This window comes from Boleophthalmus pectinirostris, unplaced genomic scaffold, assembly GCF_026225935.1.
Source record: "Boleophthalmus pectinirostris isolate CB_2022bp ecotype Guang Dong unplaced genomic scaffold, ASM2622593v1 HiC_scaffold_1, whole genome shotgun sequence".
In the NCBI taxonomy this organism is placed as follows: domain Eukaryota; kingdom Metazoa; phylum Chordata; class Actinopteri; order Gobiiformes; family Gobiidae; genus Boleophthalmus; species Boleophthalmus pectinirostris.
In genome coordinates this window covers 11,928,192-12,072,370 of record NW_026570970.1, presented here as the reverse complement: position 1 = coordinate 12,072,370, position 144,179 = coordinate 11,928,192, and the positions used below count along the sequence as shown (strand labels likewise).

General features: G+C 39.1%; 1 protein-coding gene and 1 long non-coding RNA gene across 4 annotated transcripts; one reads left to right on the top strand and one right to left on the bottom strand.

Annotated features, from left to right (window-relative positions):
• Positions 1-29,461: 29,461 nt before the first annotated feature.
• On the top strand, positions 29,462-107,049 carry LOC129408337 (uncharacterized). 3 transcript variants are annotated; one of them, XR_008631892.1, is made up of 3 exons: positions 29,462-29,532; positions 29,610-29,718; positions 106,645-107,049. It is a non-coding gene; the product is annotated as an uncharacterized LOC129408337 (long non-coding RNA). The 3 variants fall into 3 exon arrangements; XR_008631894.1 differs by lacking the exon at positions 106,645-107,049 and adding an exon at positions 101,554-101,662; XR_008631893.1 differs by lacking the exon at positions 106,645-107,049 and adding an exon at positions 75,098-75,273.
• Positions 107,050-134,075: 27,026 nt separating this feature from the next.
• On the bottom strand, positions 134,076-136,196 carry fign (fidgetin). The gene has a single exon (XM_020928928.2). The coding sequence runs from the start codon at positions 136,191-136,193 to the stop codon at positions 134,076-134,078; it is 2,118 nt and encodes a 705-aa protein (XP_020784587.2). The 5' UTR covers positions 136,194-136,196.
• Positions 136,197-144,179: the final 7,983 nt, after the last annotated feature.

The following is a 144,179-nucleotide window of genomic DNA, read 5'->3' as shown; positions in this document are numbered from 1 at the left end:
TGTTTTATATGAGCCAGAAACACAGCCTTATCTCCAGACAGAAAAGGCCTGAAACATCATTGTCTTGAGATTTTTATTACGTTATTAAAATTTTTAAAAAGTAAACTTGTTAATGAAGCAACTACATTTCTGATATCTTGAGGCAAAGTATTCAGATTAGATTGACCGATATGTGTTTTTTCACAGCCGACACCGATTATTTAAGAATCCCGAGCAGCCGATGGGTGACTCTTCTATTTCTTTCCATTTCTGCCTAATGGATTAGGAGGGAAACTTATTATTTAAAGGTGCATTATGTTACCACCTAGTGCCTCTGCTCAATTTAATTTCTCTTCCAGCGACTAGGTCAGGAATCGGAATACACTAGACGATTTGCAAGAACTCAGAAGTAGTATACCACAGCGCGCACCATCCAATCAGTGAAGAGCTGTGAGTCATGACGTCAAACTCAAGCGCCTGTCTGGGTCCCTTTTGTGGTACAGCACAACAGTAAACAAAGAGGTCGAGATGGATTTAGATGAAGACATACATTCTGTATTGGTGACGATTCCCGAGATCGAGGCTTTAAAGCCAGAACAAAGAGAATGTTTGGTGAATTTCATCAAGGGGAAAGACATTATTGCCCTTCTTTTTATTGGATTTGCTGCATTACATATGTTCATGAACAAACAGCAGCGATTGGTTAAATAAAACAAGTACCCGCCTACTGTTGAGCAAACGAATCCTAACGCTGCGAGGTCAGACCGTTTCCATGAAGTGAAACCGGCTGATGAATCAGTCTAGCATTATAGCATTATTTCTAGCATTATTTTCTGGAAGAAGATACGCCAGAAATCTCCAGTGTTTCTCAGTTCTTTAATATTTGTTTTGATATAGTTTCCCTGATTGGCTAATCCACCTGTCAATCATGCCCATCTGAATTTGGGGAGATTATCAGTGACCAGACCAGTAAACCAACAAAATAAATATCTCCTTGAAGGCAATCAGGTGACACCACCAGGTCATGTTACAGGTCAGCTCTATGAAGAGACGACCCCACACACAGCTAGAGTATTTGTGTATTTGTTAAAGCCTGATCCCGTCAAATCTCAGAAGGTAAGCAAGGCCGGATAAGTATTTGGATGGGAAAATCAGGTGCCACAGTGGGGCGCCAGTTGCAAAAACCGTTGTGTCCACAGGCAAGACGCTTCACCCAGATTGCCTAGTATAAAAGTGGTGTGTGCGTGAGTGATGGTGGTGGTCGGAGGGGCCGATGACGCAGATTGGCAGCCTCGCTTCTGTTAGTCCGCCCCAAGGCAACTGTGGCTACAATATTAGTTTAACACCACAGTGTGTGGAGTTAATGAATACTGATCTGTAAAGCCAACATCATCATCTGTACAACAACTCGCCCACTGCACCAGACTATAGTGGGACAGAGGAGCTCATTCTCCAACAGGTTTCTACAGCTTCGCTCAAACAGTGAGAGAAACAGGACTACATTCCTACTATAATACTCCCTACAACAACTCACCCTTCTGTAACAAACAATACTCCCTAAAACTGTACAACAACTCACCCTTATGTAATAGATAATACTCCCTAAAACTGTTCAACAACTCACCCTTATGTAATAGATAATACTCCCTAAAACTGTTCAACAACTCACCCTTATGTAATAGATAATACTCCCTACAGCTGTACAACTCACCCTTATGTGACAGATAATACTCCCTACAACTGTACAACAACTCATCCACTGCACCAGACTATAGAGGGACAGAGGAGCTCATCTCCAACAGGTTTCTACAGCTCTGCCCAAACAGAGATACAGGACTACATTCATACTATAATACTCCCTACAACAACTCATCTTTATTTAATGAATAACCGTATGTCCTGTCAATCATCACATCTTTGTTGCACTGTCTTCCTATGACCTCTTGTATAAAGCTGTGATTTTAAAATTGTATTACTTATCTTTCAATATTATTTGTACTTTTACGTTCACATTTATATAATTATGTCTTATTTAATATTTATTTTTGCTACTTATTTAGAATTTATTTTACCATTTATATTTCCGCTCTTTTATATTATATTGTGATGTGTGAGCTACTGTATCCAAATAATTTCCCTTGTGGCTCAATAAAGTTTGTCTAAGTCTAAGGATGGAGATCTACATAGGCCAACCAATCTGTAATGCAAGTTTTACACTAACCCACAAAGAGTAAATTCATCAGCTGACTCGCTCTTGACCCTGAAGCTGTGTGAATTTAAACCCGGGATGTTGTTGCTGCGAGGCTCTAGTCATTACTCTGCAGCGTTTTCAAAGGGTGAGCAAAAACAAAACAAAACATAACTTGGCAAAGAGACGGACATTACATAAATTGTATGTGTAACTCGTAATAACAGTGGTTAGAGGTTATGCAATTTTGTAGAGCAGCTAATAAAATGCTACTGGAGACGTGCTGAGTGAGGGACCAGAATAGTTTATATAGTTGGGGGCAGTGGGACTAATAAGGTTACAGCAGATCTATTTTAATAAAGCCACGATAACTCCACTGAACATGCACCAGATCGGGTAGTACTACCAAAACTCACACTGAAACACACTGAAATTTCAACTATAGTCATTCACACGGCATCTGTTTCTACTAGGGATGTCATAATAACTGACATATTATTATTAATTACAAGTCTCTTTACTTAAGTTAAGAGTTATGATTCAGCAATAGCTAAAAAAAGACAGAGGGAACTACAAAGACCCTGATCCTTTGCTCTATTTCAGTGCAGACTGCATGAAGAAATGACAGTTCTAAACACTTTTAAGTCTTAGTTCTTTGGATTAAGTCTTGTGAAGGCATTTTCAGAGTTTTAGCTGTTCAGCCTCCACAAAATATTGCAATAAATATCATACCGTGAGATGTGTATCGTGAAAATATCATTCGGAGAGATTTGGATATCGTTACATTCCTAATCGTGAGTCTCCCCACCATATTATGAACTTTCCCACAATATTGCAATAAATATCACACCGTAAGGTTCATTCCGTGACAATATTGTATCGTGAGACTTGGATATCGTTACTTCCCCTAATTTCTAAGAGATGTCTAAGAACAACCAAAAATTATACTCAAATAAGACAAACTTTACTTTTACATAATATGTCCAAATACATAATGTAGTGGACCAAACAGAAAGGCAAAGACAAGGTATAAAAATAAGTTTAAATTTAATAAAGCCAAAAAAGATATAATTTAACAAAGGCTCAAATTAGGCAAATTATTAACAAAAAAAGCTGGGCCCAACTGGGGTAACTCAAAATCAAACTGAACAGAACAAAACTAACCCAACCAGACAAAGGAACAGGTGTGTTTAAATACCTGAGGACCAACTAAAGCTAAACACAAGAGGGAGGAATTACACTAATTAACTAACTAAACCAATAACTTAATCAAAGTTAAAAAAAAGGAAATAATTATAATACAGAAAATAATAAGTGATAATAATGTGACCTTAACACAAACTAAACAGATTAACTTAGTAAAACAAACTAAATAGTGCTCCCCCCCCTTTGCTGAGTCCTGATGGTCTCTCCCAGGGTCCTCCGTCCGGTGCTCAAAAAAACAAAAAGAACAAGTGTAAGTAAATAAGACTTATATTAACTAAAATGCGTGCACTCAAATTAGAACATAAGTCTAAATAACGGAATTAAATTATGTGTAGTGTAATTAACTTAATATAAATAATAATGAAAATTAAATAATACTGACACTATGGAGTGGTGGCAGAGGTATCCACCACACATAATGAGTCCAAATAATTTCCCTTGTGGAGCAATAAAGTTTGTCTAAGTCTAAGTCTGAGTCTATTACTACAAAATATTGGTTGAATAAATGACAAAAGTAAGAGTAATAAAAAGTATTTGAGGAAGTTACTACTCAAGTAAGAAATGGAACTGGTAATTTGAAGAACAAAACAATAAATAAAGCACAAAAACACATTCAAAAATCATGTATTTTCCAAGAATATACCACAAGAACTAGAAAAACTGAATCATATCCGCATGAACCACAAATGTTCAAATAATTTCATACTGTCAACAATAGGTATGTAACGATATCCAAATCTCTCGGTATGATATTATCACGATATGCATCTCACAGTACGATATTTATTGCGATATTTTGGAGAGGCTGATATAATTGTAGATAGGACACTTTTTTGCTTTTAAAATACCCTGGCAAGATTTTGGCGTGAATTATTACTGTCATAATCTCAAGAATTCAAGTAAAAACATATTTCTGCATGTTGTCTGTGCTGAAATGAATCATGGGATATGTAGTTCCAAATGTTTATAAGCTGTTGCTACTATACACCCATGCATTTAAAGCAAAGGAACTTGTAATTCGATATATTGAGAGACTTTTGACAATACGATATCACAATATTTTGGTAAGCTTTTGTCACTTTAGGAGTAAAAGTGTCTGAAAACTACTTCAATTTCAAGTTCAAATAAATGTACGTACTCCCCACCTCTGTTTTTAATACATCCACAGAGGTTATTCATGACAAATACTATATGGTTTGCAGCCAAAAATAGCTGCTCACTTTATAATAAACTGTAAAAAAAAATATTGAGAAAAATGGCCGCCTTGTGTGTACTCTGCAATGTCACTTTTGCAATATCACTTAATCCCATAGCTCCCTCTCTCAGGAATACAAGTACTTCCCCTTTACTACAGAAACTACACAGAAAACCCCGAGCTTGTATTCACATTTCTTTGTAGGGGTCAGGTGTATTCCGCGGTTGTTTGGGGAGTTAGTTGCGATGTTGCAGTCTCCAGGCATATATTTAAAGGTCCTATATTATGTTAAAGCTGCACTGTGTAACTTTTTGATGTTGTTGCTTTGCTTGGAATTTTTCACAGTGATATTTCCATGGAGATAAGCACCAAGCCAATTTACAGGTCCAGTCTATGGAGAGGTGTACCCGCTTACAGTAGAATGTTTTTTTGTTTTTTTTAAGGTATTGTTCTATTGTAAACACCACCTGGAATGAAATAATACACACTTTTAATGCCATACTGCGGTGCATTTCAGGGAAGCAATCTCCCTATCATATCTCCATGGACACAACCAGGTGCGAGACTTGTACCAGTAAAGTTACATAGTGTATCTTTAAAATGAAAATCAACATTTTGAGCTTTTATTCCAATTGTGTGTTAATATTAATGTTAATTCGTTATCCAAAACATATGTGATGTTTCATTCACATACCATTGAATAAATCTGCGTAAATATGAAAAATAAAAAAACAAAATACCTGGTTTCACCTGGTGACATCATTAAGTTGAAATCCATCCAGAATGTGATGTAATCAATTCTCCAGCTGCCTGCAAACATGTCCTTTAATCTGTCTAGAAATCAAAACTACATTACTTCCATGTATGTTATCATAAAGGTTACTTCAAGGCTTTAATATTTATTAGGCCTTGTTATTTTATGCTTTACTGTTTATATCATCATAACTGTATGGTAAAACAAGGGGAAGTAATGTCCAATGTTCATTTGGTCTTCTGATTATTTATGTTATTAGGTTCTTTTTTCAGACCAAGAGTTTGTTTTCATACCTGACAGTTTCGACTGCTCCCTGCGGTCTTCCTCAGAGTGGTCACGTGATGTTGCTGTGACGTGTCCAGTCAATTGATTTAAACAGGTTTTGGTGCTGTCTTCCTACTGGTGGAGGCAGGACGACAGCGCCATCTGCAGTCCAACTTCCTCAGGACAGTATCCCAGGTGTGTGGGAGTAATAAAGCCCCCTCGTTCCGGTTTATAGTCCCGTGGGCACGTTTCCATATTTCGATTGTCCTTGTCCTGAGGAAGTCGGACTGCAGATGGCGCAAACATCAATGCAGAGAGCAGTCGAAGCTGTCAGGTATGAAAATGAGGTCTTGGTTTGAAAAAAGAACCTACCGTATTTTACGGACGATTAGGCACTCTGGATTATAAAACGCACTGTCAATAAATGGTCTATTTTAGAACTTTTTTCACAAATAAACCTCACTGGACTTTAAGCGAAACACAACGGTTCGATGGGTCAGTCGAACTTTGTTTGGTGCGTTCACGGTGACTCTGGGCTTTGTTCAATTGTGGCGGGTAGGGAGGGTGCTGTCTGGGACCGCTGGATCGGTTGCGATGACTCAATTGGTCAGTTGTGACTCAGATTGGCACATAGGACTCGCTTTTTCGGTTCGTTCCTGTGTTCCATTCCTCGTCGGCGTGGAGTGATGAGTGTGGCTGCGGGTGTTTTTCGCTGCACGGCCGCTGTCTGCTCCGTGTGTGTTTGCGTGCGCTGCGTGTGGTGCGGTTTTGTAGTTTACTGAAGTCGTGCTGAGACACCCGGTGGATTCGTGTATGGGGCGCTCTGGATTGCGTTGCGTGCAGTCGTTTTTTGATGCGGTTAGAGGCTTAAGACCGCGAAAATACGGTAATAACAAATTATCGGAAGACCAAATGAACCTCATTGGACTGTTACTTCCAATTGTTTTACCATATAGTTATGATATTATAAACAGTAAAACATGAAATAAAAAGGCCTAATAAATATCAAAGCCTTGAAGTAACCTTTTAAACTACGATACCTTGACATTTGTCTTTATTTTTGTATGGGGGGTCCAAGTTGGATAGTTTGTCTCCTAGGTGAAAAATGGCAAAATAATGATAGGTACTGTATAACTAGTAATAGTAAATGTACATTATGGAGAAGTATCATCTTTCTTTTTAATAATACATCTACAGAAGGTTACTCATGTAGCCTGAAATAGTTGCTCATAAATTTAAAGAAATATTGAGAAAAATGACCACCTTGTGTGTACTCTGCAATGTGACTTTTGCAATCTCACATAATCCCATAGCTCCCTCTCTCAGGAACACAGGTACTTACCTTTACTACAAAAACTACACTGAAAACCTCAAGGTTGTATACACCATTCACTGTTAAGATTTTGGGCTTTTAATTTTATTGTAATGTTGATTCTTTGTTTCGTTAAATTCACACACCCTTGAGCAAAGCCTGTCATTTTCTGCACAGTTCAACATACCTGGTTGCAAATAGTGACGTCATTAAGTGGTCATCCATCCTGGAAGTGAACCAGCCATGCCTAGAAAAGAAGACAATATTATTTTCACTTTTTATGGTTTTCTGGTACTGTACTAAACTGGTTCAAGTCCTATCTAGAAGACAGGAAGTATTTTGTTGAGATTGGAAACTGTGTCTCAGATCACATGGCCCTGACCTGTGGGGTGCCTCAGGGGTCAATCCTGGGCCCCCTGTTGTTCAATCTCTACAAGATGCCATTAGGCCAGTTAATAAGCAGCAATAACGTGTCGTACCACAATTATGCAGATGACACTCAGATCTACGTCTCTCTGGCAGCAGGAGACTATGGACCAGTGGACTCACTTGGTCATTGCATCCAACAGATCAGTGTGTGGATGCAAAACAACTTTCTCCAGCTAAACTCTGACAAGACTGAAGTCATAGTGTTTGGTCCACAAAAACAAAGGGACAGTGTCAGCATCACCTCCCAGTCTCTCTCTCTCTAAAACCTTCAAATCAGGCAAGAAATCTAGGGGTAATAATGGACTCAGACTTGAACTTTAACAGCCACATCAAATCAATAACATCTGCAGCCTTTTACCATCTAAAAAACATAGCAAAAATCAAAGGTTTACTGTCTAAAGCAGACTTGGAGAAACTTATCCATGCATTTGTCTCCAGTAGGTTAGATACTGTAATGGTCTGCTCACTGGTCTCTCCAAACGAGCTGTGAGACGCTGCAGAACATCCAGAACGCTGCAGCTCGGGTCCTTACTCGAACTAGGAAGTACGAGCACATAAGTCCTGTGCTCAGGTCTCTGCACTGGCTTCCTGTGCCTCAGAGAATAGACTTTAAAACAGCTCTGCTTGTGTACAAGTCTCTCCATGCCCGAGCACCAAAGTCCATCTGTGACATGTTAGTGTCATATGAACCATCTCACACTCTGAGGAGCTCAGCGACCGGCCTCCTGCTGGTGCCCAGAGTCAGGACTAAACACGGGGAGTCAGAGTTTCAGATTCATGCAGTGAAAACCTGGAACAGTCTTCCTGAACATGTGAGACAGACTCTTCTGTGACGCTGTTTAAATCCAGGCTCAAAACCTTTCTGTTTAACTGTGCATATAACTGAAAGGTTTTCATTCCGCACTCTTCTCTCCAATTTATGTCTCTTTTTTAATTTTAATCTTCATGATTATTTATGTTTTGATTTGTTTTTATTATGATTTTAATGTATTTCTTATTCTGTAAAGCACTTTGAATTACTTTGTGTACGAATTGTGCTATACAAATAAACTTGCCTTGCCTTGCCTTGCCTTTTTATAAGCAAATAAAATACAACATGGTGGTCTAAATATGTTATGTGCTAAAAATGAAAGTGTAATACCCTCTCAAAAACAAACCTGGAGTTGTGTTTTGTTTCATTCACACATTTTTAATTAATCCTTTCTTTATTAGTCTGTCTACATCCCCAAACTTCAAAATGCTCTGTTTCACCTTGTGATGTATTGAAGCAGTAGTTTAAGTTATCAGTTTCCTTTTACCTTTAGTTCAGTAGAGATTGGCAATTCCAGTGCTGAAATTAACCAAATGATTTAAGCGAAGGTTAAAAACACAAAGGAGCTAGTTAGTAATGTAATAATGTTGATAATCCCGTGCTCCTGTTTTCTGTTTTTTTTTTGTGCTTATGCAACTCTGGTCCGCGAGCCCTGGACTCTGATTCGCAGGAGCTGAGACTGCCATGTGGAGGCTGGGCGTCTGATCGCTCGTTGGATTGGCCAGGCCCCCTTCCGCCCCCACCAATCCGCGGATGCGATTTGTGGAGGCGCGGCTGGAGACCTGCGTGACAGATCGCCCTTTTGTTCGGTTGGTCGGTTGTTTTTTGGTTGGGTCTCTTTTTTTGTCAATTATGCTGGCTGATGCCTTTGTTAGTTGATTTAGTTTGAGACACTTTGGTTGTTTGCAATACAACTTTAGTTTAGTTTAGGTTCTTTTTTGCTGTACTTAGTTAGGGCTCTACAGTTTGTTAATTCCTTTTTGTTTTTAACCCTTTTATTTCACCACAACCGTTCTTTGTCTTCTTTCTGTAAATTAATTCACAAGTTTTTGTTAAACCTTTAACATCTTGGTTTTTATTGTTGCTTCCCTTCTCTCCTAGCAAAGAGAACGTAACAGAGCAGTACCTGTATCACCACATGACATCACAAGGTGGAACTGAGTTTTCTGTTTAAAGGTTGTATGGAGGATTTTTTTTGTTTCAAATTGTCAATGATAGCATTATAGAGGTGCAGTAGCCTTGTAATTATGATGACCATAAAAAAGAGAATAAAAATTCATCAACTCTGGACGTGGTGGGGCTAAACATTTGCCAATAGATAACGACACTGCCTCGTTATCTGTTAGCTGACAGGCTGTCAATCAAACTCCCTACGTTTCTAGCGTAACTGACTTGCCTGCGCGCCGCCGGTACGTGGTTTACGTACGCCTGTCACGCAGTCCACAGACACAAGACGCACAGACGCTGTTTACTCCACCAACGCAACAGTTTTTAGCGGCTTTTTTTGACCTATATCTTCCTCGCAGTTAGCACAAAGTTTGTTGCAATGGCGACAAGAATCCAGGAGCAGTTCGCCGCAAAAGAAAGTCCGTTTTTGAGGTCGCTGAAAGAAGAAGACAAGGGGAAAAGCAGTGAAGCCAAACTAAGGTGATTCTTGAAGATTCATTCCAGCGTGTTGTAGCTAGTTCATTCGCACTGAATCTCCGCGCAACCTTCTCTGCACCCCTTTCCTGCTCCTGTCCCCGGTGCCCGTTCCGCTCTTCCTCCTGCTCCTCACTTCTCCGGGCACGGAATCTCCGCGCACCACTCCCCTCTCCTCTCTCCTCTCCCTGCTCCGCTCTTCTCCCTGCTCCTCACTTCTCGTCCGCATACGTAATGTCCGCACACCCCCTCCCCCCGCTCCTCACTTCTCCGCCTTGCCTAACCAACACTGTAGTTGGTTGTTTACACGTCATGTGCAGCTCACCGGCTGTAAACAAACCTGTTTCTGGCGTAAGGAGGAGGCGGGAGGAGGCGTTTCTACGTAGGGAGCTGTAGGGGAGGGGGGGGTAGTTTCACGCATGCGCAACATTTGAAAAAGGACAAACAGTCACTGGATTTCTCGTTCCTTGGAAAATCCTCTATACAACCCAGCCTAAATATGCAAAGATTGGGCATAAAATGTGTGAATGAAAAAAAAAAAACTCCAGGTATGTTTTTGATGAGGAAACAATATCAAAACATAGATCAGAAAATATAGTAATACAAGCCCTTTAAGTACTACCCACTTATGTTTTTAATACATCTACAGAAGGGTATTCAAGACAAAAATGTATTGTTTAAGGCCTAAAATAGTGACTCACTTTATAAGAAATATATATAAAAAATGACCGCCATGCACTTCTCGAGAACAGGTATTCCCCTTTTACTCCAAAAACGCTACACTAAAGCTTCTATACCTTTTTCATTGTTCCCTTTTATTCAGGGAGTCCTCACTTTCTGCAGAAGTAGCACGTTGTGGGGCTAGTGTGATCACAGCTGCAGTCTCCAGGCTCCGGGACCATATGCGCCACCCACAAATAAACCCAAAGTCATCTGACAGAGAGCTCCAGGCCTCAGCAGGGCCACGTCCGCCTCATGTCTGCTGAATCATCACCATCTACAGCAGGTCAGGTACGCTCACATGTAGACAAACTGTAGGACAGAATTAGACAAGATCATTTTCTATCATCTAATGTTTTATGTTTATCTAAAGATGCACTATGTAACTTTTTTTTTGTGGGTCTGTCACCTGCCTGTTTCTATGAATATGTCATTGCTCTACTTCAGGGGTGTCCAAACTTTTTTCATCAAGGGACACATATCTGAACACAGATGAAGCAGAGAGCCGATCGAGGGTCGTAGACTGATGCTCAGTACAGTTAATTATTGAAATATGTGCATGTTTAACACGTTAGAATGACCCATCAGTCCTTTATTCACGCTAAGATCCTTAAAACCACACACTAAATATTAAATATGAGCTTTATCAAGGTAGATTTTCAATAAAATTGCAGTAAAAAAAAAAAAAAAAAATTGATGTAAGGTCATTTGGGCCAATTCACCTGGACGTCCGAGGGCCAAGAAAAAAGTGTTTTAGGGCCTCGTTTGGTCCACGGGCCATAGTTTGGACATGCCTGCACTAAACAAACAACAAAACTGTAGCTGTAACAAAATACATTAGTAAAATACACCAAAAAAATCCTCTTGGTGATATATCGATACAGCAGGCCACGATATCGGTACTGTATCATCAAATTAAACAATACGATATATCGATATTTTGATATTTTTGCACAACATTAGTTTTCAGTGCCATAATAACTGGCAAATAATTAGACAAAATTGTAAAAGCGTTGTCTGAGGGCCAAGAAAAATTTGTCTGAGGGCCGCATTTGGCCCCCGGGCCATAGTTTGGACATGCCTGCTCTACCTGAAATGTTCCACAGCTAAACCTTAATACCTTAGAAACATAGGTATCCTGCATTTAAAAGGTCTTATAGATGAGTTTCCAGTTTCCAAACATTGGGAGACATGCATAGAGCCGGGGGAGCAAGAGATGCTAAGTGGCAGAGTGGTTAACATTGCAGGTCCTGTTGAAGCTCTATAGAATGTATGATTAAAACCGTTTTTTCTAAATCAGCTGGCATTTGTAGACTTCTGCTGACACCCTTTAGAATAACACATGTCGTGCTTAGCTCTTAATTGTTTAATATGCTCTGATAATAACTTGTATTATGTAGCCGTCAGTGTGTATTTGCTCAAAGTTTAATAAAATTACGTCTGAGGTTTTTGTCTGATTTTCATTTGCATCACTGAAGCGGTCTGACCTGATCATCCTATACTAGCGATCAGCCAAAGATGTTCATTTTGTCTTCTTATGTACTTTAACTTCTTGGGTTCTTTTTTGAAGACAATACAGTAAAGTGTATTTACGTTGTTGACATGTTTCGGCTGCTCGCTGCAACTCATCTTCAGAACTGTCCCCGGTGTTGGGTGGTGACGTGTCGTATATCAGCTGTTGTTACTTCCTATAGGTGTGGTCAGTCTGATGGACCTGGCAGGTCGCTCAGACTGTTAGTAATCTGGCAAAGTTTCATGCTTGTACCATAAAAGCGAACTATTTTGGTCCTTAACAGCTCCACTAAGTAGAGGTTGGCAAATCCAGGGCTAAAATCCAAATGATCCTAGTGAACGTGTATGGAGCTTAGAAACACAATGGAGCACTTCCTTTATTATTACATGACTAGGGTGACCAGACGTCCTTACTGACCCGGGACAGTCCCAGTTGTCCCACAGGATTTATCCAAAACCAAGAATTTGTCCTAGTCTTATAAAAGAAATGTCCCAGGTGTCCTTATTTTTGACCAATTTTATCCTTGCCAACAGTAAAGAGAGACATAAAGTGCAATTTGTTTAGGTAAAATACAGAAAAGCTGCTTAAAAATGAGCAAAATACAGAAAATGTGACTATACTGGCTCACACTCGCACTGTTCATCATGAATGGTCTCTGCATAAGAATTTTCCTTAATTACGCACTTGTTTCACAATTTTATTATTACCAACCACCAAAAAAACATGGGCGTCCCAGTTTTTTTTTATTTTGAAATTCAGGACTCAGTGTAAATATGCAGAGTTTGTGTCTTAAACATGTGTGAATGAAACAAAACACAACTGTAGGTCTGTTTGTGATGAGGAAACTCGATTATAACATACACTAAATTAGAAAATAGCGTAATATAAGCTCTTTTAAAGCTCACCTGTATTGATCTTAAATTCAACAAGCATCTCCCTCCCCCAAAATGACCTGAAAAGATGACAAAAATAGCACCATTAGCCGAACAGTTGGCAATTGATCATTTTAATACGTAATCAGTTTTGACGGGAGTTCTGCAACTATATTCCAAAACATGTAACGAACCCAAATAATCACTAAATCCCATTAAATGATAAGATACATGCTGACAGGCCTGACATGTAGAGTTGTATGTTCTGAATTGGCGTTCTCATCCTAGATTACAACCGACACCAGATAATGAGGACTTCTTTCTATTTCCCCTATTAAAAGCCCATTCCATGTCATTCAATTGGACTAGCAACAGCCGTTTTCCTGAATTATTTATGTCCAATAGATAAAATGATGCCAATTAAAACCAATCTCTCCAGTGACCTCCTGATCCGAATGAATCATTTAACAGGCCTGATAGCAGATACTGTTTAGTAGGAATCCAGGCTGCGTCCAGAGAGTTGAATGGAAGGTGATGTAAGGGATAGTGTTAAGCCATGATTGAGGGGAGTTGGTAGAACGGTCACGATAACAATTTCTGAAATAGGAAAAAACAAAAAAAAGTTTATGTATAAAATAGTAAACGTCAAAAAAAACATGAGCTTGAATAAATCAATAGCAGAATGAAACACTTTAGTAGTTAGTTTATATCTGTGATGGGTAAAAGAAGTTAAATATTAAATTCTTCACAGCTTAAGTCGTATTGTAGTACAGAAAAATAACAAAAAGTTCCATCTTTCATATATTGAACGATAAGTCGATATAATCATTATTGTGACAGGCCTAGGAGTTGGTGAAGAACATTTTGGTGCAGGAGTTTGTGTTTTTGCAGCATCGAAAGGGGTGATGATGTCTAAACAAATGGTAACTTTGCAGGTCCAAGAAGGAAAACTGTAAAACTAACTTTTTTTTTTAGCTTTTGCTACTAAACTGTGTATTGTTTTAATAATAATAAATGGCTAAGACAGACAGGATGGACGGGATAGACAGAATGGATGGGACGGGACGGATAAGAAGAGACGAACTAGATGGGACGGACAAGACGGGAGGGGACAGAAAAGACGGGATGGATAAGAGACAAACTAGATGGGACGGAAAAGACGGGACGGGACAGAAGGGATGGGACAGACTAGACGGGACAGACAAGACGGGACGGATAAGAAGAGACGAACTAGACGGGACAGACAAGATGGGACAGGACAGACTAAATGGGACGGACTAGACAGGACAGACAAGACAGGACGGACTAGACAGGACAGACTAGACAGGACAGACTAGACAGGACAAACTAGACAGGACAAACTAGACAGGACAGACAAGACGGGACGGACTAGACAGGACAGACAAGACGGGATGGACTAGACAGGATGGGACGGACTAGACAGGACAGACAAGACAGGACGGACTAGACAGGATGGACTAGACAGGACAGACAAGACAGGACGGACAAGACGGGACAGACAAGATGGGATGGACTAGACAGGACAGACTAGACAGGACAGACAAGACAGGACGGACAAGACGGGACGGACAAAATGGGATGGACTAGACAGGACAGACTAGACAGGACGGACTAGACAGGACAGACAAGACAGGTTGGACTAGACAGGATGGACTAGACAGGTTGGACTAGACAGGACAGACTAGACAGGTTGGACTAGACAGGTTGGACTAGACAGGATGGACTAGACAGGACGGGACAGACAAGACGGGATGAAGTAGACGAGACAGACAAGACGGGACAGAATGATACTTTATTGATCCTAAAGGAAATTCAAATTCTACTGCTCCTATTCATTTTGTGCAGTCTGTTGAACTGCCTTGAGTGGCTGCGGCAGTTTCCAAGTAGTTGGTGACGTCACAGAAGACTGCCCTGAAGCAAGGTGTTTCTTATTACAAACACCTGGCTGCAGGGGCGGTGTTTCTTCTTCTCCTTTAGTCCTCCAGGTACAGTTCAGCAGCTCTATTTGAAATGTTTTTGTGGGAGGAGTTCAAGAGTTTAGTCTCACTTTATTTGGGTTTTAATTTAGATACTTAACAATTTATTCTGTTAATAAACAACATCTCTTGGACACCACGGCCTGTCAGCTATAGTCTTTATAACTTGATGGAAATGTTATCATCTTTCATTGTGAGTGTCATGAGAGCACTTAAAAAGACTAATTAGCAGAATGGCTGCTGTCACAAAGATGTTAGAAGATAAACACTTGGCAGGGAATGCAACTGGATAAAAGGAGCAGAAGCATCAGAGATTATTTTTTTAAGTCCAACTTGTGGTGCTACTTTGAAGCCACAGATGTCATGGGCCAGACTGAACCAAATATGGCTGCTTCATACTGAAAAAGTGATTGAAAGAGCTGCACACTGTGGCTATGTGATGAATGCTGTAGTTGTGTCCTTGGGCAAGACACTTATCTCACCTTGCTCCTAGGGTCTGCACACACTCGTGTATGAACTACTGTCTATTCTTATAGACAGTAAGAGACACAAAACTACATTCATACTATAATACTCCTTACAACTGTACAACTCATCCTTATGTAATAGATAATACTCCCTACAACTGTACAACAACTCACCCTTATTTAACAAATAATGCTCCCTACAACTGTACAACTCCTCATGCTTATGTAACCGATAATACTCCCTACAACTGTGCAACAACTCACCCTTATTTAACAAATAATGCTCCCTACAACTTTACAACTCATCCTTATGTAATAGATAATACTCCCTACAACTGTGCAACAACTCACCCTTATTTAACAAATAATGCTCCCTACAACTGTACAACTCCTCATGCTTATGTAACCGATAATGCTCCCTACAACTGTACAACAACTCACCCTCATGGAACAGCTAATACTCCCTACAACTGTGCAACTCCCCCTTATGTAATGGATAATACTCCCTACAACTGTACAACAATTCATCTGCATGTAATAGATAATACTCCCTACAACTGTACAATTCACCCTTATGTAACAGATAATACTCCCTACAACTGTACAACACCTCAACCTTATGATTTTATAACTTTTCCATTTTATTTTCGATTTTTATATTTTATTACTTAACTATTTTATTTTTACGTGTACATTTACAGTTATATAATTATGTCTTATTTGACACGTGTCTCTTGCTATCTTTTCTGCTACTTATTTAGAATTTATTGTACCATTTATATATTTTTTTGGTCTTTGTTATTATATTTATTGTGACGTCCAAATAATTTTCCAATAAGTTTTTCTAAGTCTGTGTGTGAATGGGTGAGTGGCTCCTTGATATAAACGCCTTCAACATGGAAAAGCGCCTTATAAAAATACAATCATTTACGCTTATTTATCATTTTAAAACATAATTAAAGATCTTAATGCGAACGAAAATAATGTTTTAAGCAGCCAATTAATTCCTGACTAGCCCATACTAAAATAATCATTCGCCGCAGCCCTGGTCTTTGCCATTTCTCACTTCAGTGATACGAGTGTTTGTCAGTAATGGTGCTTGAACCTTTCGAACGGTGGACACACGTCTCTCAACGAACTGAGCTATTACAGCGAGACAGTCTTCTCTTTGCCCTCATCCATTCATCATTAGACCACATCAACGGCCGTGTTCAGTTCCACATTAGTAACTGTAGCACTCAGCTGGGACCACGGTGGAGTGTACTCTTACCTAACATTTTAGAGCACTTACGACCATGGAAAAACCCCTAAAAGGATGCTGTAGAGATATCACCTTTACCATTCTACTCCGCTCTGAAAATGTGTCTGTTTCTCTTTCCGCGTAACCCCAACGTCCCCCCGGTCTCTAAACGCCTCACCGCTACTCCCAGCTCTAACCATAGTTAATTGTTTGAGGAAGGCATGATTAGTTCCATTTCTGTCACGATAATAAAAATAGCGCTTGTGTTGGCAGCTCCGTGACGAGGCGCATCCAGAAAAGACGAATTGCAAAATGTCTTTCTCACTTTCACAAAGAAAAATCGAAACTGACAAATGCTCCAAAAAAAAAAAAAAAAAAAAAAAAAGACAGTGCTGTTCACCAGATTGGATGAGTGGAAGTGTCCCATTGTGTCCACTTTTAAGAGGACTACTTCATTAGCCCTTTTGTGGTGGATTGATTGGTTCATTTAGATGTCCCTTTCGCCCGATCTGAGGTTACCATGACGACAGGCTTTGCCCCATTACCGCCGCTGTCCCGTAATTGTCGTCGTAATTCTTCAAACAGAATTATGGAGTTGACTTAAATGGTTATTGTCATTAGGTTAGTCACCGGGCTGGGTCAAACTAAGTGGAGAGAAAGAATGAAAAAAGTATAGCAAATTGTGGCCAACTTTTTGAAGCTGGCGCAGCATTTTAAAGCTGAGTAGTTCCTTCAACGATGAGTAGCCAAAGCACATAACTCACTACCTTTTTTTTCCTGGTTACCTAGAGTGTAATGAGTAAACAGCCTTACCAAAATTGTCCCTTGTTATCAGTGTTGGGGAGTAACAGATTACATGTACAGGAGTTACGTAATCAGGGTACACATTATGAGTAACTGTATTCGGTTACAGTTACTGTTTCAATGAGTGGTAATGGGATTACAGTTACTTTGTTAAAATAAATGGATTACACAGTGGTATTTTCCTGTTTTCACATTTTGGGCTATATCCCTTTTTTTTTTTTTTTTTTTTCTGTAATTCCACTCACTGCCAGACACTAAACCAGGTCTAAACCAGGTCTAAATTATATCTAAACCAGGACTAAAACCAGATCTAAACCAGGACTAAACCAAGACTAAACCAAAACTAAACCAGGATTAAACCAAGACTAAAACCAGATCTAAAACCAGGTCTAAAACCAGGACTAAACCAGGACTAAACCAGGACTAAAACCAGGTCTAAAACCAGGTCTAAACCAGGACTAAACCAGGACTAAACCCAGGTCTAAAACCAGGTCTAAAACCAGGACTAAACCAAGACTAAACCGTGTCTAAAACAGGATTAAATCAAGACTAAACCAGGACTAAAACCAGGTCTAAATTATATCTAAACCAGGACTAAAACCAGATCTAATCCAGGACTAAACCAAGACTAAACCAAAACTAAACCAGGATTAAACCAAGACTAAAACCAGATCTAAAACCAGGACTAAACCAGGACTAAACCAGGACTAAACCAGGACTAAAACCAGGTCTAAAACCAGGTCTAAAACCAGGACTAAACCAGGACTAAACCATGTCTAAAACAGGATTAAACCAAGTCTAAACCAGGACTAAAACCAGGACTAAAACCAGGTCTAAAACCAGGTTTAAAACCAGGACTAAACCCAGGTCTAAAACCAGGTCTAAAACCAGGACTAAACCAAGACTAAACCGTGTCTAAAACAGGATTAAACCAAGACTAAACCAGGACTAAAACCAGGTCTAAAACCAGGTCTAAACCAGGACTAAAACCAGATCTAAACCAGAACTAAACCAGGACTAAACCAGGTCTAAAACAGGATTAAACCAAGACTAAACCAGATCTAAACCAGGACTAAAATCAGATCTAAAACCAGGTCTAAAACAGGATTTAACAGGACTAAACCATGCTGCTTGGACTGTGTCTCCTCCTCTTCTATCAATAATATTTTTAATTTGGTTGAGTAAAGTCTGGGCTTTTCATTGTCTTTTAACAGACAAAACATCTTAGGTGAAGATATCCTAGTATTTGCTTCTCTACAGTAAATCAAGTAATCCAAAGTATTCAGATTACGTTACTCACCTTAAGTAACTTAAGGGATTCCGTTACAAACTACATTTTGGGGTATGTAATCTGTAATCTGTAGAGGAATAGATTTTAAAAGTCACCTTCCCAACACTGCTTGTTATAGGACTATTCCATGGACGACTTTGGTGATTTTTCATGTGTAGACAAGATGGTCGCCTAGATGACAAAAAAAATATGAGTGATGGTCATTAAAGGAAGGATTAAAGAGCCCATACACACCATTACACTGGTACTTATAAAGTTGTTTCCTCATCACAAACATACCTGGAGTTGTGTTTTATGTGGAGTTATTCTCTCAAACTAAAGCGCTCCATTGTGTTTTTAAACTCCATACACCTTGTATTAAATCATTTGGATGATTTGAGCCCTGGAATTGCCAAATCTCTACAGAACTAATGGTAAAAGGTAGTTGTTAACTTCAGGTTTCCCACGGTCATGGAAAACCTGGACAAGTCATGGAAATTAAAAATGAAATTTTCCAGGCCTGCAAAAGTCATGGAATTTTGTAAAGTCAATGGAAAGTTCTGAAAAAGTCATGGAATTTTAGTATCCCTTTCACTCAACTACAGCATTCTGTTAATCATAATAGTCTAATGACAACTTATTTCCAAACGTTTGTGCCTTTTGTTTAAAAGAGACGACAATAAATGCACTGACAGTATTTTGAACGTTAAAAAAATTATAATATCAAACCATAAGGTCAGTGGAAAGAGTTAAAATTTCAGATTTAGTCCTAAAAGTATGATCAATTCTACACTTGTAGTGCTGTAAAGACATGGAAAATTCACTTTACGTCATGAAGAAGTCATGGAAAAGTTTCGAAATTTTGTCAGTGAAAAAGAGTGGGAACCCTGTAACTTAAAAACTACTGCTTCATGACATCACAAGGTGGAACAGAGCATTTTGAGCTTCGGAGATGAAGAGAGACTAACAATAAAGGATTACTCATGAAACAAAATGAATGTGAATGAAACAAAACAACTCTTGGTCTGTTTTTGATGAGGCAACAGCATTGTAACATGGCTTAAAGCTCACAAAAGTCAATTTTGTGTGTGTGTGTGGTTTTTTTTTTGTAGGAATGAAGAAAAAGGAGTAATTTATAAGTAAAAATCTATTTAGGAAGTCCTGTGAAATCCCAAGTTGTTCTGAGTGGGCTAAAAAGTTGTGAAACATTGAACAGAAGAAATGGAAAACTAATGCCCTGTCATTTTAGGAAATTTGGCATATCTGTAGTTAAAATTGTATTTTTTCTTGTACTAGAAGAGTAAACCTGGACAAAATCAGTTCACCTTAAGTACCCAGAGCTAATAAGCAAGCCAACACCAGTACACTATGTTTACTAGTCCACTAGCCGACCGGAAGTAGCCTTTTATTGTTAGCAATGAAGCCAACCTAACCTAACACATAAAACATGTTAGTGTCAGCTTCTCCTGGAGGCAACCTGAACAGAGGATCTTAAAAAAAGAGGCTTGGAGAGTTAAAACAGTTCTCAGACATGTCTCTTTATTGGTTCAGGCAGGTACAGGTCTCAAGATTCAAGTTGATTTAGCATGATTCGCCTACGCAGCGTCTCTTTGCGTCGGTCGTGCCTCGACAACGCTTCTCGACCCAATGTCTTCACAGAAAAACTGTGTGCCTTTTATACCAGCATAACTCTTGAGTTAGCATCTTCATGGAAACATACACAGCAGTTTTGTCCCAACACGTGTCCATCACAGACTGGCATATGCTAAAAGGTCGGAAACACACTCCTTACCTGTCCCATATACATTCATAGTCCATATGACATCATAGCCCAACCCCATTGACACTCCAAAGTCCAGAAACATACACAGCATGTCAAGGAACACAATGACTTCATGGTGAATTAACATGATTGAAACTTTAAAAACACAGGGAATAAGCTCACATTAGTTTAGGTTATTTTTCTTTACTACTAGGCCAATTTAAAGCCAGATTACTGTAATTTAAATAACCAACACTTCATGATGTGGAATTTCATTAGCGTTCTTCAGTTTTCACGTGATCTGGACGTAGAGCAGATGCAGCTACACAGCCAACACTTTAACTCTTTCCATAAGCTAACTTTTACTTCAAGCTAGTGAGGTAGTCAACTAACTATTTCACACAACTGCCAACTTTACCCTTCTCGCTTGTTGTAAGCAACTTTTTATCCATTCCAATTCAACTTTATTTTTATAGCACATTTTATAAAGAAGACAGTTTCCAAAGGGCTTTACATGGTAACTTAAACCATCTTTATGGAGCCCGCCTGATGACGTACGGGAAGAAAGATATTACATCGTAGCCTCAAATTACTAAATCGTAGCTCTTAATTCGTGGGAACAATTTACTTAAAACATGCAAATGATATAGCCAAAACATGGGAATGAGTTAGTTAAAACGTGGGAACGACATAGCCAAAACATGGGAACAATATAGCTAAAACGTGGGAACGAATTACATATTGTGGGAACAATATAGTAATTTGAGGCCATGATATAGTATCTTTTTCCACATACGTCATCAGGCGGGCTCCCTACATTTTACTTAAAAAAAATAATGATAAAAAAATCAGAAAAAAAATAGTTAGATAGATTAACAATAAATAAAATAAATAAATAAATACCATTTCTTGCTGCATCATGTATTAAAGGTACATAGTGTAACTTTCTGGTTGGGGGTCCATCACCTGCTTATTTCTATGGATTGTCAGTCCTGTGCCTGGAACGTTCCACCGTTCTACCTTACATTTATTCAATCAAAGTTGGTTTATATCTCAAAAAACCAAGAAAAACAAGCTTTCTGACTGTGTGCGAGGACGCCTCTCCACCGATCTGACCTGTAACTTGGTCTGGTTTGGTCTCCATGACAGACAGAAAGGTTTAATATCATACTGTGAAACATTCCAGACAAAGCAATTACGTCTCCCCCCACCAGAAAAGTTACACAATGCACTTTGGACTAGACTAGTTTTAAGTCTTGATTCCAGACATTATTGCCCAAAACAAACGGTTACAAAATACAAATAAAGATAAAGTTATTAAATTATGTGGCACATTTTACTTTGAGCCAAGAAAAACAAAACGAAAAAGCATGCGTGTTAAAATTTCACATAGGACATTTGCAGTCTAGGGTCCTTATATATTAAACTATATTAAAATAAATAAATAAAATTACACCTAATTATCCGCTATTAAAACGAGGGCACGTCTTGTTCACGCTCGTTTCCCTTGGAGGAGGTGAGCTCTGTTTTGCACCACTGGCAGCCTCTGGATTTTTAATGAATATTCCCCGGTGTTACTGTGCGCTTCTCTCTGATCTTTTCCCTGTAACTATATCACTGATGCTATTAATGACAGCAGCTAAATATAGCACACACGTGACTTATGATTTTTAATGTCCATATAGAACACGTAAAGGGCCCTATAGGGTTAAAGATGGGCGCATAACGGAGGGTGCTGAAGAGGTTCTATAAATACTGCACACGTGGCTAATATGGTCCCATAATCTTGGTAATAACTATAAAAATCCTTTAGTTCTAAGTGTACTGCCTACCTAAGCAAAAACTGCACGAGATAGAGAGATGAGAAAGGTCAATTGAAATGACCTACAGGCTAATTCTTCAAGAAATAGGTAGACTAAACTGGGATCTACTGTAAAAGCTGAAAGCAAGGGGGAAAAGAAAAAGACAAAGAAAAAAAAAAGATTGCGTTTCGGTGTTGGTTTTGTACTGACATCTTGTGGGCAAAGCTGCACATTACACTGTACATTTGTTCAGATGGTAATGTCATCAAATGATCAAAAATAGCCTCAAATTCTTTTTGTCTTGAATGAAAAAGGTGCACGCTAGATTAAAAGGCACATTTTTCTGTATAGTTTAATTTGGATTACAATTTATTTATTTATTCAAAATCTAATAAACCTCTAACACAAGACTTGAATGAAAGGTTTGAGTATTGCATCTTTATTTCCATTTTTCTTAGTTAAATTTAATATCCAAAATGATTTGGTGTTGCAAATGTCTGAATGACACAGTTATTAGTGACATCCAGTGGTGAAAATGGAGATGACAACTCTTCATGTACAGATCCCATAGACCAGGAGTGGGCTTTTTTTTTTTTTTTTTTCCATGGGCCCACATGAGAAACAGAAAATATTGTTGAGGGCCGGGCCAAAATGCTTAACTCAGTTCTGCATAATATTGCAGTAATTGTATTTCTTTAATAACAAGCAGTATAAATAGCATTGTTTTGACAAGCTGGTAAGACTGGTACGTTTATGTCATAACCAAGCAATGAAAAAATGAAAAAAAGTAATATAAAAAAACATCTCTAAAATAAAAGCAATACGAGAAAATGTTTTTGTTTACATCCAGCTTTTCCGCATGTGCGCAGTGGCTGGTAGGCAAAATGTCTGTGGGGTTGCTCGATTGTGTTGACAGTTGCTTTGCATATGTCTCTGTCATGAGATAACTCATCTTATTTTGAAATAAGTTTTGCATTAAAGTGTTGTGACATGACTTCATCATCTTACTCTAAGCCACTGAATGTTGAGGATCAAAACGTTACTTTGAAAAGTTAACTGTTGATACCGATGCTTTTTGCCTACCAAAATTGCTGCTGCCCCCAACATGACGTCACATTTTCTAGTATGCAACTTTAGTCCATGCATGAGGTAAAATGATAAAATATTTATTTTGTAATTCCAAATTTGGAATCTTAAACGAGCTGGTCAGAGTCAACCAAAGAACCGTATGTGGCCCAGGAACTGTACTGTATGCCCAAGTCTAACATAGACTGTGTACTTTTCAGTAACATGCCAGTGGAGGAGGAATGGTTTCCCCACATCAACCCAGGGTGAAAAAGTGGAAGTGTTTCTTCTGTTTTTAAACATTCATAAAATTGTCAAAGATCAGGCCTAATACGTATTTTCCATCTAACTGAATACAATGTGTACAGATTCTTTTGACGCATTTATTACAAGATAAATATGTCTAATGCCATACTGTGGGACATTTGTGTAACATTACATGTACATTTTTAACATCTCAATTAGAAACACAAGTGGTAGGCCAGAAAACAACCAGAAAAGTTACATAATGCATAATGTTTTAATAATAAACCATTTTCAAACCGCCAATCAACAAAACTGTGTCCAGAATTTTAACAATCTGGATGTCTTTGTCACACAGCACAATGGATAATCTTGAATCTTGAAATGAAAGTCCAGCTTATCTGTACTTAGTTTGAAAAGTTTCAGACGTCATTAAGTTCCTCTCATTAACATGCGGCACCTATAGCATGTAGCATATCTCTATATTCCAACAACTCATGTACGGAAAAGGCAAGAATGGAGCTAAATGATGTGCTTTGCAGTCTGCTTAACCCCTAATCAGACTTGGAGGGGACATTAGTATTCTGCCTTTGTCAATAGGCTGATCTGTGTACGCCGCACTTGAAATATTCATCAGTGCGGAACATAAGACTTCTCCTGGCTGTGATTTATAATTGAGAGGATATGAATGTTACATAGGTATGGCCACAGATTCCCCCTCGCCAGAACTACTTTGGATCATCGGTGGCGCACTTAAGAATGACTTTTAGCACGCTCCGGCCTTTGCTTCATTGGAGAGGCTGCTTCAAAGTGGCACACGGACACTTCTCATTACAAAGGAAGAAGAGGCTCATCGTAATTATCATGTCCAATTCAAGGCTCTCTCCCCGACTCCCCGTGTGTGTCTATATGTAGAAATACGATCAGCATTTCTTTATACTGTAGCCTGGTGAGCGTTCTACAAATGGTTTAACTTCCAGAATTTAAATATTGTGACAAAGTTGGCCTTTTTCCCATTAAAGGGCCCATATTACGCCATTTTCTGATAGATGTTGTAAGGTTTCCTCATCAAAAACATATCGTATATGAGTTTTGTTTTGTTTGTTTCACACATGTTTAACACACAAACCCTGCATATTTAGGCTGAGTTCTTCTCTCAAACTGAAATACTTTGTTCTACCTTGTGATGTCATGTTCTCACTGTGTTTTAAAAATCCATACACCTTCACTTGTATGATTTCAGCCTGGAATTGCCCATTTCTACTGGACAAAGAATAAAAGGAGCTGTTAACTTAAAAACTACCACTTCATAACATCACAAGGTGGAACAGAGCATTTTGAGCTTTAGAGATGTAGACAGACTGATAAAGAATTACTCAAACATGAGTGAATGAAACAAAAAACAACTCTGGGTTTGTTTTTAATGAGGTAACAACACTACAACATGACTAAAAGCTAACAGTAGTACATTTTACACATAGGACCTTTAAGTCACATTTAATTGAATTTTACACATTTTCATTTTCCATAGGTTTTCCCATAACCAACTAAACCACTAGATACAATGATCCCGGGTTTGTTTTGTTTAGTTATAGTAGGGTGACCAAATGTCCGGTTTGACATGTCAGTTTTTCACGACCTGTCCTGGTTTTCCAGGTTTTTTTTTATAAAGTGATGCAAATGTGCGGGTTTTCATTATCTTTCATTGGGCCATTAAATTGAGCAGCTCTCGTAGCTCTCTGTGCTCTCAGGAGCGAGCAGACACAAACAGTTGGTCAGCCTGTAACATGCTGAAGCTCAAATGTGCATTTAACGATGAGTTGTACAAGAAATTCCCCACTTTTCATCCCAGTCAGGACAAGTGGGAGGCCATGTGCACAGTGTGCAAAGCAGACACATATGTTTTGGTGTCGGTGAAATTAACGTTTTTTTGGATTAGATACATCCATGCTCTCTACTTACCTGAATCTCCACATGGTCCAAAAAAAAGTGGGCGTGGCTAATGTCAGCCATTTTTAAACTTTGGGGGGTCATGGATCGGACCATGTGGAGGGGAGAACTGGTTTGGGTTCCTTTTAATTACTTTTGTTTTGGTGTCAGTATTTCAGTGTTTATAGATTTATATTCAGTTTTATTTGGTTTAAAAGGACTCAGGCCCTCGTTAATTAAGCAGTTTTATTTTATTTATTGCTAAAGATAAAACCTAATCGTCACCTGTGAAGAGAAATGGTCCTTACCTGGGGAGGTTCTTCCTACTGGAGAGTAAAAAAGGGAGTCCAGTTTATATTATTATTCCTTGAGAGGAGAGGTCGATGATGCCATAAAATTCAGAAAAAAGTGGGAGCAATAATCAATTCATCAGGAAACAGGAAAATTTAAACACTAATTTCAAGGTTAAGATTCAGACACTCAGGATCAGGGTTTGATTTATTATTTTCGCTTTAGTTATCAGTTGATCACTGTTGTTATTTATTTATCTTTTTATTTAATTTTGTTTTGATTATCACTGAGTCGCATTTCATTTCACACTCCTTATCAGTTGGTGGCGGTAATGCACCAGTAGTTGTTTGCCAACTGCCAATAAAACACTACAAGAAGAAGAAGAAGAAGAATTATTATGCCTTATTTGACACCGGTCTCTTGCTATTTTTGCTACTTAGTTAGACTTTATTATTACCAAATATATATTATATTCCAAATAATTTCCCGTGTGGATCAATAAAGTTTGTCTAAATCTGTGTGACTTAAAAAAATAATAACAATAAAGATGTAATTCCAGGTATCACTTCATTTATTTGACTATTTGCTTTACTATAAAGTTTGGACTTTGTGACTCTAACCCGGGTTTCTTCATTTACCTCACACATTGCCATTCTAACGTTGCCAATCAGAAAGGCCTCATATTTCCTACACAAATCCTCTTTAGCTTCTCCTCTTTTTTATCCAAGGCTTGTCATTAGGAAATGTTTTTTACTTTGGATGGAATGATAGTGTCTTCTGAAGTTACCAACTCATTTTTTCATCTAATAACTCCCATTCTGTACGTACAAGAGCACCTCTGAGTGGCATCAGGGGTCCACACTTGCACTTGCCTCATGGTTTTGGTGGGTCTTTAAGTTAGAAGTACAATGTCATGATCAGAAGAGACAACAGGAGGCAGCACTACAGACTCTTATGCACGTTTACTGTAATAAAACCATATCAAAGCTCTATGGTTTTATTTATTTTAAGACAAGATAGTAGGCCAAAGCTTTACTGTTTCATGAGTCTCTTCACATGGCTCCTCTTGTGAAATGTGATTTGTGCATTTTATACGCTAGTGATGACAAGAATAAGACTTTCTATTTGATTTCATGTGTGTATTTTTCAACCTTTAACTGAAAAAGTGATTCACATGATTCCAGACTCAAGTGTTGTAATGAGAGTATGGACAGTATGGGACTTAAAGGTTGTATGGAGGATTTTTTGTTTGTTTGTTTGTTTGTTTCAAATTGTCAATGAAAGTTTAAAATACCATTACAGAGATGCAGCAGCTTTGTAATTATGATGATCAAAAAAAAAAAAAGAATGAAAATCCATCAACTGTGGACGTGTTGAGGCCAGATAAACATCAGCCAATAGAAAACGAGACTCCCTCATTTTCTATTGGCTGTCAGGTTGTCAATCAAATTCCCTAGTGTAAGTGACTCGCCGGCGCACGGGGATTATGTGGTTTATGCAGCGGTTCTTTGAGGCTTTTTTAAACTGTCGCTTCCTCGCATTTCGCACAAAGTTTGTCGAGACGGCGGGCGAGAATCCACGACCAGTTCGCCGCAAAAGAAAGTCCGTTTTTGAGGTCACTGAAAGAAGAAGAGAAGGGGAAAAGGAGCGAAGACAAACTGAGGTGATTCTTGGAGATTTCTTCCACCGATGGTGCGACTGAAGCGGACGAAGGGTATAAAAACTGACGCATCGGTCGATAAATTACCTCTAGACAGGAAACTTCAACAGTGATTCTGAACGCGCACAAGGACTCTCGCTGTATTTCTCTTCCCTTAAAAAAATCCTCTATACAACCTTTAAAATGGCTTTAAGAGGAAGAGTGACCTTTTTTTCTTGACAGTGCAAACTATATTTTGTGGAGGTTTTGACGCTCACAAAAGAACTGTCATTTATTATTTAATTCCAGGGACAAATATAATGATTCTAACATTAGAAAAGAGAACCGAAAATGAAAGAAAAGTCATAGTTTACCTAAATTATTACAGTGTTTGAAATGAAACACTAGAGGGCAGTGTTGCTTAAAGTTTAACACACGTAGACTTCTTTTTTAAATAAAGATCGCTGCATTTATGAGTCTGTCCATTACAATAGCCTCGATTAAGTATTAATGTAGAAGAAGGTTTGCATGTGGGACTGATTTCCCACATTTCTGGACAGCTAAAATGTCCTTACCAGTCAGAGCACTGAGTATATTGTGCTCTCTCAGTAGTCTAGACACGGAACAGTTAGACTACTAGTACTTCAGTAAGTCCAGTCATGTTGAATAAAAAAAAAAAGCTCAAAGAAATGCCCCTTCAAATGTGTAAACCGATAATATATAAAGCTGGCCCAATGTGGTCAAAGCAGGAGGCAGACTTAGACCAAATTTATTAAAAGAAGATCACCCCGCTTGCACAATTAAAAATTGATAGTATTGATAGTTTTTTTAGATAGTTTGAGTCCCATCACATCACATAACATAAAGCTATAAACACAAGTTAACTTAAATCAAAATACATAAATCTAGAAACACAAATGACAGCAAACAGTTCACCCCCCTCCACATGGTCTGACCCGTGACCTCAATCAAAGGTTATAAAAATGGCAGATACTGGACACGCCCCTTTGTCTCTAGCACGTGGTGAATAAGGTAAGTTCTGCTAATATCGATGTGTTTAATGAATTAGCAAATAAAGTAGGTTTAAATTAACAGTGTTTTGTGTGATAATTTAACAAAACAAGATCCCAGGGTTATGTCAAGTTATTTAGTTCTTTTTGGCAAATTAAGAAAAATAATGGGACAAAGTGACCTTAAACATAACGGTGTCTCGCTAATTTATTGTGCACGTTCAACACATAGAAACAACGCTGATGTTCACAGGGAAATCAGATCATCCAAATGAATCAGAACAGGTTTTCTCACATTTCAAAGTGTTGTTTTATTGAAGATGAGAGGGGGAAGAGAGAAAGAAGTTACTTTTGGTTCTCTGTTGGACACATGTCTGAGTGACTGCATGATGTAGCTCTTGAGTTTTCTCTTTTAACATTTTCACACTGTTGAACTCCTTAACACCTAATCAAAAATTACAGTTCACACCTCTTCACATTTGTTTTCTCTTTCCTGCTTTTGCTTTTCACATGGCACTTATATAGTTTCTGAAGTATTAATAAAAAACTTTTTTTTTCCCTCTAACTTTCATGAAAAGCGCTCCCCCTTCTGGAATACGCTGCACTATACAAATAACCACAAGATGGAGTCAAAGTGTCTTAGTTCAGGCCTGTGACCCTGTTTTACTTGCTGTTTTATGGCATACTTGCTCTCTGTAAAGTGATTTTTATCTGTGGAAAGAGCTATATAAAGTTTACTTGTATTTCTACATACAGATGCAACTATGGCTATTTTTAACCTATTCATCTTTTTAAAATCATAGTATGCTGGAGTTGAGCTCTGCAAGCCAGGGTTCGAATCCTGCTCAGCACATCTGCTTTATGTCCTGTGTGAGCCAAAGTTTAGAAGGTGCATCACTCAGAATTAAAGGTTGCTGGTTCGAGACCAGACCCTGGCTGTCTGCAGTGGCTTCAGAACTCTCTAGTTCATAACAATACCATTTAACGCAGTCCTCTGTATTCCTAATTTCAAGAGAAAGTTCACTTTAAGCTATTGAATACAGTCACGTCTTTTCAACAGGTGCAGTTTTTCACCTCCATGTACAGAAGAAGAGTTCTCCAGACCTGCTGGCATTAACGCTGACACAAAGTGAGGCTAAGGATCACCATTTTTATTTTTACCAGAAATACTAAACCGTTTGTGTTTTGTTTTCTGGTGTTTCTCAGAATACTGTGGTCCTGAGACTCCTGAGGCAGAAGGATGTGGGTCTGCTGTCCTCTGCGTCACGACTGACCACGTGAGCCGGATACTGCTGGAGCGGGGAGAGCGTGATCAGTGAGTCTGTGTTCGTTCAGTCTGTGTTCAGTGAGTCCAACTCTGTTTAACAATGTGATGGAATCAGAGCACAAACATCATGTATTTAAGGCTTAAGGTTATGGAACTTTGAGCTAGAAGCTAAAGAGGAATATGAAAGAGGTTTACAAAATACAGTTGTTGTTGTTTTGCCCCATTCAATTAGACAGTGGAGATTACAACATAATTTCAGGGGGTCGCCAGATGATATGGAGAAAAATTCTAAATACTCTCAAGGCTTAACAGTTTTCAGATGCAGTGTTACATGTAGATTCTTATCTCTTGGCCTACTGGATGAATTTATCCATGTTTATGTCCTGCAAATAATATCAAGCAGTAGATATCAGGAGAAACATTGCATTAGACAAGAGAATAGTTAACTCAAGCTTTTGTGTGTACAGTATTTAATAACAAATAGTACAAATAGAGCAAGTCATATCTGGAAATGCATCTTTATTTCCCAAAAATCAAAATTATTTACATTCTATAAGTTAAAGCATTTGTAAAACACTCACCAGGCTGATGAGTATTTCTACGTATGGAGACAGAGTGAGAGAGAGAGCCTTGAATTGGACATGATAATTACGATGAGCCTCTTCTTCCTTTGTAATGAGAAGTGTCCGTGTGCCACTTTGAAGCAGCCTCTCCAATGAAGCAAAGGCCGGAGCGTGCTAAAAGTCATTCTTAAGTGCGCCACCGATGATCCAAAGTAGTTCTGGCGAGGGGGAATCTGTGGCCATACCTATGTAACATTCATATCCTCTCAATTATAAATCACAGCCAGGAGAAGTCTTATGTTCCGCACTGATGAATATTTCAAGTGCGGCGTACACAGATCAGCCTATTGACAAAGGCAGAATACTAATGTCCCCTCCAAGTCTGATTAGGGGTTAAGCAGACTGCAAAGCACATCATTTAGCTCCATTCTTGCCTTTTCCGTACATGAGTTGTTGGAATATAGAGATATGCTACATGCTATAGGTGCCGCATGTTAATGAGAGGAACTTAATGACGTCTGAAACTTTTCAAACTAAGTACAGATAAGCTGGACTTTCATTTCGAGATTGTCCATTGTGCTGTGTGACAAAGACATCCAGATTGTCAAAAGTTTGGACACATTTTTTCACATTCACTACGTTTACATACACGCCAAGAAAACTGGATGATTGCCCTGGTCCAGTTTAACACCTGGACAAACCTCCTTGTCACAGCCACAAAACTGACATTGTGTCTTTAGGCAAGACACTTCACCCACATTGCTTTGTATGTACGTGGTGTGAGCGTGAGTTTGGTGGTGGGTGGAAGGGCCGAGGCCACAAATTCTTCTGTCAGTCCGCACCAAATTGTAAAGTGATTTTGAACATCTGGAAAAGTGCTGTGTAAGACTAATGCATTATTCTTATTCTTAAAACAAATGTTCAAAATGCATGAACACTGAAACTATGATTGCAGTGTTGTGGTTCGAAACGTACACATCCCAATAACACATTTGCATCGCAGTAGGATTTCATTAGGTTCAGACTAGGAGAGACATTCAAATGTACAAGCTAAGAAACACCCATCGTGTGTGGACTTTCACTTTTGCTCATTTTAAATCGACAGATGAATCAAACTATGGTCCCTTTTATAGTAGACGGTAGGGATGTAACAAAAACCGAAATATCGCGATATGGTATCGTCAAAGTTCTCACAGTAATATCGTGGACCATCACATTGTTTTGAATTACAAGTCTCTTTGCTCAAATTAAGAGTTACGGTACAGTAATTGCTAAAAAAAAAAAGACAGAGGGAACTACACAGACCATGATCCTTTGCTCCATTTCAGTGTAGACTATAAGAAGAAATAACAGCTCTAAGCGCTTTTAAGTCTCAGTTCTTTTCAAGGCATTTTAAGAGGAAAAAGTAGCATATTCACAGTTTTGTTAACCTCCACAAAATATCGCAATAAATATCGTACCGCGAGATATATTGTGAGTATATTGCGAAAATATCATACGGAGAGATTTGGATATTGTTACATCCCTAATCGTGAGTCTCCCCACCATATCGTGAGCTTTCCTACGATATCGCAATAAATATCGTACCGTGAAGTTCATACCGTGACAATATCGTATCGTGAGACTTTGATATCGTTACACCCCTAGTAGACGGTTTTCATTGTTTTGGTCTATGATAAGGAGAATGTAAAACGTACTGGGGTTTCAGTTTGCTTTGGAGCAAATTGTTAGTGAGTAACACAGTCAGGGGTATAACACCAAATTTTGTGCCCTGGATACAAATCATCTTGGTGGGCCCACACTACATGTTGTCTAATGAAAAATGCACATTACAGGTTTTATGAGGGGCCTCTCTGTGCACCGGGCCCTGAGTAAACAGTACCTTTTACCCCCTCAATCCAACGCCCCTGAATGTCTGAAAATCAAATGCTCAACGTAAATGAGACGTCACTTATCAATGTCTGCTAAAAGTGTGGCTGTATGATAACTGTTTTTCTATTACATCTATTATTATCTTGCAGTACAAACAAAGCAGCATTTAGTTTTGTGTATGTTTGAGCTAGTGTTTTGTCTAATGATATTTTTCTAAATTTGTAACTTAATTCATATATTCTTAGACCCATAGATTTGACAGTATGAGCATGAAATGAAGGTGAAGCGTTGGGAGAGACATTCTGCTGACGATGCTTGACATAAAAAAATTCAAAAACGATATTAAAGGGTCCATATCAAGCTATTTTCTGATCTGTTATTTTATTTCTTCATCACAAACACACCTGGGGTTGCGTTTTGTTTCATTCACACATTTAACACACTTGTATGCATATTTAGGCCGAGTTCTTCTCTCCGAAAACACTGTTCCACATTGTGATGTCATGTGGTAATACAGGAAAAGGTCCACTGTGTTTTTAAACTCCATACACCTTCACTAGAATCATTTGGACAATATCAGCTCTGGAATTGCCAATTGATACTTAACAAAAGGTTAAAGGGGCTGTTAAATTGAAAACTACCACTACATGACCTCACAAGGTGGATCAGAGTATTTTGAGCTTCGGAAATGCAGAGAGACGAATAATAAAGGATTACTCAAACAAAATGAATGAAACAAAATACAACTCCAGGTATGTTTTTGAAGAGGTAACTACATTCTTACACGGGTTAAAGCTCACAAGAGTCAGTTTAGTGTAATAAAAGTAGATTTTTTTTCTCAATACCTGGAAGTTAAAATAAGATGTAGCACAGTTCTCTTCAGTCCATTATCCTCAATGCCGCGTTAAACTGCTTTGGAAACCCGGGTTACACTACTTTCCCCCCCTCCCTCTCTGGTGCTTTGAGCTTATTCTGGACCGAGAAGAAAAAGTGTGAGTGCAGGTGCGAGTGTCCAAACGCGGAGGAAATCAATATGATGTAAATTATTAAGAGCGGAGGAATGCGCCTGACCCCTCCTGTCTGCACCGGCCGGCAGGAGCAGCTCTGAAGGCTTGGCAGGTGCACTCCGGCTCGGACCAGGCTCCAGTCCTCATTAGTGGCTGAGAGCGGAGCGGTGAGCGGGGAGGCAGGGGGCTCAGCGGTGGGCCTGGCTCTTCTCTCTCTATTCTCACACACACAGATAGAAGTGTGCTTAGGGCTTACATTCAAACATACGACTAAAACAAATGCAAACGCAAATGTTATTAATCAGACAAAAAGACGTGTTTTGTGCATTAGACCGTTAAATGGGGTTATCAAAAATATATATATTCAGAAACTAATACTAAAACTATTATGAAAACTACTACTACTAGTCATCTGAAAAAGTTTTAATAAAAAAATGACATGTATAGGACAGAATTTAACCTTTCCTGGATATTTAAAATGATGTTTAATTATTATTTAACTATAAGATCACATGGATAAGATCACATAACAAACTAACTGCTATTACCATTAAAATGTTTTATTATTGTGGCATTAATCGGTATTTATTTGACTTAGACGGACTTTATTGATCCACAAGGGACATTTCCTGGACACAGTAGCTCACACATCACAATGTATTACAATAACAAAGAGTAAAAAATATAAAGATGGTAATTAAAATTCTAAATAAGCAGCAATAAAAATGGCAAGAGACTGGTGTCAAATAAGACATAATTATATAAATGTATATGTACAAGTAAATAAAGTAAAAAACACAAATGTAGTAATATAAATAGAGTATATTACAGTTATATATAAGAGATCATAAAGAAAATGGTGCAAAAGTAATATAATTGACAGGACATAGGGCTATTTGTTACATAAAGGTGAGTTGTTGTGCAGGTGTATGGAGTTTGGTATGAAATTAGAATTTTCGTTGTTTTGTTGCAATTTCGTTGAATGAATTAGAAATGTTTATATTGTGAAAACACAAATTTAGCTCATCACCCTCCTTTTATATTTTATTGCTTAACTTAAAACATATTTCTAATGGACTGACATAGTAATGTAATAAATGTATTCATGGATTCCAGTCAAGTCGCTTTTTCCTGTTTATAGCCCACATTTTTGTCAAATTGCCCTATTTTGTAGTCTCTCTGAATATGTTCACTTTTTGCAAGATCTTTATTATTGCATAGTCATTTGAATAATACATCATTATTCACAACACACTGGTCTGTTAACGCGCTTAAATGTGGATTTCAAGTTGACAAGTACTTAAATAATCTATGCATTGGAATCACAAGTGAAAAAAAAAAAAACTTGACTGGTGCCACACAAACCACGCACACAAACACACACACACCCACGCACATACATGCATGCACACACACACACACACACACACACACACGCACAGTGAGTGTCAGCCTCTCACTCCAGCCCTGCCAGCGCGCTCCCTGGAAGCTCATTAGTACGTGCACTGATGCATAAGAGCTGGTCATTAGCCGGGCCTTTTTTCCCTCATTTTGCGCCGTCTTCATCCCTGTCTTTCCCCCTGTCGGCTCCAGACTTAATCCAGACTCCCGGATCTAGAGACTCCTGGATCTAGAGACCAGACCAGATCTACAGGCTCAAATTGATACAGATATACAGACTTCAGATAAACAAACCACTGATCTACAGATTCAGATCAACTGACTCAAGATCTTGACTCCAGCCTGATCTACAGACCCCAGATCTAGACACTAAAGCTCTACAGACTTCTGATCTACAGATTCCTGATCTTCAGACTCTAGATAAAGAAACCCTGATCTACAAACTCCTGATCTACAGACTCAAGCTATACAATCATATCAAGACTATATAGGTTCCAGATATACAGACTCGAGATAAAGAAATTGCTGATTTACAGATTCCAGATATATCTACAAACTCCAGATCTACAGACTCCAGTTGATGTGTCGACTCTTGATCTACAAACTCTACATCACCAAACTCCAGATCCACAGATTACACAGATATACAGACTTTAGATAAACAAACCCCTGATCTACAGATTTCAGATCAACTGACTCTAGATCTTGACTCCAGCCTGATCTACAGACCCCAGATGTAGACACTGAAGCTCTACAGACCTCTGATCTACAAACTCTTAATCTCTAGACTCTAGATATACAAATTCCAAGTATACAGACTCCAGATATACAAACTCCTTATAAGTAAGTAAGTCTTTATTTATATAGCACTTTACACAGACATTTTTTGGCACAAAGATGTTTTACAGAGCATTATTCAGCATTATTCATTCACTCTATACCTGGTGATGGTAAGCTACTGTTGTAGCCACAGCTGCCCTGGGGCAGACTGACAGAATCGGTGCCATTGGTCCCTCTGACCACCACCATCACTCACACCTACACCACTTTCATACTAGAACACAGTTATTGCCACTAGCACCCTGGTCCCTGGGCAGGTTCATTGATTGATTGTGTTTAACTGACCAGTCTGTCAACTATCAACTGTTCTATACAGACTCTTAAAGAATCTAAGAACCTAAAGATGAACAGACTCTAGATCTACAAACTACAGGTCTACAGACTAGAGCTATACTGATACCAGATATAGAGACTGTAGATAAACAAACCCCTGATCTCCAGACTCCAGATCTCCATACTAAAGAGCTACAAACTCTGAATCTAGAGATGTAACATATACAAATTCCAGATATATTGACTCTGGATATACACACTCTACACAGACTCTAGCTCTACAGACCCTAGATCTACAAACTACAGGTCTACAGATTTCTGATCTACAGACTCAAGCTATACAATCATATCAAACCTATATAGATTCCAGATATACAGACTCGAGATAAAGAAATTGCTGATCTACAGATTCCAGATATATCTACAAACTCCAGATCTCCAGACTCCGGTTGATGTATAGACTCCTAATCTACAGACTCCACATCAAAAAACTCCAGATCCACAGACTCTGATCTACTTCTGAACATGTGGTTTTGAGTGCAGTTTTCAAAGCCTTTGACCACAACAGCAAAGCATCTCTCTCCATGTGAGTGCCACTCTGCAAGAACACTGCTCCAAGTAACACAGTGTCCAGATTTACTCCAGTTTGAGCGTTAATCACAACAGTGTTCATGTTACTGTAGCCTTGATACGGACTAAAGACTTTGTGGGATCGTAATTAGTTTGTGATCGTGGTTGTCCGCTGTGTTTTCGCTCTCTGTTCTGAGCTGTTTTGCTTGGGGCACAGTGGGGTAAATTCTGTCCCCTGTGTGAGTGTGCCTGGCAGCGGGGTGAGCCTCCTGACAGACTCCCACCTCTGCTTCCCCTTCAGTTTACGGTTAGATTCTGTTGTCCTCCACTTGACTGTTGCCAAACCTTTTCTCCAGTACTTTTCTACAGCCAAATGTTGTACAAACCTGTTGTAGTAAAAAAAAATACATCACAAAATCACATTGAATGTAACTTTTAGTTAGTCCTCTATTCAAAAACGGAGAGGTATTTGAAATCTTTTATTCCTGCTTCCATTTGCCTTTTAACTTCTACGTAGATGTAATGGCTTCTTTTTATTGAGTGCTTCTTAGACCTCAGAGCTCCTCTTTGTTCAGAATCGCTCCATGTCTTGAATGTTTGTCACTTCAAACTAATGGTGGGATTAAAAAAGATGAATCTTAAAGTCGGTTTAACTTATTTTATTTTTATATATTACTTTAGTGCAGTGTTTCCCAAACTTTTTATCTGGGGACCATATTTTAAAAGTCACAAACCTTTGCGACCCAAATCAATAGACATTATTCATAATCACAAAATAAATTTGTGACCATTATTGAACATTATTGAGGATATTTTATTGTTGACTGATTGTGACTCTCTGAACAATTAGTATTACCGGATTTTTCAGATTATAAGGAGCAATATCAATAATGTTGAATTCTCTCATCTGTTTTTATACATAAGGCGCATTAAGTGAAACAAATGGATGACACTTGAGATCTTATTTTCTATGAGGACTCAAATATACACTGAGTTATAATGTGTTTAATGCAGCTTTGCACACATTTGTTTACATTTTACAGAAATGAAATTTAAAGCCACATGGCTACTTTGCATAAACTATAAGCGATTAAAAAAAAAAAAACAAAACGCTTGCTCCTTGTGCGCTGATACAGTCAGCTTCTGTCGGAAGGTGAACTGTTGATTTTTCTGAAAATTAAGGGATTTTAAGTGCACCTTATAGTCTGAAAAATACAGTACTCAAGATTTAAACAAAGAAAAATGGTAATTAATATTTCCCACAGAAAATTGGTTAGGCAAGGCGGGGCTGGGGAAGAAGTGAGGAGCGGGGGGATTCCATGCACCAGAGAAAAAGTGAAGAGCCGTGGGTGCGCTGAGATGTATGTATATATATATTGCAGACCTACATGCAGATTGTGATAAGGCGACCCAAAAAAAATAAATAAAAAATATTGCGACCCAGTCTTTGGGAAACAATGCTTTAGTGAATCAGGCTAGTACAAAGCTTTTATTACTCACAGAAATGGTTAAAAGTATTTTCAAGAGGTATACTGTACAAATCAACATTTTGGAAGCAGTTCAGTGGCACAATAACTTAATTTACATTGTCAGATTAAGAGCATTTTGTAATTTTGTAAGAAGTACATACTTTTAAGGTCATCATTAATGCAATTTGCTTCATGCATTTGACCCATCCCTCACCCATAAATACCTGGGACAACCTAACAATACCAGAACATGAATCTCACATGATATGATGGCTTTTATATATGTCTATTTACTCGGTGCAATTTCACAATATTTTATCCCTCAGCACAAGATTCACATACACTGATAAGAGAAACATAACCATTATTATTATTGTTAATTTACAAATAAATGCCCACAAAATGGTTAAAACTTTTGCTGTTGTCGTTTTCCCATTTGTTACATTTTTCCCAAATTCATTCCTGTTTCTCACTTAAAAATCACAACTTTATTTTCATCTAAAGTTTGACATATTTCTGTTGTTTGTAATTAAACATTTAGTTTTCGTCGTATCGGATCAGGCTCTCATCTCTTGGGGACACTTTGGTATTTGAGCGTGTTTTTCCCACTGCCACACAGATAAATGATGATGACGGTGATAAGCTGTAATAATGTAATTACGCTCTCCATGGTAATCCTCCGCTCGCAAACAAATGGATTTCATATACTTCTGAAAGATGAAGCCATTTAGCACCTGGTGGCCCCATGACTTATTAAAGAGGAGCAGGGCCAGCAGGGACCGCCACAGGTTGGAGACTGGGTACACTGGATAAATGAACTTTAAATTATCAATCATTGTGCACGGTCAGTTGGTTTCATAACTACATTGTAAATTCTTACGTAAAATTATGAATCGTGATCAAGATTGAGTTTTTGGTCAAACTTCAAATTATACTACACTTCGTCTGAATATGCAATCAGAGCCATGTTATTAGTAAACAGTGTTACTCAAGTAGAAGTACAAAGTATTCACGATAAGTACTCAGTTAAGTTACAAGGATGCAACGTTTGATTTATAGTTTAAAGTGAAAGTAACAGGCTCTATTCATGTTACGTCACAAGCCAGACCTTTGGATAGACGAAATTATGAAGGTGTAATGGTTGTAATTGTTGATTAGCCGAACATAACGGAACGCTACAATGATGTGGAAAAAAACTGGGCCGTTGGGAAGTTGTAATCGCATCTTTCCAAACGTCTTCCTGGTTTGTGAAGTAAGCGTGAATAGAGCCTATCGGAAGGATAAGACAAACAATCCACAAAATCAGCACATTTTCAAAGAATATTCCACAGAAAAATGGAAAAAATGAATCACATCTGTATGAGAGTTGGTCAAAATAAAACTTTTGTCGACAAGTGACACAGTGGGAAGAGTAACCAAAACGTTCACACAAGTAAGAGTAGTGTACTGATTTAAAAAAAAGTAAATGTAACTGAGCAAATATACTGAGTACTACCCATCTCTACTTATAATAATTATAGTGAGGGTTTAGGTACATGCAATGTTGGAATGTAATAAAATGCGCATACTAAATATAAGTTTACAGATATTGAGTAACTGTAGTACTGAATTCAGATAAGGGCTGCCTGATTATGGAAAAAAATCATTATTTTAGTCAATATTAAAACCATGATCGTTCAGACTTGTTTTTTTTAGTTACACGATGCATTTATTCACCATTTATTCACAAACTTATTGATAATTTATGTGAGAACTTTTAACTGAAAATATAGGCTACAAATATGTACCTTAGAGCAGTTTTGTGATGTATAAAACATAAAATGAATAAAATATACCTTGAACATGAAATAAGGCATAGAAAAACATAAATGTATCCAAAAACGATATATCCCGCTGTTCTACATTCCCTATATTTAAAATAAAAAAAATATCCTAAAATAAATGTTGTTAAGCTTTAAATCGTTTCACCTCGATTATGAGTTTGGAGATAGTTTGACACACAAATTGAAATCGTGATCAAAATTCAATTAATTGCACAGCCTTAATTCAGAATATAGTCTTTCCTAAAATAAAAGAATACATGGAGGTACTTGATGATGCAATTTAGTCTTTAAACAGCATGGTAGGACAAAAATGAAGCACTGCTCTTGTGGTGTGCAAATGTTGTCTATTTTAGGTGGTGCAAGATAAAATAATCCTTTATTGCCTCCTGTGGGAAAAAATTGTCTTGGGATGAAGACGTTACAGCTTCAATACAAATACAAGACAACACAGCAACATAAGCATAACACAAAACATAAAAAGAGACCAAGTGTGACCACGAGTGATACACTGAGAGGACCTTTAAGTCACTTTATACAGGCAAGTCCTTCAGTCTAATAATAAAACTTACACATTCCATTAAACCAATTAAGAGAACTGGAGCTTTTCTTTATTAACAACAAACTGCACAATAGTTAAATTTAGACATCTCACTTCATTTCTCCTTGGCTCTGGACGCTGTGTTGTGTCACTGGGCGGGCCTAACGGGGGATTTGCCTTTGTTGAAGTCTACCCAGTCAAATCCCATCAGCCTAATGTGATCTGGCGTCGGCCATGTTGGATCCTCCTTACGCCAATTAATCCAGGTTGTAACTCACGGGCTCCCGCTGACCCATTCACATGGACTGCTGATCGCTTTTGGCTGCTGGAACCTCCTTGTTAGGGCCAGAAAACTGCACCCCACAATTCTTTACCCAAACCGCCATATTGTCCGGTGATTGTTGGCAATTAGAAAAAGCCAGGCAGGGCACACAGCTTTTGGAATCCATGCTCCTATTGCTACAGTGTTGTTTAACCATAAAGTTGCACTGTGTAACTTTTTGGTTGGGGGTCTGTCACATGCTCGTTTCTATGGATATGTCATTGCTCTGTCTGGAATGTTCCACAGTATCACATTAAACTTATTCAATTACATGTGGTTTTACAGCTCAAAAACACCTATAAAACGTGTATTCTGACTGAGTGGGGTCGTCTCTTCACAGATCTGACCTGTAACTTGGTCTGCTTTGGTCTCCATGAAGATAGAAAGGTTTAATACGTGTGAAACATTCCAGACAAAGCAATAACATCTCAATGGAGAAAAGAATTTGACGGATCCTTCACCAGGAAAGTTACATAACACACCTTTTAAGGGTCAAGTTTGATTCACTAGTAGCAGAAAAGAAAACAAGATATATGTGGCAGAGATCGATACAGACTTTCAGTGTGACATGACGTTAATTTTTATTTGCGTTTAACCCGGGTCTGGTACTATACTCAAAGGTTATATGGAGGATTTTTTTTTAGTTTCAAATTGTCAGTGAAAGTTTAAAATACTATTACAGAGATGCAGCAGCCTTGTAATTATGATAACCAAAAAAATAATAATAATGAAAATTTATCAAAAGTGGAAGTAGTGAGGCCAGATAAACATCAGCCAATAGATAATGAGACTACCTCTTTATCTATTGGCTGTTAGGCTGTCAATCAAACTCCCTACGTTTCTAGTGTAACTGACTCGCGGCGTGCGGGGATTACGTGGTTTATGTAGAGGTTCTTAAAGGCTTTTTCAAACTGTAGCTGCCTCCCATTTCGCACGAAGTTTGTTGCGATGGCGGATGAGAATCCACGACCAGTTCACCACAAAAGAAAGTCCGTTTTTGAGGTCGCTGAAAGAAGAAGAGAAGGGGAAAAGGAGCGAAGACAAACTGAGGTGATTCTTCCTTCCAGCGATTGCACGAATGAAGCAGACGAAGGGTCTAAAAACTGATGCGTCGGTCGCTAAATTACTTCTAGACAGGTCACTTCAACAGTAATCCTTGAATACGCACGGCTGTAAACAATTGTGATTCTCTAGAGTCAGGAGGCGGGAGGAGATGTTTCTACTGAGGGAGCTGTGGAGGAGGGAGGTGGTGTCACGCATGCACAACATTTGAAAAAGGACTATCACTGCATTTGTCTTCCCTTAAAAAATCCTCTATACAAACTTCAACCAGAAAATATATATTGCACCCCAAACAGTGTTTAAACCATAGACTGTATAAAAGAAGTGGCCTAAGCGAGTGACCCACAGCGTTCAGCGCCGTTCAAATGAGGCTCACGATGCTAAAAAAAAAAAGATTCAGGATCCTGTAGAACGGGTTAATACGAACATTTTCAGACCAAAATGATGAGGCTCACTGCAGCAGTTACAGAGAGACGGGCGACAAGATCCTAGTGTAAATCAGTTGGAGCCAGCTTCAGGAGCCGGAAGAGCCTCCTGGTGCACTTCCTATTTGGTATGCAGCAACCAGCGTGTTTGCTATGTCCACTCATATATATATATAAGGTCTGTGGTTTAAAAGGCCTGTATTATGCTATTTTTATATTATAACTATGTTTTAAAGGGACAGTCTGGAATTTTAGCCATAGGACCTCATTTCCTAGTGAGCCAGAGAGTTGGAGACGTGTGGAGACACTTTTTCAAATATTCCATCCAGTCCTCGTATTTGCAGAGGTCGCTGGTCGCCTTGCATCACATGAATCGTAGCATGTTGAGGGACTGTTTTCACAGGAGCAGTGGATTTTTACTTTGCCGGTAAGATAGGTGGTAGGTGATCTCAGTCCGCCGCTGTCTAGCTTTCTATCGGGAAGTACGACTCGCTGCTGCTGCTCAGACATAAATCCTTCAAATGCAAGATTGGTTTTACTTCTAAAATTATTTTATCAACAGAGACATTTACATCGACAGTCTGGTGTAATAATAAATTTGCTTTGGGTGTTTTGTAGAGTGAGTAAGACCGTTTTTATTGGCAGGATAACTATGGCCATTGACATGCACTAGCCTAGCACCAGCGACCTCTGCAAATACAAGGACTGGATGGAATATTTAAAAAAGTGTCTCCACACATCTCCAACACTCTGGCTCACGAGAAAATGAGGTCTAATGTCCAAAATTCCAGACTGTCCCTTTAACCCTTTAACGCAGAGTGTCACAAGTATGCGACAAACCGTTTGGATCAAGATATAAGCCGAGATAGCAGGACCTTCCTAGGAATCTTTGGCAAGCACTTGTTTCTATTTGTCGAAAATTTGCAACATACCAAAATTTCAATAAATTTTATTTTTTTGCTATAGTCAAATTAATAATCTCAATTTATTTTACCATCTACTTAAAAGAAAAAACACAAAGGTGGAACAGCATTTTGAGCTTTAGACATGGACACAGACTAATAATAAAGGATTACTCAAACGTGTGAACGAAACAAAACTCAGGTATGTTTTTTGAGGAGGTAACAGCATTATAACATGGATTAAAGCTCATAGAGCTATTGGGATCCATGCTCCTAGCGCTACAGTGTTGTTTAACCTTACGGGTCAAGTCTGATTCACTAGTCGCGGACAAGTAAAAACAAGATATATGTGGCAGAAATCAATACGCAGTCAGAGCTTCAGTGTGACATGACATTAATGTGTTTTTATTTGCGTTTAACCCGGGTCACTGATGGATGGATGGGTTGCTAGGTTGGTGGTGGTGAGGAGCGAGAGCCCTTGATTAGTCGGGGTGACACGCGGAGACTCGCAGGGGCTGATGCACTGGCATGTCACCGCGGCAACGGCCAATCAGTCTCCAGGATGGACCCCCGCTGCTGGTGTTTACGGAGCGGCCATTTACATCCCGTGGACTAATGACGGAGCACTCACCGAGGTCTTAAGTGAATTACAATGGATGGGCTCTCACAACTCTCCTCGGCTGGTGTAAATGGAGGTCTCCTTGACATTGGATTTGGGGGATATTCTGCTCTATTCATCAAGTTGCAATCGTAATGTTATGTTTAGTATTTTCTAGCCTTGACGGGGCGCTATGCAAGATGTATTTGGGGGTCCTTAAAGCAGATATATCAACTTATGAATGCAACGTTTGATGCTCTAAACTAGGGGCCATCAAACTAAGGTCCCCGGGCTGACTCTGGCCCTCCACACCCCTTTGCCCCCCACCACTTGAACTGGCACTATGAGGCAATCCTTAAAAGTTGTTATGGCTTATTTTTATTTTATTATTATTATTATTTTTTGGAAAATAACATGTCTGCATCTTGTATTTTGTTGACTTTTTTCAATTAAAAATGATATTTATATGAAGTTTTTATATTTAAATTATTATATGACGTATTTACATTTGCCGCCGAATTTTCGTCACCTGACAAGCTCGTGATCAAACAGTCAACGCATGCACAGAGTTCTGTAGTGCAGTTAAAGACAGCAAAATGGTGAGTGATAAAGTACAAAAACTTGATAGAGAACGTCGAGTTTTCAAAGAACAGTGGACGACCGATTATTTTTTTTGTTCAGTGTAAGGACAGTGCAGTTTGTCTGATATGTAAAGAAAGTGTGGAGGTTTTCAAAGAATAGAATCTGCGTCGTCAGGGTCATACAGTTCTGTTTTACAGCCGACCCATCACAGTCAGAAGTGATAATCTGGGGCCCAGAGAAAAAACTTTGGTGACTGCTGCTGCGCTTAATGTAACTTTGTTTGCTATGACAATACAATCTTCAATGTATCAATGCCTTTCCTTGATTGTTCATTATGCTGTGTTTCATTTGATTCATGCACTTCTGTAATGTCTTAAATGCTCAGAAAATTTCCTGTTTTCAATTCTCCCCTATCCCACACCCACATCTTTATTCTTGCTTGTATTTTTTTTTGGAAAACGTTGATTCCAATATGCATCGAATTCATGTTGTGTAGACCTTTTTCAAAAATAATTTCTCTTTGGACAGACAGGATCTATTATTATGCCATTTAAGATTAATATTTCAGTTCACAAACAACAAAATTTGTCAAATGTATTCCAGTAGACTGCAATTCAAGAGCCTATACACCCTTCCAGTGTTTGGAAACAGAACGGCAGTATTCAGCAGTGTGGAACTGTTCCTGGTACTGTACTCCACCAGAAAAGATAATGCAGCCCTAATAATGTTTAAAAGACCCATATTGCAATGTTTTCTGATTTGTATAATAATGTTGTATTCATCAAAAACATATCTGGAGTTTTGTTTTGTTTCATTCACACATGTTAAACACACAAACCCTGCATATTTTAGCGGAGTTCTTCTCTCAAACTGAAAACACTCTGTTCCACCTTGTGATAAAAGAAATACTGTTTTTACTTTTCTTATTCAGGACATCACAATCGCATTAGACAAGCCAGATGCATTGCTTTGAGTGCTAGTTTTCAACACCTGTCCATAAAAAAAAAAAAAAAAAAAAAAACTACGTGCATAAAAACAGACAAGACACATAAGTTTTCCTGTACAAGACAATTGCCACTAGTAGCACCGCTTGTGTTAACTGTGTGTGTACATTTTAAGGTCCTGGCAAATACTGAATAGAGAGTTGTATCAGAGTTAAGACACTTAAAGAATTTAAGATGATTAAAATTGGTAAAATGTTCAAAGTTAAAAAGGTTGTGTTTTGTTAAAATTTCACAGTGGTGCTGGTGTCTGAGCTTTTTATCAAGGACCTTAAGGGTCAGTTTGTAAAATGAAACAGAGCGGTTTCAGCGTGGTTGAGGAGGTGATACAATAAGATAGATGCGAGATGATCATTGCATTCATGAGTCTGGAGCGTTCAATCTTTAAGTATGAGACAAAAACAATTGAGACAAGTTTTAATCTTCTTCACTTTTAAACTTCATACTTTGTTCACTAGAATCATTTGGAACATTTTATCCCAAGATTTGTCAACCTCTCCTGAACTAAAGGTAGCTGTTAAGTTGAAAACTACCACCTCATGACATCACAAGGTGGAACAGGGCACCTTGAGCTTTGGAGATGTAGACAGACTAACAATAAAGGATTTCTCAAACATGTGTGAATGAAACGAAACACAACTCCAGGTATGTTTTGAAGAGGTACAACAATTAGGGCTGGGTGTCGTTAAGAAGTTGCCGATACGATACATACCTCGATACATAGGTCACGATACGATACATACCTCGATACATAGGTCACGATACGATACATATCTCGATACATAGGTCACGATACGATACATATCTCGATACAGCGCACTTTCGATTCAATACGATATATTTCAAATTGATTCTTTACAGAACATGTTCAAAATTCGAAAGAGCCAATATGAGCTCAGAGGCACAGCCATGTTTATCAAAAAAAAATTAGAACAAACATTATGAAATTTTGTCCATCTGTTAAAGGGGTGGAGCTGTGGAACAACTGTACAGAAAACCTAAAATTGTGCACCAGTCTCTTTCACTTTATAAAGAAGTTTAAATGTTTAACTCTGGACAGATACATGAATTATGATACTTAGTGTGTGCTGTAGTACTTTGTTGTACTGTTTCTGATTTGTTCGTTTCCTCTTGCTGTATTTATGAAGATGAACTGGTGTTAAGATGACGCTCTGACAAAGGAATAAAGGGTAGATGCATAATAAGCTTAAGCTTCAGCCTTCACCTTTTCGGTTTGTGTATGTTAAATATGACTGTCTGTGAATTAATGTCAAAATATACCTGTGACCGAAATAAATAATCCATCAATCAAAAATTTGATACGGTTCAATATATGAAACACAAACATTTTAATCCTCAAAACAGTGAAAATGTCAAATGTGTCGCATAAATTAGTTTCCTTCCTCTAAACAAACACCCAAACTAGCCCCATAACAAAATAATGGAGTAAAATATGTATAAAAATATATATACTCTTGGTCATATATCAATATTTTAATATTTTTGCACAGCCCTTAACAACAATACAGTATGGCTTAAAGCTGTGAAGAGTTCTCCCCTCTTGCTTTCCTCACCAGCTTTATTCTGTAGCCAAGGATCCTTTTTATCCTTGTTGGCATTAACCTTTATTTCATTAGCTGCTCCTGTCAACAGAACACAGCACTATTCACACCTGCTTTTGTCCAAATGACTGTAGAGTAGAACTAGCCTCAGCCCGCTAATGTACAAAGTGTTTTACGTCTATTGCCTGTTATTGCAAAGCGACTGACGGGTGTTTTTCAGCGACTGCTCTGGACAATAGGGGAGCAGTTGCCAGTTCTATTTGTGGAGGTGCATCGTGGGTGATTGGGAGGCATGTGAGACAAACTGGTGACATGGGCACAGAATGGCCTTGGTGACTGTTGGGCAGGGAGCCAGAGGAGTGCCATCTTCCCCCATTCACTCTCACTGATGTCTGTAACACGCTGTAATGGATTCTAATGCTTCCACAGGGAGGAGTTAGAACAAGCTCTTCTGTATGGGCTGCTCAATGAGGCTGGTTTGGACTGATACATGCTGCAAGCTGAGCATTTTTGTAAATAAAAATACATTGGAATAAGGCTGCTCGATGTAATGTGTATTTGTAGTGTACAAAACAAAATATTAATGTATGGTAAACTGTAATCTTGACTGTAAAATGAAAAATGTATTTCTAGACTAGTGAAAATATACTGAACTTGTAAACTTTTAAAAAGACTGTTTTTATGCATTTGATTCTAAATTATCATACTTTTAGTCCCGGTTTAATGTCATGTAGATTCTTGACCCTTCTAGACTGACCTAAACTCAGACCAAAACTTAAAGGTGTACTGCGTCTCTTTTGTCATGTCCATGCTGGATATTGGATCCACTTCTGCCAAAACTCATACATTTTTTCCTCAACGACATTCTTTCCATCAGAAATATTTGATAAACAGTATTGTACAACTCTTCCATTGCTGGTACGTCAGTTTGAAGCCATTTTCTTGTCAATGTTATCTTTGCTGATAATATAATAATCCATAATAGGTATTTGTCCACTACCATTTGGAATCTCCTGGCCTAAGTATCGTATTTTCCGAGTCATTAGACGAGGTCTTAAGCCTCTATCCACATCAAAAAATGACCGCGCACCCCGTAATCCAGAGCGCCCCATACACGAATCCACTCAGGTGTCCCAGCATGACTTCAGTAAACTACAAAGCCGCACCACCCGCAGCCACACTCATCACTCCATGCCGACGAAGAACGGAACAAAGGAACGAACCGAAAAAGCGAGTGCAGTGTGCCAATCTGAGTCACAACTGAACAACTGACTCACCGCGACCGATCCAGCGGTCCCAGCGAGCACCCTCCTTACGCGCCACAATTGAACAAAGCCCAGAGTCACCATGAACGCGCCAAACAAAGTCCGACTGACCCAGCAAACTGTTGTGTTTCGTTTAAAGTCCAGTGCGGTTTATTTGTGAAAAAAGTTCGAAAAAATAGACCATTTAATGACAGTGCGCCTTATAATCCAGAGCGCCTAATAGCTCGTAAAATACGGTACATATATAGGAAGTCAAAGGGAATATCGAAGTCAAAAATATTTAGTAACATTGATGAAGCTCTTGCCAGAAAGGTATGATTTTTGGGCATGCCCAGAATAGATAATGATTGGCCTCTGAGCTGCAGTAGTAAGCTCCTACATTTTGATGACTTTTTTGAACTGGGAAAATAAAAAATCTGCTAACATTTTTCCACCCAAATTCCATCCAAGTTATTGAACATGTGGATTTCCATTGCATTTTACATAACAGTTCTCAATAGCATTACTTTTCTATCTACATTTAGGTTACTTTTCTTTTTTTTTTTTTATAAACATATTTTCATAGTAGGATTGGACTTGCCTCTCCACAGATCTGACCTGTAACTTGCCCTGGTGTTTGTTACCTCCAAGGAGATAGATGCGTGTTATCCCATACTGTGGAACATCACCATGAGGACAGCACCAGAAAAGTTACATAGTGCACTTTTAACATAATTTACCATATGAGAGAATGAGAGCCTCGCACATCAACTACTAGAGACGGTGCGTTGGAGGAGAGGGAGCAGCCCCAGAACATACAGAAAAATCCCGCACACCGTCTTACTTGCAAACTGTGAAATTTATTAGGACAAACCGTGCAACGTTTCGGCACTAGGCCTTCGTCAGGCAAACAGAATGAGAGCTCAGGTGGCCATCTTAAATAGGGTGTGGCAAGCACCCAAGGGTGACAGGTCATAAAGAAACAGTGCACACAAAACCCCATAATTCAAAAAACAAAGACAGTCAACATATAGTGTAATAATAATACAAATAATAATAATGAAATCATCATACAACGATCATAGAATAATAAGAAGAATATATGGATACATATAGACATAGTATACATTCACCCAACTATAAAATAATGTTGTCGTGCCATATACACATCTATATATATATACACAATGAATCTTAAGCTGTAGCCCATATACAGCCCACCCAAAACAAGAGTCCTAATGATGTAAACTAATGTTTACAAAAAGATGCTAAGATTAAAATCGTCATTGAGTCCTTTAGGAGCTAAAGTTTGGAGAGTGTGAATCCAAAATGCTTCCCTTTGTTTAAGTATGCGGTCATGGTCCCCTCCTCTGGGTGGAGGGGGACATGCTCAATGCCACAGAAACGTAGAGAGCAAATATCATGTCTCTGATCATTAAAATGTACTGCTACAGGGTCGTCCCGGTCGTTTCTTCTGATGGAGCTCTTGTGTTCACTTATTCTTTGTTTAAGTTTTCTTGTGGTCTTTCCAGTGTCCACTAGGCCGCATGGACATTTCAACATATAGACTACATGTGTAGATGCACATGTGATAACACTTTTTATGGGATATTTTTTTTACCAGTGTGAGGATGTAAAAAATGATCCGTTTTTACAGTATTATTGCATTGAGCACAGCTGCCGCATCGGTAGTTACCATTGGGTAGAGGGTGCAATAGAGATTGGGAGGATAGTTTAGTTTTGTTTGTGAAATTGGCCCGTACCAGATAGTCTCTAAGATTTTTGCCTCGTTTGTGAACAAAGAGTGGAGGATCTTTAAAGATGGTTGAAATTTACCTCAATTATATGTGAAACCCCGTGAGTGTTGTCTCTAGAACCGAAGACTTTGATTTTGTAAGTTCCCCGGCAACAGTGTAGTGGAGCATGGGTCACTATATTTCTCTAAATGGAACACCCAACTCCAGAACGGTTGTACACGCTGAACTTTCACTCTGGCCTAAAGGCACACACAGTGACAAAACCCACTGCATGTACTACATATTTGAGACGTAATGTAAACGTGGATACCAGATTTTGTGTTGCTGCTCTAATGGTTTATCTTTGTTATGTTGGTAACTTTAAACGTTCGATATTACACACAGATGACTCTCATGAGCTTTAAGTCGTATTATAATGCTGTTACCTCCTCGAAAACATACCTGGAGTTGTTTTGTTCACACGTTTGAGTAAGAGATACCTTTTACCTTTCATCCCGTAGAGACTGGCCATTTCCAGGGCTGAAATGATCCAAATGATTTTAGTGAAGTTGTGTGGAGTTAAAAAACACAGTGGAGCACGTCCTGTATTACCACATGACATCATAAAGTGAACAGAGTGTTTTCAGTCTGAGAGAAGAACCCAGCCTAAATATGCAGGGTTTGCGCGTTAAACATGTGTGAATGAAAAAAAAAAACAACTCCAGATCTGTCTGTCTGATCTGTTATAACAGATCAGAAAATAGTGTAAAAAGGGAATGTTTAAAGTGTGAACTCATTGGCATTTCTGCGTTTACAAATGATAACCAGTTTGGTAATTGAACCACACCACAGACCTGCTTGTTGTAAGGTGAGAGCCTCACTCACTGGCACTTCATAAAAACTCAGACATTTATTTGTTTTGATGAAGAAAAAACCCACAAACATGGTAAAAAACAAAACATTAGCCCAAGGCCCCAAAAATGTTCTAGGTTGGCACCACCTAGTGCTTCTGCTGAATTTCATTTCTCTCCAGTGACTAGGTCAGGAATCAGAATACACTAGACCAGTCATGTCCAAACATTGGTCCGTGGGCCAAATGCGGCCCTCAGACAAATTTTTTTTGGCCCTCAGGCTTCCAGGTGAATTTGCCCATCAATTAAAAATTACTGCAAGTTTTTTTTTTTTTTTTTTTTTTTTTTTTTTAATCTACCTGAGTAAAGCTAATGTTTAATATTTAGTGTGTGGTTTTGAGGATCTTAGGATGAATAAAGACTGATGGCTCATTCTAATGTGTTAAACATGCACATATTTCAATTATTCACTGTTTTGAGCTCCAGTCTACGGCCCTCGATCGGCCCTCTGCTTTGTCTGAGTTTACATATGTGGCCCTTGGTGAAAAAAGTTTGGACACTCCTGCACTAGACGCTTTGCAAGAACCCCAGAAGTTGTAGACCGAGCACCGGCCAATCAGTGAAGAGCTGTGAAACCATGACTCATGCTCCTGTCTGGGTCCCTTTTGTGGTACAGAATATAATAATAATAATAATATAATTTCAAGTGCTCAAACCTTTAAACTGTTTCATGTGTTATTTTGTCCCAATTAAACAAAAATATACAGTTAAAAACAAAACAAAAAACTTTTAGACCCCTAGCCCTTGCGTCACTCCAACCAGACTTAATATTGCTTAAATTAAAAGTATCTTATTTTGTATTTTGGTCCATTCTGATTCTTCTATTAAGAAAGGTTATACTGTAGCACCAAATAATTAACTTAGTATTTAAATATGTATTGTCTTCTAATATTTTGTTTGGAGAAACTGTAGTATATTTTTGTGTATTTTGATTAGACTAGAAATGTAATTAGTTTTTTGTGTGATTGTGACGAGCTAATAGCTTAACAGACTCTATTTCCCTTTTGTAAGTGATCACTCAGCAGCTCCCAGAACAATTAAACACATCTCTGTTACCTCTAAACCCATATGAACCACTGTTTGTATGTTTGTCCTTGAAAAATCACCAAAGCCATTTCCAACCCCCTGAAATGAACGCACAGACATAATGCAGGTTACATAAGTCTCGTCTTTATCCGCTAAATATTCCCATGAGCCTCTGAAAAAAACCCAACTCGATCCATTTACATCTCTAATTTTCACATCCATTACAGAGATGAACGGCATGATAGGATCTTTGTGTTTACCCGCTCTCTCTGGGGAATCATTTAAGTGAACGCTGCTTTCAAAACATAATCTATTGCTTAATTAAACTTCCCAAATATGAAAATCCAAACCCACAAATTTGTCGAGGAGAAGTTGTTTGTCCCTCCCCTCATTTGCGCTGTATTCTTAAAGGTCCCATTCTGGTATAATACCTCCTCAAAAACAGACCTGGAGTTGTTTTGTTTCATTCACACATGTTTGAATAATCCTTTCGTTATTAGTCTGTCTACATCTGCAAAGCTCAAAATGCTCTTTTTCATCTTGTGATGTCATGAAGTGGTAGTTTTCAAATCAACAACTTTTTTTAAACCGTGTTTTGTGAACTATAAGGTGCACTTAAAATCCTTTAATTTTCTCAAAAATCGACAGTGTGCCTTATAATCCGGTGTGCTTTATGTATAAATTCTGGTTGTGTTTACTGATCTCAAACTGATTTTATTTGGTACATGGCGCTCAAAAATCTGTCAAAATGTTTAGTACGACTTTGGTAAGATATGAAGCCACACCACTATACAGTCTATGTCAGGGATGTCCAAACTTTTTTCATCAAAGGCCACATATCTAAACACAGATGAAGCACAGGGCCAATCGAGGGCCTTAGACTGATGCTCAGTACATTGAATAATTTAAATATGTGCATGTTTAACACGAATAGCATGAATGAACACTGATGGCTCATGTTAAGATCCTTAAAACCACACACTAAATATTAAATATTCGCTTTATCAAGGTAGATTTTCCAAATACTTGCAGTAAGAAGTAAATTTTTAAATGACGTAAGGTAATTTGGGCCAATTCACCTGGAAGCCTGAGGGCCAAGAAAAATTTGTCTGAGGGCTGCAATTGGCCCACGGGCCGTAGTTTGGACATGCCTGGTCTATGTGTATGACCTGGAGACTTATCATCAGCTCATATTCCACTGAGTCGTGTCCTTTAGTCTGACAGAAGCTGACCGCATCAGTGCAGCGAGCTGTTTTTTCAATGCTTAAAGTTTATGCAAATGAGCCATGTGGTTTTAAGTTTTGTTTCTGTAAAATGTGAACAAATGTGCGCAAAGCTGCAATAAACACATTATTACTCAATGTATATTTGAGTTCTCCTTGTATGGAATAAAAAATCGAACTTAAATTATTCACCCACATTCATAATACACATTCACCACGAGCTGATGCCTGGGCTAAGGTATCACTCTCAAGTGTCGTCCGTTTGTTTAGCTAAATACATTTATAATCCGGTGCACCGTATGTATGAAAATCAACGAGAGAATTCACCATTATTGATATTGCGCCTTATAATCCGGTGCGTTTTATAGTCTGAAAAATATGGTCCATTTAGTTCAGTAGAGATTGGAAATTCCACGGCTCAAATCATCATTCTTGTGAAGCTGTGTGGAGTTTAAAAACACAATGGAGCACTTACTGTATTACCATGTGACATCACAAAGTGGAACAGGGCACACAACCTAAATTTACAGGATTTGCGTGGTTAACATTTGCAAACAAAACACAACTCCAGGTATGTTTCTGATGAGGAATTAACATAATTTACATCATACATTAATGACAAATTTGCACATAATATATTCCCATTAGCACTCGAGTGTGGATCAAATTTTTCTGTCCGAGCCCGGCCCGTGTTCGACAGAGCGGTGATCGAATCCGACCCGAGAAAATAAAAAAGTACTACGACACAGACATTGGCATGAGCTGCAAATATGAAAAATTACAATCCGAGTGTTACAGAAAAAGGCGTTTGGCATGAAATAAAATCATAACAAAGTAGATAGGAGTGCCTTAGATCTCCTTTTTTCATCCTGCAGAGCTCTCAAAGAGTCTCAAAGCAAGTGGTTTTACTGTAGACAGAAAAGCTGACGCGTTGATGTCTCAGAGTCCGACCCGAGCCCAAACATAAGTTGTAAATATTTGTCCAAACCCGTCGAATTCCTGTCGGGTTTCCATGTTCTAATTAGTATGTAAATAAAGATATCCTCTACCCTTTAACAGTTTTGATTGTGATTAGAAGTGCTAGGGAAGAATTAGGAGTTATCTGTTCGCGATTGCTGTTTAGGAAACGCTCACCGCCTCATTACAACATGTGAAATTTTAATCAAAGACTTCACAGGGAAAACGGACGCCGAAAATTAATGTCTTCTGTCATAGAGATTATGACGGCGAATTTGAATACGCAAGTGTTTTAAAGATCGCCGGGGAAATGCATTAAGTAAATTACATAGCATGACTGCGGACGGGCCCCCACTTTAAGGAACCTTTATTATCGCCGCAGCAGACGACGCCATTACTTCCCCTTTAATTGAGCTGTGTTTTGTTAGCCGATGAACTTTGCCGCGCATAAATTTTCCGCATGGTTCTCCGCGTATGTCTTCGTGAAGTCAAATTGCGAACGTTGTTAAATAAATTAGAGGATATCCAGAACAAACAATAAGCAAAAGTGCGGCGTTCGAATGCGGTCTTTAAACGTTGAATTTCGGGTTTGTAATGAAATATTTGATAGCTGTAATAACTGTCCACTTTATTGTCGCTTGATGTGGCCGGGATGGTTTTGCTTAATAATGGCTGTTCATTAAAATGCAAATTGGGCATATGCGTTCATTTTCCACTACAGTAATCCACGCTCAGACTGTTTACAGCGCTGTTGATGATTGGATAAAAAAAAAAAAAAAATCGTCATGGCTACGGACGGTCGAAGATGTAACTTGCCTTGATGGTAATAGAGAGAGCTCACAAGATACGAGGAGGAACGTGCGGATCTGTGGATAAAAAGAACAGAAATTTGCAAAGTTCTGAACTATCAGGACTGACTTACAAAGATAAACACATATTTTGGATTTAGGCAATGCAGTTTCATCATGTTTAATACTTACCAGATTTATTTAAGTGATCGGGAAATATGTTAATCAAGAAAATATGTTAATAATTTCTCCCATTAATGTTTAAAAGGCCCATATTACCCTATTTTCTGATCCTGTTATAATGTTGTTTCCGTGTCAAAAACATATCCAGAGCTGTGTTTTGTTTCATTCACACATGTTTAACACAAATCCTGTATATTCTCAAACTGAAACCACCCTATGCCACCTTGTCCTGTCATGTGGTAATACAGGAAGTGCTTCATAGTCAGTGTTGGGAAGGTTACTTTTAAAATGTATTCCCCTACAGATTACAGATTACATACACCAAAATGTAGTTTGTAATGGAATCCATTAAATTACTTAAAGGGAGTAACATAATCTGAATACTTTGGATTACTTAATTTGCTGTAGAGAAGCAAAGATATATTTTTAAATATAAAATATTTTTTTCTGCTAAAAGAAAATAAAAAAGCACAGACTTTAACGATATTAAAAATATTATTGATAGAAGAGGAGGAGACACGGTCCGTGCAGCATGGTTTAGTCCTGTTAAATCCTGGTTTAGACCTGGTTTTAGACCTAGTTTAGTCCTGGTTTAGTCCTGGTTTAGACCTGGTTTTAATCCTGGTTTTAGTCCTGGTTAGTCCTAGTTTAGACCTGGTTTTAGACCTGGTTTTTGACATGGTTTAGACCTGGTTTAGACCTGGGTTTAGACCTGGGTTAGACCTGGTTTTAGACCTGGTTTAGACCTGGGTTAGACCTGGTTTTAGACCTGGTTTAGTCCTGGTTTAGTCCTGGTTTAGACCTGGTTTTAATCCTGGTTTTAGTCCTGGTTAGTCCTAGTTTAGACCTGGTTTTAGACCTGGTTTTAGACCTGGTTTAGACCTGGGTTTAGACCTGGGTTAGACCTGGTTTTAGACCTGGTTTAGACCTGGTTTAGACCTGGGTTAGACCTGGTTTTAGACCTGGTTTAGTCCTGGTTTAGTCCTGGTTTAGACCTGGTTTTAATCCTGGTTTTAGTCCTGGTTAGTCCTAGTTTAGACCTGGTTTTAGACCTGGTTTTAGACCTGGTTTAGACCTGGTTTAGACCTGGTTTTAGACCTGGTTTAGACCTGGTTTTAGACCTGGTTTAGACCTGGTTTAGACCTGGTTTAATCCTGGTTTAGTGTCTGGCATGAGTGGAATTATGAAACAAACAAACAAAAAAAAGGGAATATCCCAAAATGTGAAAACAGGAGAATACCGCCATGTTATCCATTTATTTTAACAAAGTAACTGTAATCCAATTACCACTCACTGAAACAGTAACTGTAACTGAATACAGTTACTCATAATTTGTACTCTGATTACGTTACTCCTGTACATGTACATGTGTTACTCCCCAACACTGTTCACAGTGTTAATACACTTCCACTATGAATTGTTTGGATAATTTCAGCCCTGGAATTGCCAATCTGTACTAAATAAAAATTGAAAGGTAGCGGTTAACTGGAAAAACTGGTTCTCAAGGTATTTTTGAGCAGAAAAACTGTATTGAATAAACGCAAATGTCATACCTTTAATAAATGCAATCTACAAAACACAATTAAAATCAATACAATACCATTTTTTATAGGCCTAATGAAACACGTAGGATATAGTTTGTGTTGTTTGTGGCCTCTAACAGACACATAGATGGAAAACACAAACTCTGGAGTAGGGAAATAGCTAAAATAATGAGAAGACTTTATCACTCACCTCTCGTAAAGCGGTAACTTTAAAGTGCGGCATCTCATCCACATTATCCATTGTCGCCCGCAAACAATGACACCCAGTCCACAAAACAGCGCTGTTAATCCGGTTTGAAGCGTTAAAAGTAAAAAGGCGAGCGGTTCCATGTGTGTTTATTTACATCCACAAGGCGCATGGATTGAGGTGAAGCTGCAGATTAGTGATAGTGACAATGCAGAGGTTGTGTGCTAACATGTACAAATGAAACAAAATACAACTTCAGATATTTTTTAAACACTATTATAACACAAATCAGAAAATAGTGTAATATGTAGGGAAGTAACAGTAACCCAAATATCATGATATTGTATTGTCAAAAGTCTCACAATATATCAAATTACAAGTTCCTTTGCTTAAATGCATGGTTTTACAGTAGCAACAGCTTATAAACATAGGGAACTACATATCCCATGATTCATTTCAGCTCAAACAACATGAAGAAATATGTTTTTTACTTGAATTCTTGGGATTATGATGGAAATAATTCACACCAAAGTCTTGTCAGGGTATTTTAAAAGCAAAAAAGTGTCCCGTCTACAATTATATTAGCCTCTACAAAATATCGCAATAAATATCTTGATAATATCGCACAGAGAGATTTGGATATCGTACTTTTTAAAGTTCAATTTCACAACGCAGCTCCTCTACTTTCCACTATTAGATTATGTTTTCGCTCCAGTACAAAAAGATCACAAACCGCCTCTGTAAATAAAACTATTGCTGCCACATACTTCTCCGCTTGTGTTTCTGCACCGTTTGACACACACACACACACACACACACACACACATACACACACACACCAGTGGTCATCGGAGCTTTCTCAATAAGATGGTTGTCCGTGAGTGGCTCTATATTGCTGTGGTGGAACAGTGCCCAGTCAGTGAACCCTGGAACAGTGTGTGATAGAGAGTGCTACGTGCTCAACACTCACCTCTGCTACTGCCGCTCCTGCCTCTTGTTTATCCCCCGTAATGTCCATTTTATTGGGAATCGGTGCGAGCCTTCACGCTGCCCGCTGTGCTCAGCAGTGTGGAGAGCCAGGGCCAGGCGCGCGGTGGTCAGGGGCTGTCAATCACCGACTCTGGGATCAGTTAGCAGCCATCAGTGGGAGCTGTCTCCATCTCCTCATCTTCCACCTCCATAGGCTCTCCTCTTTCTATTACCTCTTGTTTTTTTGTGTTTTTCAACCTTTACACAGCGCAAAGTTTGAGTCCAAAGCTTTTCTTTTGTTGTGTTCTCCCTTTGTTCTTTTAGGTTTGTAGAGAAGAGACAAGATGTTTTTTGATGGTGTTCAGAAATTGTTTGACTTTTTTTTTGTCTTAAAAATGTGAAAAACAGAAGTACCGTAATTTTCGGACTATAAGGCACACTTAAAATCCTTTAATTTTCTCAAAAATCAACAGTGCGCCTTATGTATTCTGGTTGTGCTTACTGACCTCAAACCAATTTTATGTGGTACACGGAGCTTAAAAATCTGTCAGAATGTTTTAGTACGACTTTAGTAAACTATGAAGCCGCACCGCTTGATGGACTGTCGGAGCATTACAGCTACCGTAGTCGGGAGCCTCATGGAGTAAAGCCCAATTTACAGTCCTTAGTCCGACAGGAGCTGACTGCATCTGTTTTTTTTAGCGCTCATAGTTTATGCAAATTAACTATGTGGTTTTAAGGTTTGTTTCTGTAAAACATAAACAAATGTGCCAAAGCTGCGTTAAACACATTATTACTTAATGCATATTTGAGTCTTCCTCTTAGAAAATAAAAAAGACAAACTTAACTTAACCTAATTATCCACCCACGTTCACATTCATAATACACATTCACCAAGACAGGGAGGCAACTCCGAGCGAATTACACCAAGATCTGCCAATGGATCGTGGATGTCTGGGCTAAGGGATCAGTCTCTTTTGTTTCGCTTAATGTGCCTTTTAATCTGGTGCACCTTATGTATGAAAATAGATGAGAAAATTCAACATTATTGATATTGTGCCTTATAATTCGGAGCACCTTATAATCCGAAAAATACAGTAGTCCATTTTAACAGTTTCTGAATGTACTAATTATTTGCAGTGACTTTACAAGTGCTTTTCACAACTTTCAGTTTAGTAATGCTAACAATAACTACCCTGCTAGTCTGCATTTCCTGATTATCAGACAATAAAATGTTTCCAAATCTGATGCAGACAGACCTCAGCAGACTTATTTTGAGAGCTTAAGTTTTTTTCTCAAATGGAAAAAATCATGGGAAAGCTGGATTTAGTACTGGAATATATTTCTTGAGTTTTTTTTCTCTCAGAGTGTATGTTGTAAAATGAACTCCTTGTGTCAAAGTCAGTCAAAATATTGTGATATCGTATCGTCAGAAGTCTCTCAATAATATCATGGGCCAGCTCAATATATGGAATCACAAGTTTCTTTGCTTAAATTCACTGTTATGGTGCAGCAGTAGCTAAAAAAAAACAAAACAGAGGGAACTACATCAACCATAATCCTCTGCTCTGTTTTGGTGCGAACTACATGAAGAAATAACAGTTCTAAGCACTTTTAAATCTTAGTTCTTTGAATTAAGTCTTGTCAAGGCATTTTAAGAGGAAAAAGTAGCATATTCACAACTGTGTTCACAAAATATCGCAATTAATACCGTACCGTGAGATGTATATCGTGAAAATATCGTACCATGAGATATGAATATAGTTATATCCCTAGAAAACACCGTATTATATCTCCCCTTTAATATTTAGCATCGTCTTTGTATGTAAAGTTGAAATGCTCGTTGTTTCAAACCTAATTTATTACATCCAATTTAAAAGAAACGAAACACAAGTGCGGGTCACTTAAGACGCGCCACAAAAATCTACATAGAACACAACTGCAATTTGCAATACGACAAATCTCTCCTACTTTGCCCTATATGCCGTTTACATTGTATCCTCCTGTTTACTTCCTCTTAACCAGCCGTTCAACAGTGGGACTCGGGAGCCAGAGGTGAAGCTGCGTGTGGCCCGGAACACACTCCCAGACTACAAAACAAACAACAAAAAATTGATTATATCATCTTTACCGACACCCCACATCTCTACCGCGTTCCATGTTTACCTCGACGCAAGTAAACACCTGCTTCGAAGTCTGTGCATTTCATTTGCTGCCTTTGCCCTCGGTATATGTACTTTCCTGACCTGTTCTTGCCCTTAATTCTCCGCATCGCATTCGGATCAGGGTTGGGATCGGTCAGTTTCATTAGGGCCAATATCTTAAATCACGGCGTGCGACTTCCTTACCGGTCCCCCTGTCCACACTTTGGTCATTTGAATGTTCCTTTCGCTGATTGCCGGTAGCAGGTCGGTAATACATTATGGGACTAAAAAGCGCGCTGCTGAGTCGCTTTCCCATTTGCGCTAACTTGGGCCTTACATTCAGAGGCATGCAGCGGTAATTAGGAGTCGGGCGCATTGGGACGGCTCACTTTATGTCGTACAATAAGGTGATTCTACATGCTCTATATTTCACGGGGCCAATGGATTACAACCCCCGATCGGTCTGGGGAATTTAAAAGAGAAATTGTGCTTCTAATGAAAGTGGAGAATGGCTGGGGCAGATTGTTGCTCTTTTTCGTGTGTTTTTAAAGAAGAGGAGTTCTCCAGAGAGGTGAGGAGTCCAGGATGTAATGTAGAGCGCTGTGTTTTTGTTAAGACGGATCACAAATCAACATGTGTTTAAGGGGACTATTAAGTGCAGTAGTAGATAAAGTTTGTCTTAAAGTAAAAACTCTTTGGAAAACTTTGGTGTGTAAACTGGTATATATTCAGGTAAAGATAAACTGTGTAACTGTTCAGGTGAAGGGTCTGTCACCTCTCCATGGAGATGTTATTGCTTTGTCCAGAATGTTCCACCGCATGGCATTACACATTTCTAGCTCCATGGAGACAATCAGGTGATGTTACCAGGCACAAGATACAGTTCATATCTGTGTAGAGGTAAGCTGAATACATCCAAGGTCACTTTGAGCAATAAAACCACAAACTGATTAAATGCAAAATACTGAATAAATGTCTCCATGTCCGGATATCCAGTCACCGAGGCCCCCGCCTTAGACTACTGTCCAGATCTCCCTGCACCGGCCCCTTATGGATCCTCCTGCAAGTGGTGGGTCCATGGGAGGATGGCCATGGCCAGGCCCCATGGGGGAAGACCCGGTCACCGGTGCTCGATGTTGAGCACACACCCCAGGCCTGGTTCCAGGGTGGGGCTCCAATCTCTGTCTCTGTGTGTTGCTCCTCATAGGGGGCATCTGACCTGTCCCCCAGGACCTGTTTGCCTTGGATGACCCTAGCAGAGGCATGAATCCCCCGACAACATAGCTCCCAGGATCATTCAGCTCTCAAACCCCTCTATCATGTTAAGGTGGCAGTTCAAGGAGGGGACATTGGAGGGACTATGTCTCTCAGCTGGCCTGGGAATGCCTTGGATTCCACCCGGAGGAGCTGGAGGAAGTGTCTGGGGTGAAGGAAGATTGGGAGTCCCTGCTTAGACTGCTGCCCCTGCGACCTGCCCCTTGATAAGCAGAAGAAAAATAGATGGATGGATACAGAATAAATGCAAAATAGAAACGGTAAAGGTTCGCTCAGACCGCTACGTCAAAAAACGCATCAATTTGGAAGCCTTTGCATTTGAGTTTAGACGCCCGACTCGTGTCTTGGACACCATGGACGCACGGGAGAAAAATACTTGATGCGCACGCAGGGCGTCTGTTGCCCTGGAGACAAGTGCCATTTCCCGTTTTTTTCCCGGAACGATGGCAGACAAGGTTTAGTGAGTTTCAGCAATAATATATTCATGGAGACCAGCATGTAGCAGACGTTTTTCATAATGCACCTTTAGGATTTCAGATTGGCTGAATAGGATTTTGGCTAAGTTTATAGTATTAGTCTGTCATTTGCAAGTCCTATTGTAATACATGAAATGATAACACACTGTTGTTGTGTCAATGGGCAAGACCTACATCGTCCACTCAGTCAGTCTACAATAAGAGCTGGTTGTGAGGTATCAGGTGTAAATATCTGTCAAATCACTGATCAGTGGACCACCTTAAATGAATAAAGTGTTATTTTGTAAACTGCATTTATTAAAATTGTGGCATTTTCTTTTATTCAATACAGTTTTTGTACTCAATAATACCTTGAAAAACATGCATTCTTACTATGAGTGGGGTCACCGCTCCACAGATCTGACCTGTAACTTAGCATAGTAGTGTCACCACGGAGATAGAGAAGTTTGATGACATATAGTGGAGCATTTTAGACAACACCACCACATCTACATGGAGACAAGAAGTCACAGTTAAGTTACAAAGAGCACGTTTAATCATATTCTCCAAAAATATTATCTACGCCACATAAATGCATTTACATCTATTATACAGGTCTTGCCACGACTTCCTCTGTCACTGTCACCCGGACTCTCCCTCAGCTCTCACGCAAAGAAAATGTCAAAGCACATTTCTACATTTTCCTATTTCTTCAAACGCCTCAATCACATCTGCACCGGTTTCATCTTCGTCTGAACCACTGGTCTTTCTTTCCGTCCGTCTGCTCCTCAGGTAAAAGCCCTCGCTCCATTTGCAGCTCCGGCCTCCCGGGGGGACGCAGAGACAGGCCTTCCCCCGGCTCACTGCCTCTGGCCCGGGCGAGCTCAGTCCCCCGCCCGCTCCCTCCCCCCCCTCCACTTACCCTCACAGTCCAGCAGGCGCGCACAGAGCAAAGAGCCACCAGGGAGCGCTGTAATTGTCCGTGCTCCGGGCGGGTCTCTGGCTACAGCGGCATGAAGAGTACCCCCCCTCCGCCCCCCAGGTCCCAGGGAAGTCCTAGGGCAGTCCCACGGCAGTCCCACAGCTCCAGAAAGGCTTAGCTATTGTTTAAGGCATACAGAACAAAGATGGAAGGATTTCACTGGAGCTATAGGGGAGAGGAAATTATTCTACTCGCCATATAACTACTTTTTATCTTCTTCATTATACAATATTTAGGTTTCAAAGAACCTTTATAACACTAGTTTATTAAGAATATTTGAAGCTAGCAACTACTTAAGACTGTAACCCTAACACCTAACCCTTTATAGCCACAGTATGTAACTTTTTGTCATAAAATACACTAAAATATATATATATTTTTACCCTGAAAAAGATAGAAAATTGTGTGTCATTACTATGAGTAGGCTTGCATCTCCACAAACCTGACTCTTATTTAGGCTGGAAAGGGGCCTCTTCCTGCTTGTTTCCACAGACATTTTGTTCCTATGGCAACAATCTTCTAGTCTGATTCATCAGTCGGTTTCACTTTGTGGAAACTGTCTGACTTCGCAGCATTAGGATTCATTCGCTTGTCAGTAGGCGGGTACTTTTTATTTAACCAAGTTACTGCTATTTGGTTATGACATATGTAATGCACCAAATCCCGTAGGAAGAAGGGCAATAATGTCTTTCCCCTTGATAAAATTCACCAAACATTTTCTTTGTTCCGGCTTTAAATCCTCGATCTCGGGAATTGTTGCCAACACAGAATGTATGGCTTCGTCTATATCAGTCTTTCGAGATATGTAATGTTACACTTTTCCTATTAAAATAATAGTTTTGCTTCAACATTAAAAACAGAACAAGCATAATTTAAAATAATAACATTTTAAATAACATCTCTGTAGGCAATTGTAGCTTTTGAACTCCTTTTAAATGTGTTTTTTTACAAGCCAAGAACCAGTCAAAAATAACAACTTGCTTCAATGAAAATCTAATCTTTCAACTATGAACAGTCAAAAATCATAAAACATTCATCCAAGCTCAGTTTGCTAGACTGTGATTTACTCTGATGCACACGAGTCCAAAGCAGATACAAATACTTGGCATCTCTCCTTAGATACAAGTTCATCAAAGTAGTAGTAACAGTAGTAGTAGTATTAGCAATGCATGCGCCATACTGGCACGGCAGGCGGCAGGTCAGCTCTAATACATATTTGATATCAGCTCAAAGGCTAAATATAATAATATTGCAGGCCAAATTGTGCCGCCGGACCTGAGTTTGACATGTCTTTGTCTACTTCCATCTCGAGCGCTTTGTTTACTGTTGTGCTGTACCACAAAAAGGACCCAGACAGGTGCTTGAGTTTGACGTCATGGCTTCACAGCTCTTTGCTGATTGGCTGGTGTGTGCTCTACAAGTTTCGGGGTTCTTGCAAACTGTCTACTGTATTCTGATTCCTGCCCTAGTCGCTGGAGAGAAATTAAATTGAGCGGAGGCACTAGGTGGCGCCAGCCTGGCTAACAATGTTCGACAGTTTGGCAAAAGAGTTATCTCTGTGGTGAATGTTCCAAACTGTTTTATTTCCATGGAAGAATGACCAACTGAAAGTTACATGCTGTACCTTAAATTAATTAAGAGACTGAGACTTTTTTCTTTGGTCATGCTTTAAAGAGGCTGTAAATAATGTAAAAATAATCAGAATACAGAAAATCTGGACTTTAAAAACACAGAGGAGCTTTGCAGAATAAAACAAGATGACATTTATATAAATGTTTTATATTCTACATCCACCTGTGTGACTATAGTGTACCTTTGTTACTAGTGGTTAAAGAAGTCTCAAAAAAAACCCTACTATTAGATATTTTAAAATAAAACCTGTACAATTTCTTGGATTTGATTAGTATTTTCTCCCCAGGCCAATAGATTACAGCAGGTCTGGGGAATTCCAAAGAGAAATTGTGCTTTAATGGAAGCGGAGAAGGGCTGCAGCGGGTTATTGCTCTTTTTCTGCTATTTATAAAAGACGAGCCAGGTCTCTGGAGAGGCGAGGCGTCCACGATACAAAGCACTCCACTTAGTGTTGTTATTTGAAGTTCCTTTACTAAATATACTCATAATCCTGTTCTCATGAAATCTGGTCCTTTTGAAAGTAACATCGCAAAGAGAATTGGATTAAGGACCCATGGATCCAATCAAAAGGACAACACAGATGACAAACTCTGGTATTTTTATTGAATTATAGTCAGTTAGTTGTTCTGTTGTTGCTTCTCTGAAAAAATGTTGTCCTCTTTCAAGTCCTCAACCCTTTAACTGAAAATTATTGATTATGAAATGATTGCTACACTGCAAAAAACAATATCTAGGTAAGTTTAAATGACTTATTTTAAGAACATTTTACTTTGAGTCGATTCAACTTGACAAGTAAAATGAACTACCAGTGGAACAAGTGTGTATTAATTCAAGCAACATTTGATTTTGTTTTTTAATTTTAAGTGCAAGGAGTTGTTTTTTCTTAAATGTAGTAGGATGTATTTTCATATTTAAAGTACAAAAAGTCTTGTTTCATTGATAGATTATTTTACTTGTCAAGTTGTAAAACTTTCTTTGACTCAATATGTAAATTTTTTATGTTAATTTAAAATTGTAAATTGCAATTGTAAAAGACAGCTTGCAGGTTCAGTCCCACATGCAACCAAAGCGATGTATATGGATGGACAGATGGATAGATATATTTACTTTATTTGTCTTGAAGGGAATTTTTTTTTGTACCCTTGAGCAAGACACTTCACCTATACAAGATAAGTGTTGTATGAACGAGTGCTTTGTTTAGACTGGCAGCCTCGTGTTTGTCAGTCTACCCCAGGGCAGCTGAGACCACAGAGTCGACCAACGCTTCAGTGACTGAGAAGTGACACTGAACATTACTAGGGCACAGAAAAGTACGTGTAACGATAACTGAAATATCGTGATACCGTATTGTCAAAGTTCTCACAATAATATTCGTGGACCATCACAATATATCGAATTACAAGTCTCTTTGTTTAAACTTATTGTTACGGTGCAGCAACAGCTAAAAAACAGACAGAACTACATAGACCATGATCCTTTGCTCCATTTCAGTGCAGACTACAAGAAGAAATAACAGTTCTAAGCACTTTTAAGTCTCAGTTCTTTGGATTAAGTCTTGTCAAGGCATTTTAAGAGGCTTATTAACAGTTTGTTTGCCTCCACAAAATATCGTAATAAATATCGCACCGTGAGATGTATATCATGAAAATATCGTACAGAGAGATTTGGATATTGTTACATCCCTAATTATGAGTCTCCCCACCATATCGTGAGCTTTCCCACGATATCGCAATAAATATCGTATCGTGAGGTTCATACCGTGACGATATCATATTGTGAGACTTAGATATTATTACACCCCTACTGATGCATTATTATTATTAGTAGTAGTAGTAGTAGTAGTTGCAGTTGTTGTAGTAGTAGTAGTAGTTGTAGTAGCTGTGGTTGTAGTTGTTGTAGTACTTGCAGTAGTTGTAGTAGTAGTTGTTGTAGTACTTGTAGTAGTTGTAGTACTTGTAGTAGTTGTTGTAGTTGTAGTAGCTGTTGTTGTAGTTGCTGTTTTTGTAGTTGCTGTTGTTGTAGTACTTGTAGTAGTTGTAGTAGTAGTTGTTGTAGTACTTGTAGTAGTTGTAGTAGTAGTTGTTGTAGTACTTGTAGTAGTTGTAGTAGTAGTTGTAGTACTTGTAGTAGTTGTAGTAGTTGTAGTAGTTGTTGTAGTTGTAGTAGCTGTTGTTGTAGTTGCTGTTGTTGTAGTTGTAGTAGTTGTAGTAGTTTGTAGTAGTTGTTGTAGTAGTAGTTGTTGTAGTTCTTGTAGTAGTTGTAGTAGTAGTTGTTGTAGTTCTTGTAGTAGTTGTAGTAGTAGTTTTAGTGGTTGTTGTAATTGTTGTAATTATTGTAGTTGCTGTAGTTGTTGTTGTAATAGTAGTTGTTGTAATTGTTGTAGTTATAGTAGTTATTGTAGTAGTTGTTGTAGTAGTTGTTGTAATTGTTGTAGTTGTTGTTGTAGTAGTAGTTGTTGCAGTAGTAGTAGTAGTTGTTGTTGAAGTAGTAGTAGTTGAAGTTGTTGTTGTTGTAGTAGTAGTTGTTATAGTAGTTGTAGTAGTAGTAGTAGTTGTTATAGTAGCTGTAGTTGTTGTTGTTGTTGTAGTAGTAGTTGTAATAGTAGTTGTAGTAGTAATTGTAGTAGTTGTAGTAGTTGTAGTAGTAGTTGTAGTAGTTGTAGTAGTAACAGTTGTACCAACAATCATTTTGTAGAAATATTGGTGGTGATAATTTTCTTTCCTGTCTTATCTCTGCTTATAGTAAATGAAACAGTGTATGTATGGGCAGGACAGTAGACGGAGGAAGGACAAAGGCGCCTCTTGTCCCGGGCCTCGAGGTTTTAGGGGCCCAGAATTAGACCATCTTTAGGGTGTAGGATGTAGTTTTTAGGGTGACCATGTTTACCATCTGTCCAGGGACTACAGATGAAAAATAGCATCTCTGGATAATTTACAGAAATGTTGATTAATGCACACTGTCCCTGCTAAATAAACCTAATAAATAAATAAATAAATCTTCCTATTAATTTATATTAGAGAGGTGCCCACGTAAATCCTCTTGTGCCTGGGCTCCAAATTTCTGTCGACGGGCCTGTTTCTGGGTTTCTACTGTGGTTGAAGCAACCGTCCGACCCAAAACAAATCTAAACAATGTCATTCTACCCCAAATCACCTTGTTTTGTTATTAAACCATTAACACACATTTGCCCAGGCGGACACATCTCCCTCTCAAACCCTGCTCCTCCCGCTGTACCTGCTACACTTTATTGCGCTAATTGACTAGCTCTTAACCAGCACACCATTTGGCTGCGTCGCTAATGTGCGGTGTAGCCATCACCGCGCGGCACGCTAATGAAAGCCACCGACAAGGCGCTAGTCAAAAAAGATGCTAGGAATTACTTACAGCTAATGTAGCGCATGATCAACCAAATGGGACTAAAAAGCAATTACGTGCGACAATAACGGTTAGGTACGCCATTTGCAAGACGGACAAATCATTACAATTACCATGTTTATTATGAGGAACATACTAAAACGCTAAGCTATTTAATCAAAGTAATCACTACTTAATACCCCAGCAAGCAATCTTTAATTTGTATAATTAATAGACTTTTTCAGAAACATATTTTTCTTATGCAAAACAACTAAATAAAAAAGGCGAAATTGAGCACACTTGCCGCGTACCCAGACTACGACAGAGTAATTACCGTGGCAACATAATAAAATTGGCTTTACATAGGTCACCCGCAAAGTGTAATTAAAAAAGCGTTATAGATTATTTTTTATTGAAGCAATTAAACCAAAAAGCTGAAAAGTAATTAGCACCAAGGTAATAATAGTGTTGGTCAACAGCGTTTGTTTAGGGAGCGCCTCACCTCTCATTTTCTCGCAATGGTTTTATTATGAGAATGACTTTTGCTAACAATTATCTTTTATAATGGCAAAAATGAATCTAAATTTAATGATGTTTGAGTAATTGTGTTGCTCTGTGTTGTGAGTTACGAGCATATTCTTAGATTTTGGTTACAGTTTAGATTGGTAAATAAACTGCAGTATTTATGACTTTTTACTTGCAATATAAAGTGCGATATTACTACTTTAACCCAACAAATGTAACAAGAGAGACTTAAATTTAAGTTAATTACTGATGTGAATTAAATTGTTTAGTGTGCGGCTAAACTTTGGTGTTTTAATTCATTTATACAGCACTGTCTACAGACTCACAGATGCTTAAAGGTGCACTGTGTAACTTTTAAGTTGGAGGGAGTTATTGTTTAAAACAATTATAACCTCCATTTATTCAATTCTAGATTTTTTAATAGTCTTGGAAATCATTAATTCTTACCAAGAGCAGTGTCGCCTCTCCGCAAATCTGACTGACTAAATTGTTCCAGTAGCGTCACCTGCTTTACTCCATGGAGAGAGATGTTTAATTCCATGCTATGGGACATTTCATCATCTCCATTAGGGCTCAGTGTCATTAAGTTGCTAAACGATACATATCTTGATACAGTGAGCTTTTGATTCGATATGATCCGATACAATATATTTCAAATCGATTCAATACGGTTCAATAAAACTAAAGGCTAAATCATGGCTGTAACATTAAAAGTCTTTGTTAAACCACTTCTTGTGCAAAGTTCATATGAAACACAAACATTTTAATCCTCAAAAGAGTGAAAATAAATGTGCTGGATGAACAAGTTTCCTTCCTCTAAACCAGACATGTCAGACTCAGGCCTATGGGCCAAATTTGGCCTGCAATATAATTATATTTGGCCCGCAAGCTCATATCAAATATGTATTAAAGCTGATCTGCCGCCTGCCGTGCCAGTATAGCACAGGCACTGCTAATACTACAACTACTATTACTACTACTTTGAACTTGTATCTAAGAAGAGATGCCAAGTATTTGTATTTGCTTGTGCATTTGAGTAAATCACAGTTTAGCAAACTGAGCTTGGATGATTGTTTTCTTTATGATTTTTGATGGTTCATAGTTGAAAGATTTGGTTTTTATTGAAGCAAATTGTTATTTTTGTTTGGTTGTTGGCTTGTTAAAAAAAAAAAAAAAAAAAACATTTAAAAGGAGTTCAAAAGCTACAGATAGGCTATAGAGACATTATTTAAAATTGTGTTGTTATTTTAAATTATGCTTGTTCTGGATTCAATGTTTAAGCAAAACTATTATTAAACATTTATTTTAATAAGAAAAGGTTTAACATTAACATTGAGTTTGCCCTATGACTTCGTTCCAGTTTTTAATTTTGACCCTTTGTGACACCCCTACTCTAAACAAACAACAAAACAGTGGTGTTGTAACAAAATAATTTGATAAAATATACCAAAAAATACTCTTGGCGATATATCGATACAGCAGCCCACGATATCAATACTGTATCATCACATTAAATGAGACGATATATCAATATTTCAATATTTTTGCAGACCCCTAATCTCCACGTAGACGAGCAGACAACCTTTGATGAGAAAAGTTACACATTTGACACCACATTATTCATTCAGTCCACGTTCTGTAGTGGTGAGGTGCTATTGTAACCACAGCTGCTCTAGTGTAGACTGAAGGACGCAAAACTGCCCGTCTTCACACCACGTTCATACAAAAGAAAGATGGGTAACGTGTCTTGCTCAAGGACACAATAACAACAGCGTACCCTTCATCTCCAGGTAGGCTCAGTGAAGGGACAGAATAAAGGACTTCTTGCAGGCTAAAGAGGTGTGATACCGACTCACAATTTCATTCAGTGCACGATGCAGTACTTGATGATTTAATAGAATCACAGTGTTATAAACTGTCTGACATTTTATACACCTATTTAAAGCCCCACTGCGTACCTTAGCCAAAAAGCAGACTACGGGCCTGTTTACACGAGAACGCTTGCGGGTAAAAACGACAAACTATTTTATCGGAAGTGCCTTTTGTTTAGACAGTGATGGCGTTTTTGGGGCTTAAAAATGCAAATATCTGGTCGTGTACGCGTTTACATCAAATACATCACCACGTAGTGTCACCACCGAGTCGCCTGGCATGCACACCCAATCGAATTCCACACACTTTTGCGTCACCGTATGCGCGCAGATTTCCTCCCGAAAACGCTTGTCTAAACGCAAAATAAAAAGTTAAGACGCGATCGCCACTTTTGCATCTTTTGTTCAAACCGTCATCATATAAACGTAGGCTAAAATAAAAGCAGGTTCTTCATTTTGGATGTTTTTATTACACTGAAAAACCTGCATGATTCTGAGTGGACTTGCATCTCCACAAACCTGACTCTTACCTTATTTTTCGGACTATAAGTCACACTTTTTTTCATGGTTTGGGTGTTTCCTGCGACTTTTACTCCGGTGCGGGAAAACAAGCCTCACCTATTGAAAACCACTGATGTAGACTGTAATGAGTTAAACATTACACCAAATAAACACATGAATAATAATAAAAAAAAAAAAAAAACATTGAGTGTGTTTACATGCACATCAGTATCCTGGTTATGATCGGGTTTTTTGAGTATCCCGGTTTCCTCATGGTCCATGTATATCGCAGCATTCCTGTTTCAATATCCCAGTTATGAGAAACCGGGATACTGTAGCTGATATATTCCGATAGTAACCGGGATACTGTGGCATGTATGCGCAGTATCTCGGTTACTGCAATATAAAGTTGAGTGCGCATGTGTCTAAAAGACAAATACTTTTCAGTCTTTTCATCACAACAGTCGCCAAAATAAAGTGACCAACAGAAATAAAGTGACCATACATGAGAGAAATGACTGCACTAAACCTGCACACGAATCTGCACGCGTACGACCTGCACACATATGATCGCTGAAAAGTTATAGGCACAGAACAGACTCACCATCATCAGCACATCCTCTGTCACAGAAAAAAACACACATAATCCACTACGTCGTGCCCTTTAGTCTGACAGAAGCTGAACCGCATCAGTTATGTCAGTATTTGGGATACTGGGATACTTATATCACTGTATACATCATCAAATGTATACAGGTTTCTTGACATAATCTTACAAATGCGCAAGCCAGGAAAAATACAAACCATGAGCTCCTTTAACGTAGGAAGCTCGGGAGGTTTAACCAGTGGTACAGAGCTATGAAATATCCCACAATCCACTGCACAGATCAAACCGAACAGATTCTTGATTAAAATCTTCTGCATAAATAAACTCAACTTTACAACATATAAACCATAACCACTCTAGAGCCACATCAGCCCGTTTGATAATATAATTCAGCTTTGATCACATTTGTTTACGTTTTACAGAAACAAAAGTTAAAACCGTGTGGCTCATTTGCATAAACTCTTGTGCGCTGATAAAAACAGCTCGCTCCTTGTGCGCTGATATGGTTCAGCTTCTTTTGGACCAAAGGACACAACTCAGTGGATTATGTGTGTCCTTTTTGTGACAGAGGATGTGCTGATGATGGTGAGTCTGTTCTTTGTATATCGTACGAGATAGTTCATGTTTCAACTTTTCAGCGATCATACGCGTGCAGACTGTATGTAAGTAAGTCTTTATTTATATAGCGCTTTCACAGACATTTTCTGTCCCCAAAGATGGCACACAGCATTATTCAGCATTATTCATTCACTCTATACCCTGGTGATGGTAAGCTACTATTGTAGCCACAGCTGCCCTGGGGCACACTGACAGAGGCTCGGCTGCCATGCCACTCGGCGCCATCGGTCCCTCCGACCACCACCATCACTCACACACACTCACACATACTAGGCAATGTGGGTGAAGTGTCTTGCCTAAGGACACAATGATTGAATTGTATTTAATTGACCTTGACTATCAACTGTTTTTGGAGACCTGTAGCATGTTTTGGGTTGATGGGGGAAACCGGAGCTCCCAGAGGAAACCCATCCAGACACGGGGAGAAACATGCAAACTCCACACAGAAAGGCCCAGGCGACCCGGGGATCGAACTCAGAACCTTCTTGCTGTGAGGCATGAGTGCTAGCCACTCAGCCACCGTGCCGAGGTATGTGTGCAGGTTTAGCGCAACTCTTTATTTTACAGTCATTTCACTCATGTATGGTCACTTTATTTATGTTGTTACTGTTGCAGTGAAAAGACTGGAAAGTGTCTTTTGGACCCACTCAACTTTATGTAGCAATAACCCGGATACTGCGTAGACATGCCACAGTATCCCGGTTACTATCGGAATATACCAGCTACAGTATCCTGGTTTCTCAGAACTGGGATACTGCCAAAACCGGGATACTGAAACCGGGATACATGCACCATGAAGAAACCGGGATACTCAAAAAACCCCAATCATAACTGGGATACTGATGTGTATGTAAACGTACTCAGAGAGAACAGAAGAAACAACAAATGAGCAGATGCTGAAACGTTCCTATAGATTGCTCCTATACACACTTGTCTTTCTATCTCTTTTCTATTGCCTTCAAATATACTTATACCCTTATACAAAATCCTTCCCGCGCCGAGCTAAAGACCCCATAATATGCTTAAATGACTGGTTACGATTCACACCAGTGCTTAATAATTATGTTAAATTGTCCGTCTTATCAGCCGTCAGGATTATCTATGTGGACTGCGGCGTATTCCATGTGGACAGCTGTCTCAAAGCCGAGGTTAAAGTGTACAATTTTCCTTTAAAAGATGTAAAAGAAGAAACGCTCTTGTGGTTTATGAAGGGAATGGGGCATTAACATCCACTTGACTCTGAAAATATGATTACGATTTTTTTTTTTTACAACCCAACACGGACCTGTCTCCAATAGGTAACAGAAATCTGATATGGTAATACCGAGGGGAAATAGCATCGCCCTACTTATGCATACTAGCATTCTACGCACTCATTTCAATTCACACCGCGCTACTTTTTTTTTTTCTTTTAGTTAAGGAAATCGTAGTAATAATCTAATTGTCGGCGCAGAAAAAAACGGAGGGGAAAAATGCATCAATTCATTTTCAGGGGTCAAAGGTCAGCGGAGGGAAAGAAGCGATGAAATAAGAAAGATTAGCCGTGAATGGGATGCGGACAAATTGCGGTGTTAAGTGTGGACTGTAACAGATAATAGAGGAGAAATGGGGTTTAGAAGAAGAGGAGCACAAGACGAAGAGGTCAATTTGATGTGAACGAAGCAGAGTTAAATGTGTTGAGGATAAAACAAAGAATCTCAAGTTTAGATCAAGTGTTAAAATGCAAAAAATTCAGAAAATGCTGCGGAAAAACTGAAAATCTTGAAATATTGAATTTGACTCAAAAAAATTGTGTAGGGTCAACAAAAGGCAATTAAGTTATAGTTACTTAAAGCATTGTTTTGTAAATAATTAAGAAAATTGAGTAAACATTTTTGCAAGATTTCTGAGCACGACAAAATAAATATGCATCGTAACAAATTTAGGATAGGTTCAGTTTTTTTGTTTGAAATTCTTAATTAAAAATCTGTCATTTTTTTCTGCATTTTTAAATATTTACTGATTTAACAAAACTTAACATTTGTGGTTATTAAAATGGCAAATAAATGTAAAATTTCTTTTAAAAAACAACAACGTATCAGTGTGTTTTTCAGAATCAATTAATGTAATTATTTACTCATTTACTGAACTATTAATTATTCATACATTATTTCTGTCTCTATGTATTACACAGTACAAGTTATAATTATTATTTATGTCAAGGTAAATTCACATGGGTATCATTTGGCATAAAAAAACTGAAATATAAATAAGAAAAATAGGGAAAATTTAGTTTAAAAAAATCTAAATAAAATAATAAACAATGCAAATAAGATGAAAATTTGAATAAAATAAAAATAAAATAAATTAATAAACAATGCAAATAAGATGAAAATTTTATAAAAATAAAATAAAATAATAAACAATGCAAATAAGATGAAAACTGTATTAAAATAAAATTATTAAAAAATAAATAAATAAACAATGCAAAAAAGATGAAAATTTAAATAAAATAAAATAAAATAAAAATCTAAAATAATAAACAATGCAAGTAATGAAAATGAAAATTAAATAACATTTTTAAAAAATTCTGACATTCCCTCTTTTTGTTTTACAGTGAATCCTGCGTTAATATAAAAGCCCTCACTTCTTGCATTGCTTGTATTGCACGTGACAGTGTTAAAAGTCTCCACGGCTGAGCAGATAACAGCAGGTCTGCTCGCACAAAGACAATACAAAGACAATACATACACCACATCACACGACGCTGCTCCTGTCTGCTCCTGTCCGCTCCTGTCTGCTCCTGCCTGTGCGCTCTCTTTGTTGGGCGCTGTTATTGGGCTTGCAGACAGCAGAGGGCAGCTTGAATACATAAATATAAACTAAACGCGTCCCAGTCATCAAAGCCCTGCCCTGGTGTACATGTGGCTGTCACACGGACCCCCGAGGGCCCCAGTGAAGAGAGGGGCCCCTGGGGGAGAGCAGGGAGAGTGACAGGTAAATGCACCAACTGTAGCAGAGGAGGGAAGAGGGAGGGGGAGGAATCACAGGGAGGTTTATGGAGTTATTGCTGAGTCTGAGTGTTGAAAGGACTTGTAGATTTCTTTGTAGCATATTTTTGTAAATTCTGACTGAAATTTTCAAACAGCTGAGGAAAATAATTACAAAAAATACAATGCTATTTATGATTTAAAATGTCTGCTTACCTAAACTTTGATAATACACAATTTGTAACAAGGATCATTTTCCAAAAATTAGTTTATTGTATTTTCAGTGTGCTTTAATTAGGATTAATTAAATAATAGTACCGTATTTTTCTGAGTATAAGTCGCATCAGCCAAAAAATACGTAATGAAGAATTAAAAAAGATAAATAAGTTGCACCGGACTATAAGTCACACTTATAGTCACAATTATAATTTATTTCTCTAATTTTAATAATTTCCTGACCAGTACATTTTTAGTTATATTGTTTTTTGGCATTATAAGATAATTGAAAAGTATCAGTAGTAGTTTGTAAAAATGATAAAATATGTTGATTTTTTAAATTTTTTTTTCGATTGTATATTTTGAATTTCGTAAACTTAACTAACTAAATTATAAAGAAAAGAGTATTTTTAAATATTTGGTGACAATTTATTCAACTATAGCTCATGCATGTAAGTTATGTCAATGTTTTTTTATATTTCTATTGTCCTGGATTAACGGAGTGTTTTTATTTTTTCATTTTTGGTTTCACTTTTGACCCATTTTTAACATAACCCTTTGTCCACATCACTTTCAAACACCTCTACTATTGTTGTACGCTCTCTCACCCCCTCCTCGCTCTCACCCCTCGCTCGCCGTCTCTCTCCCCTGCCCTCTCCCTCTCTTTCTCTTTCTCTCTCCCCCTCTCTTCCTCTCTCAGTAAACCTGGAGATGGATCTGTGGGCACGTGGCCAGCCTCTACATCACTGTCAGATGCCCCGGTGGTGGTCCTCCTGTCCGCTCGGCTCAGCCCGGGTGCCCGCCGCTGCCTGGGACTATTCCTCACCTCCAAAACTCTCCCCACTGTTCCTAAATAAATGTGGCTGTAGCTGGTGAGGAGAGCTGCTCATTCATCTTGGAGCGTGCGTGTGTCTGTGTGCGTATGTGTGTGTGTCTGTGTGTGTGTCTGTGTGTGTCTGTGTGTGTGTTTACTGGGCGAGAGACAGAGAGCCTAATCAGTCAGTGTGTGTCTACCGTCCGCTACAGTGAACACCCAGTGATCACAGGGGAGTGTACACAGGTGAGAGGGTTCTACTATGGTACAGGGCCGGTTGTAAATATGGAAAGATTAAGTTTGTGGGCCCCTCAAACCAATAGGGGGGCCCTGGTCCAAGGAAAGTTAGAACCACTTTACTTCATCTGAAAAAGAAGAAACAATATTTAAGGATTATTATTATTATTATGCAACAAGGAGCAGTGCACATTGTAAACATTTGAAAGAAGACTGAAGTATAAATTATACATGAATCTCACATTTCAAAACAAATGTTTGTAAAGGTTTAAACTACAGGGATACAACAAGACTTTTCTCCCCTCTAAAAGACAGGATATTTATTGTCAAAAGGCAATTTCAGTTATCGTATTTTTTGGACTGTAAGCCACTACCAGCCAAAAAATGCGTAATGAAGAAGAAAAGAACATATAAGTCGCACTTTTTGGGGGAAATTTATTTTATAAAATCAGAGACCAGGAACTGACAGGCAAGTTCTAGTAATAACAATAGACCAGAGAACAACAGACTGTTAACGTCACATATGAACAGTTCTTCAGATAAACTATAACATAAACAACAGAACAAGTTTACCAAACTCTCCATCTCACTCCAAATCACTAAATCCATTGAATTCTAAAATGCTCGGTTCCACCTTGTGATGTCATGTGGTAATACAGGAATTACTGTATGTTTCGGATTATAGCACGCAATATCAATAATGTTGAGTTTTCTCGTCTATTTTCATACATAAGTCGCACCGGATTATAAGGCGCATTAAGTGAAACAAACGAGCAACACTTGAAACTGATCCCTTAGCCAAAGCGTCCATGATCCATTGGCAGATCGCCCGGCGTTGCTTCCCCGTCTTGGTGAATGTGTATTATGAATGTGGGTATAATTTAAGTTTGTGTTTTTATTTCCTACAAGGACGACTCGAATATACATATAATAATGTTTTTAATGCAGCTTGTTTACGTTTTACAGAAATGAAACTTAAAACCACATGGCTCATTTGCATAAACTGTAAGCCGAAGTTTCTGTCGGACTAAAGGACAAAACTTCACGAGGTTCCTGACTAACGAAGCCAAGAGTTCGTCAAGCGGTGCGGCTTCATAACTTACCAAAGTCGTACAGAAACATTTTGACAGATTTTTGAGTGCCGTGTACCACATAAAATAGTTTCGAGGTCAGTAAGCACAACCAGAGGTGCACTGTCGATTTTTGAGGAAATTAAACGATTTTAAGTGCGTCTTATTGTTCGAAAAATAACTCCAAACACCCTTACTAGAATCATTTGGATACTTTCAGCCCTGGAATTGCCAAACTACTCAAAAAAGTAAAAAGATAGATATATTTAACTTGAAATCTACTACTGACATCTTCAGGTCAGGTGGAACAGAGCGTTTTGAGCTTTGGAGATTTAGACAGACTAATAACAAAGGCTTACTTAAACATGTGTGAATGAAACAAAACACAACTCCAGGTATATTTTTGAGGATGTAACAGCATTATAATATGGCTTAACACTCACAGAAGTCAAGTTTGTGTAATACAGGACTTTTAACAACCAATTACTTGATCTCAAACCGTTCCAAATAATCACATATGCTTCCTGCTCACAACCTAAAAGTAAGCATCCAAACTCTTGTCTTTGCTCATTAGCAGATCTACTTAGAGGCCTTGTTGATAAATAACAGTTTGGCCTGACACCAGTTCCGCGGCGCATGTTAAATTTGTAATTAGCAGAGTAGTGCGTTAGCATGTGATGACACGTTGGCTGTCTGTAGCTTCTTTCACAGTGGGCTGGAGTCTACATTGTCTGCGTGTTGGAGATAGCGCCGAATTCCTCTGTTCAACAAGCTGTGTGTAATGCTCCGCGTGTGCGTTTGTGCGTTTGCTATCAGGACGCAATTAAGGAGGCGCGTTCGTTTGTGTTTCTGTGAGGTAATTAAGCTCTTCCACATGACTGATGGTGTCCGCATTGTCCCCTGCTTCACGGTAACGCAGTTTGGACGGGGCTCGAGTCCTCCGTGCATTTCAACAGTCAGTGCAAAGTGTCATTCAGTTTTGGTGTTGTACTATATGTAGCTGTTACACGTTAAGCAAGACTGGTTTAAAAGTGTGTTGTGTAGCTTTTCAGGCTTTCAGGTCATGTTTTTGCCTTGCCGAGAATGTTCCACCGTATGGTATGGTGTCAAATTTCCATGGCGATGAAGTAGGGGACGTCTCTAGATCAAGTTATTGGTAGGATATGTGGAGAGGTGATCCCACTCACAGAAAGAACATGTTTTTATTTAGTTTTAAAAAAAAATACTATTAATAAAAACACAACTTTTAATTTTTTAACTCCAGCACCTTTACATCTTAAGGGCCTGTTTACACGAGAACGGCTTGCGGATAAAAATGACAAAATACTTTATCAGAAGTGCCTTTCGTTTAGATGGTAATGGCATTTTTGGGGCTTAAAAACCCCAAAATCTGAAACCACCCTCCAGAGTGGAAAAGTTGAACACACTCCACCATAACGTTTCCATCTACACTGCCCAAGACCCAAAACTTTGGTCAGATCTGCACATGTTGCATACTCGTTTACGTCACATATCATACATACATCACACAGAAACAAATGTCCCAAGTGCGTCACCGTATGCACACAGATTTCCTCCCAAAAACACTTGTCTAAATGCAGCATAAAAAGTAAAGATGCAACGCCACTTTTGAGTCTTCTGTTCAGACCGTCATCATATAAACATAGCCTTAGACCCATAGTTATAGCCAAATATAATAAAACACAATTGAAGGACTTTGAAACTATGCTGATCTTTAAAATTGCAACCTAGTGCCTCTGCTCAATTTTATTTCTCTCCGGTGACTAGGAATTGGAATACACAGACGGTTTGCAAGAAGTTGTAGACCACGCACTGTCCATTTAGAGAAGAGCTGTGAAGCCATGACGTCAAACTCAAGCGTCTGTCTGGGTCCCTTTTGTAGTACAGCACAATAGTAAACAAAGCAGTTGAGATGGATGTAGATGAAGCCATACATTCTGTGTTGGCAACGATTCCTGAGATCGAGGATTTAAAGCCGGAACAAAGGGAATGTATAGTGAATGTTATCAAGGGGAAAGACGTTATTGCCCTTCTTCCTACGGGATTTGGTGCATTACATACGTCACGACCAAATAGCAGTGATTGGTTAAATTAAAAAAATACCCGCCTACCATCAAACGAAAGAATCCTAATACTGCGAGGTTCACTTCGTGGAAACTGGCTGATGAATCAGGCTATGAGCTAGCAGCCTATGCTATCAAATTTACATAAGATTAGTCTATTTGCTATACAAAAAGTGTACTGTGTGCCTAACAGTATAACTATAAAGAGCACTGGATTATAAGGCAATATCAATAATGAAGGCCCATGAAGCGAAACGAAGCAGTCAGATAAGTCAGTCTTTATTCAACTCATTCACACTAACTCAGCTCAACCCCAAGCATCCTCGATCCACTGGCAGATAGTGGTGTAACTCCCTGTCTTGGTGAATATGTATTACTCCACGATGCTCCGACAATCCATCAAGCGGTGCAGCTTCGTATCTTACCAAAGTCATACTAAAACATATTGATAGAATATTGAGCGCCGTGTACCACATAAAATTGTTTTGAGATCAGTAAGCACAACCAGAATTAATATATAAGGCGCACTGTCGATTTTTGAAAAAATTTAAGGATTTTAATTGTGCCTTATAGTTTGAAAAATACGGTACCTTATCTGCACGATTTGCAATGTAGTTTTAATCGTCACTTTAATCCCAACTTCAAGACATTTAGTTTCAGTAACAGCAAATTAACTAAAATGTGAGAAGTTATTTACAAAAAAAAAAACATTTCATTTTGTTTCCCCATTAGAATAACATTTCACGACCCTCTTCAGCAGACATAGCAGACGTTCACTTCCACTGTAATCGTGCACTTTTTACGTCCTCCAAGTTCACTTGAAAATGGTTTTGTAATTAACTAGTATAAGCCCAGTCTTTAAAACGTCACATTTATTGTATTTTCATATCTGCGGACTTGAGCGCGGAGATAAGAAGCTTACACAGTCCTGAATCTCAATATAAATCACTGGACAAACGTCATTGGTGGCCACTTGGTAAATTGGTTTCACCCGCATATTTGGGCCTTATTTAAGAGATATCCTTGAATAAGCAGTTTAAGCGTCTGAAAAGAGGAATCCAATGCAAATGAACTTCACTCCGTTGTGTTTTGTTTAATCTACGGCACTTTTTCGGCTTTTTCTTCTTCTACAGTTTTGGAAGCGTAGTATTGCGGTGCAGATTAGGGGAGCTTAGCCACACCTATGAGCCTTTTAAGACAGTCTAATACTCCCGTCGCATATCAAGGACACGGGAACACATTATCTGATCATTCCTCGCATTCATTACCGTAATGAATCAAATAAGTGGGCAGGTCTTTTCAGAAGTCCATTAACATCTGCATGAATACTAATGACATTACAGTTGTAAAATATCTCATCTAACGGTACTTTGCAAAATAAAATCATTAGATGAGGCTGTTGTTTATTTATGCGTGTTATACAGACTGCAAATGTAATTCTAGTGAAGCTGGATGTAATTTACACTCTATTAAAAGTCCTATGTTAAGCAAAACGGACTCTTCTGAGCTTTAAGACGTGTTATAATTTTGTTGCTTCATCAAAAATTTACCTGGAGTTGTGTTTTGTTTCATTTGCACATATTTGATGAACCATTTATTATTAGTCTGTTTACATCTCCAAAGGTCAAAAATGTTCTATCTTGTGATTTCATTAAGCACTATTTTTCAAGTTAACAGCTCTTTTTACCTAAAACTGAGTAGAGATTGGAAATTCCAGGGCTGAAATTATCCAAATGATTCTAGAGAAGGTGTATGGAAGTTAAAAACAGTGGAGCACTTTCTGTATTATCATATGACATCACAAGGTGGAAGAGTGTTTTCAATTTGAGAGAAATACTCAGCCTAAATATGAAGGATTTGTGAGTTAAATGTGTGGATGAAACAAAACACAGCTCCAGGTATGTGTTCTAATCAGGTAACATTATAAAACAGACCAGAAAATAGCATAAGGGGGCCTTTAAATAACTGGGATGTTTATAACCAATAACCAATCAATAACCAATTTGAGAATTTATCAGGTACAATTAAGTAACTTAATAGTATATAAAAGCAGACAGATTAGTAATAAAGCATTAAAAAAAATAATTTTGTCTTCTTGTTGTATAAGAGAATGAGAACTTCACACATCATTTACTTGAGATGGATGCATTAGAGGAGAGGGAATGGCCCAAGAATATAGAGAGAAATCCCACACACTGTCTTACTTGCAAATTGTGAGATTTATTAAGACAAACTGCAACGTTTCAGCACTAGGCCTTCATCAGGCAAATCAGCTGTTTGCCTGATGAAGGCCTAGTGCTGAAACGTTGCACGGTTTGTCCTAATAAATCTCACAATTTGCAAGTAAGATGGTGTGCGGGATTTTTCTCTGTGTCTTCTTGTTATATAGAAACTTTGTGTTTCTTTCTAATAATTCAAATTTGTAGAAAACAAAAACAAAAAAAGCTTATGTACATGTTTTGGTGGTACCACTTGCGTCTTCGTCAGAGGTGTGAACTGACTGCAGTGACGTGTCTTTTATCAGCTGTGGTTTCTAGTCATGGCAATTTTCACAGATCTGGCAGATCTATCAGACTGACCAGGTCTACAGTTATGTGGTCGTCTCTGGAGAAGTGAGTCCCATGTGTGAGCCAAGGTAAATGCCCCCTTGTCTCTGTTGATGGTCTATGCGCCCCCTTCCTGATTTTGGTAGCTTTTTAACTAACACAAAAAAACACAAAGTTTCTATAACTCCAGGTATGTTTTTGAGGAGTAACAACATTCTAACATGGCTTAAAGCTCACTAGAATACATTTTGTGAAATATTGGACCTTTAAAAAGTAATATATTAAAAAACAAAAACCAAATGTAGCCAAAAATGTGGGAGGGGAAAAAAACAAATCTGTTAAACCAAAGTTAAAGTTCCAGCTGTTTGATGACTCAGTCCAACTTCCTCACCACAGACTAAACTTGTCATGGCACAGCTCTCCCCTCTCCGGCCCAAAAGCTCTTGTCACTTGCTGGTAGCTGAACATGTTGAATCGTTGGCTGGACTCTGAGCTCCATCTAACTCTGAGCTTGTGTCCAGCGCCCGCCGCTCCTGGCCTGTCCGCTCTCTGCAGGCCTGGCAGCTGTACCGAGGTCAAAGCCGTCTTTTCGGAGGGCACTGTGGAATTTGGGCCGGTCGCCATGATGTGGGAGTGCTCCCTACAATCACCCAGATGTTCCCCATCAGCTGGGCTCCGAGCTCGGCCCTCTCCAGCTCTCCACGCGCCCGCCACGTACAGACCCATCACGCGCTACAGCTAAGTGGACGTAGATTAATGCAAACACAGCTGCCCGTTCTGTCCAACTATATATGCAAAATGGGTCAAATTTAGAATGGGGCTTTTAAGGCTTGACTTCTACATTCAAGCAGATTGTTGTTCATATTTAAAGATATTTAACTTTTGTATTCACTATTGAAAGTATTTGTTCTAGGGAAGGGGAAAAAGCTAAATAGTTACATATGCATTTATTTCTGTATCTTGAACAAAACACTATGAGGTACACTCGTCTTACCCTTTGCCTGGAAATCAAGAATATCTATTTTTTATACAGATCATTGTCAGTCTTTCTTCCGCTCCCTCCACCGAATGTCAAGCCCGGACAAATCAAGCCTGATCGTCCAATCAGATTTGTTTTGTTATTTTTTTAGTGACACATATGAGCTCATTGGTTACCTGTGATTTACAAATTACTTCAAATTCAGTTTAGTGCTTTGCTCAGTGATTCTACAGAAATCCACATTGTTTTTCAGTCCTGATACTTTTTTCCTTGATTGTTTTCTGATATGGACAGGCCATGTTTGTCCCTGATTGGCTAATCCACCTGTCAATCACACCAATCTGAAAACAGAGAGATTCACCGGTGATCATCCTGTGTTCAATTATCTTCCAACTTCCACTTAGACCTTGGATTGATGTCACATCCAAGCTTGATGATTATTATGTTTATGTTATGATTATAACTATTCCCTCATCTTATGAAAATGCTGCCACTTTAATTTTTGAAATTTGCTCTCCATTTTATTTTAAGGTTTCTCTTCTGTTACAACTTTAGGGATGTTAACGCCCGTTAAATCAAGTATTTGTTCAATACTGGCCTCACCACAACACTCCCACACCCACAGGCAGTGATACAGACGTGGTGAGGTATTGCAGTGATACAACTGACTGAAATTGTCATTTAAACAGCCAAAGTTTCCAAACAATGTGAAAACAGTTCATATTTACACGTCACAGTGGGTGTAGCCATCTTGGATTCTGACTCAGAATCTTTGATCGGTCTACTTTTTCCGCCTCCGAGGTCAGAGGCGCGCCATCCCAGGAAAAGGGGCGTGTCGCATGTGTCGCTAGGCAACTTCCTCGGAAAACCGATTCGGAAGGATAATCAAATGCAGGGTCAGACTCTTGGCATTGAAGAAGTGTGTATTCTGGATCTCAGGCAAGTCTTACCCAACCATACAACATGACGTGAGTGTAGACCTCATAGGCTACGTGCTTTTATGTAAAACTGTCCGGAACCGTATCCTGTCTTCACGATTTTTGATGGGTGTGACTGACAAGTGGATGAACCAATCAGAGAAACGCATGATCTGTTAATGTTAAAAAACAAACATGTTGGTTTATGAATAAAAAAGAAAAAAAATGTATGGAGCACACGGAGAAACAGCAATCAATAACTGAAGTAGTAAACTCTTAGGAGGTTAAAAAAATTCTGTTCTTCTTGTTGCTGTTGCTGTTGTGATTGTCCAAAACTTAGAAAGATATCAGGCTCACCAGTCTAGAAGATGCTGTCAGTTGTGTCTCATGTGTTGAAATGGTCTTGCATTGTGTAGTTTCTCCCACTGACCTGGTCTCACAGTCTGACAGGGAATGGCTCAGTGCTAATCAGGTGTAATTACAGGCTAACACTGCACACGCCCCAGAGACATGTGAGCGTTTCACATACTGATTCAAGTGGAGAGTTGGCCATTCAGTTTATATAGAAATACATAATCGTCATTGAAATTAACATATGTGATTCATTATCTTAATTATATGTGATAAATAACTCACAATGCCTATAAATAACCAGTTCAGTTGATTAGACTTGGGGTTTTTTTGCATGTGGAGGTTAATGCTGATGTTCTTGTATGGGGTTTAAAGTTGCATATACTTTTTGGACTCTAAATTTAGACTTTGGACTCTAAATTGCACTTGCATGTTTGAGCACCACTAACTCAGTAATATTAACGCTCATGAAATTAGCAAAACAACCAGATAACGTTGGTTTAATTTCTTAAAATCTTTGTCACGGTGGTGGAATCAATTATCAAAGAAACAAAATATGATTATGTACCAGGGATAATGAAAGTAAAGAGTGAATGTAACAGTCTAGTAAACTTGTGTTAAAGATAAAATAACTAATGGTAGATAAGGAAATAACAGAATAGATTGGGCTGCAGGTTTTGTTGCTGAAATGGTTGGTTGGTTTAAACCTAAAAGGACTCTCTGATCTAAATGGTCACTACCTAAACCCCTGCAGCCTCTGTAGCCAGGCCGGTGCCATCTAGTGCCTCCACTCAATTTAATTTCTCTCCAGCGACTAGGTCAGGAATCGGAATACACTAGACGGTTTGCAAGAACTCCAGAAGTTGTAGACAGTGCACCGGCCAATCAGTGAAGAGCTGTGAAGCCATGACGTCAAACTCAAGCGCCTGTCTGGGTCCCTTTTGTGGTACAGCACAACAGTAAACAAAGTGGTCGAGATGGACGTAGACGAAGCCATACATTCTGTGTTGGCAACGATTCCCGAGATCGAGGATTTAAAGCCGGAACAAAGAGAATGTTTGAATTTTATCAAGGGGAAAGACGTTATTGCCCTTCTTCCTATGGAATTTGGGAAAAGCTTACTGTATTTTCTGGGCTATTAGGCGCTCTGGATTATAAGGCGCACTTCATTGAATGGTCTATTTTCAAACTTTTTTCACAAATAAACCGCACCGGACTTTAAACAAAACACAGTTGGATGGGTGAGTGGGACTTTGTTTGTTGCGTTCACGGTGACTCTGGGCTTTGTTCAGTTGTGGCGTGTAGGGAGGGTACTGTCTGGGACCGCTGGATTGTTGGCGTGTTCGCAGTGACTCAGTTGTTCAGTTGTGGCTCAGAGTGGCACATTGCACTCGCTTTTTCGGTTCGTTCCTTCGTTCCGTTCCTCGTCCACGCGGAGTGATGAGTGTGGCTGCATGTGTGTTTCGCTGTGCGGTCGCTGTCTGCTCCGTGTGTGTTTGCGTGTTCTGCGGGTGATGCGGCTTTGCAGTTTACTGAAGTCGTGCTGGGACACCCGAGTGGATTCGTGTATGGGGCGCTCTGGATTGCGGGGCGCGCGGTCATTTTATGATGCGGTTAGAGGCTTAAGAGCGCGTCTAATAGCCCGGAAAATACGGTAATCTACCAGTTAGCCCCGTTAGCGGCGCATTACATACATCATGACCAAACAGCAGCGACTGGTTAAATAAAAAAAGTACCCACCCACTGTCGAGCGAACGAATCCTAATGCTGCGAGGTCAGATGGTTTCCACGAAGTGAAACCAGCTGCTGAATCAGATTACAGCCTCTGCAGCTCAGTGAGGGAATTCTGGAGGTTCTGAGCTTTCACATGAGACATGGTCCGTCCATATACTTGATGTGTTCTCAATATGCAGGTAAAGACACCGACAACCCAGGTTCTTTTGTGATTTTTGCACACGTAAAACTAAGAGGCTACATACAGTTCCTTAAAAATTCACTTATACTTATTCAAATTAACACAAATATTTGAACAGAATAACTGTGAATTTACCTTACTCTTCTTCTTGATGATTGAAAAGACCAAATTCTTCACAACTTTTACAGACAGGACTCCTCCATATCCAGCTGAGACCTGCCTGCTCTGCCAATGCAAATCAACACCACGCTCAGTGTTACATTCAGCAGGAGACCATTACTAAACAGCCCGACAAGCTAGTTTTACACACATTAAAATAAATGATGTCTAATTTGAATTTTAGTCACGCCACATTAACTAATAGAAACTTATTAACATTTCAAAAGGAAGACGAGAAACGGGGGGAAAAAAAACCCTGCAAAATTAACAGCGGCTGGTCTGACCTACGAGCCGTGTAGCCTGATCGCGGTAATGACAGCGTAATGGCATATTTACATTCAAATCTGGCCGGCTAATATAGGATTTCGAATGGGGAGTTTCCGTCAAGGATTATTTAGTCTGCCCTGCTGAACTGTTACTGTCTGAACTTCCAATACAATGAAGAAAGTTCTCATTCCGTAGCAGATTTTAAGCGCTATGTCCGTTTAATAGCTAACCATTTTCCGTCTCATCTCTCCCTTTCTCTTCTCCTCCTCTTCATGGTCTTTAATAGCTATTATCGTGCACTTCAAACTGTCAGTATCCCCTCTCCTCCGTGTTATCTTGTTGAAACGGAATTCTCGGAAGACGGAAAAAAAAAAAAAAAGCTCCAGACTTCGAATAGAGCTGTTTGAAATGGTAGATTCCTTTGCATTTTAAATATTTCTAATTCGTTGCGCAGAGCTTTGATATCCACTAAGAAGAGCCCGTGTGATGGGGTGATACTGCATGTGAGAGGTACGATAGGATCAGAGCAGTGCGGAGCTTTAAGGTTTAATTGCTGTGATATCAGAGATGGAAGGAAAGTCTGGTACAAGGGGGAAGTGGAGGTAGTGAATTAGCTCTGAAAAAGTATTGAAACTGGTACTGAAGAATGTATTTAGTATGTAGGAACTGCTGTGATGTGTTCAGATCGCGATTGCACCGGAGACCAAAGTTTACATTGTTTAAAAAAATCTAAAAATTGTAATGTAATTAAATGATGAAATTGGTGAATTTAAAGGGCCGGTGTCTGATTTTAAACCTTGAGACAGGAATGTGTTTGAGTTTGAACTGTTAACCCAACACATGGTTCTCATCAGTTTCCACCAACTTTGTGCTTTACGCCCTTAGTTATGATTCTACAAAATGCATAGTTTGATTTTCAGTCTCAATTAGGGATGGGCGTTCGATTAAATTTTCTTAATTGATCATTGGGAGAATTAACGATCAATTTTCGATTAATCATTAACATGTTTTTTTTTTATATTAATATCATCATCATTATTACTATTATTAATCTACATAAATAAACTCACCTTTACAACACATAAACCATAACCACCACATAACCAGAGCCACATCAACCCGTTTGACATTATAATGTGTTTAATGCAGCTTTGACACATTTGTTTATGTTTTACAGAAACAAAACTTAAAACCACATGGCTCATTTGCATAAACTATAAGTGCAAAAAAAAAAAAGTCTCTTTCCTTGTGTGTTGATGTGGTTCAGCTTCTGTCGGACAAAAGGACACGACTCAGTGGAATATGAGTGTTCTCTCTGTGACAGAGGGATGTTGATGATGATGATGGTGAGTCTGTTCTGTGTGTGTGTCGTGTTGGAGATGGTTCATGTTTTCAGAGATCAGACATGTGCAGGTTTAGTGCAGCTCTTTATTTAACATCATTTCACTCACTTTATTTATTTTGGCTACTGACGTGATGAAAAGACTGAAAAGTGTTTGTCTTTTGGACGCATCTGCACTCGACTTAATGTTGCAGTAACTGGGATACTGCGTTTACATGCACCATGACAAAACCAGGATACTCAAAAAACCCTTGACACTGATGTGCATGTAAACACACTCACTGAGTGGTGCAGTGATCTCCAAGGAGCCACAGCCTAAAAGTGGGACTGTGAGGCCACAACTCCAGTGTTTTTTGCTATCAGACGGAGCCTCGTCTCCTTACACTACGCACAGCAACCTACATTCGATTTGCTGATTAAAAATGAACATGATCAACAAAATTCTTAATGATCAGTTATTGATTAGGTGACTAATTATGCCCATCCCTAGTCTCAAAAAACTGGGCATTTACCTTGACCAGAAGAAATCTATTTAAAGTACAGTCCATTTATCTCCCAGACATGTTTCTCTTCTCATTTGTGGAATAAAATTTGACATTGTGCTGGTGTGTGTATATTATTGCCTGCAGAGTCTGCGGGAAGACTGAGTACAAAAGCCTCAATTCTCCAACTCCATCTGGAGTTATTTGAGCAAGTATTGTAATAACCTAGATTAATTTATAAAACTAGGGCTTTAAAATGATGCTGATTAAGAAACATTGGTCTAGTGGAATAGAACACTTTTTGATGATATAAGTAAATATACAGTAAGTAAAATGTTAAAAGTTATCTACACAATCTTTGCTTTTTAAAATTACACAAATTAGGGTCATCCATGTTTAATCTGATTAGTTTTAAGATAAACTGTTGTCTATGATTTCATTAATGACAGAAAAACACCCCAAAAAACTCCGGACTTGATTCCATTACCGCTAATTCACCACTGCCAATATGGCGGCCCTATCAAATTCAGTCATGTGGGTGCAGCTCTCAAGAAGGAAGAGGCCAGAACATACAGGACGACTCCAACATGCACAAATGAAGGAGAACTATATGTGTAGAGGTTAAAAACTCAAAAACACACTTTAGCAAGACTAGAGAAGAATGAAACAACTACCACAAACCTTTAGTAGCACTAAATCATCCATTCACATACTTGGCACACTTTCACCAAAGCAAAGACCAACTGACTCCACCACAGTTCTCAGGTGGGACGAGGCTATGTGTGCACGAAAAAAAAAAAAGGACCAAATGACATCTAAAGTGTCTGGTGGTGGCCCGTCTTCAGCACTTAGCCTGATCCCGCCATATGCTCCCTGCTCAGATGGACTCTACTGCTGGCAGCGCTCCTCCATTGGCCTGGATCTCAAAGGACACTGGCTGTTATCAAATTTCTCTTCTCTGTAAAATTCAATATGAGAATAACAATATGCTTTGGAACACACTCTGGTTAAAAAAAAAAAAAAAACTGCTAACAACAAGTAGTCTTAGTAGCAGCCAGTTTTTGTCACATTACAGATAGAGCCACTTCGGAAATTGCGAGAATTAATATCGTAATGAAGCCGGGAGCGCCCATTAGGCTTGCGTAATGTTGCTCTTGGGGGCTAAAATAGATGTCCGGTAGCGTTAGGTCTTATTTGCGCGGTCAACTCCGAATTCGCTTTTATTAGAGGGACATTAGAAGAAGAGCGAGGACGCCGCGGAGAAATGGCGTTTATATTACTACAGTTCCCAGGGTGCCTTGCTCTACCTGTCAGTGCGCACAAAGCATGCTGTTCTGGTCCATTCCGAGGCTAAATATCTGCCTTACAAATGGTGCGTCGGTGCAATAACATTTGGGCAATTATCACCAAAGTGTTCCAGTGCTGTCGGCGTGAGATGTATGTGGAGATCGGCTTCAAACTGTGAGGGGATTTTTACTTACACTTCTTCTACTTATGATAACACGGACGCCCATGGCCAGATGCAACTTTTAAAGGTTTTGTTTTGACATTTTTGTTTTAATAATTAGAAGGTTGTCACTTCAAATCCCACTCCTGGCAGTTAATTGCTGTTGTCTTAATTGTGTAAGTAAGGGATTTTGTGATTTTCCAGGACAGCTGTGTTTAAAAAAAGGATATTACGCTAAATCTAAGTCTTTCGCAGGCTTTCTACCAGGCTACAACACTGCTCCTCATCAAAAACACGCCTGAAGAGATTTTAGATGTCATCCATGCATGTTTGAGGAATCTAGAGATCTCTCCCGGGCCCTATCTGAACCCTCTTTTTGCCAATTTTCCATAATTATACAAAAGCATGACACAAAACAAGACACTACAACTTCACAAACCTGATGCAATGTACATATATATTTTCAGCATTACTAATATAGCATGTTCAAAACGACACAAGGCAACATGGCGATCTAAATATGTTATGTGTTACCAAATTAATACCCCATAGATGTGTTTAAGGGAAGTAAGTAAATATTGTATTGCTATTTAGGCCTTAGAGGAGCATTACCAAAATGGGACCATGCCTATGTTCCCACAGTCCAACGCTCCCCCTATGTTCCCACCTTTATCATCTATTTGCACCAGATTTTATCCCAATTTTTCCCAATTTGGTCATCAATTACAACCAACCTGTTCTCCAGTAGCAGTTGACTACAGATTTAATGCAGCTTTTAGGTAAATCTGGGAACATAGGGCTCTGGGAACATAAGACTGACCCCTTCCAACACCACTACTCCAACATAAGGTTGAGTGACAAACCCTTATATCGAAATTAAACTCACCTCCATGAGTTAGTGCAGCTCAGACACAGCACACAGTTACCTTTCTAGAATTCTTTAATGAACAGTACACATTCAGTCTAAAATGTTTCACTATTTATGCAGTTCCCTTAAAACTGGAAAGGCCTCTAGTACTATTCAACCTTTTATGTGCTAAGAACAGGCAATCTATTTTTTCAATAAGAAAAAATCTTAGAAATGAGGGAACGTAGGGCTCTGGAACCATTGGGTTGTGGGAGGTTAGGGCTGACCCCACCAAAATGACTCAAAGAAAACATTCTGCATTTGCAGCTCAAAAAAAATGTTGAGTTTGAGCCATTCAAGAACTATTATCCAAAACACAAATATTTACATTGTACATGTCAATAAAGTCTTGTACACACTTATGTCCACATTTATAAACCCATATTTTGTTTTTGTGCCTGACACTAGCCTCCTCGGTCCAGTCTCACCTCCTCTGTCTACTTTTAGTGGAATGATTCACTGCACATTCACACTCTGGACGCTCATCTTTTGTGACTGGAAACACACTACTCCTTGAACACAAGCTGAGACTCACTCCACGTTTTTCTTCTTCTATCACATAACCATAGTAACACAGGCATGTCTACAAGTCAATGTACAAATCAATAATGAATCAATTAAAACACTCACTTTGCATGAATAACTAACAAATCATGCCTTTTCGTGCCATATTGTACTGTACATGCTCTTTCTTTGGGATTTGCATGTTCTTATTGTGGGAAGATTTTTGGGGACTTTTTTAATGGAAATGAGAACGCTGTGTTTTTTTGGGCTAGATCCTGAATCACATCTACAGAACCTATAGATTAAATGAAATTCACTAGTCACGGCATTCCAAATATGAAGTGAGCACTGCCGCGTTTCTGGCTCCATCAACTCTTGCTTCAATTCACTTTCTCCTGAAAAAACATTACCTCTCTCTCTGTAACTGCTGTTCCCAGGCTCATCATTTTGGTCTTAAATGTTTGTTTTAGTCCACTCGACATGATCCTGGTGTTTTTATTTCACTATTTTGTCTATAAATCAAGATATGAACATTAATAGCAGACAAATCAGGCGCTGTCTTTCCTTGGGGTAACAGGTTTGAGGCCCTGTTTTCATGAGAACGCTTGCGGGTAAAAACGAGAGAATATTTTATCAGAAGTGCCTTTCGTTTAGACGGTGACAGCGTTTTTGGGGCTTAAAAATGCAAAAATCTGAAACCACCCTCCAGAGTGGAAAAGTTGAATATGCTCCGCCGTAGTGTTTCCATCTACACTGCCCAAGACGCAAAACTCTGGTCAGATCGGCTCACGTCACGTACACACATTTTTGTCACATACATGTGCCTTGCATGCATATCCAATCGAATTCCACACACTTTTGCGTTGCATATTTCCTCCCAAATACACTCGTCTAAATGCAGAATAAAAAGTTAAGACGCAACGCCACTTTTGCATCTTCTGTTCAGACCATCATCAGAGAAACGTAGCCTGATTGATAGTCTTACTATGAATTGGCTCTTTAGTTTGTATACTTTTCGTGGTCAGAATATAAAATATGGAACTCAAATTCAACCCTACAACTGGTAGTGTCGATAAGCTTCATTTGACTGGAGTCCAAACCCCATGGGCGACATTCCCTTAGTCCATTTCTTTATAAAATCAATGGCAGAACCCATAAAATATATCAGGATAGATCAATGCATTAACCTTTTTTTTTTTTTTTTTTTACTTCTAATACATTACAACATTACAACATTTTCTATTTTGCAGTAACTGAGTAATGAGAAAAGTTAGTTTGACCTTGATAATGCTTGGAAGGCCCGGCTGTGTGATGATTCAAGTACATCAACTGGAACTATTTAATTACACTGATAATAGACAGTGCAAATAAAAATATTGGTTATTTGTGTTGAACTCAGTTGCCTGGCCAACCTTGACCTTGTACCTTAGCAACACTTTTACAGACAGATTAACAAATCTGAGAAACGCTGTTTCGCTCATGTTAAAGGAACAGTCTGGAATTTTGGACAGAGGAGCTCATTTCCTAGTGAGCCAAAGTGTTGGAGACGTGTGGAGACACTTTTTAAAATATTCCATCCAGCCCTTGTATTTGCCGAGGTCACTGGTGCTAGGCTAGTGCATGTCAATGGCCATAGTTATCCTGCCACTAAAAACAGTCTTACCCACTCCACAAAACACCAGAAGCAAATCTATTATTACACCAGACTGTTGATGTAAATGTCTGTGTTGATAGTATAATTTTAAAAGTAAAGCCAATCTTGAATTTGAAGGATTTATGTCTGAGCAGCAGCAGTGAGTTGTACTTCCTGATAGAAAGCTTGGCAGTGGCGGACTGATATATGAGAAAATAGTCCCTCAACATGTGACGATTCATGCAAGGTTAGTTTTATTTCAGACATTATTCTATCAACACAGACATTTACATCGACACTCTGGCATAGTAATGATTGGTGGTTTGTCGAGTGGGCAAGACTGTTTTAAATATTTTAAGAAGTCTCAAGTCTCAAACACCTCTTTTCTTAGTTAGCCAATGTCCAAAATTCTGGACTGTCCCTTTAAAACAGCCATTGTGAGTGTCTACACAAAGTGTCAGTCCTGACTTAAACCCTACGATTCAAAAGCATCTGATATTGATACTTTACAATGACATCATGACGTGGGGGTTTTGCGTGTATCTTTATGGCTGAATGTTGATCAGTTGCCATGGAGACACAATACATACCCTAGAAAACGCTGGCAAAGAAAACACCAAATGGATTTACACCACAGGAGCCTTAGTTTAGGCGTTTGATTTTCAACAAAAATACTGACCGGACTAGGGAGTGACTAATCTGTTGACTAATGCTAGCTAGCGTGTGATTGTAATGTTATTTGAGAGGGATTTGTTTAACAGCACAAACAATCTCACCTGTTGTAGTTCCAACTAAATCAGCTCTTTCTGGTCAGATTGTGTTAAAACAAAGCTCAGATTAAACTTTAACTTTAGTGAGAGAGCTTCAGCAACATTAGCTTCACACCCCCAGGGAATTTTAATGACATCAACTGCAAAGTATCAATATCCACTGCACCATCCCTCACACAGACTTTTGGACTGTTGGAGTTTTTGGTTTCTAGTTGGTTTCTTTGCTCACACAATTAAGTTAAACTTCTGAACATGCTGGGGATTAACTCCTGCAACAGTCAAGGGCATGTTCTGAGCTTGGTGACTCAGGAGACTACTCGATGTGCTGGTCTCCATGGAGATATTATTGCTTCGACTACAATGTTCCATAGTGTGGTATTGCAATTTATATAATTACAGATTTTGCTGCTACATTGAACGCCACACATTCTTACTGTGAGTCGGTTCGCCTCTCTACAGATCTGACCTGTAACGTGGCCTCGTGACAACACCTTCTTTTCTTCATGGAGGTGCCGTACTTTGAAACAATCCAAACAAAGTAATGGCAAAAGTAAAATGTTACATAGTGCAGCTTTACTCACTTACTAATCTTAATTCTTTCTCACAGGTAAATTGTAGCTCTTTTGTCATTGGTCAAAAACCACAGACAGTATACAGTGGCCTCTCGTTTATCGTGGGGGTTATGTTCTAAAAATAACCCGCAAAAGGCAAAATCCGCAAAGTAGTCAACTTTATATTATTTATATTATAAACTGAAGATTAATTTATGCTGTAATGGCGCCTACAACCGTGTAACTTCTGTCTTCCTTCAGCATGTCCTGAAGTCCAACTTTTTGTGCAACTTTGGGGTGCGACTGCAGGAGCCTTTGTCAGTCCAGAACGTTTCGTCGACATTGTGGGTTTTGTAGGGGAGAAAACTTGCAAACATACAGCACTTCAGAATCACACTGCTAAAGATCGAACATTTATATAAATTTGTCTGAATGCATTCTGTACTGTACAGGAGACATGGCACGGAGGAGATTGATTGACAATGGACTACAATCCCTTAGCCAATCACAATGCAGGGGGAGGAACACAATGCATGTTCATACAATGTGGAAAAAAAAGAAACATGCGAAATTGCACAAAAAAAATATTAAATCTGCGAAACAGCGAGGCAGCAAAAGGTGAACCGAACAAGTTACCGTGAGGGATGACTTAACATAAATCGACATTTATATATACAATTTATAGCTAACCTTCTAGCCGCCGCGCTCCAAATAGGAAGTGAGCATGGGGACAATTCTGTCTCTATCATCTCTGGCTTCAGTTGACTTTACATTGAAAAATGGTCACCCCTCTCTTTTCTATCTGCTGCCGCGAGCCTCATCATTTTGGTCTTAAAATGTTCATATTGACCCACTTTACATGATCTAGATGTTTTTATTTCACTATTTTTTTCCTTAAAATTAAATCCCTGTTCCTAATATGGACTCCAAATTCGCTCCTATAACTGCCAGCATCGATGAGCTTCATTTGACTGGAGCCGAACGCTATGGGTGACGCCACGCTTCCTGAATCCACTTCTTTTCAAAGTCTGTGTCAAAAACTCTCACTAAATTGTCACCAGTATAGATCCAAAGCTCTCTCCACTGAATAAAACAACCAAACAAGTTTTAAACATGTACATTGAGTAGTAGATCTGCAGGACTCCCCATGCAGTCAGCTAATGAAGGTTATGTAGCATGGCAGCGCTGGGTAATTGCCACGGCCCTGGTGAGGTATGAGGCAGGATGTGGCTAATGGAAAACAATCACATTTAACATAGCTCCTTGGTTGGGTCCGTTCAATAAGTGAGCAGCAGGCGGAGGAGGGGGGTCCAAGCTGCTATAACACACTATCTATTTACACTGGGCTCTGGGGGGCTCATAAACAAATGTGGAGACGTATCAGCCCAGCAGTAATTACGGGACATTGTCTGAACCAGCCCCACGGTGGAGCAGGAGGTATGGGTGGGTTACATGGGTGGCCGCGCGGTAGTCAAATGCATATAGGGTTATTTATACAGAGACGGGGGTGGTAAAAGCTCAAATGGGTTTGTGAAAAAAGAGGGTCACGAGAATCAGCGGGCGTTTTTTGGTATTGGAATTTAAGTTGTTTATAAAAGAGTATGTGGTGATTTATTACAGAGAGCGCGGCGAGATATTCTCAAACTTTTGTGAGACTTAAAGGGCCTAAATTACGCAATTGTCTGATCTACATCATAATGTTTTCTCTTCTCAAACAGAGCTGGAGTTTAGTTTTGTTTCATTCACACATATTTAACACACAAACCAAGCATGTTTAGGCTGAGTTCTTCTCTCAAATGGAAAACACCCTGTTCCACCTTGTGATGTCATGCGGTAATACAGGAAGCCCTCCACTGTGTTTTTAAACTCCATACATCTTCACTAGAATCATATGGATCATTTCAGCTTTGTAACTGCTCATCTCTACTGAACTAAATGGAAAAGGAGCTGTTAACTGAAACTATCACTTCATGACATCACAACGTGGAACAAAGCATTTTGTACGGTGGCCGACAAGTGCAAAACACTTACATTTCACAACACACATTAACAAATCTGAAAACAAAGTTACATTTAAAATACACAGTTATGTCTTGAAAACAGATTTATGTTTCATAAAACACACGTGCAAATGAGCAAACAAATTTACAAAATACAAAACACTTGTACAAGCGCCGAGACAAATTTACAAAAACACAAATACACACCCTCGAAACACAGACGTTTTTCATAACGGCCCGAAATGCCGCAATGTAGGGTAAACGTCACTGCAGGTTAATGTTTTTCTATGGCAAAATATCTGTGGAAATGTCTCGTATATTTTCAACTTCATAAATATGTTAGCCAGGCTGGTGCCATCTAGTGCCTCTGCTCAATTTTATTTCTCTCCAGCGACTATGTCAGGAATTGGAATACACTAGATGGTTTGCAAGGACCCCAGGACTGGCCAGTCAGCGAAGAGCTGTGAAACCGGTAATTACTTAGAGACCACTGAGCGTTCCAGCGCATTACATTCGTCATGACCAAATAGCAGCTATTAAAAAAGTATCCGCCCACCGTCGACCGAACAAATCCTAATGCTGCAAGGTTAGACGGTTTCCATGAAGTGAAACCGGCTGATGAATCAGGCTAAAATCTAGCCCCATCATCAAATCTTCATCCAACAAGGTCGACAAAGAACATATTCTGTCCATGAAGAATTAATCCACAACTATTAAGGTAAGAAAGACAAAAACTTCAAGGCAAACAACGACTAGCATTAGTGAACTACTAACGTTATGGTCGTTCGCCATTTCCACTTTTTAGGACATTTCTTTTCCATCAAGAACTTTCATGTTAATCTGTTTCAGGGGTTTGTATTAGCGTTTTTGTAAATTTGTCTCGGTGCTTGTACAAGTGTTTAGTGTTTTGTAAATTTGTTTGCTCATTTGCAAATGTGCTTCATGAAACGTAAATTTGTTTTCAAGATGTAAATGTGTATTTTAGATGTAATTTTGTTTTCAATCTTGTTATTGTGTGTTGTGAAATGTAAATGTGTCACCATAATTTTGAGCTTGTGGGACATAGACAGACTAATAATAAAGGGTATTCAACAATGTGTGAATTTAACAAAACACAACTCCAGGTCTGTTTTTGAGGAGATAACATTATAATATGACTTAAAGCCTCCAAGAGTAAATTTTGTGTTAGGAAATTTTAACTTTGCACCATAAATCCATGCTCTCTTTTTTCCGATGAGTTTAAAAAGGGTAAAACATGATGCGTTCAAGTTCAATTTCTTATCACTATTTCGTAGTTATTTGTTATGCTGATACATTTTAGAATTTTGAATCAAGGATCTTTCCAAAACCTAATTCGTAACATATCTTTAACTGAACTAGAAACCAAATATTATGTTGGAAAGTAAACAAACCCAGGTCACAGAGAGGTGATGATGCCAAAGTGAGCCGAGTGTCTGAGCTCCAATAGATTTTTATGCAAATGTTCCAGTATTGATCCTGATCCTGCTCCTTCTGCCATGGGCCCGAACACTGCGCGCTGCATGTAATTAGACTGAGATAATCATTAAAGCAATCATAAGAGCACATGTTTACATCTGCGCCCAGCTGAGAGGGAGGGCTACTTCCTGATACTAATGACTGCGTGCCGGTGATGGTGTACAGACTGAAGAGGTGAGCCGGGTTTAACTGAGCATAATGAGAACAGATACAATTGTGTGAATTTGGAAATGATGTGATCACACTGGACAAAAGTTGACTTAATAGATTGGTCTTGATTAGAGTTGTGTTGACTTGTGGATTCGAAAATCTGATCTTTTTCTCATTAGAAGTGAAGCAATGTCTTGTTGTTATTGTAAGTGAAATTAAATATGTTCTGGTTTTATATGAAATAGGGATGTAACAATAACCGAAATATCATGATATTGTATTGTCAAAAGTCTCACAATAATATCGTGGGGTGTCATAATATATCGAATTACAAGTCTCTTTGCTCAAATGCATTGTTTGATAGTAGTAACAGCTTATAAACATATGGAACTACATATCCCATGATTCATTTCAGTGCAAACAACATGAAGAGATATGTTTTTACTTGAATTCTTGGGATTATGATGGAAATAATTCATACCAAAATCTTGTCAAGGTATTTTAAAAGGCGAAAAAGTGTCCTGTCCACAATTACCGAGAGATTTGGATATCGTTACATCCCTAATCTGAAACAATACTTATTTCATTGGCAGAAATTTGTAGCCAGGCTGGAACCACCTAGTGCGTCCGCTCAATTTCATTTCTCTCCAGCAACTAGGTCAGGAATCGGAATACACTAGACGGTTCGCAAAAACCCCGGAAGTGCAAGTTCGGGCACCAGCCAATCAGCGAAGAGCCATACATTCTGTGTTGTCAACGATTCCCGAGATCAAGGATTTAAAGCCGGAACAAAGAGAATGTTTGGTGAATTTCATCAAGGGGAAAGACGTTATTGCCCTTCTTTCTACGGGATTTGAGAAAAGCTTAAAATACGAGTTAGCCCTGTTAGCGGCGCATTACATACGTCACAACCAAATAACAGCGATTGGTTAAATGATAAAAAGTACCCACCTACCATAGAGTGAATGAATTCTAATACTGCGAGGTCAGACGGTTTCTACCGGCTGATGAATCAGGCTAAGAAATTTGACAAAACAAAGCTAAATTATGCCATTTTTTTAAAGTTGTGGAGTCCAAGATGATATATCTTTGTATTTTTCATACGGGGCTGTTGGTCTGGTCACTCCCTTAATGTCTAGAACCAAACTCAAACACACCTGTGCAGTCACATTAGTTTTTTCAGTGACACATGTGAAACAAAGAAGCTCATTGGTCGTCTGTTGTTTTAAACTAAATCATATTTCTTTCACCTCAGATTCACAGACTTTAGTGCTTGACTTATTGATTCTGCAAAAGTCTGTAGTGTTTTCAGTGTAGGGGCAACAGTGGTTGAGTAGTTCAGTAGTTCAGTAGTCTCTGATTGGCTAATCCACCTGTCAGTCACGGCCATCTGAACTCGGAGAGATGCTTGGGTGACCTGACTCGCATCTTTGTAAAGTATTGAAGAAATGTGTATTCTGGATCCCAGGCAACTGCTTCATACTAAATATGAATGGATAAATGGAGTGTATTGATTCAATTTCAGTGTAGGATTAGGCCAAAAAAGTGCATACTGTTGTGCCTCTGAGCAAGACACTTCATGCTTTCTCTGTATCTCATACTGTGTTTGACTGATGTGATTGATGTTGTTCAGTGTAGCATCACACAATGAATGAAAGTGTCACTTAAAGAGCCTGGACCTGATTTCTTTTCCATGTATTTGAGAAAAAAACGGTTTGAAATATAAAAATGTGTGTTATTTGTAAAGACGTCATCTCCCATCACGAATGAACGTACTTTATGATAATCTCCCGCTCCAAACAGTCCCATTTTGTCGCATGTCCGTGTTGCTAACCAAACAATGGCGCGCATCAGATCGGCGCTCTCCCCAGAATAACAAGGAGGGGTGTGACAGACGGCGTGCGGGCCAGTCTGTCCCTTATCCTCAGACAGGCAGATGTCCCCTTCTCTCCCCCCTCTCTCCCCTCTTTTCCTCCCCCCGTCCCTGCGTCTGGGACCGGCGGATGACCGGGGGAGGGAGGGGGAGAGGGGAGGGGGGGTGCTGCTCGGGGGGGCGGGCTGGTCATTTGATGTCCGGGACGAGGGCAAGCGGTGAGGCTGGATGGGCCCAGGGAGGGAGCCAGCCTCTGCAGTCTGTTATCGAGGCATGGCCGACGGATGGAGGGATAGATGGATGGAAGAGAGAAGAGGAGAGAGGGAGAGAGGGAGGGAGGGATAGAGAGGAGGAGGGAGAGTATTCGTGCGTTGGTGCTGATGGTCAGAATATGGTCAGTGGTGTTAAATAGCATGCAGTTGTTGTAAAGTGTATATAAATTGCTAGCGGTGTAATTTTGCCTTCTAAAATATTTTGTTGTATTTCTGTCATTCTCTTTTTCTTTTTTTTTTTGAGTAAACTAAATTAAAATGAAATAAACAGACACAAATTTCATCTTAAATTCTGTGTTTAATATATATTTAAGTCAACTAAAAATACTGATATTTTCCAAAGTAGGAAAAAACTCTCTCTCACTCAATAAATACCACATGGCAGATATCTGCATTGTGGTATTAAAGGCTTTTAATTATGTTGTACTTTTTGAGTGCCTCAGTTTTTTCCTACTTTGTATTTGAGACTGGTCCCTACACTGAAGAGCACCAAAAAGACAATTCTGCACAATTTTTGTATATCCAAGTAGCACTCCTGCCCCCAAAGCTTTACTGATATTTTCCTTTAAAAAACTGACACGTTTTCAAAAGACTAAAACACTAATACATAAAGATTTCTTCTTCAAAATGAGCACCAATTACCAGAGTAAAACTGAGATAAACAACAGATTAATACCCTAGCCAGCCTGACTCCACCTACTGCCTCGGCTCAATTTCATTTACTCTCCAGCGACTAGGTCAGGAATTAGAATACACTGTTGTAGACCGTGCACCGGCCAATCAGTGAAGATCTGTAAAGTCATGACGTCAAACTCAAGCACCTGTCTGGGTCCCTTTTGTATTACAGCACAACAGTAAACAAAGCGGTTGAGATGGATGTAGATGAAGACAGACATTCTGTTTTGGCAACTATTCCCGAGATCGAGGATTTAAAGTCAGAACAAAGAGGATGTTGAATTTTATCAAGGGGAAAGATGTTATTATCCTTCTTCCTATGGGATTTGGAGCATTACATACGTCATGACCAAATAGCAGCGATTGGTTAAATAAAAAAGTACTCACCTACCATTGAGCGAACAAATCCTAATGCTGCGAGGTCAGACGGTTTCTACGAAGTGAAACCGGCTCATGAATCAGGCTAATTAATACCCACCATGACATCACAAAGTGGAATTGAGCCTTTTCTGCTTTGGTGAGGACAACAGCCTAAATGTGCAAGATCACTCAAAGAAACAAACAAAAAGAAATGATATATTCTCTCAAATAGGGATGTAACAATATCTCACAGTACGATATTTATTGTGATATGTTGAAGAGGCTGATATAATTGTAGATAGGACACTTTTTTTGCTTTTAAAATACTTTGACAAAATTTTGGTGTGAATTATTACTGTCATAATCCTAAGAATTCATGTAAAACACACATGTCTGCACTGAAATGAATCATGGGATATGTAGTTCCTAGGGGTGTAATCGTCACAGTATGAGCCTCATGGTGCGATATTTATTGCGATATCGTGGGAAAGTTCACGATATGGTTTGGAGGCTCACTATTCCAAATCTCTTAGTACGATGTTTTCACAGTATACATCTCAAGGTACGATATTCTTTGCGATATTTTGTGGAGTCTACACTGAAATAGAGCAAAGGATCATGGTCTATGTAGTTCCCTCTGTCTTTTTTTAGCTATTGCTGCACCATAACTCTTAATTTAAGCAAAGAGACTTGTGATTCGATATATTATGACGGCCCACGATATTATTGTGAGTACTTTTGACGATACGATATCATGATATTTGTTTTTGTGCGTCCTTACTCTCAAATGTTAATGCTTGGGGAGATGTTGAACTATTATGAACAGAACAACAACCACACACGCACAAAAAGATTAACCAAACATGCTTAAAAAAAAAAAAAAGAGCGATCAAAAACACTCTTCCCCATATCATAACACCTTCAAGACTTCAATATAAAACTATCACTTTCAAACAGCTTATTGAAATGTGTGCCGTGCAGTCACCATGGAGCGCTGGTGTGGTCCTCACCTGGCCCTGCTTCAGTCTTGCCCGCTTTGGAGAGCCCTTTGAAGGCTACAGAGCACCACGGATAAGAGGGAACTGTGTGTACCCAGGGATCAACGCGCCCAAGTGCCAATGTTATAATTAATCTGCTGCAATGACCGATTCAAACGCCTGGACCCTTTTCCACTTTCTTCCCCCGCGACCGAACCGGCGGTCAGGAGACGTTATAGGCTACATTAACCGCTAGCGTTTTATTCTCGCGGTGGACCAGTGGGGCAGCGTGGTATAGCTTTCATCTTTGGAGGAGATTTGGAGAGGTTTGAGGTTTGAGAGCCTTCTTAATTCTTACTAATTCATTTGCGTTCCAGATTCGGCGGTCCGGGGATAACGTGAGCATGATAATGAAGTCACGAGGGGCGCGCGGTCCCCAGCCTTTGAATGTGCTCGGAATAGACTCGGCTCATCTTTACCGGGGAGGCAGGATCAGGGTATTGTAACCAAGAGCCAACAGGTAAAAAGGACTAAAACAGAGAGGACAGTGGTTTGCATTAAAGGCTTAAAGAGTTTGTATTTGATTTTTTTTCTAATTGAGACCATGTTGTGATGTAAGAGTAGATTTTAGTTATAGACAGATACTGACACGGTATTGAAAAGTACTGATTCTTGTCTTTAGACTTTAGACATTTTTATTCTCTGGCTTTTAATACAGCGTGAGTTGCGTTGTCCTTAGGGGTGTAACGATATCCAAGTCTCATGATACGATATTGTCACAGTATTAATCTCACGGTACGATATTTATTGCGATATCGTTGGAAAGCTCAAGATATTGTGGGGAGGCTCACGATTAGGGATGCAACGATATCCAAATCTCTCAGTATGATGTTTTCACAATATACATGTCATGGTACGATATTTATTGCGATATTTTGTGGAGGCTAAACAACTAAAACTGTTAATATGCTACTTTTTCCTCTTAAAATGCCTTGACAAGACTTAATCCAAAGATTTAAGACTTAAAAGTGCTTAGAACTGTTATTTCTTCTTGTAGTCTGCCCTGAAACAGAGCAAAGGATCATGGTCTATGTAGTTCCCGCAGTTTTTTTAATTTTTTTTTAATCTATTGCTGCACCATAACTCGTAATTTAAGCAAAGAGACTTTTAATTCGATATATTGTGATGGTCGACGATATTATTGTGAGAACTTTGATACGATATCATGATATTTTTGTTATTCTTACATCCCCAGTGGTCCTTTGTGTCTTTTATTTTTTTTATTTATTTATTGTTTTTATCTATTTTATTTTTTAGTACTGCTTTTATGTATTGATTTTATTATTTTTGTTCATTGATTTTATTATTATTTTATTTATTTATTCTGTTAGTTTCCTTATGGTTGAAACATTTTTTTTTTTTTTAAGTAAATTGTTGTACATTGCTATGTCAAGCACTTTGATAACAAATAACAGAGGGAACTACATCGACCATGATCCTTTGCTCCATTTTGGCACAAACTACATGAAGAAATAACAGTTCTAAGCACTTTTAAATCTTAGTTCTTTGAATTAAGTCTTTTCAACACATTTTAAGAGGGAAAAGTGGCATATCCACAGTTTTGTTCGCCTCCACAAAATATCGCTGTAAATATCGTACCGTGAGATGTATATCGTGAAAGTATCATACCGTGAGATTTGGATATTGTTACATCCCTAATTATGAGTCTCCCCACCATATCGTGAGCTTTCCCACAATATTGCAATAAATTGTTACACCTCTAGTATCTAATTGTTAGATCAGTTCAATCTGAGAGTAATGTCACACTGGAGGGGTTCTACATATATGTCTATGGAACAATGTTCAGCAGTTACCATAGTGACACCGTGCACACATTGGCAAACACAGTCTGATAAGTTTTTAGACTGAAAAAAAAAAAAAACTAAATGGATTTAAACAACACAACAGTGTGAACATTCATGATCATGTTCAGGTGTTTGTGAGAGTGACTAACTGAAAAACTGTTGCCTTGTGACTGTAATGCAGAGGTCTCCAACACCCCCTTCCAAGTAGATCGCCAAGGGATTTCTGAATTTGACGTATTGTGCTGAATTTGATTAATTAAATGCCTAATACCACTGTGCATGTCTCATTTTGATTCCTAACCTTGCACAGAAATAAATGGGTAATGGTTTGTTTTATTGGCATCTAACTGTACCTCATCTAAATCTTGCCATTGCTCTTGTATTTATTCAATTTCTTGTGACCGTTAAAACTTGTAGCTCTCTGGCATTTTTATGTTGTAAAAGTAGCTCACTGAAGGAAAAAAGTTTGGAGAACCCAACTGTAATGTTATTTATGAGAAATATGTTTAACAGCACAAATCAGCACCAGTTGTAGTTCCAGCTAAGTCTATTCTGTATGGCCAAACTGTGTTAAACTAAACTCAGGTTAAACTCTTACTTCAGCTACAGAGCTTCAGATGAGAAGGGGACAGAGCAGTGCATACAGTTAGCATAACACCTCCAGGGAGTGTTGATGGCATCAGCTGCAAAGTATCAATAGAATATATAAAATATCTAAACTCTGAGAGCTGTGCTTAACTTATTTTAACACAATTTCTTTCATTCTGACATTGTCTGAAAACTCTTAAAACTTTTTTAAAATATGTGAAAAAATAAACAAATAAAATAACTAAAGGCAGGCGTACTTGTTGTGACAGAAGTTTGGGGCTCTAACTCTCCACACCGCACAACTGCAAAGCACAATATTGATGCCACTGGAAAACAGATTTGTGCAAGTTTCGATTTCAAAATCATACTCCATCATGAATATGTATGAGGCTGAATCCTCAATCGATAATTTCTACCCACCAGCTTATATAAACATGTCTTTTTTTTCTACGGGAAAATCAAGAATCATCCAAACAATATATTATCATTACAAATGAGGCAGGGGGAATTTACATTTATGGATTGCGATGCCACATTTCCAATACAACTCCCAGTAATAGGCAGATAGACTTTACAGTAGGACCTGAAGGCACGAGGAGTTCTGCAGCCAAAACTGGGCTGGGCCAAGATTTCAACATTTGAGATTTAACTCTTCAGGCTTCTACACCCACTCCACCACGGCTTGTGTCAAACTCACTTTTATTAAAACTCAAATCTAGCAACCTTTAGCCCATCAGGAAGAAGGACGTGAATGAAGAACGTGTAATTAATGTTTTTGATGCTGAAACTTGATTTTGTTTGTCGGAATTAAATTAACTCAAAGTGTGTGGGCAGTTTGTCCTTCAGGAGTACAAGCTATGATTTTATAAACTTGACAAAATTGAGAAATAAAATCAATGTGCCTGTTATAATCTTGAAGGTGCGTTGTGTAACTTTTCTCACGGACGGTCCTTCAAATACTTTTCTCTTTAGAGATGTTATTGCTTTGTCTGGAATGTTTCACAGTGTGGTATTAAACTTTTCTATCTTCATGGAGACTAAACCAGACTGAGTTACAGGTCAGATCTGGGGGGAGGTGACCCCGCTCAGTCAGAATTTTATTTTATTTTTTTGGAACTTTTTATTTTCATTTTCATTTTCACACAAAATAAAAAAGACATAAGAACTTTCCCTGAGTCAAGAGTATAAAAATATTACCTTGTACAAATGCAATATATATATTCCAGTAGTATTTATTATAACTTGTACATCCTTGTGAACAATTGAGAAGTAGGGCGTTAACAATAATAACCAAAATAATAAAATAAATACGTTAAAAATATATAAAATAAATAAATAAATATGTAAAAAAGGATTATTATATATACTAATTAAAGGAAGATAAAGAATGCTATTTTTTCAAAGTATTTTTGAGCTATAAAACCATCTGTAACTGAATAAATGTAAGGTAAAGCTGTTTAAAGCAAATGACTGACCAGAAAAGTTACACAGAGCACCTTTAAAGAACCTTTACCTGTTTTTTCTTTTTTTTTTCATAATTGAGAAATTGTCTTGCCCCTGCACAGATATATCGTATAAGCAGCTCTTGAGGTCAAAATAAGTCAGCTATGTACTTTCTGCAACTAATTGTAAAGCATTTTATTATTCATTACTGCATTTACTGTTTACAATTAAGTTCTGTTTTTAAGGTAATAGTTGCAGACCGTATATTGTAATGTATGAATGTTTTTCAAATACAAAAATACAATTCCATGGTCATATGACTGTTGGAAAATTGTTCGAACCCCCCACATCCCCTCTCATCCAAAAGGGAAGTTTGCAAGGGGCTTTCAGGAGCTCCTTGAAATCACCCATTGTTCCAGACAAACGCAGTCAGGAGGATTCAACACATTGAGCCTCCTAGTGGACAGAGTAAGACATGACCTCTGCATGATGGCAGCGCTGGGCAGGGTCACATCAGTAAACGGTGGCTCACCATACTTTAAAAGGCAGAAGTTCCTTTGTGGGCTGGTATTGTCCCAGAGCTGATGGAGAAAGCCCGTGGCACAGTTTAAATGCAAAAACATGCCAGGGCAAAATTGTGTCTAGTTTGTAGTGTGCAGATTTATAGACCAACATAGGATATCAGTAGCCACGCTGGCGCCACCTAGTGCCTCCGCTCAATTTAATTTCTCTTCCGCAACTAGGTCAAGAATCAGAACACACTAGAAGGTTTGCAAGAACGTCGGAAGTGCGAGTTCGGGCACCAGCCAGTCAACGAAGAGCCATACGATTCCCGAGATTGAAGATTTAAAGCCGGAATAAAGAGAATGTTTGGTGAAATTCATCAAGGGGAAAGACGTTTTTGTCCTTCTTCCAACGGGATTTGGGGAAAGCTTAATATACCAGTTAGTCTCTTTAGCGGCGCATTGCATACGTCGTGACCAAATAGCAGCAATTGGTTAAATGATCAAAAGTACTAGAGGTGCGCGGATGGGCTACTGTTTCATCTGCAACCGCATCGCAAAACTCATCGTCCGCCCGCTATCCATTTGCAACCACAGTTTTTGACCAGTTTTCAAAACCGCACCCGCCCGCCATCCGCTCGGTCTCCTCCCAGTTGCTCCGAGTTCAGAGTTTTTTATTTGAGTAGTGAAACAGCCACCTGCCCGAATTTAATTAAAATATTATTTTTCGTCACGTCAGTCGCCCGAACCGCGGCTGTAACCGCCATCCGCGCATCTCTAAAAAGTACCCAACTACCATCGAGCGAACAAATTCTACCACTGTGAGGTCAGACAGTTTCTACGAAGTGAAACCGGCTGATGAATCAGGCTAGGATATCAACTGCTCCACACAAATATCTAGTTTCTGCTGTCATCTGGAAAGCTGTGATTGCCTTGCACTATTGATCATGTCTCTGGAAACATCTTAATTTCAAAAACATTGTTGAGTAGACTACTTTTGAAACCTCTGTACTATCATCTTTTTCCAGTACCTTTCCACATTTCAGAGCTGTTGTATTCTTCCTCACAGGGGCCGACGATGAAGAGTGGGATTGTGCAGAGATTTGGTTGTGAGCGATGGTGGAGGAGGGGGGCGTTACCGCGGCGATGCTCCCCTCTTTGGTCAAACTGCAGTGGGCTTAGTGCGCTCCTGAGCCTGGGGACTTTCAAAGGCTGCAGCTTTGAGGGAGGCCGCCCCCAGACTCCTGATGATAGTGAGGTGAATGGAAGCAGGTACGGAGAGCACGTTCCCACATTACACTGCGCTTTCAAGTCCCCATCAGGATTCTGCTGGTATATGGTGCCCGTGTTTAAGATACTATAAACAGATTAGGTCAGCCAGTGTGTTTTCAATATGTGGAAACTCTGTCATGTCCAAAATCAAATAAGATGTCTAATAGTCTGTATGATGGTTGTATAAGTGGTTGAATAGAGTAATGTGTGACTCCCTGTTGGTTATGAAAAAAATTAATGCTTTTTGCTGAGTACTGAGAGGGCTGAAGCTAACTAAACGCTCTGCTCTGTCTAAAGCTTTGTTGCTCTTCAAATTAGATTTTAACCTGAGATTTGTTTAACACAATCTGACCACAAAGAGCTCTTAGTTGGGGTGGGCTGATGTAATTTTCAAAAGGTCCTTCTCAAATTACAAGATAGCAGGGGTGTAATGGTTCACTAAAATCACAGTTCAGTATGTACCTCAGTTTTAAGGTCATGGTTTGGTTCATTTTCAGTATGGGAACAAAATGCAAAACCATTTGCTTGTGGTTTATTTGTGTTTTTAGTAAACCAACAATTTGTTTTAACATTGTACAAACAGGAAAATAAAATAAATGCAAAGCGCTGCTTGGTAATAGTAATAAGTTAAATAAAATATTCTCAAATAAGCAACAAATGCATGAAATATTATAAAAAATAAATTCATTGTAAACAGTAAACAAAACGAGCGCAACACGAACAGTTCCAGCATGAAATTTTACTCAATCTTCTTATATTATGGCTACTGTAGTCAGGAGCCTCGCTGAGTTATTCTGACAGAAGCTGAACTACATCAGGGTACAAAGAACTTATAGTTTATGCAAATGAGACATGTGGTTTTAAGTTTCGTTTCTGTAAAAATTAAAGAAATGTGCACAAAGCTGCATTAAACACATTATTTCTTAATGTATATTTGAGTCCTCCTCGTAGGATATTAAAATCCAAACTTTTAACAAAAAATTATCCACCCACATTCACATTCATAATACACATTCACCAAGACGGGGAGGCAACGCCGGGCGAATTATGCCACGATCTGCCAATGGATCATGGACGCCTGGGTTAAGGGATCAGTCTCAAGTGTCGTCCATTTCACTTAAAGCGCCTTATAATCCAGCGTGTCTTATGTATGGAAATAGACAAGAGAATTCAACATTATTGATATTGGGCCTTATAATCCGGTGCACCTTATAGTCCAAAAAATATGGTAATACTACTGCTTAAACAACATTAACACTTCACAGATAGCTCACATTAATCAAATTTTTTAAAGTTTACTCAAGTTCTTTTTCAATAACACTCACAAGGGAACAAAGCGTGCCAAGTTTTATTTTCTTACACTTCATCATCCATTACATTTCAAGGTAATGCGCAGGTTACAAGTTGTTTCTGATAAATACCCACGGCGTGTCCTTGCTATCATAGGTTTTATTTGCGTGTCTTTTCGCTAAACTCAATTAATTCCACTTTTCAAAAATTCCACCAAAAAGCAAAGAAATTACCCGACAAAATTCCTACCCAGATGCTCAGTGTGCGAAAAAATGTTGTCTTTAATAGCTTCAGATTCTTTCCGTTTAAGAAATGAAATGAGATCGTTGTGATCACATTCAGTCACTTGACTATTATGCACACGGAAACAGCATATCTCTCATATTTACTGTATAAATAAAAGTAAAAGTACACAGTAATTTGCTTGGGTTGCTATATTCTGTGCTGTCTTTGCGAGCAGGTTTTTCTTGCAGTGAATAGAACAGTTCTTTCTCCCACTCTTTTCAACACAAGGCTCACTATGCCATTGTGCACAAGTGCCTCGGCCTTGATAGAATGACCTAACATTTTGACAGCACAAAATATAAAGCCTCTCTTTCTCCTCCAGTCATGGGAATGGGTCCAGTCAATGAAATGTGGGTGTGGGGCTGTGCTGTGTGCGGTTATGCTCGCAGGGTTTCAAGGGATTTTACACATTTCTTTAAGATTTTTAATTAATTGATTAATTGATTGCAAAATGATTACTTGTGCAGATGTTGTTGTTGTTGTTGTGTTGTTGTGCAAGACACTTCACCCATTTTGGCTGTTTAATCGTGGTGCATGTGTGAGTGGTGGTGATGGTTTAGTTAAGGGACAATAAAGGTGCACTGTGGTTATTTGTGTCAGCCACCTGCTTCTCAACGTTGGTGATTTTCTTGGTATGAATGTTCCATGGTATGGCATTAATCATATCTGCATTTATTCAATTAATATGAAAACGTGAATCCACAAATCTGAGTTGTAACTTGCCTGGTGGCATTTCTGCATGGAAACAGATCAGTTTGATAGCATTAATGAACATTCCAGGCAAAGTACTGTATTTTTTGGACTATAAGGCACACTTAAAATTCTTAAATTTTCTCAAAAATTGACATTGCTCCTTATAATCTGGTGCGCTTTATGTGTTAATTCTGGTTGTGCTTACTGACCTCGAACCAATTTTATGTGGTGCACAGTGCTCACAAATCTGTCAAAATGTTTTAGTACAACTTTGGTAAGCTACGAAGCTTGATGGATTGTCGGAGCATTACAGCTACTGTAGTCAGGAGCCTCGCAGAGTCATGTTCTTTAGTCCAATAGAAGCTGACCACATCAGTGTACAAAGAGCGAGCTTATAGTTTATGCAAATGAGCCATGTGGTTTTAAGTTTAGTTTCTGTAAAACGTAAACAAATGTGCACAGAGCTGCATTAAACGCATTATTACTCAATGTATATTTGAGTCCTCCATGTAGGAAATAAAAAACTAACTTAAATTATCCACCCACATTCACATTCATAATACACATTCAACAAGACAGGGAGGCAACACCGGGAGAATTGCGCCACGATCTGTCAATGGATCACGCCTGGGCTAAGGAATCAGTTTCAAGTGTCGTCGATTTGTTTCACGTAATGCGCCTTATAATCCAGAGCGATTTATAGTCCGAAAAATACGGTAATTGCCATGGAATCTCCAAGTTAGTGATTCAAGTAATTTTATTTTTTCACATGATCATACAATTTGATAAACTCTACAGCATTCCAAAATGCTCAAAGAAAAAGTATATGGACTTCCTTTTTATAGGCATCATTCTGAATAAAGATATGTAAGCACGCCATTTTGAAACGTTAATGACTATGGCAACAATCGTTCTTACCTTCCATTACTCTGAAACCCATGAGTACTTGCAAAAGCACAATTATATGCATGTCATAGAACTGTAATAAAATCTGGAAGATGAATCGAGGATGGCGCTGTATTGTTTTCGATGGTCTGCTCAATGGCGCATGGGCCCAAAAACAATGTTCACTTCCACATTTACTTCCTCAATGAGTCCCCATTGAGGAAGTAAATGTGGAAGTGAACATTGCTCCTCCCACCCATGTGATGTCTGTAATGTGCACGGCGTGCAGCGTTTGGACCAATCAGAGTGAGAGCTGCTAGAGTGGAGCTAGTGTGGGCTCAGAGTGGGGCGAGACTAATTCTTACAAAGCTACATTTTAGGCGCTTTGAGGATTTAAAAAAATTATTGTGAAAATAGAAAAGAGTCCTTACAAAATCCGAACTTAGTGACAGTTTTCGATGCCCTATCACCTGAACACGGGCAGTTTGAATTCCCAAAAAATTCATTGTGCTTCTGTGGGGGAATTCTTTCTGGGCACAAGCTCCCGGGAGCTGCAATACTTGGAGTGACCACTAGTCGGTCTCGAGCCGGAAAGAGTTAGTACTTTTTTTTTGTTACTACTTTTAGTTATTAGTAATTTAGTAATTCTATAGCTTTAATTTTCATGCAAATGCTAAATTACTACTTACCCCTGAACGTGTCTTAGCTCCTGGTTTGCACTTTTGGCTCTTTGTCCTGCTTAAACTCTGAGATGTTTGACCAGTTCTTCGGACAGACGAGACAAACATCAGATCAGAGTGGAGTTGGAGTTACCTGTCCATGAAAAAGTAATGAGTAAGACAAATGTTTAGGTACAGAAAACAGGTTTTTGGTGAGAGACTGGAGCTGATGAGTCAGTGCAGAATGACAGGCAGGAGTGTGTGTGTGTCTGTGTGTGTGTGAGATAACCCCGTGACAATGACATGTCCATCACTGCAGCTATGATTGGGCATAAAACACAGCATTTGTCATGTCATTAAATATGATTCTATAACGCTGAGAACATCTGGAAGGCAGTCAAGCGAGAGAAGGAGGGGTTAAGAAGAGAGCAGGAAAGAGAGAGACGTGGAAACGAGAGAGGGAGAGAGAGACAGATAGGCAGAAAGAGAGGTGGAAATGAGAGAGAGAAGATAGACAGAAAGGGAGAAAGCAGGAGAGAGAGAGAGGTGGAAACAAGAGGTTGAGAGAGAGACAGATGAGAAGAGGGAGAGAAAATGATAGACTGGCAAGAGACGGAGAGAGAAGGGGGAATGAGACGGTGGTACGAAAGAGAGAGATAGAGAAAGGAAAAGAGAGGAGAGGTGAAAAAAGAGAGGGAACAAGAGAGAGATAACTAGAATAAATGAGAGAGAGAGAGATGGGGGCTGGTATGAAAGAGAGAGAAGGGGGAATGAGATGGCAGTGTAAAAGAGAGAGGTAGGTGGGATGAAAGAGAGGTAAAACGATAGAGCAAGACAAGAGAGAGGAAAAAAGATGAGAGGTGAAGAAAAGAGAGAGATATAGACTAAATGAGAGAGCTGGTGAGCTGAAGAAGAGGAGGACAAGAGAGAGAGAGAGATAGAAAGAGACTGATAGAAGGAGAGAGGGAGAGAGAAACAGCACTTGAGGCGGTCATTTTGGCTTTTTGTGATTTAAACTGTTCGTGTTTACGTGCACAGATTGCTTATGTCATCAGATTTTGACAAACTTCTCCACTGGTTTTGAACTCCATCTGAAACCATCTGCTTTGCCCAGAGGCACGTGACAACAGCCACAGGCCGCTGTAAAGAGAGAGATGATTTTGTACATTATTACACACATCTGATATGATAATAATTCACTTAATCCAATTAACAGAGCATTCGATGTTCCTCTATTAATAATGTTGATATTGTAGTTATCAAACAATACTGAGTCATTATATCAGTAATAGAAAAGATTTGGTTTAAACGAAGTGGTTAGAATTGAGTTTGAAATGTTACCGCTTAATATTGTGCATTTCAGTTATCTGCTAATAATACTGTCCAGCTGACAGTAAAATAAAATAAAAAATCTGTATATTACTATTATTACATATACAATAGAGTTTTGGGTTCATGAGCTTTGATGTCACGCTGCATTTTATTGTGCTCGGGACTCAGGGAAAACTGACCTTCACCTTGAGAAAGTGCATTGGAACGGCCAATCAAATTGGGGTTCTAAAACACAAACTCGGGCTAGTTCAGTGCAGATCGAGTCGGATGGATGGAACTAACAGACTCTATTTATTAACAGGAGCTAGTGATACCTAACCTGATTCATCAGCTGGTTTCACTTCATGGAAACTGTCTGACCTCGCAGTATTAGGAGTTGTTCACTCGACGGTAGGTGGGTACTTTTTAATTTAACCAATCACTGCTATTTGGTCGTGACATATGTAATGCTCCAAATCCAGTAGGATGAAGGGCAATAACATCTTTCTCCTTGATAAAATTCACCAAACATTCTCTTTGTTCCGGCTTTAAATCCTTGATCTCGGGAATTGTTGCCAACACAGAATGTCTGTCTTCATCAACATCCATCTCGACCGCCTTCTTTACTGTTGTGCTGTAGCACAAAAGGGACTCAGACAGACGCTTAAGTTTGTCATCATGGCTTCACAGCTCTTCGCTGACTGGCCGGTGCACGGTCTACAACTTCTGGGGTTCTTGCAAACCGTCTAGTGTATTTTGATTCCTGATTTAGTCGCTGGAGAGAAATGAAATTGAAAGGAGGCACTAGGTGACACCAGCCTGGCTAAGCGACATCTGACTTTAACTACATAAAATAACAAAATAATCATTAAACGTTGTTGGGCATCCATATTTTCCCCACTATGAAACTATGAAATGTATTTACAATGGTTTTCAGGAGAACTGACTCGGATTTATCGACTACTGACATTCAGTTGAATGCAGCATATGGTACAGACTGTAACTTTCTGGAGGTGGCTGTCACCTGCATGATTCCATGGAAATAAAAAATTTAAACGATACTATGAAACATTCTCCATGGCCAAACTGTGAAAGGTTACAGCCAAGGAACAACATTTCCATGGAAACAAACAAGAGGAGGCTCCAGGACAAATGAGATTCTGGTTTGCGGAGATGCAAGCTCGCTCAATATTTTTGTGTAAAAAATTACATACTGTGGCTTTAAGTGGGGTGAAATGTGGGTGAAGAGTGGGGAGATACATTCAGCATAATTTCAGTTTTTAAAAATTCATATACCTGACAAACCCTTCCATCAGAAAATGTACACAGTGCACCTTTAACAATGAAAGTTTATTTAATATTATCTCTGAAATACATATAAAACATCATTAAAAAGTCCAACACGTCGGAGTACCTCACAAAACAACACATGCACATCAATAGTTCATCACAACACACTTGTGCACCACTTCTTCTTTGACTGAACACTGAAACCTGAAATGGAAATTGACAGACAAGCACAATAGACTCTCTTGAACTGCTTACACCTCTCATCTCACCCTCCATCCCCGTCACAATCACAACGGCGCCCTCTTAAACCGCCCCATCACAACGTGGCATTAGGCCCTATCTTGTTCTACGGGCCAACGCTCTGAGTAAACAGCACATTGTCAATTATGCACTCCCTTCTTTCCGCTTTGACATTTCTGTGCGATTTTCATATCTCCACCCTTTGAAATGACAGCCTATGTTACACGTGGGGCCCCCGAAAAATGCCACCGCTGATATGAAATCAATTTGCATTTCCCCTCCGTGCTCGAACTGTCACGAAACCAGGAAGATACGCGCCGGATAATGACGTTAGCTCGCTGGAATTGAAAGAGTGATGGTGTATGTTTCCAATGATTGCCATGACATGTGCGAGCCCGTCATTGCTGGCCCATTAGCGGCTCTTGTTCGTAGCCAGGGGTTAAGGCGGACTAAAGATCCGTCCACCCATCCAGGCCAGTTACAGCTCTACCGCGGCTTCACACTCTTCCAAGTTCCAAGGACCGAGAACTGAAAATTGACAGGCTGGTTAATTTGAGGTGACATTTCGCACCAAAAAATTCCCTTACAAGATCGTGTCAATGTCCATAATTAAACTTGACACTATTCGTCGCCATTGAAATTAAATAAAGTTATGGCCGTTATTTCGACACATGAAAGGCTTTAGGGTTTTATTATGGAAGTTAATGGGCCAGTGGCTAATATAAACTTGTGATGGGTCGTTAAAGCCGGAATCAATGGAGCCAGAAGTGATTAGCATATTTGGGAAAAGGTCAAGATGGATGGAAAGACTGAATTTACTTACCCATCATCGCATTGACTGTATGTAACTGGTGAGACTAATGCTACCAATGAGGGATTTATTTGTCTTTATAAAACCATGCGATGAGAAAACAATTGTATCTTGAAGTTGTTGTGTGTTTTACGTTGGATGCCTTCCTTTTTGTAACCAGTAAGCCAGGGCTGTTGACAGACTTTTTTGGAAGAAGCAAACATCTGGTAAGTGATTGTAAAGGGACAGTCTGGAATTTTGGACATAGGACCTCATTTCCTAGTGAGCCAGAGTGTTGGAGACATGTGGAGACTTTTTTTTTTTTTTTAATATTCCATCCAGTCCTTGTATTTGCAGAGGTCACTGGTGCTAGGCTAGTGCATGTCAATGGTCATAGTTATCCTGCCACTAAAAACAGTCTTACCCACTCCACAAAACACCCGAAGTAAATCTATTATTACACCAGACTGTCGATGTAAATGTCTGTGTTGATAGAATAATGTTTGAAATAAAACTAAGCTTGCATCGCATGAATCGTTGCACGTTGAGGGACTATTTTCTCATGTATCAGTCCGCCGTTGCTGAGTTTCCTATCAGGAAGTACAACTTACTGCTGCTGCTCAAACATAAATCCTTCAAATGCAAGGTTGGTTTTATTTCAAACATTATTCTATCAACACAGACATTTACATCAACAGTCTGGTGTAATAATAGATTTGCTTCAGGTGTTTTGTGGAGTGGGTAAGACTGTTTTTAGTGGCAGGATAACTATGGCCATTGACATGCACTAGCCTAGCACCAGCGACCTCTGCAAATACAAGGACTGGATGGAATATTTAAAAAAGTATCTCCACATGTCTCCAGCACTCTGGATCACTAGGAAATGAGGTCCTATGTCCAAAATTCCAGGCTGTCCCTTTAACCCACTGTGTCACTGTCCTCCATAATAGCAGAGAAAATGAATAAACATTCTTTGTTTAATAGTAATATAAAGTATGACTGCATGTAGTTTGGGAAATTGGTATCAAAAATTCATATTTTTTATACTTTAAAAAAATCTAGGTTATCTTCAAAATGTATCGTTCTAGAAGTTACCCATTGGACTCTTAGTTGGTCCATTCTATGTAGCTCATGATAGCTACATCTTTTTGCTTAAGGGTCCTACAATACGCAAAATTGTCTTGTGAGCTTTAAAGCCATGTTAGATTCTTGTTTTCTGTTACCTGGTTAACAGACCTGGAGTTGTGTTTTAGTTTCATTCACACATGTTTGAGTAATCCTTTATTATTAGTCTGTCTACATCTCCCAAGATTGAAATGCTCTATTCCACCTTGTGATGTCATGAAGCGTTAGTTTTCAAGTTAACAGCTCCTTTTACCTTTAGTCCAGTAGAAATTGGCAATTCCAGGACTGAAATTATCCAATTTATTTCCAGTAAAGTGAACATCACAAGGTGGAGCTGTTTTTTTTTTTTTTTTTTTTTTTTTGAGAGAGAGAAAAACTCTAAATATACAGGATTTGTGTGTTAAACGCGTGAATAAAACTTCTCAAGAAAATATCTTATAACATAGATCAGAAAATAGTGTAATATGCACCTTTAAACTCAGGAGTGGTACAAAGAACATGTTGAATCCTTTGCATTTTGACACTTTGGCTCTTCAATACAAGCTGACAAAGAATACTATTTGTAATCTACATTTCATAGATTTCCAGGCCCATTTAGTCTGTTTATTCTTCGGAAAAGCAGTCCCTATTTTCAAATCGACAAATCCACTTTACACAATTTGAAAAAGTAACATTACATGAATTATAGTTATTTTTTTCCAAGTGTTCCTCAATTGTACAAGCATATTACGGTTCACAGGCTCAAACGCACTTTAAACATATCTCTGTGGAAGACATTCAGGTGCGATCACAGCTTGTTATCTGATGGTGAAATGGAGAGACACTTCTTGGACACAGCCGGCTATAAATAAAGGTGATTGGGAAGGATTTTGTGCGGGGCTCCTGTCTGCGGATGTGAAAACGTTGACCTGAGGCTCATTGGGAGGGCAGAGCTTCTCTCCTCCACCACTGCTGCAGCTAGAGAAGAAAACGCACAGGAAACCGGAGTGTAGGCTGGGTGTTAATGAGTACAGAACAAGAGGAGAAAGGACGGGCTGGATGGAGAATTCTTCGGAGATGGAATTGATGAGATGTTTCAATAAATCCGGATTATTTCTGGAGAAGAAAATTATCTGTTTTAGTTGTATAAATGTTCTTCCGTTAACACCAAAGATTATATTTTATTTGGTTTTACTTCATCATAACAATTTTGTGGAGGTTACAAATAGGTAGCTCTTAGTGTCAAAGTTGGAACTACTGAAAGAGGGATATTACATTTCTAAGGGTTATGTTACCTTTTATTGTTCTGAGTGCTTTCTGATTACAACTGGTGTGATTTTTGCTTACGAAACCATTGCACATCACATTAGATTTGTGAAGTTGTAGTGTATTGTTTCGTATCATGCTTTTATATATTTGTTGAAATTTGTCTGCATGGTGTCTGTATAGTTAAAAATAAAGTACCGTATTTTTCGGACTATAAGGCGCACTTAAAATCCTTTAGTTTTCTCAAAAATCAATAGTGCGCCTTATAATCTTTTGCACCTTATGTATTAATTCTGGTCGTGCCTACTGACCTCGAACCGATTTTATGTGGTACACGGCGCTCAAAAATCTGTCAAAATATATGACTTTGGTAAGCTATGAAGTAGAGGACTGCTCGGGACAGAATTTACAGTCCCGCATCCGCAATATTTTGTCTCGCTCCCTCCCACAAATCCCGCAAGATGGGGACCTTTGCTTTTTTAAGCTCTATCAAATACGGAGAAGCGGAAAGGAATTGTCTAAAATGTGCACAAGATTAGACCACATCCGCAAGTTTAGGCTACTTAAAATGTATTTATTAATGCCAAATAAAATATCCAGCACAAATGATGTATGATAGGCTTCCATTAATCATTTGTATATTTTACTTTATACTCATTACACTTACAAACTAAATAATTTTGCAGTTTATCATCCCACTTGTCCACTCCCGCGATGACCTTTCAAAACATTTCCCACGCCGCACTGTTTTGCCAGCCTCCCGTGGGAATACAGGGCTCTACTCCAAAGCCGCACCGCTTGATGGATTGTCGGAGCATTGCAGCTGCTGTAGTCAGGAGTCTCGCGGAGTAATACACATTCACCAAAATAAGGAGACGACACAGGACGAATTACGCCATGATCTGCCAATGGATCGTGGACGTCTGTGCTAAGGGATCAGTCTCAAGTGCCGTTCGTTTGTTTCGCTTAATGCGCCTTATAGTCCGAAAAATACGGTAATTGTATTCTCGCCAACCTGGAAGTAAACACGGCTACGATTGACCGCACTGGGCAGCTCGTACCAGTTTCGCTTTGCCTGTTCTAAAGTCATGTACTCATCTGAAAATGAAAGCATGTGCATGTAAACATTGTGCTAAAAGGGCGGTGAGAGCTACAGACAAGTTAAACAGCTTTAAATATTGACTTGCTCTTGCTTCTGCGGAATGAAAATCAGGTACCGCTTCTTCAAACGATCAGAATGAATCTGGTGAATTGCCGCCTAATAATGTCAAGAGTTTTTGGAGAATTCAACAGATAAAAGCAAAGATACAGGATTAATAACACATGCGCGGAAACAAAAAAGGGAATTAAAAAAGGCAAAATGACAGGTATGATTTTAAAGATGTTTATGATTACTTTTTTTATTTACGTGTATTTTACCTTATTGCAACTTCACTCATGAGAAATTGGCAACAGAAACTCCACAACTTTATTTAAACATTCCAACACTTTTATTGAATATTCAGACAACTGCATCAACACGAGTGGAAATTTTAAGTGTTTTACTGTTGAATCTAACCACACACACACACCACACACACACACAGACACACACACAGACCCTGCTCTTGATTCTAATTATATTCACGGGTCAAAGTCTGTCTGCCGAATATGTTTTCTCTCTGTTTCCATACATCTCATTATTTTTTCAAATCAAGATAAAAATTGCCTGAAATACCTGGGGATTAGCGAGGTCACATTGTAAGTACCTAAGACCAGGATGTTGCGTTCCCTTTGATGGACGGTCGTGACAACAAAACACGCCATTTTCTGACTTATTACGCTAAAAAACACTTTATTTTCTTAAGTCGAGCGCCCTATTTGGTCTAAAGTGGGCGCTGTTGTGCGTTTGACCCTGCTGCAGTGCTCTGGGACATCCCACATTTAATAAAGAATATATAGCGGGAAGATGACTCGATAATGGAACAACTTGGCTCCAATCGACCTTATAAAAGCACGGAAACACGTCTGGGCCAATAATCATTTTCAATTAATAAAAACATCACTTTGCGGTCTCTTAGGATTGGGATTAGGTACGACACTGGGGCCTCGAGTCTGAGCGCGTCTTAAAATGCCTATACTAACACTCGGCTAACCGCGGGAATTAAACTTGTCCGTTAGCGCTTCGGAGATAAAACTTACCACGTTGCTCCCAATTAGCACCACATTGACCGCGCTGTGTCTTCCGCGATTCTTCTGTCCAGACGACTATTTATGCTGCGAGGATTGAACCAGGAAGAGAAAAGAATTGAAATGGTTTAAGCGTCCGTTTTGAGCCGGACAGACAGCTCCTATTAACATTTAGCGGCGTTCCGTGCAACTTGTCGCGGGGGTTATGATGCAAATGAAGGAGGAATTAAAAAGCGCCGCGGAGTTTTGTCATTGATGGATTGCGTTCTGGCGGCGCGCACCACTCGCCACTGTCCATCACCGGCGATCACTGTGTAATTAAACCTTATTTCTGGACACTGGAGTGCATAATTACTTGGCCAATGTAACCATCATCTAAAAGCGCTTTAGCCGCTAGTGTCGCGCGGGTTTGTGTCAGATATAACCATCAGAACGAGCAAAAGAACTGTCATTTTTAATAAGAGGCAGGAATTAAATGAAACACTATGCTTATTACGGGGAAAATGAGGCTTTCAAGAGTCCGTTGTTGCATTTGCATAATATATCCCCCCTCCCGAACCGCAAGCTTTAGGCAATTTTGCTCACACTTAGATAGGGCGCACGTTTAAGGCTACTTAAGGAAAATGATCACTTTGCATATTTTAATTGTTATGAAGGAAGTGATTGGAGAGAGGTCCGTGGCCCACCCTCTCGAGCGGCCGCGTCTGATTGGTCGGCGCCACAGATAACCCCGGGTTCGCACAGCCACTCCACTTTCATCAGAATGCAAATGAAGCAGCACGAGTGGATGTCCGCTATTTACCAAATGCACACTAATAATCATGGGCCTGGGTTTGGTATAGAAGCAACTTTGGAGCTCTCTTATCAACTGTTTCTGCTTTATGGTCAAATATATGCAGATTGTGTTTGTAACTAATGTAACGGTGTTTATGTGCTTTGTGGAGCCTTGAGAGAAGCGTAAGATGTGCTCTGAAACGTACAAAATGTATCACTATCTGAAATATTAAAGGTGCGCTGTGTAACTTTTCTGCTTGCCTCCATGGAGATGCCATTGCTAAGCCTGGAATGGCATTTACTACATGTATGTATATATCACCGATGCTGTACGTGTCTTCTTATCACGCATATTCATATTACATCTGATACAAAACTTTATATTTATTTATTTACAGCACATCTGTTCCTGTTTGTCTTTTGCTCATTTATATATGTCATACATATTTATATTTTCTATAGCACACCCTGTATATTTGTTCATAGTATATAATGTTTACAACACATCTGCTTATATACCCCCATGTACATTATATCTAGTTCCCTCCTGTTCATACTGCCATATTTATTTGTATATATTCACTGCAGTCTATACTGTAATATACTGTATATTGTATTATTATACTGCACATTCTGTACCATATATTTCCAAAGTCGCTCCGAAGTATAAGTTGCATAAGTAGCCAAAAAATGTGTAATGAAGAAGGGAAAAAAAACATATATAAGTCACACTTTTTATATTATAAAATCAGAGACGAGGAATTGACAGTTCATCTTGAAAGGCAAGTTTTAGTAAAAACAATAGAACAGAGAACAACAGGCTGTTTACATCACATATTAAGAGTTCTTCAGATAACTATAACATAAACAACAGAGCAAGTCAAACTCTCCATCTCACTCCAAATCACTAAATCCATTGAATTCTTCAGCCTCTCTGCAACCTCAAGGTAAATGGAGGTAAACCGCTTCCTCTTCTGTGTAGCTGTTTTCAGACTCAGCTTTAGTTCCAGTTAGAATTATGTCCGGATGTCGGGATTCAGATTCAAGATTCAGGATTTTGGTTGTCACTGAAGTCCATGCTTTACGTTTATCGAATATTAATGATTAATCGAAAATTTATTGTTAATTCTCCCGATGACTGAGTAAGAAAATTTAATCTAATGCCCATCCCTAGTCGTTAGGCAAAACACTTCACTCACATTGACTAGTATGAATGTGGTATGTCAAGTCAAGCCAAGTCATTTTAATTATATAGCACATTTAAAAACAACCATAACAAGTTGCCCCAAAGTAGAGGTGAGATCGGGCCTAAAAAATCCAGCCCGACCCGACCCGGCCCGCGGGTATTAAAACCCGACCCGGCCCGAGCCCGACCAATTAACTTGATTTGCAGGCCCGAGCCCGAAGCAAACCCGAAATGTCATATTTTATTTGTGAGGACTCGGGAGGAGGAGCAGTGCTCAGCGTCGAGGTGCCAGTCTTTTTGCTCTCGTATGAAAGCAAAGCGCCACATTGACGACATTCAGCGAAGCCAACGCAAGTTTCTGTAGCATTTTCAACAATCAATTTGAAGCTTTTCCACACTTCACTCTTACCGGTGCGTGTTTGTCTTTTCAGTTCTCCTGCCTTTAGTTTAACTTCTTGCTCCTCCATATTGGGGATACCAGGTCAAAATAGATGCAGACTTGCGGAGGGGAAGATTATTAAATTAAGAGGAGGTGTTCACGTGCGCAGAGCTCTGGCTCTGCGGATCCTGTTTAGTAGTTAAATAGCAATTACATTACATTACTTCTCTGTTTTATCCATATTATTTATTTTATAACAAGTATTCCTTAGTTTAGTATCCACACATCGTTTTAGCATACATTTTATAAACATATATTTATTTGAAGCCCGAGCCCGACCCGACCCGAAGTAATGATTGACATTTTAGACCCGAAATTCGGGTCGGGTCGGGTCGGGCTTGGGCTCGGTCTTAAGATCTTACCTCTACCCCAAAGTGCTTTACATCATGAAACCCAACATAGTGAAACAATAGATAATAATTTAAAGTAGAGCTCATGGACTGTCAAATGCCATGTTGAACAAACGTGTTTTTAGGAGGGTATGTGTTGGTGTTGGTCGGAGGGGACAGATCGGCAGCTTCCTTCCCAACACATAAAGGTTGTAAAGGCTGTGATTTGCTGACCGAAGCATTGCACACCAAAAATCAAGGTGTGTTTGAGATCGGATTTCTCTCGTGCATGTAAACACACACAAAAATCGACTAGTAATTATCGGGTTATCTGATTATTCCAGTTATCTGATTTGTACTGACCATATAAACGTACCCGGTGCTTGAAACGAGATAGAAAACTGTCTACATTTTTAATTTTCCAGCAGGTCCCTAAAATGAACAAACCGGCCTGATATTTTTGGAAAACAAATTGACCACATTCCCTTAAGATCTTAGTCTAATGATGTCTGCGGTAATGAGTAATAATGTGCTCCGTGTTTGGCCCCTCGCTGAATGCTCTGTTTGCCTGACCTACCAAAGCAAGGACACCTCTCTGCAGGAGTCTTTCACTCTCATGGTTCTTACACTTCACAGTTTCATTTATTATATTTCTGCTGCAGATGAGGTATTGTGTGAGAAATGATTGAAAAGTCATTGGGTATTGAATGAAATGATGGAAAATATTTGTAGCACTCCAGTCATATTGTTGTAGATTTAGTTCTCCAGAAATATTGAATTTTCAAGGGAGTGTGTAGGCCTAGCGCAAACTAGTGAAGACGGTCCAACAATGTTCTTTTCTTTCTTTTAGGTATGATGAAAATCCAAAAGTCACTGCCAATTTCTGGTTTGGCAAAAATACTCTTTAACAACTCATTTAAACCCTTTATGTGCTTCCTTAAGATGCTTTGCCTGGAATGTTTCACAGCGCGGCATTAAACGTGGCATTTTTTTTCAGTTACAGGTGTCTTTGTTGCTTTGAAAAACATGCATTCTTGCTCTAAGTGAGTCAAAATTGCATAGATCTGACCTGTAACGTGGTCTGATGATGGCGTCGCTTGCCTGTCTAGTCTAAAGCTGCGTTTATATGATGATTGAAGATGCAAAAGTGGCGTCGCGTCTTTGCTTTTTATTCAAGATGAGCGTATTATGTTATATATTAGATGAGCGTTTTTGGGGGAGGAAATCTGCGTGCATACGGTGACGCAAAAGTGTGTGGAATTTGATTGGGTATGTTTGTATTTAAAGCATCAAGGGCATCTTTGGACATATGGAAGTTTTCACGCCACGCATTTTCATCAGCTACTCCTTCCACGAAGTTGTCCCCCATCGACTAGTTCTCCAGGTCTTGTCCATATCCGTCTGGCTTGCCTGTGACAAACTGGTGCATCCAGAATTTGACAGAGGTGATTGCAGATCCTTCTCTGTTCACTAATAGTATCTCTGCAGATTCTGTACATTTGTTGGGATGCCGTCTTGTGCAGTGTAGACGGAAACGATACGGTGGAACGTATTCGACTTTTTCACTCTGGAGGGTTTTTTCAGATTTTTGCGTTTTTTAGCTCCAAAAACGTTGTCACCATCTATACGAAAGGCACTTCCGGTAAAATATTTAGTCGTTTTTTTTCCCGCAAGCGTTCTCGTTAGGGCTGGGTATCAATAAAAAGTTGTCGATAAGATTCATACCTCGATACATAGGCCTCGATACGATATGTTTTTGGATACAGTGCATTTTCAATTCAGCGCAGTTCGATACGATATATTTCAGATCAATTCGATACAATTCAGTGGGAAAAAAATGAAAATCATGGCTGTGATACTAAAAGTCTACTAAGTCCACTAAGTGTGCACAAAGTTAATATGAAAAACATCAACTTTACTCAACAAAACACTGAAAATGTCAGCACAATTGTAGCTCTTACGCAAAATAATTTTGTAAAATATACCTAAAAATACTCTAGGCAATATATTGATTCAACAGCTCCCAATATCGATACTGTATCATCAAATTAAACAATATGATATATTGAGGGGAACATTCCAGGTACAGCAATAACATTTCGATGGAGAGAAGGCAGCAGACCCTCCAACCATATAAGTTAAATTTGTTTTGTAATGTGAAACTAATTTGTGCAAAACACTGCATCAAGATTATTGTCTGTAAATGTCGATCTGTGGATATAAATCCAAAATACGTTGGTGGTCATGTCAGCTTGTCATAAAAAATAACCTAAGTTTCCAGTCCTGGGGTTCAGAATACACACTTAACAACAACACTTAACAAAGATGTGCGTCTGGTCACCGGTGAATCCCCTGGGCGCAGACAGGCATGATTCACACGTGAATTAGCAAATTACTGACACACATACTAAAGGGGACTGAAAAACACTGCGGATTTCTGTAGAATCACTGAACGAAGCTTGTCTGAAAAACCCAGAATGTTTTGTCTGTGTTTTTAATTCAGATTCGTATCAGTTTGGTCCTCATGCAGTCAAATAAGCTTTTTTTTCTACTCACTTTTTTTGTTTTTTACTCACCAGATTTTGAAAGAGGTTTTATAGACTAGGTTGAAGCTAAAGCTGAAAAACTTTAAAGCCGTCATGTGAAATTAGATTTTTTTTTCAGTGATGTATGTGAAACAAAGGAGCTCATTGGTCACCTACTCATGGGTCCTTTACAAATAAACAAAATAATATTTCTCTGGATCCCAGGTAAGAGTGAAGCACTAAACTCTGTTCATGTGAGGTGAGAGAAATATCATTTTGTTCAAAATAATGGGTGACCAATTGTGACACAATGGGCCTTTGTCCCATTTTAAACTCACATTTGATTAATTTTATATTTTGTCATTCTCAATACCCCAATACAGTTACAATAATTCTTGGTTCTTTTTGTTAATTATCACATTAGACATTGTTCATTTAAATAAACTTTATTTGTTAATTCATTTCAGTTTCCACTCATCATACTCACCTGCAGCTCCACATGGTCCAGACAAAAGAGGGCCGTGCCTCATGTCGACCATTTTTAAAACCTTGGAGGAGGTCATGGGCTGGAGAAGTGGTTTAAGTTCTATTTCTTTTCTTTTTGTGTGTGTGTATGTGTGTATTTGGTTTTATAGTTATTTTCAACACAGTTTAGTTTATAGTCCAATGAGATTCATTTGGTCTTCCGATATTTTATGTTATTAGGTTCTTTTTTCAGACCTAGAGTTTTGTTTCATACCTGACAGTTTCGACTGCTCCCTGTGGTCTTCCTCAGAGTGGTCACGTGATGTTGCTGTGACGTGTCTGGTCAGCTGATTTAACCAGTTTAGTTTATGTCGTTTATGTCGTAGTTTATGACTTGGGCCCAGGAAAATCCTCGCTTTGCTTTGCAGTTACCTGGAACTGATACTCACCTGGGGGGAGGTACTTCCTGCTGCAAACAGGTGTCATCAGGAGAGACGTCTGTGCAGGTTGTTTGGTGTTTGTTGATTTGAATTACTTATTTTCTGTTTATTTGCACTTTTGTTGGTGTTAACTCCAGAAGTCTGTTTTCAAATAAATTTTGTCTGGTTCAAAACACTTTTTGTTTTGTTGCGTCTGCCTCCTACTTGTGACCACTTTGACCAGCTTCCCTGCACCAGCGATGATCTTCTCAGTTTCTCATGCGTCGTTGAAGTAAACAAATCTGATTGGCCGGTTGTGTCTGAATCTGACTTGAGGTGCGACGGCTGGAGTGTTTAGTAGATCGCTCTCCTCCTTTATACTAAATACAGTGATGTCATTCTGGACTTGTTAAAGGTTGTATGGAGGATTTTTTTTTTTTTTAGTTTCAAATTGTCAGTGAATGTTTAAAATACCATTACAGAGATGCAGCAGCCTTGTAATTATGTTGACTAAAAAAATAATAATGAAAATCTATCAACTGTGGACGTAGTGAGAGCAGATAAACATCAGCCAATAGATAACAAGGCTGCTTCATTTTCTATTGGCTGTTAGGTTGTCAATCAAACTCCCTACGTTTCTAGTGTAACTGACTCGCAGGGATTATGTGGTTTATGCAGCGGTTCTTAGAGGCTTTTTTAAACTGTAGTTTCCTCGCAGTTCGCACAAAGTTTGGCAGACAAGAATCCACGACCAGTTCTCCGCAAAAGAAAGTCCGTTTTTGAGGTCGCTGAAAGAAGAAGAGAAAAGGAGCAAAGCCAAACATGCGATTCTTGGAGATCTCTTCCAGCGATTGCGCGAATGAAGCAGACAGAGGGTCTAAAAACTGACGCTATATTATTTTCTAGACAGGTCACTTCAGCAGTAATTCTGTGGAGGAGGAAGGTGGTGTCAGGCATGCACAACATTTGAAAAAGGACTGTCGCTGTATTTCTTTTCCCTTTAAAAAATCCTCTGTACAACCTTTAATCTGCGTCCCCAATTAGAAGGAACAATTTTCATTTGATATGATATAAATTGCATTAAGTCTACAAATAAATACAAATGAAATAAAAGTGGATTTGACTTAAATTAATTAATTAACTATAAGAACAAAAGTAAACAAGAGCTAGTTTGAGATATTCACTGCTATTTGTCTTCAAAACAAGTTAACTAATGTACTTTTTAATCATTTTAGTTTAATGACAACATAATTAATCATGAAATAGTTTTACATGTTACCTCTGCATGCGCATGTTTTAATGAACGTACGCACCTCCTCAAATAAAATCGCCAGACAACCAGCTACGGAGCCGCAACACAACTTCATTAACCTCCACTTTGTTTTATTACACGCTCGCTATTATTAATAATTGATGGGTTTTTGTACAAGAAAAATGCTCCAGACTTTATTCACACCATTGTAAATTTAATCAAGTACAAAATGCATCCAAAAAACATCTTTATTCCAGAATTTCCATAACTTTTTTTCCTGTACCGTAAAATGAAACTACATGGACTGACCGTACAGTTTGGGGCGATACACACACACATAAAAACTCGGTGCTTTTACTGTATAGCATTAACAGAATGTACAATACTTACATCTATGTGCAGGTTGGACATTTTTACACGTATAATATGAAAAAGTACAAATTGCGTTCCTGTGCCCTCGGACTTGCATGGGAACACAATGGGCATATACATCCACATTGATATGAGGATTCCTTGAAATATTAAAGCGATTCTTCATACCGGTGGTGTTGGAGACCTTGCAGTAGTCCAGAGTATTTTAATTGTATAATCTTGCGTGTGCTTCTCAGTCTTTTCAAGGTGCCTTCGTCTGTGTACTGCCAGTGTCAAGACATTTTGAGGTAGACCGCTCCGATCCAAGGGCACACCTCTCATTGTTCACGTTTTTTTTTTTTTTTTTCTCCAAAGTTTTATTCGTAAACTGAGCACATTCAAAATGACAGAACTTACTGTACAGTCAATGAGGTAGAAATGGTTACAAGCATGGATCAGAAACAGATTTGAACACAATACGTTTATTTGAGTTGGCATTGCAGTTGTTTTGTGTGTGCTTTTACTGTGTTTTGGGGGCGTCTGCGTTTAAATACACAGTAAGTAAATATGAGGAACAAAAAAGTTTTCCAGATTTTGAAAGAGGTTTTAAATTTTATGGACTAAGTTGAAGCTAAAACTGAAAAACTTTAAAGCTGTCATGTGTTATTAGATTGGCTGTTGTATTCTCACATGTCACCACTAGATGTTGCCTATGTTACTGCTGTCTGACCGTGTGCCAGCTTTGGTCTGACAGAAGAAAACCAGAGAGCACAGGTGAGTCTGGACAAAGACCAGGTGATGGTGAGGTGTATTCATATGGCATTGCAGGTTAACAGAGTAAATGTGGTGGTCAGGTGGAGCTTGTTTCCTTTGTCCAAAAAATTCCACAATATATAACTTAACTTATCTCCATGGAGACCAGCAAGTGGTGCCCACAAGTCATATTACAGGTCAGAAGCAAAGTTATCTCTATGGAGACAAGCAGGTGGTGGAGCCTTCACCAGAAATGTTACATAGTGCCAGTGGTGTAGTGGGGATTTTTTAAGTAGGGGTACACGATTCGTGACTGAACCAGGATTAAACCAGGACTAAACCAGGACTAAACCACATCTGAGCGAGGACTGAACCAGGATTAAACCAGGACTGAAGCAGGACTAACCAGGACTAAACCAGGACTGAACCAGGATTGACCGAGGACTGAACAAGACTTGAACGAGGACTTAACCAGGATTAAACCAGGACTAAAGCAGGACTAAACCAGGTCTAAATCAGGTCTAAATCAAGACTAAATCAGGACTAATCTTGGACTTGAGATAGAAAAAACCCAGAGCCTGTGGAGCAGGGTGTCCACAAAGCGCGATCGGACAACGGATCGGGCACAAAGTTCCGCGTCCCTTTCGCCTGCGGTCACCCAACGGTCTACGCGGGTGCACCTCCGGGCCCGTCCCAACACTCGGTCCTGGTTTAGTTCTGTTTTAGTCCTGGTTCAGTCCTGGTCCCTCATGTCACAAGTCACTATAGGACAGTACTGAAGATATGATTTGTTTTCACCATTGACAATCGCTCCGGTTTGACATTTAAGTTGTAGTTATTTTATATTTGTTATTTTTTAATATCTTAAGTTGGGAGAAGTGTGTGGACGGCGTACCCCCACGTACCACGCCAACTACACCCCTGCATCGTGCACTTTTAGAATGGTAAAAGAAAATGCACATTTACATTTGATACATGAATACAATGATCCTCTGTGTATGTTGTCAGAAGTGACTAAATACTGTTCAAAACATTATCGCGCTTAGCAACAAACTAAAGTTCCAGGCCTTTTCTGAAAAAATGACACATGACAGTTTTCTGGCTGAATTAAGACTAAGTTCACATGTAACCTTTAGGTCTTGGAAAAAAACATTTTGAGAATTTAATCTGTCCAGATACTGCCCTCTCTACAGTGAGAACAAAGAACAGATTTACAGTTGACCGGACTTGCTACTGTATTTCCAAGTAAAAATTAGACTCTCTTCATTTTGGGTCATTGTTTTTTTTTTTTTGCCCATTTTCACATAATAACCGTTTCACATTTTATAAGAAAAGACAAAAGAGAAAAAAAAAAACAGAGAAAGAAAAGAAAGGAAAACTGTAACTTGACCATGACAAAAATGTTCTTCTGTCCACTGTAGAACTTTTAATTTGCGTTCACAAGGTCAGCAGTGTACTGTGGAGCCTTGAGCACATTAACATTCCCTTCCTCATGTAATACATCACTGAAAACCTCTTCACTTCGTGTTTCAATCAAGAAAAAAATCTATATTCTCCAAACACTTCTGATTTTTGAACTTCAGCCAATCAGTTTCAATAGACTTAACCACTGTACTTATGTAATAGGTTTGAATATGGAACGTTCAGGATCAAACCTCATTAAAAAGTGATTTGAGAGATGAAAAAATATCTTAAGAATTCATTTTTGACACAGAATAGAAACAAGAGGACAGCAAAAATTATTTATAGTGCAGAATTTGGTAATGCTTCTGGAGTTTGTTGCTGCTACAATATTTTGGCAAAGGATATGACGGTAAACAACAAGAACACGCTTTATGTGGTGGTATCTAGACGTTTTTAAAAGAGTCAGATTTATAATGGAGCACAAACATGTACCCTGCATTGTTTTGAAAAGATAGGACCCAGCTTTAATGCCTTCAGTATGCTCTGTAACTGGGGTTGCACTTTACATGCAAGTGACTCATGACTTGGTGCGATGGTCTGAGCTAAGAATAGACGTTTTGCCTTATATAAGTAATGTTAAGACTATGAATGACAGCTATAAAAGGACCATATTGTGTTATTTTATGTTGTTTCCTCATCAAAAACAGAACTGGAGTTGTGTTTTGCTTCACTCACACAAGTTTAACTCACAAATCCTGCATATTAAGGCTGAGTTCTTCTCTCAAACAGAAATACAGGAAGTGCTTCAGTGTGTTTTTAAACTCCACACACCTTCACTAGAATCATTTGGATGATTTCAGCTCTGGAATTGCCAATCTCTACTGAACTAAAGGTAAAATGTTAGCTATTGAAGTAAACTATCGCTTCGTGACATCACAAGGTGGAAATGAGTATTTTGAAATTTGGAGAGAGAATGACACAGCAAACAAAACACATTTTAACATGGACATTTACAGGAATTTTCTTTGCAAGAATAAATGTGCTGCTGTCAACAAAAAATTATAATTTGACACCATTTGGTAAAATTTTGATGATCTGGTTAAGACACACATAGAAACTTTGATATAGGTCACAATAAAGTAACAAACAGGTTATTGTAACTTGAAAAAATGGGAAAATATAATTTGAAAAAGTGATTTTCTTTGTAAAAGTGACACAGCCCAGGTTTAGTTTCTGATCAGTTGGCAACAATAAGCCTCTGTGCTAGGGACGTAAGAAAATATTAATTCAGTGATATATCGTAATACTTCATTGTGCGATTCTTATATCGATTCAAAATGTGTCTGAATTTGATTTTTAAAAGTCAAGTTTTTCATGGAAATTCATAAGTTCAAATTCCTGTTCTCATGATTTAAATATTAAATAAACTGTATTTCATAAAATTTTGTTCTCATGAATGTGTGCTCAACCAAAATATTATACATAATTATTGATAAATCATAATATATCGTAATTTGTTTTAGTATCAGGCTATATTGGGATATATTGAATCGTGACATCGAGGCATATCGTGATGCATATCGTGGCAATGCACACCCCTACTCTGTACTAGTCGATGTAAACCCTCATTCACCCAGGAGTGGTCCATAAAATCTTTCATCTGGACACTGTTTTTCAAATGTAGGTTTTTACTGCCATCAAGGAAATTTCGCAATTTCAGAAACAGTGTCCAGATGACTACAGCTGAAACTTTTTCTGCCAAGTTTCTGTATTAACAATATGTTTTAGCAAAGTCATCTCTGGGTCAGCCCTGTGTTCCCTTATTTCTAAGATTTTTCTCAAATTTAACTCTTAAGTCAAGTCATTTTTAGTTTTAAAGAGATGATTCAGAGTCATTTTAACCTAAGGTCCTTTGCACCGTGACCTCTACATTACATCTGTAGTCAACTGCTGCTGGATAATAGGTCGGGTGTGACGACCAAATTGGGAGAAATGGGGATAAAATCTGATGTAAATTGATGATAAACGAAATGTGGGAACATAGGGCCTAATTTTGGGGGAGGGCTGCAAACCTAAAACTCGTCCATGTTTTTATGAGGTTTTAAACTCAATCTTAGCTGGTTATTTTTCAGCAACCAACCCAGCCTTTTAAAGAGAGTCTTGTCGTCCCTGCGGTCTGTACTGTCATGTTCAAACTGAACCTTAGACTGTATAAAGAAGTGGACAAAGTGTAATGTCACACCTAGAGTTCGGCTCCAGTCAAATGAAGCTCATCGAGGCTGACAGTTATAGGGCCGTGGAGCCAATCCAGATTAAGGCTGTCGAATAGGGATGTAACAATATCCAAACCTCACAGTACGATATTTATTGTGATATTTTGAAGAGGCTGTTATTATTGTAGATGGGATGCTTTTTTGCTTTTAAAACACCTTGACAAGATTTTGGTGTGAATTATTTCTGTCATAATCCAAGGAATTCAAGTTAAAAAAAATATTTCTTCATATGTCTACACTGAAATGAATCATGGGATATGTAGTTACCAATGTTTATAAGCTTTTTATGCATTTAAACAAAGGAACTTGATCATTTGATATATCGTGACAGCCCACTATATTATTGTAAGACTTTTGACGATACGATATCACGATATTTCAGTTATTGGTACATCCCTACTGTTGAAGGTAATGCCTCTTCTGGCTGTCAGTCAAACCTGGGAGCGACTTTGGCGAAATAAGGCGGCTGATTTGTTTGTTATTAATGTTCATATCTTGATTTATGGAGAAAATAGCAAAATAAAAAAAAACAAAAATCACTTAGAGCGGGTTAATATTAACATTTTAAGACCGAAAAGATGAGCCTGACAGCAGCAGTTACAGAGAGAGGGGGAACTTTTTGTCCAATATAGTCGGAAGCGCACTCATGCTCACTTCCAATTCGGAGAGTCTAGTGCAGGGGTGGGCAAACTACAGCCCCAGGGCCATATGTAGCCCTTTAATCTTTTTAATCTGGCCTGCCGAATTTGAATAATAGTAATAATAATAATCATTTTCAGTGTTTTAAAAGTCATTTCAGTAAATAGTAAATACCGTGGGACTTGAAAGACAGATATTTTGTTGTAATGCTTTGTAATGATTTTCAATTATGGGATATTTCAATAAAATGAAACATATTTTCTACATATCCCATGTTATTTTTTTCTCTTATGAGGTGGATTACCAAAAAATTCCATCTATTTGCTCCTGGTCCGGCCCTTCAGTCAAATTTTAGAACCCTTTGTGGCCCACGAGTCAATACGTTTGCCCACCCCTGGTCTAGTGGGTTAACTATGTCCATTTACATGTACAGTCTATGAACCCAACTCTCACAGGTCTGTCAATGCAGCATTACTAGGAGTGTAACGATATCCAAGTCTCACGATACGATATCGTCACGGTATGAACCTCACGGTACGATATTTATTGCGATATCATGGGAAAGCTCACGATATGGTGGAGAGGCTCACGATTAGTGATGTAACAATATCCAAATCTCTCTGTACGATATTTTCACGATATACATCTCACATATTTATTCCGTTTATTTATTCCGATATTTTGTGGAGGCTAAAACTGTTAATATGCTATTTTTCCATGTTAAAATGCCTTGACAAGACTTAAAAGTGCTTAGAACTGTTATTACCTCCGCCAAGGAGGTTATGTTTTTGCCGGCGTTTGTCTGTTTGTTTGTTTGTCTGTTAGCAACATAACTCAAAAAGTTATGGACCGATTTTGATGAAATTTTCAGGATTTGTTGGAAATGTGAAAAGGAAGGGGGTGATCCGGAAGAAATCCTGGATTCTGGATCACTTAGAAATTTTAGTTAACATTGTGGTAAATGGGGCCAAAAATTTAGTTTCTCAATATCTCGGTTAATTATTGACCAAACCCCATGAAATTTGACTCAGGGATGGACAATGGGATCCTCTTTCATATTCCAAAGGCTGATCCGGATCTGATCCAGAAGACTGATTTTATCGCAATTTACATAAAAAATGGGGGTAGTCCTTGGCGGAGGTCTGCGCTCTCTGAGTGCTTTTCTAGTTTGTTCATGTAGTCTGCACTGAAATGTAGCAAAGGATCATGGTCTATGTAGTTCCTTCTGTTTTTTTTTTTTTTTTTAGCTTTTGCTGCACCATAACTCTTAATTTGAGCAAAGAGACTTGTAATTCGATATATTTTGATGGTCCAAGATGTTATTGTGAGAACTTTGACGATACGATATCACGATATTTCCGTTATTGTTACATCCCTAAGCGTTACCAGCAAGTGCAGGGTGTAGAGTAGAAATTCCCGCCGCTGTAAGTTCAGTATCCGCATAACTGACATTTGGCTTTGAGTAAATTTGTCCTTTGGAGATAATGCAGCGATCCACGAGAGAAGCTGTGTAATCCCGCGCTTTCATTAGTGATAAAACAGAGCGCGGAGGAAGGACAGCGCTCCCAGCTACTTCTGCGGCCTCCACCCAGATCTTTGTCTCCACCTTTGGCCAGGCTGAGCGCTGCAGTCTGCTCACTAAACTAAACTATACCACAGATAGAACGGTTTTGTGTGGAAATTACACTATACGACAGCCTTCAGGATACAATTTGAGATATGGGCTTCTTAGTTTCAAAGGCAAATCTCTCATCTGTAATCCAAATGTTGTTATATGTTTCTCTTTCATGTCACGGTGAACTTCTGAGGTATTACTGTACGGACACCACACTTTGAGACACCTTACTGCTTGGATAGGGCCAAGTGGGACTGTTACCTGAGTTCTGACTTAAGGAGAAAACAGTAGAAGAGATATTCTGGTGTGACATTGTTGAAATTTTTTGTTTTATTTTGGAGTTTTTGTAATGGGACTGTGAATGCAATGTTGTCACTTTTGTCACTGTAAAACGTTTTGGAAACACACAACTTCCTCATAATGATGCTCAAATCAACCAAACTCTGCCGTCAAACACAAACGTGAGCACTAAACAGACTGTAGAACAATGATCCAATGAGGGAAACCACTTTTTAAGTCATTTTAAAGCTTTGTATTATAAAATATCACAAATCAGCACCACCGTAGGCACTTGTTCGCCTCTAAATCTCAAAATCTGCAGAATTATATATATGTTTCTATTTATATTAGTATGTACAAAACAGGTGTGTCTTCAATGAGCCATAGTCGTACGGCCTCAGCCATATAAAGCATTTCATATTCACCACACCAGAGTTTAATAGTGTTCTAAAGCCAAAGACGACATTCACTTTGCTGTACTGTCCATGTGACCAGTGTCTGTATCTGTGCACACGTTTACATCGCACATGGTTTTAGTGTTTTTCATTGACTACAACCAAACATTTTGTTCCACTCTGTGTACATGTCCAGTTCTTTCTGTGATATATTGGGTTGAAATTTGCAGAATACATTTTCAAAGTCCTGGTAGGCCACAGGTCTCATTTGGCTGGGGTGCATGTTGGACAGTTCAGAGGGGGGGATGCCGTGGAGAGGAGCCACCACAGCCTCGTGACAGAGCTGTGCTACATCCAGCCCAGAAAAACCCTCAGTCCGCTTTACCAGCAGAGCCTGCTCCTTCTCACTCAGGCAGTAGTTGTGCTGAGCCAGCAGAGTGCTGATCATCTGGTGTCTGGCCGCTCCATCGGGCAGAGGCACCAGCAGTCTTTTAGTGAAGTACCGTCTCAGAGCCTCAGGGATGTCCTCAGGTTTACTGGAGGAGCACACCACTAGCACATGGTCCTGTGTGGAGCTCAGTACACTGTCTAAATGCAGCAGCAGCTCACTTTTCAGAGTTTTCACTGGACTGTCCTCACTGAGCTGAGCCGATAACAGCAGCTCTACGTCACTGATGAAGAGCACGGCCGGCTGCCTGCACCGCGCCATCAAGAAAGAGGCCTGCAGGATCTTCTCCCCTTCACTTAACCACTTAGTGACCAGAGCCGAGGCACTCAGGCGCAGGAACACTGCCCCCAGCTGGCTGGCCATGCAGCGGGCCAGCAGAGTCCTCCCTGTGCCCCGAGGTCCAAAGAGCAGCAGACTGCGCGGTAAAGTGGACAGTCCACTGAACATGTCCGGCCTTAGCAGTGGCCACAGGATCTCCTCTTTGATGGTGGCTTTGACCATCTCCAGACCTGCAATGTCACTCCAGTCCACAGGGGGCCCTGGCTGCAACACCTCTGTGCTCACTAGCTCCACCAAGCTGGAGTCGCTATTCTTGAGCTGCTCCTCTGCAGCGTGGACCGAGGAGCCAGAGCCCAGCTCAGAGCTGTAGGCCTCAGGTCTGTGGTCAGGGCCGGAGCCCTTAGTGCATCCATAAGAGGGAGGAGTCAGTGCTCTGCCTGGAGTTCCGCTGAACTTCCTCTGAGCATCAGAGGGCTGTTTGCTCGTCTTAAAGCCCTCTGTGCCCCTGTCAAAGGCGTTAGCACGAGTGGAGTCGGGCACGCTGCTGTCGGGGGCCCTGTACATGGGGCTGTGTGCAGAGCGCTGCTGGCTGTAGTTGAAGTGAGCGTAGCTGGAGTCCACATCTCCATGTGTGCTCATGTAGAAAGCCTTTCGCTTTAATGAGCCGGACGCGCTGCCGTTCAGAGGGGTGGGGGTGAGGGGGGTGTGGCTGTGGGAGGGGTAGGTGTAGCCGGGTAGGGTGGAGGGAGGGATGGGTGTGGGGGCAGCTAAACCGGACGGCAGATAAGCAGAAGGAGGGGGGGCACCCCCAGGGCTGTAACCGGGACCCACTGCACTCTGAGAGGAATAGCCTGTTGAAGGGTAATTGTAGTTAGGCAGGTTTGGAGAGCCAGCGTTGTAGCTGGAGACTAAAGAGGGAGGAGGAGGCTGGAGCAGTCCGGAGCTGTGCAGAGGAGAGGGGTGAGGGGAGGGCAGTGCAGGGGTGCTCTGTCCACTGTAAGAGTGCAGGTAGGGGGCGCTGTAGCTGGAGCTGTACTCCTGAGAGCCCAGGCCTGAGTGCAGGGTAGTGGCTGTGTGGCTCCCACAGTTACTGCTGGAGTAACAGGGCTCCGACAGGCTGCTGGCCACCCCGGGGGAGCTGCCCATGCTCGCAGAGGCCTCAGAGGGGGGCAGGGCAGCTGTCATGCCTGCTTTGCTCACAGATATAACATCTGGAGCACAGTTCATTGGGTAAATACCCTCCTGCCAGGACTCATTGTCGGCCTTGCGTCCGTTCATGAGTCCAGTGGAGCTCTCAGAGTAGGAGCACAGCAGGGTCCTGTCTCCGGGCCCCTCCAGGATGCCTGAGTACTTCTCGGCGTACTTCTTGAGCAGGTTGGAGGCGGTGAGAGCGGAGATGTCGTCATTGGCCCAGGCGTACTGATACGTCCTCTGCAGGTGGCCGCGGTACGACTCCACTTTGTGCGCTGGAGAGCGTGTGGTGGAGGAGATGTCAAAGTGCTGCTCCGCCCACTGGGTGTGCTCTGGGGTCCACTGCATCTTCACACCTGAGGCACACAGACACCCTCATGTTAGCTTAAGTCAGTCAGATAATTACATATGAAATTAGTATCACAAAGATTTTACATAAAAAAGCAATTTCATAAATGGAAAGAATATCAGGTGGTATTAAATAATTCAAGGTAAAAACAGACTTCACACTAAACACAGGTACTGGACATAAAGTGAAGCTTTTGGAAAAGTCTCCTCACACATTCAGCGCAAATGACAGATTTAAAGTCTGTGTTGTTTCTCTGTTTCTAAATCTACTTCTGCCTGTTTTAATAATCCAAAATAAAAAAAAATATAAAAAATTGGGAATGATCAAGGATAAGGAGGAATATATATATATATATATATATATTATACTGTGTGTTTTTGTCTCATATCACACATCCATATTTTTGAGGTGTCTGAAAATGAAAATTGCCCATGAAAAATAGTAAGTATAAAATTTCCTCTCGCCTCCTTTTATCATCCGTACGTCCATCAGACTATCTAAGCTAACAGTTTACACACCACACATCACATGTCTTCTAACCTCCGTCTTTACAGTGAGCAGTGAAAGCTACACCTGGTTAGGCTGTAATTCTGCAGTGCTGAGCGAGTGACTCAGGCAAGGAGGGTCACTCTATAATCCTGCACTCTCTCCCTCTCTTTCTCTCTCTCGTTCTCCCTATCTGTCTGTCTATCTATCTATCCCCTCTTTCTTTTTCTACCGCCATCTCTCTCTCCGCGCCCCCTTACTTTCTTTTTCTCCCCCTCTCACTCTTTCTTTCTCCCTCTACGCCCCTCTCTCCCCCTCTCTAGCCCTCCCCTCTGTCTGTCTCCCCCCTCGTCTCTCTCCCTCCCTCTCCTCTTCTCGCGCTCACTCTCTCTCTCTCATATAGAGCGTAGGAGACAGAGCCAAAGCAATCTTCCTGGCAGTGCTCCGGTGCCTTCATCACACCAAAGTCTGAGCCCAGTATGAATTACATCCTGCACAGTCCAGCGCCACTGCAGAGAGAGAGAGGAAGAAGGAGAAAGGGAGGAAGAGAGAGAGAGAAGGAGAGGGAGGGATACGCTGGTCTTTTAGCAGCTACAGTACGTGCAATCAGACATGTTAGGTTTTAAACATTATATTGTTTTGTGTAATTATATCGCCTATATGGGCTATAAAATATTAACAGTGGTGTACACAGTTTAATGCTCAGATTTAAGAAAATAAATCTAATACAAAATTTTGGACATGTGGTTTACGTTTATTAATTTAAAAAATATACTAAAAGAAAAAAAAATCATGACTTCACACTTGGGAATTTCAAAGCTGTTACAAAGCAAACCTCCTCTAATGTACACAGAATTTATTATCTGATAAAAATACAAATATAAGAAAACCGTTATTTTGTTGAATCATTTAGTTTAAAGTTTAAAGCAGGGGTGTCAAACATAAGGCCCGGGGGCTGGATCCGGCCCTCCAAGACCTTTAATCTGGCCCTCGGCTGATTTTCTACTAAAATATTTTAATTATATTTTCTATTAAAATATTGGTAATTTTCTGCGTCGCTGAACATAGCAGTGTCTCCAGAGCCTCTGTGTGCGGCCCCTCCCACCAGAGCAGCACAAATGAACACTTGTCCCTTTCCAAACGCTCTTAAAGGACGATCGTTTAACTGTTGACCGTGACACCCTCATCAACAAAATGTCAAAAATTAGAAAAGTGGATGTCGAGTGCAGGATTTTACAAGAAAAATTGACTTATTCCTATTTGCATACAAGTAAATGTTAAAACATTGTGTTGAAATTGCATTTTTCTTAAAGTTTCAGGTTGTTCATAATATAATATTTTGTAAAAGAAAGAGTTCATCAATTAAAAAAAAAGATTTATGTAACAGATTTGTGTTTCTCTGCACAAACATTTGAAGTTATTGTTATGTTTGGGGTTTATATGCCATGAGTTTTCTGATCCGGCCCCTTTGGGATCAGAGTAAGTTGGATTCGGCCCCCAGACCAAAAAGAGTTTGACACCCCTGGTTTAAAGTATCAAAAAAAAAAGTAAGATGTGCCTGATATTTGGATAGAATTATCAGTGCAATGACATCAATATTAAAACAAAATGTCCTGTAATTTTCAACGTATTTAATTATTTTTCTTCACAAATTGTATCTTGATTTGTGTAAAACTATAAATTATAATCCCACCAAATTAAGTCAAAATTAGAGAATCATAAAAATCTGGCTCTCATATGCCTTTTGTGTTTATTTTATGAAATCAGAACTAAAAGCAGTTTTAATTTTGTTTTTGAAAAGATTAAATAAAAATTTAATTGAGCGTTGAGATGGATCAATACGTAAAATTGATTCTTGCTTTATGACATGTTGTCACTGCCTCAGAAAGCTGCGTTTTGTTTCATTCACACATTTGAGTAATTCCTTAACCTTGTGATGATAGTGGACATGGAAGTTTTCAAGCTGCCTTTACCTTTTGTTCAGTAGAGATTGAAAATTTCAGGACTGAATCATCCAAATAATTCTCGTGAAATTGTGTGGAGTTTAAAAACATAGTGGAGCACTTCCTGTATTATAGCATAACATCACAAGTATTTTCCATTTAAGAGGAAAAACTCTGCTTAAATATGTAAGATTTGTGTGTTAAACATGTGTGAATGAAACAAAACAAAACACAACTCCAGGTATGTTTGAGATGAGGAAACAACATGATAACTTAGATGAGAAAATACCAAAATATGGGCCCAGTAAACAAAAACAAAACACTACAGACATGCTCATTTAGTCGGTCCACTCCCCACTCCCCGCCCTCCTAACTTTCTGTTTGGTCCACTCCCTGCTCCTCTGCCCGGCGGCCATTGCTCTGCTCCTTTGTCTCTCTTCCAGCGGGTTAAGTCTCACAGACAGGCTTTAAGCAACAAACAGCTATTGTCCACGGGCCCATTACAAACCCGGCTCTCCTCACAAGCCCTGCACTCCCATCTGACTACCTCCCAGACGTTAGCGCGCCGCCACACACCACGCCGCCAGCTAATTAGCGGGATGATGCTGCACTAATTGTGTTAATTTACAAGGTTTTAGTCAAAGAGATCCATGCTATGGCTCACACGCTTGTCAAGCATCCAAGCTAATGATTAAGAAAAAAGAACCGCGGAGAGAAAAGCCCAAGGCAGCGCGCCCAGGAATCTGCTGGTCACACTGGGCTGGAGCACAGAGGCCTGTCAGTGTATAGGAAGCAATGGAGCCATATCAGAGAGGAGAGTGTGATAACATAACCACAGAGAGATGGTTTGATTTTAACACAAGCACAAAATGCACAAGCACAAAATAAGGTTAACAGATGTCACCCTATACATATGCAGATAAACAAACTATCATTTTAGACACACTATGTAACTTTTTGGGTAGATAATCCACTACTGATACCACCTAGTGCCTCCGCTCAATTTAATTTTTCTCCAGCGACTAGGTCAGGAATCAGAATACACTAAAAGGTTTGCAAAAACCCCGGAAGTGTGAGTTCAGGCACCAGTCAATCAGCAAACATACATTCTGTGTTGGCAACGATTCAAGAGATCGAGGATTTAAAGCCGGAACAAAGAGAATGGTTGGTGAATTTTATCAAGGGGAAAGAAGTTACTGCCCTACGGGATTTGGGAAAAGCTTAATATACCAGGTTGCACATTACATATGTCACAATCAAATAGCCGCGATTGGTTAAATTTAAAAAAGTACCTGTCTACGGTTGAGCGAACGAATCCTAATGCTGAGAGGTCAGACGGTTTCCACAAAGTGAAACTGGCTGATGAATCAGGCTAAACTACTGAGGCTGTCTGCCAAAAAAGTTATATAGTGCATAGGGACGGGTCAAGACAATTTCCACAAGATGAGATGAGACACAAGATTAGCTCCATGAGAATGAGAAAAAGAGAGATTTGGAAATAATTTCTCTTAAATTGTGGCAATTCTATCTCACAAGTTTAGTCCTGGTTAAGGCCCTTTACAGTCCAATCCAGCAGTGCACATAATGACATTTTATCGTCAAAAAGCGCTGTGATGGGCTGTCAGCTAGATACCGTGGAAAACTTATACAGAATTTGCTCTTCTTCTATTGAAAATCTTTTCTAAGGCCCTTGTTAGATCCAGCCTGATTCGTCAACTGGTTTCATTTTGTGGAAACCGTCTGACCTCGCAGGTTTAGAATTCATTCGCTCGATGGTTGGTGGGTACTTTTTTTAATTTAACCAATCGCTGCTATTTGGTCGTGACGTATGTAATGCGCCAAATCCCGTAGGAAGAAGGGCAATAACGTCTTTCCCCTTGATAAAATTCACCAAACATTCTCTTTGTTGCCAACACAGAATGTATGTCTTCGTCTACATCCATCTCGACCGCTTTGTTTACTGTTGTGCTGTACCACAAAGGGGACCCAGGCAGGCGCTTGAGTTTGACATCATGGCTTCACACCTCTTCGCTGATTGGCTGTTGCACGGTTTACAACTTGTCAAGTTACAAACCATCTAATGTATTCTGATTCCTGACCTAGTCGCTGGAGAGAAATGAAATTGAGCGCGGGCACTAGGTGGGACCAGCCTGGCTACATTAGATCAGCACAGTTTGCAAAAATCAAGTGCTCTCCCAGGATCTTTCATACAAATACACTGACTTAACAACACACTTCAACTCTTACTCTTGTTTTTACTGTTTAGTAGGGATGTAACAGTAACCAAAACATCATAATATTGTATCGTCAGAAGTCTCACAGTAATATCTAGGGCTGTCACAAAATATCAAATCACAAGTTCCTTTGCTTAAATGCATGGTTTTACAGTAGCAATATCTTACAAACATCGGAAACTACATAGCCCATGATTCATTCCAGTGCAGACAACATGAAGAAATATGTTTTTTACTTGAATTCTTGGGATTTTGGTGGAAATAATTCACACCAAAATCTTGTCAAGGTATTTTAAAAGCAAAAAAGTGTCCTGTCTACAATTATATTAGCCTCTTCCAAATATTGCAAGAAATATCGTACTGTGAGATGTATATCGTGAGCATATTATAAAGAGAGATTTGGATATTGTTACATCCATACTACTTAGTCACTCTACAGAACACATTACATTATAATCATGTTTTAATGGTTTCTCGTAATATCATCTCAAAATTGTATAATGAACTAAAAACTCAGGGTCAAAAATGTATCAGTTCAACAAATCAACAAAGAAAATAAATGAATATCTGCTGCTTTTCCCCAGTCAAGTCGTTAATCCAGTTTGATTCCATTGTTTTTGTATGTTTATATTGTCTTATTTGTGTTTTACAAAGAGCTAAATGTAAAATAATGACCTAACATTTACTGGTGATGACATGCATTTCACTTAAATAATCAAAGCACTATAGCGCAATCAAAAGAGGAAGAAGAAAAAAAAAAAGCTGCACAGCACAAAATGAAAACCAAGGGACCAAACACCGCTTTTCCACTATAGAGGCTGTGATGATTGACAGTTTCCGTGCCGACCGCCGCACACATCTCCTTGTACGTTCGCGATAGACTCTGACAGTGTGAGCGCTGTGTGCACACAAGAGGAGCAGAGAACAGCTCTTGTACCAACCATTCACACACTTCTTTACCACTTTGAACACATTTTGTCAATAACAAAATTGCGCGGAGCTTATTGAGAGAGATTCTTTTATTAGGCCTAATCCGAGCCGAACAATGGACCACTCTGGACAATCAAAGTACTGCAGAGGAGAGTACTTGAGATGTGCGCTATCGGTACAAATGAAAACCATCCAAGGAGATTATCTACAGACAGAAGCGCAGGTCGTATCTAAATGTTTCTCAGCGCGATTCTTTGCCACTGTACAGGCCGTGCACTTTCAATTATAATCACCACAGGATTTGAAAAAGTTCTGCTCTTCCATACGTGAGTGAATATGTTGAAGATGCCCTCACGGTAAGAGCAAGGACGATTAGAAGTAACATTGTAGACGTTAAACACCGCAGAAGGAGATAAAGGCGGAAAACGAATGACACGTTAAAGGGGCATTCTTTTTATGTTGAGGGTCAGAAAAACCATTCGATATTTCATTGCTTTGTCTGGAATGTTCCGCCATATGGTTTAAATGTATTTAAGTCCATGGAGGCAAAGTGAGAGAGAAACATCAGACTGTAGTCAGGGCAGTCTTGTGTGATGTCACCAACTACTTGTATTTCCTGTGGCCACTAAAGGCAGCACAGAGTTAGATTTAAGATGCAAGTTGAACTAGTTTGCATTAAAGTTGTGAAGAAAAAAGGTGTTTAATTCCATTTTAAGGTATTTTTTGCACAATAAAAAAAACTTGATGATATAAATGGATTTGTCTAATGCCATATTGTGGAATATTACCTTCAACATGCATGCCCCTGCTGTGAGTGGGGTTGCTCATTGTAAATTGTGAACTGGTGGTGTCACCTGCTCATTCCCCATTAATGCCATATTGAGTAGGGGTGTGCAAAAATATCGAAAAAACGATATATCGTATCATATAATGTGATGATACAGTATCGATGTCTTGGGCTGCTGTATTGATATGTATCGCCAAGAGTAATTTTTGGTATATTTTACATAATAATTTTGTTTCATCACTACAGTTTTGTGGCTTAGTGGAAGGAAACTCGTTTATGCGACACATTTGACATATTTACTGTTTTGAGGAGTAAAACAGGCATGTTTCATATGAATTTTGCACAAGAAGTGGTTTAACAAAGACTTTTAGTATCACAGCCATGATTTAGCCTTTATTTTTTATTGAAGCATATCGAATCGATGTGAAATATCGAAAACTTGCTGTATTGATATGTATCGTATCGTGGCCTATGTATCGAGGTATGTATTATATCGGCAACTATCCAGCCCTAACACTGAGGAACATTCTTCATAGCAACACAATAACAACCTATGGATCACCATGGAGACGAGCAGGTGGTGAACCCTTCGCCAAAACATTACATAGTGCACCTTACCTCACCTTATGTTGTCATGTCATAACTCAATTTCATACTAAGGAATTGACTTGATACTCAAAACGATTCTGATACCACAATAATGATTAAAAGCACAGTGAAAAATATGATTTTCAACATTAAATTTGGAATTAAACCTAGTCAGAGAGAGGCATTCATTGTGATTTCACTTCAGCGTAAACCCCTTCTTTGTCTTATGTGAAATGTGAAGAAGAAGAAGAAAATAAAATACTATTACTACTAAATCACAGTACTTTTGTTTATATTACAGTTTATCTGTTTTAAGGCTCTGCAATTAATCGAATCTTGATTGCAATTTGAATTTGTGTGTCAACTGATTTCCAAACTCATATAATTGAGTTTAAACGACAAACCTTAACAAAGTTTATTTTGGGATATTTTTTATATAAATAAGTATATTTATTTTATTTTTTAATTATAGAGATTGTAGAACAGCTGGATGTATAGTTTATTTTGGATACATTTATTTTTTTCTATGCCTTAGTTCATGTTCAAAGTATATTTTATTCATTTTTATTTTATTTTATTTCTTCACAAAACTGCTCTAAGGTACATATTTGTAGACTATATTTATTTATTTATTTATTTCTATTTATTTATTTATATCTGTAGTTTTGTGTAAATTATCAGTAACAATGTGGGTTTTTTTTGTTGTTGTTTATTTTTGAGAGAGAGAAATGCTGAATAAATGCGTCGTGTAACTAAAAAAATAATCATTTGAATAACCGTAATTTCAATATTGACCAAAACACTCGTGATAATGATTTTTTCCATAATCAAGAAGCTCTAATCTGTAGAATCCCTCAGTGGTCCAGGTAGTATGTGTGCTCTTATATTTGTTCTGAAACAGCTCAAGATCATTTTAAAGCTTCAGGAAAGGTTCGTTTTTTGTCCTGTGAATGTGACTTTTTAAATATCAAAACCTGCTTAAATGAGCGTCTAGTTTCGATACTAGTCAATTAGTCT

Excerpts from the sequence above, each read along its gene's own strand:
- fign (XM_020928928.2), bottom strand. The coding sequence starts at position 136,193 with ATGCAGTGGACCCCAGAGCACACCCAGTGGGCGGAGCAGCACTTTGAC.